The sequence below is a fragment of the Tenrec ecaudatus genome, chromosome 1, assembly GCF_050624435.1.
Source record: "Tenrec ecaudatus isolate mTenEca1 chromosome 1, mTenEca1.hap1, whole genome shotgun sequence".
NCBI lineage: Eukaryota > Metazoa > Chordata > Mammalia > Afrosoricida > Tenrecidae > Tenrec > Tenrec ecaudatus.
Genome location: NC_134530.1, coordinates 215,713,852 through 215,858,030, shown reverse-complemented (window position 1 = coordinate 215,858,030; position 144,179 = coordinate 215,713,852). Strand labels below are relative to the sequence as shown.

General features: G+C 40.1%; 1 protein-coding gene across 1 annotated transcript; it reads right to left on the bottom strand.

The window, feature by feature from the left end:
- Positions 1-53,608: 53,608 nt before the first annotated feature.
- On the bottom strand, positions 53,609-128,590 carry PTPRC (protein tyrosine phosphatase receptor type C). The gene is made up of 31 exons (XM_075541909.1): positions 128,479-128,590; positions 125,644-125,862; positions 124,582-124,728; positions 122,511-122,663; positions 121,707-121,763; positions 120,358-120,381; positions 112,485-112,682; positions 111,137-111,259; positions 110,037-110,174; positions 106,969-107,091; positions 103,496-103,654; positions 97,760-97,968; positions 88,722-88,782; positions 84,347-84,455; positions 84,164-84,198; positions 81,287-81,396; positions 80,634-80,724; positions 80,471-80,547; positions 77,130-77,166; positions 76,939-77,036; positions 75,203-75,328; positions 72,929-73,086; positions 72,647-72,782; positions 69,508-69,657; positions 68,013-68,103; positions 66,394-66,527; positions 65,048-65,182; positions 58,276-58,398; positions 57,886-58,058; positions 55,464-55,599; positions 53,609-54,009 (listed from the first exon to the last, which is right to left on the bottom strand). The coding sequence occupies exons 1-31, from the start codon at positions 128,588-128,590 to the stop codon at positions 53,737-53,739; spliced, it is 3,915 nt and encodes a 1,304-aa protein (XP_075398024.1). The 3' UTR covers positions 53,609-53,736.
- Between the last annotated feature and the right edge of the window lie 15,589 nt (positions 128,591-144,179).

The window sequence follows — 144,179 nt, the reverse complement described above, 5'->3', positions numbered from 1 at the left end:
CCATCACCAATATAGTTCTCAGGATGACTTCTTAAGAAGGTCTGCTCCCCTGCTTGCCACTGTGTTCATTTGGATCCTGTTAGGAAGAGAAGATGCCAAGAGCAAGGGCAGAGTAAGGACACAGCAAAGCATGGATCCCCAATGGGACAAGGTTTCCAAAGGAGGGCCACACGTGGGGACTAGACTATGTTGAACTAGAATAGAACAAGAAGCCCTTTTAGTCCCTAGGCTGAGAGGCGCAGGTCCCCATGCATATGCTTGCAGGGAACGAGCACATGAAAATTTGATGGCATGTAAGCTTCCAGTTATGGACTCACTAATGGGTTATGATTCATCATTTGACCTATTTTCTGCGTAGTTCTCTAGCCCCAATAGAGCCATTACGGCTTCTCCTACCCTCATATACGACACCAGAGTTCCACTCTGCAGAGGGTTTTCTCACACCCTGTTGCCTTTCCATTGGTTTCCGTATCCTGCAGAGTATCATTTACTTATGCTAGCTTTTGGAAAGCCTGCTTAGACTGTTGTTACAGGACAGAATCCGAGATCAAATTTTCTTCCATCATTTTCTTATTTTGTTGATTACAGTATCAATTCTATGTTGTTGCTGTGTTTTAGATATTTGACTAGCTTCGTATCCCTCTCCCATAAATTTGAATGAAGGCTCTGTTTTGGTTCATTGTTTCATTTCCCAATATTTACAATAGCATGTCTTGAGTTAGTTAATTTGACTAACTGAATGAATGAATAAATGAATGAATGAAAAAAATAAACATACAATCTCTTAAATGGTAATATTTTTACCTCTAGAAGTGATAGGTGGAAAGTCACCTGTCAAGAACACTATAATGGTAGAGGGATCTAGATGGAATCAATGGATTTTTCATTCTATGAGTACATCTGCATTGAACTCTATTATGATCTGAGGACTTTCTTAAGCATGGGAGATCTCTCCAGGACTCAGAAAAGTCTTCCCTGGGATTGTCCTGCATTCCCTGATCTGTGGATCTTTGTACACTCTGTATTCTCCCTGAGTAACTTCTTCATTACACTTTTTATCTGACTAGACACTTCTTGAAGAAATGGCATGAGAGCCGGGCCTGACCTCCTGGAGGCTGATTGGCACGCCTCCGCTATCCATCCTTCTCTACCCTCTTCTGATTCCAGCCGTCCCTCCTACAGCACTCCCCTCCAGTGGCTGAACTCGCTAATCCTTTACAGTAACCACACAGAACTCACAGACGATGCTCATGATGGCCAAGTTTATTAGGGATGTTAACAGATTACAACTCAGATAAGCAATGCTCAGGATACAGATATTTAGTCAGGACCGTTTCTTCTCTACTGTGTCAGCAGGCAAACTTCTCTCTGGCTCTCAGTCTCTTGGCCTGGCCTCTGGCCTGCTAAGGCAATGTTAAAAAGCTCTTTGGGGGGCTGCTAATATATACCCAAAGGGCATGTTACTCTACTGTAAGTCTCAACCGAAAGGCACCCAACTGCAGCCCTAGGGATCAGTGGGCCTAGCTCCTCTAATGAAGTGCCCAGAGGCACCCCATTCCACAAGTCAGCCTCCTGCTCCAAAGCTCTCCATTCTGGATGCTCTGTGACCTGTGAAGTGCACCACTCTGTTTCATCCTCTGGCCCTAGTTCCACCAGTACTGCACCTCTGCCTCTCTGGTATTAAAGCTGTCTTCTGGGTCAAGGAGGTCAGATGCACAAGGATCTAGAGGGTCCAAAGGACATGGTTCACTTTAGCTCTTCTCTCTAGCTAAAAGTGGTAACTCCCATCCTAATTCTGAGAATACTCATTTTAAGCCCAGAAAGATGACAGTCATAATCAACTTTGTAAAGAATCGCTCACAGCTGAATCGCATAAGCCAATTGGTTTCTTCCTCACCTCCTTATTCAGCCACATGAGGAAATGAAGGTTATGGTAGGGTAACCAAGACGATGGTCAGAAGATCCACTGCGTTGTATCCTGGGAGTCCCAGCTTAAATGTATTTAATTCAAGTAAAGCTATTTGAGCTTCAAAGTCTGTGTTAAAGGTGCTGATTGGTTCTTTGGTACTGTGGTATTGTTTCTGGCATATAGCAACTCCATGTGACAGAGCGGAACTGTCCCATAAAGGCTTGTTGGCTGGAATATTTATGACTGCAGATCACAGGATTTTCTCCCCCAAAGCAACTAGGTGGGTTTGAACCACCAAACTTTAGGTTAGCAGCCAAGCATGTAAATACTATACTTACATGACTCCTTAGTTAAAGGCATAGATCACTATCTCTTATTCATGATGCTTATCATCAAGACCATAGGATGAATGACAACAGATGTGATAGAATACTAATGGTTCTCTAATATTCATTTCTTTTCCATTGTATAGTGATATCCTTTCAACTAGATGGGTACCCAGTTAAAAATGACATTCTTCAGCGCCCTAGCACCCATGTGACTAAGTTCATATCAAAGGCAAGTAAGTAGATGTTTGTGGGGGACCCTTTCAGTCCTTATGTATAATTGTCCATGAATGTCCTTCATCCAACATCCCCTTTCCCTGGCTTGGATATGGCAAGAATTGAATCAAGGTCTTTGGACTCGCAAAGATTATGATTATTCCTATCACCCTTCAAATCTTTACAAATTCTAAATAAATCTTTTCTTCATTATTTTATATAGTTACATAATCTGATGTCAACTTAAGGCTATCAAGAGTGAAGGGGTCGAGTCCAGCCTGCCAATCAGGTCACAGCTTGATGGAGGTGCTATGGAGATAAATGGAGGCAGGAGGCACACACTCCCTGTAAGACACTCCTGTTGACAAGCCACATGGAGCTAAACTGATAGAGCCAGAGCCCTGGAGCTGAAGAAGCCACATGGAGACCCAGGCCAGCACTGAGATGCTTACACCAACAATGGATCCACAAGACTTTCCACCACTGGCTTGTGATCTTCCTGCATTCATCATCATTGCATGGCTGCATGAATCTAAAGAGGAGTGTATGGCCTAGTACAGACATATGGGGTAATATCAGACATATGGATTTGATCCGGGCTGGTCTGGGATGTTTTCTTAATGTACCATTACTCTTTGATATAACACTCTTTTTTATACACTTGAGTATCTATGCATTTGTTTCTCCAGTCAACCCAACCTAACACATTTCACTCCACATTGGAGTCTCTTTATTACAGAAGCTTACGCTGTACTCTGACTAATATATCAGGGGTCACTTTTATATAGTTCAACTTAGTATCATCACCTGAAGCAGGCACATCATCAGCACTCAGCAGCCATTTATCACATGAAGGAGTGAACATGTAAGTAAATAATGTCAAAAAGAGGACTATGATGAGTCAAGCTGAGGAACAGAGAGGAAACCCATTTCCACCACATTTTGACAATCACGACCCTCGGGGCAGAGTAGAATTGCCCCCAGAGAACTTCCAAGCCTGTATATTTTGTAGCAGAGGATCGCGCATCTTTCACCCAGGGAGTGGCTAGTGGGCTGAACCTCCAGCCTTTAAGATAACAGCTGGGTCCTTAATCACAGAACCTCAAGGGACTCCTGGACTAGACCGTAACTTGTACAGAATCTGAACATGAACTTAATCTTTCCCTGGACAGGCAAGTGTATAATCTGGATGTTGTTATTGTGGTCTCCCACAGCACCAGCAGCCCAGGACTCCTGGCAAACCCATGTGCGACTGAGCAAAACTGCTCCCTGCAGGTTTCCTGGCCAGCATCTGCACAGGAGCCGTTTGTGAGAACTTGTATTCCATGCAGCCATGGGGTGAGCTTGAACTGTTATCTTATGGGGTTTCAGCCAGTCTGCAAACCACGTGTTCTCTCAAACCCTTTCTCATCTGCATCAGTAGGTACAGGGAAGCCAGTGAGAGCTGGAAGTCGATAGTACTGCCTTGTGTCTCCAGATTTTCCAAGTCTTCCACCTTTGACAGCATGCAGGCTTACCACACTTTGCTTATGCCTTTCACAGACCGTTTATTTACTTACAACCCAAAACATTTTATTTATTTATATGATGTTGTTTTCCCCTCCCTTTCACCCAAATAAACATGTGTCTGCGCTTTCAGTACTCAATTGCTTCATCGCCTTCCTATGCATACATTTGTCTTCCCTAAGAAAACTCTGTCAGTGTTTATGTAGGCATTGCTGAAAGAATGGAAGTGATTGGTGCACATAGTTCAAATGCGAGCAAGCAACGGAGTCCCACCAGTTGTTGACCTTTCTTTCACTGGTGGTGCTTTCTCTAGGTAAGTAGCTGCATAGGCTCCATGGGGGGTGCTGAGGAGCACCGCCATGTTTCCTTGTGTAGATGACTTTGCTCCATTTAAGGCTCTTCCTTTACCCTGCAGACTTATTTTTATCTCGCCCCCCCACCCCCCAAATTACCACAGTACTGGTCTTAGTCTCTTAACCCTGGAGCCAGAATTGGGTATTATATTGACAAGTAGAATGAAATCATTTTTTGATTGTCTGTTCCTTCCCCGCCACCCCTGAGATTAGCATGTTTTTAGAGGATACGTGCTTATCCACGCTTCAGACGCAGCTGGACATAGGCAGAAGAGCCTTGGAACTATCAGATTGATTGATTCCTCTGGTTACTTTCCATTGTCTACATTCATACGCTCCAGTCTATGCAGCCCAGCCACTCCCTCCCCCACCCATCCCCGCCTTGGAATCCATCTTTCCAAATAGTCTTCCACTGACAGTCACTTCGACTCTTATGCAATTACTTCGTTTTCACTCAATCCATGCCACAGCTGAGGAGGCTGGATGGCTGAACGCAGGCTGGAGGGGAGGGCTCTCCCGCTCTCTGTTTGCTCGGGGAGAATCCTTGTCTCTGCCTGTTCCTCCGAGATCTCCACGCGGGCTCTGTCTTGCCCCTGTTGGTGCTTCACGCTTCAGTGCTTGGTCTGTCTTTTTAAACCTCAAAGGCTTAGGTCTAAGACACACCCTACACAGATCTTACCTCCTAAATATAACAAAGAAACCCTTATTCCCCAAAGGAATCATAGCCACAGGTCTGGGAGTTAGGGTTCAAAAACACCGGGGCGGGGGCAGGGGGTGGCGCAGAAGGAACTATCCCGTTCCCGGTAACATAGAATTCTCATTTGTTGTTACCATCGTTTTGGCTTTGCTTCATTTCAGATTCCCTTTCCTGATGTTAGCTCTGAAAAGCCCAGGGAAAGATTCTCCTTCCTAGACCCCACTGCTTATAAAATATGTCAATAGGCCAAAATGGAAATCAAAGCCATCTTTTTGTGCGTGTGAAATTATAGAGTACTCGCTTTAAAAACAAGTTCCCCTTGAAGTGCAGAGGCAGATCTAAATCTTGAGGGCTATAAAGAAAAGTCTCACATGGGAAGCTGGACATTTAGGCTAATGAAAGCAACTCTATTTTTGATACTATGCTGTGTGTTTACAGATAAAATAAAGGAGCATTTTAGGCCAATTAGTGGCTTATAAACCCTATACTTTTTCCTGCAAGGACTAAGGTTCACAAACTTGAGAAGTTAATACAGAAAAGCTCTGGCAGAGACTCGTGTGGTTGGCTTGCTTCAAGGCAACAAAGCTTTAGCATAAATTAGTTTTTATTTGTTAAAAGAAAAACAAGTTCTGTTTGTTTTTGAAATGCCATTTGTTGGTTCTCTTAATTTGGGGGAAAATTTGGGGAATTCGAGTTCTCAGAGAAGTGAGAGGCTGGGCCCAGCGTGAGCCAGGACCCAGCTCACAGGCCCTGAATAAACACGTCTTCTTCAATACATCTCGGTCAGAGGCAGCTAGCAGGGCACGCTGGCTGTGCCCAGACCTCAGCTGAACCGAGAGCGCCAGCCGAGGAATGATCGATCGATCGGTGTGGGATCCGCACTGGATTATTTAGATCACCAAAAGGGGGCCGCCGCTCATTCCCCACTCACCCTGCTGACGTTTCTTTCATGACAACGGAAACTGATTTATAAAATGCTAAGGCTTCAGATGGCATTTAGCACCTTCGGGGCCATTCCCTTTGTTCGGCAGAGGAGGGAAGATCAGACACACAATCTGGCTCAGTCAAAGCAGATTCGCACAATACCTGACAAACTCAATTTCCAAGTTAGAGGCTTTTGGATAGAAACTGCACCATCAGCAGCCTCTTTGTTTGGCTGGCCGCGTGAGGAGAGCGGCAGGAAAGGAGAGGCTCTGTTAGTCCCCATCTAGAAATGATTTTCATGAACGTACATGGAAATCAAATGATTTGCCCCACAGTTAATGGTACAATCTAAATTCAGAGTTCTAGGGATTCTTGCCTCTCCCTCCTCCTCCACCCCCCAACCCCACTCCACTTTCCCCAGAAGTAGCATGGGAGGCTTCAGCTGCAGTTCCCAACTGGAAGCAAGCGGGGGATACACTCAGGGAAGATGTGGTGGATGCTTTGTTGTACTTAGTTTGGCATGCATTTCGCAAAATCTCAAGCTCCGGGGTGCAAAGATCACCTCGGGAGTTTGCAACAAGTCAGAGTTCTATCCTTTTGCTTAGGGTTTGCCAAGGGCTCTTAGCATCAGTACAAAGGGTACTCCTGGGAACACTGTGAAGAGCTGAGGCAGAGATTTTAGCTGTTCCCACTCCTGTTCCCCTCCTGTCTGAGGACCCCTGTTGGTGTAGTGGATTATGAGTTAGGCTGCTCACGGCAAGGTCAGCAGTTCAAACTCACATGTGGGCCAAAGGGGAGGGAGAAGCTTGTCTGTTCCTGTAAAGATTTGCCAGAGAGTCACCATGAGTTGGAATCGACTCAACAGCAGTGGGTTTAGATTTCAGTTATTCCTGTCTAGTAATCAAGTTTCTGATTTTTATATTGATCTAGCTTCCTTTACATATAAAACATAAACAAAACAAAACAGAAAACCCTACTGTATTCTTGTTAATTCCAAATCATATAGCTCCTGCAGAGCAGGGTAGCGTTGCCCTACTGAGTCCCCAGAGTTTCAAATGGTTCTTCTGGGAGTGGCAGGTGGGTTCAACCAGCCAGATGCTGGCTAGGAGTTTGGGCATATTAACTATGGTACTGTCAGATCTTCTCTTCTCGCAGTTACCCAATCACATGAAACCTACTGCCATGAACTCCATTGTGGCTCCTACTCCCCTATACATCTTTATGGCTATACATCTTTATAGAGGTCCACAGCCCCATTTTTCTCTTGCAGAGAAGCTAGTGGATTTGAACTGTGGATCTTGCAGGTAGCAGTCCAACGCTTACCTGACAGTGCATGGAGGTGTGACCAAAGAGCTAACGTGTGACAAATGGTCTGAGCACGGAGGTAAAGGGATGGCGATGGAGATAGTATCTGCAACTTCTACATCACAACAGAAGAAAGGTGTACCTTCTTCTTTCTGTACAGCACCCGCTGAAGCAGCGCTGGGGTAGAACAAACCTGTTCTGTACTCATGATTCACATCAGTCAATACTGAACATTATTAGAATGATAAATTTTAGTGCTGTGTGACCGTGTACACGGTATTTCAGCTCCTCAGATTTAAATATGGCGACACTACTGACAATCTTGAGGCCTGTAGTGTTAGAGAGGATGTATAAAAAGTCTATGACAGTGGTGTCCAAATTGTGGGGCCTGGATTGGCACTGCAGAGGGGAAAGAAAGGGAGGAGATTGAGGGGCGGAGCTAAGAATAAAAAGCTGGGATCGGCATGGCAGGCTTTCTAGAATTCTGTGGCCAGAGTTGGAACTCTGTCCTGAGTTCGCAGTCACAGGAAAAGTGACTCTGTCATAGTCAACCTCAAAAGAGGGGGAAGATGAGTCAGGTGTGGAACTTCCTGTCTCCAGCTATGTTAGGCCTGGGAACTAGAATAGCTGAGCTTAGAATTGGTGTGACCCACAGGGTCCTGTGTGCCCAGCTAAGGCTGAATGACTGGGAACCGAGGAAACCGGAATAAGTTGCCTGAAGAGCTTCAGTCACATGATCTCTCCTCACTCCCTTCTGTGTGTGAAGTTTCTCAGCCAAGAGAAAAACCATTAGGTGTCAAATTGCAAGTAGAAAGCATCCAAGCAGCTGCCTCGTCCCAAGCAAGCTTCTGCCAAGGAACCTTAAATAAACTCGGTGAAGAGAAGATGTCTGAAGTTAGTTTGTGTGCCATGCAACTAGTTTGTGAGATGAAGACTCAGAAGTGGATTTCATTAATTAATCAGCGTACTGTCTAATAAGAGACAAAACCCAATGTTCTATATTTTTTTTAGCCTTCTGATGTCCTTTGTGAGTTTCTTTTGGGAAAAAGCTAGTCACTACATTACTTAAGATAAAAGGAAATTCAATGCGTAGAGTTATATAACTATATTTTTTAAGCTGATGATGAGCCGTGAAGTCACGCAACTTCTCTAAGAATCACTGACTGTGTACAGCAGTGACACAAATGGAAAAGATGAGCATGTGCGAAGGAGAAAAATCAAAACCTTAGCAACTATAATTAAACATTGAAAATGCTTTGTTTTAAATTTTTCTAACATCTGTTATGAGGAAATTTCAAGAAAAATCTGGAAAAATGGAATTAACAGATAATAAAACATTTCCACAAACTTTTAGAAGCCCCTTTATAGTTCTATACAATGTCTTCTGAAGAAAATAGTTACTGCTGTCCTTACTTAGCACTGAGTCATCTTCTACTTACCCCACTTTAAAGAAAAAGTAAATCTAATAAGATAGAATGTCTCCTGTTTCACATTACTTCATAAACTTCATTTCACCTGGCTGATTTACCTATCACACAGAACATATATAAAAAAATTATTCTTACCTAGTAACAAAGGCTAGAGGCAAAAGTATGTCTATCTTTCAGGATCCCCATCTGTGTTAGTCTGGGTAGACTAGACAAACAAATTCATAGACACACTCTTATGTATCTAGGAAAGGGGATTTTATACAAGAGTGATTGAATATTGAGAAAACATCTCAGCCCAGTCCAGATCAATTCCATAAGTCTGATATTAGCCCAGATGTCCAATACCAATCTATAAAGTCCTCTTCAGACTTACAAAACACATGCAATGACGCTGAATGCAGGAAGATCACAGGGCAGTGGATGGGAAATCTTATAGATCCAGTGGCATTGTAAGCATCTCAGCATTGGCAGGGGTCTCTATGTGGCTTTTCCAGCTCAGGGCCCTAGCAGTTGTTCCATGTGTCTTGTCAGCCGCCAGGTCTCCCAGGGTGTGAGCAGAAAGAGAGTGTCTCTATCATCCAAGGAGGAAATACAGGAGTTCCCAGAATTCTCAGGAGAAGATCATGTGCACACAGAGGCCTCATTGGCTATACAATGACTGACAGACTAGACTCCACCCTTTCACTCAGAATCCTCTAAAATTGACAACAGATTATATCACTACCCCATTATCCGACAGAATGTGGTGAGCAGGAACCAGGCAATTCTCAACTCTAACACTTGAAATAGAAGAGGGTTGACCTGGAAGTAGAACAACACAGAATTTCACCTTTCACCATTAAGCAAAATTTCTTTTTTCTCTGGAAAATTAACAGACACCCAGGGAGAGTGTTCAGCTATCTGTATTACTCATTAAAATGAACAGGAAAAATGTTTTGGTGCCTGGGTTGAGTTCAAGGCAAATGCTGAGAGAAAGAGAGAGAGAGAGAGAGAGAGAGAGAGAGAGAGAGAGAGAGAGAGAGAGAGAGAGAGAGATTGTATAGTCAGGTAGGATCAGAGTAAGATAAAATGAGGTAGTCACAGAAGATAAGGCCACTGACTTTCCCAGCCTACCAGTCTTTGTCCTACTTTATTAACTGATTGAAAGAAAGTGGACACTGTGTGAAAGAGAAACATAAAATAAGTTTGATATCTGTGTATGATCAAAACACCTTCCAAACCAAGGAAACCAAATGCACTGCCATCTAGTGGATGCTGACTCATAGCAACCTTATGTGACCGTAACTCTTTACCAGAGTAGAAAGCCCACTCTCTTCCTAGGGAGAGGCTGGTGGTTTTGAATTGCTCACCTTTCAGTTAGCAGCCCAACTAGTAACCTCTACACCACCAGGGCTCCAGGACTCTAAAAATTGGGAGTACCTGGGTCTCATCCACTTAGTTTTCAGAATTCTTACTTTTTCCAACTCACCTCTATCCATAAATGGAGGGCTGGTTGATAAGTCATGTTCTCCAAGATGTTCTCTAGATGGACCAGTCACTTGAAAAATAGACTCAGAGAGAAGAGCGGGTCAGAAGATGTGTTTCCCTTCAAGTGATCCTGGGATCTAGAGTTAGTTGGAAGACACTGATCTATGGATTTTGCATGTTCCTGGGTGTGGTGTAAGCTGGAAAGTGCCTAAGGTCATTCTTTGCAAAGGGTCTTGAAATGGAATGCTGGTGACCAGGAGTCACAAGGTATAAGAGTTAGATAACAGAAAAGTGGGTCACAGACCAAACAGGAAGACGCAAAAGAGAGATATTGGCCAGAAATGCTTAGATGTTAGTACAAGCATCAAAAACAAGAAAAGCAAAATGTTGACTATTTAAACAGTAAGACACAAGCGTACTTATAAAGCCTAGAGTAAAGGAACAAAGAATTAGCTGAGTAAGGAGAACAGGCTCAGGGTCAGAAAGGTAAATAAACAAACCCTAAATTAAGGGGCAAAAATGTTATAAATACAAAATCAGTCAACGGTCCAAACTCCAAGCTGTGAAATCAGTAAGTTCAAAGTGCTAGGTTCACAAATAGTGCATCAAGGAAAAGCTAAAGTGCTTACAGTTGATAAAGAGAATGTCCTTCTCCTAAGACAGCAAGCAGGAGTCTGAAGAAGAGAGGGAGAAAAATAACTTTTGTATAAAGAGCAAAGCTATTTCACTTCTTGCTATCAAGCTAGAGGGAAAAGGTAAAAGGCTAGTGAAAGAAGCTGAAAAGGCCCCAGAGAACATGGGGACTTCTCTGGGGCCCCTCCCTCCTGGTGTCAATCCTTTCTGGCTGAGTGAGGGCCTGATAAAGTCTGTGGCACATGGAGAGGAGAGGCCAGAAGGTTCCATAAGATGGAACTGAATCCTTGACTATAAATCAAAGACGCCATGGATATGTGGGCTATAAAGACAGATGATATTGTGGATTTATGCATTGAGCGACAAGATCCGTAGTTTGTGCTCATCGGCCCTCCACTGGAGAAATAGGAGGCATTCTACTTCTAGCTAGTCTTAAAAAGCCCCAAGAGCAAATCGGATTAGACCAGAGCATGTGCACTGCTCCAGATAAGAGCCCGCAACACCAGGAATCCAGGAAAAGTAAGCCTCAACAATGAGAGTAGAGATACCAGGAGGATTAGGGGAGGGGAGGGGAAGGAAAGGGAAACCCATCACAAGGATCAAACTAGAACCCCCTCCCAGGGGCTCAAATAATGGAAAAGTGGGTGAGGGGCGATGGAGGCCGATATAAGATATGAAAATAATCATCTATAACTTATCAAGCATTCGTGAGGGAGGGCGGGCAGGGGAGGGAGGGGGAAGAAATGGGGAGCTGATATCAGGGGCTCAAGTGGGAAGAGAACGCTATGATAATGGCGACATATGAGCAAATGTGCTTGACATATGGATGGATGCATGGATTGTGATGAGAGATGGAAGAGACCCCAGTGAAAGTAAGAGGAAAAAATAAAAAGAAACCCAAGGGACAGAGGACTCTGCCCGGTAGAGCTACTCTGAGTCAGAATGGACTTGATAGCAGTGAGGGAGATTTGTCTGATGGAACATCCTGATGACAGAGGAGCCCCCTTCTCTCTTAAGGTGCTTCTTAGCTGCTCACTTCATGAACACAGAACACTGTAGTTATAAGAAACACTGAGGTAAGGTGTAAGCTGGAGAAGATGTGGTCCTTGCAAGAGGCTGCTTATTCCTGGAGATAACCATCCTCAAGGTCCCTGTGACTTTGAAAGCCTGTAGGAGATCAGGGGTTCAACAAGGCATCCAACTCATCTAGTTGAGATACTTTGCCTAAGGGACAGAGGATGTGCGAGAGCTTCTGTGATTTCTTGCCCTTAGGGGCAGGTAGACAGTCATTGAGATAAAGGTATAAGTCAAAACCATTCAAGTTAAATAAGAATCCAGGAAACTTAACCTATAGAGAAATAGTCCAACATCTATTAAAATAAGGCACCAAGCAAAAATGCAGAGGCAACAGAAGTTTTTACCTTCCTGACTGAAAAAGTAAAATTGCTCCCCTTCCCTAATTCAAAACACGTGGAAATAAGAGTGAGCAAATGCCAAGAAATAGTTGACAAGAAGAGTCACTGTAAGACAAAAGCAGTAGTTTCACACATGAGAAACTGGACGGATAATGGGGACTGCAGAGATGTCCATTTCAAGTGCCAGAAACATGTCTTTAATAAAATTGAATTGGAATATTTTTAGGCATGGTGTGCATTTTCAATACACAATATTTTATCAATCTTCTTTATCCAGGTTGTTTTTTTTTTTCATGACCATTTTCCAGCTCATGAATTCTTCTCAGAAGAAATCAGAAGTAACATTTTGTAGAAGTGTGTCTAATTCAACAGGTGCTCAGCCCATTAGAGATATTGAGACTTGTCTTAGGTTGGATTCTCGAGAGAAGCAAGTTGGTGATATATATTCAGATAAGGAAAATGGATCCCACAATTATAGAAGTGAACCAGTCCGAGTCTAGGCAAGTTCCAAATCCATTAGTCAGAAGTTAAGCCAGAAGATTTCCCTGGTTTATATAGCCATAAGGGCTGATGGACCCAAAATCAGCCAGAAGACCACAGTCTGTTGACTGCAGAAGTGAAAGGATCCAGGTTAGTAGTTCAGGCTTGGGAATGGAGAAAAAAATAAATCATATTTGGCAGCGTGGGTGGCAGGCTGCTGGTGGCTCCTGGAATTGGCCAGCAGTATAGGCAGCCAGTGGCTCAAGTCCAAAGAACCAGAGGTAGATGATCCACATGCAGGATACAGAACCAGGAAAAGGCACTACGCTTTTCCAAGATGTCTCCTTTACAGGAAGTAGGCCACGCCCAGAAGAAACTCCTTTTAATGGCATCTGGACTGAACCTGAATAAGGAATTGCGCTGAACCCTAGCTTCCTGCAACTGCTCCGAGCAGACCCCTTGATGGAGTTGATTGTATTGTGTGTTTGTCAATATAGAATCTTGAGGACTCTGAAAATTGCTTCCTGTTAATTGCAGTAATCCTGCTTTCTTCATGCGGATAGTGGTCTTCTTTGTATATTCTTTTGATTCCTGTGATAAATAGGTTGTATTTCAACTTGGGGGTGCCAGGATTCTCTGTGACTTGGCCATTCTGGCCTCCCCACCCTGCATGATGTGAGCTTGCACAATGTTGTCAACTCCACCATGGGATCTAGGAGCAATGGTAAGAAGCTGCGGCCCAATGTCCAATGCAGTTCTTTGCTCGGGTTGCGTCCTACCTCATCTGAAAGGCTGAAGAAGCTGGTGAATCGGGTCAGATGATAGGCTGAAACTCAAGTTCCAGGAACCAGAGGTCAGGAAGAGGCAAGCCAAATGCAGGATCCAGAACAAGAGAGTGGGGGATCCAAAGGTAACAAAGCTAAAAAGCTTGTGATCTCATGTCAAGATGACTTCCTGAGTCCTGTGCCAACAACATTCTTTCAGGGTCTTTGCTTGGGTCTGATGGATGTTTCTCACCAGTAACCAGGCAGAAGTCTTCTGTCCATAGTCAGGAAGATGGCATCTTGCCCACATCTGTAATTCTGATGGAGGTATGACTTTTCCTTCTGCAGATCATAACCACAAGGAAAATGGTCCCACTCGCTAGTAAATTGAGGACACAAACTATATCCCACCTTAATCCTGCCTTATTAGTTTACCAGAAAACTCCCACCAAAGGGTTTTATAACCACAGGTATAGAAGTTAGAATTTATAATGCAAACAAAATGGTGGACCCTGGCTCAAAGGGCCATGTTGGTAATTCACTTCATCAAGGTCACCCAGGTGTCTAAATGCCAAGAAGCCATACCCTCATTTTACAGACGGAGTTCCATTCTGTCCTGCTACTACACATGGCCTGAAATCCACTTCGTTCATGGCACTGAAGGTCCAGGCCTAACTCCCAACCCAAGTCCCACGGGCTCCTGTGACTGTCAGAGCTCGTCCTGTTTTGTCCAGTCTAATACCATGGGACAAATAAAGAAGTACTGCCCCAGAAACTCCGGCCCTGACTTGAACCCCCTTGACTCTTAGATGAGCTGGACTCCTCTGAAGCTGTCTCAGCAGAAAAGGCAGAGATCCCCAGGCAAGACCCTGCCAAATGCTTACCTGAGGTGTCCACGGCAGATACCACCAAGGTCTTGAAACACACAGCAGCCTCAGGACCCACTAGAACCAGAAGCTTTGAGTCTCACGCATGCAGGTGTTATTACAGTGTCCAAATCAGGGAACGTCGTATTTAACAACAGATAGGGTGACAGTAAATAATACATGCTTGTATTTTTATTTGATGGTGAGAGAGAGAAGGGAGGAGAGGTGAAGGGAGGGGGAGAGAGAGGACAGAGAGAGAGAGAAAGAGAGAGAACGATGTGTGTGTGAAATTAGGACTGGAGATCTATGATGTTTGGGAGCTCTGATCCTGAAGAACACTCACTGCCCAGAGGCAGCAGCTTTACTACCAGAGCTGGGAGGGAGGGAATCTATGAAAAGAAAGTGCATCTTCAGCATGGGTATTTTGGGAAGCTTGGACAGAGTGAAATCATGTTCCATAGAAAGCACATGATTGATGTATCCCTGGCACCGTTTTTTAAAAATGGTTAGCCATCTCAGAGGTGTAGTCGCACATCCTTGAGCACATGAAAACCAAAAATAAATAGATACAGGTCTCTCCCAATTTCCAAAGTCTCCTTTCTGCCATTTTCCTTCTATGAAAAGCCTAGATTAGTGCCTATTTTTTGCTAACTGAAGGAAATAAGAAGAGGATTTTTGCTTTCGAAAATGAAACTAGCATTTAGCACTTGTCAAGTGAGACAGGCAGAGCAAGCTTCCTCCCCAGAACTACATCCAGCATCTTAGCAGCACGCGGCCAGAGCTCCGAGCAGTGTCTGTGAACACTGTATGTTAGTGTTATTTTATGTTGTATGTGTTATTTGGTATGACTTGGTAGGTGATTTTCTGTGTCTGGGAACACTCAAAAAATTTCCCCATATAAACTCATGGTAATTGCTTCTTTGCATTATGCCATTTCAGCTTACAGAGGTTTCCTAGGAGCACTCTCCTTGCAGATACCAGGGGAAACTTGTATAAATACACAGCCTAGTTATTGCAATAACATACACGATGTAGTATTTACAATGCCACCCCCTCCCTCGGAATAAAGCTATCGGAAATGTTTGAGCACAGCCTGGTGGTCATTCTGCATTCTACAATAAGACAATTGAGAGCATCACAAAGTTTCTTTGCAAGAACACTTCAATCTCGCAAAACTATCCCAGAAAAAACAGATTGTTTCTATAAAATTTGTTGTTCTGTTTTATATACTAGTAATGATGACAGGACTTCATCTCGTGTACTTCGGACATGTTGTCAGGAGAGGAGAGAACAATCCCGGGAGAAGGATACCATGCTTGTTAAAGTAGAAACTCAAAAACTCACAGCTGTCAAGTCAGTATTGACTCATATAGTACTCCATAGAACCCTATAGTGCCCTATAGAACAGGGTAGCACTGTCCCTATGGGTTTCTGAAACTATAAACATTTATAAGAGTAGAAAGCCTCATCTTTCTCCCACACTGCTGCTGGTGGTTTCAAACTGCTGGCCTGGGGGGAACACAGCCCAATGCATAACCAGCACACCACCAGGGCTCCTTGGTAAAGTAGAGGAGCTGTGAGGAGGAGGGAGGCCCTCGACAAGATCTGTTGACAGCGGCTGAAACAACAGGCTCCAGCATAAGCGCAGTCGTGAGGACGGCACAGGCTAGGGGAGGGTTTCCTTCTGTTGCACATATGGTAGCTATGAATTTGATGACCCCTAGCAACAACAGTGCATGGGTATAGTTTGGTAAAAGTAAAACCTATTTTCTCCAATTAGATTTTATTTAGCACATAGAAAGAGACTAACTACGTTGGATGAAATCATGACCTAAACTATCTATAGTCAATCACACTGTTTTTATCTTTCCTTTTATTTTTTTAAATTATTATCCTCCCAATAATTATTTTTTTAAATTAATAATCTGGCCTTAGTGAAAGAACCATAAAGCTGAAGTATAAAAAATGAACTCATAGTAATTTGTTTATATGAAGAGGTATTCTCAGAAGATCCATCAAATATTCCATTTAGAGGAATAAAAACATATAAACTAATTTTAAAACTTAAAGATCTGATTTTCCAATTTGAGCCAAGAAAAAGCACTGATTAACTCATATGAAATATGAAGTGTATCTGCTTTAAAGGAGCTTTCTCATGCCTCACAAAGCAAGGATTAGATGAGCCAAATTGAAATTAGAATCAGACTATCTGTGCAGGAAAGATTTACCTTCCAGGGAGTATTTGAAGGACACCTTTTCTCTGATACTTCAAATCATAAATGATTGGGGTCAGAATTGTTTATATATAAGAATATGAACCCTCTTCCAAAATTTTCTTCCTACTCACTAAAGAAAATTTTACTAAACAAATGTATAGACAGAGCCTAGAATTGCCAAACTCCATGTATTATGGACTTGGAACCATCCTGCTTAGGCAGTCATGAAATCAGTCACTGTGGAGTGTGTTCTTCATGGTGACCACGTGGGGGCAGCATAAAGTGCTCCTTAGAGAGCAGACCACCAGGCCTTTCTTCCCAGGCACCCCTGAGTTCCTGAGATTCTTCAGCCTTTGGAATCTTCAGCACGTAATGGTTTGGAGACCACGGAGTCTTTGGGCCTGGTGATTTCCACTATTTCTTAAAGACACTGCTTTACAGCATGAAAGACAGAGTCTATTCTAAGTTAAGAAGTTACTTTTTATCTCTGAGTCAGAAACCCCAACATAGGTCCTTATCATCCTTAACCAGCACCTCAGCTTGATATGCCACAATTTTACTGAATTATGTGGACTGTCTATTCTGTTATTTATAATGGGCTAGCCCAACATATGAAAAAGAGATAAAGGTTTCTCTTTTTAATCTGATGTGTAAAGTACACTTTACCTTGATGACACATGTGGCAATGGCTGGAAAGCTGAGGGATGAGGCTGCCAGCACAGAGCCTTTCTTACAAAGTCTTGGAAACTACATCGGGCAACTAGAGGTTGGAATCATCTCAATGTCAGTGAGTTTGTCAGATCCACCTATTTTGGAACTTATTTTTGTAAAAATGAGATATTCCTATTTATAAATGGTTCATTTATTAAAGTGCATATTATAATTTTTAAAAATCAGTATTTTAAAGGCCTAGTCAGTAATAAAATGACTTCAACCAGACCCTGTAAATTTCACATTATAGGCAGTCCTGAGATTTTGAACATCCAGTTTAGGTAAACCCAGAGTTATGAGTTAGCCCCTGTAAAGTCTATTATATTAAAAATTCAAGGTACATACATATAATGGTCCATAATAAAAAGTGGGTGCCACTTTTTATGTACATCAAAACATTATTATTATTATTATTATTACAAGGTTTTAATGTTAAAATGTTTTTAGTGCATCTGGAAGTGTTTAGTTTTTTATGCATAGAAATGTATACTATAAAAACATTTGACTGACTACAGGTACAAATGCTATCTAACTCTTCTAATTTACAGGCATCCTTGGCTTAAAGACAGACTTAAAAATTGAACTCCTTTGCAGTCCAGGGGCTGCCTATACATTGTTTACTAAATTTGAATCTAAATAAAAGTGAATATTTCGATTATTTTCTTTGCATACCCAATAGATAAAATAATTAAAATGTGATTCTAAAGTATTTTATTAGCTGCTCTTAAGGGCACCCTAGTTTTCATCTTAAAACTTGACAGAAAAGTATGAAAAGGTTTTGAGGTGAGGCAAGAGAGGTCCTACAGGCAGAAGTCTCAAACAGAACTGCTTCGGGATGACAGGGATCATTTAATTAGTTTCTCCTTCAAGTCCCACTCATAATTCCCCTTCCTTAGCCCTCCCACTTCTTGTCTAATTGCAGGAGATTCTCCCAGTTTCTAGGTCACTGTGTTGCATGAGAATAAAACGCTGCTTTGGGGATGGAGGTGGTGGCAGGTCTTGAAGTCCCATGACTACGTTTCCTTTCACTTTCTTAACACATTCGCAAAGTGGCTCCAGAGTCTATTACGTGCCAAGCACTTGAAGTACAAGTGACAAAGTCACTGAAACATGAGATTTTGCAGTGAAATCAAGGTGACAGAAAGACAGAGGGGTCAAATTAGAGAACCGGCAGATGGAAAAACCAGAACTCTCGAGCCAAAGGGAACAGCGTAACTTTGTTCTGAAATATGAAACTTCAACATTGAGAAAACTTGACAATGAAATCATAATAGCAATTACTGTTAATAGCAAACATTTTACCCAAATTTGATTTAAATTTACACTTAAAAGATCTTTTTGTTCTTCTGTTAAAGATGGCTAACTGATCACGCAGAGCGTAATCCCTCTACAGCAATCCAGAGAAAAGCACCAGCAAAGACAACCAGGTTTCTAGCAGTCTCGGGAAATGACTAGCCAGCGAGGTAGCCTGAAGGCTCTACATCTGAGACTGTGGGAGCAGGCAGAGTGCAGGAAAGGGCAAAGGCATCCATGGGACACTTGCGCTTTCTCCCAGACACGCCTGGCTCCTTGGGCTCCTAGCCCGTTCGTTTGTTCGCATGACCACTCCAGCTCCCTGCAGGTTCCTATGCCTACCTTGCCTGGCCCCTGATGTGCCTGATGTTTTCTCCCAGTCACTTAACTCGATTGGCTACTAGGTGTTTCTTTCTTTTTTTTTTCCCCCAATCATTTTATTGGGAGCTCATACAATTCTTATCACAATCCATACACACATCCATTTTGTCAAAGAACATATGTACATTTGTTATCATCATCATTGTCAAATATTTGTCTTCTACTTGAGCCCTTAATATCTACTGCTCATTTTCCCCATCCCTCCCCTCTTCCCCTACCTCATGAACCCTTCATCATTCATAAATTATTATTATTTTGTCATATGTAACTCTGTCCAACGTCTCCCCCTGCCTTCTTCTCTGCTGTCCATCCCCCAGGAGGAGGCTATGCGTAGATTGTTGCAATCAGTCCCCCCTTTGTTGCAATCAGTCTCCCTGTAGGTGACTGTCTCTGACCCCTGGCTGGTTCACACATCTTGCACTTTCTCCCAGCCTCAGACATAATTTGGCTGGAGACCATTTTCAAGATCACCTTGGTTCCTGTGTGTTTCCTGTGTGTGTCTGTCCCAGGGTGGTTCTCAAAACCGCTTGTGCAGGTCCAATCCACCCATGGGTGCATCCTGTCACCTGCTCCACTTATCTTCTCTGACACAAGTCCCCTGCCCACCCAGATTCCCTACCTTTTTCTTGACCACCCACTATGCTCAAATCAACATCAACTACAAAACCCCTGGCCAGAGAGAAGACTTCAACCAAACATTGGTTAAATTAAAATAATAATAATTTTTATGTTTTCCTGTTTTCATAAATTTTAATTAGTACTACACCACTTTCCCCCCCGTTTGCCATTTTCTTTCTCCCTTCTTTTCTCTCTTCTACATCTTCCTCCTTCTCCTTTATTCATCTGTTTATTTTGAGGTTTTTCTTATTCCTGTCTAGCATCACTTGATGGAGTTAAAGGCCTTCACATGATGCGGCTTTGCTACCATCCTTAGCTGTATCAAAGTGTCCTAGAGAGAGCAGAAAATAGGGATACACACACACATACACAACAACAACAACAACAAAAACAGAAAAGCAGGAACAAACATCCAAATGCAAAGGAATGGAATCGAGATGAAAAGGTTCTGGGAATACCAGAAAAAGAAATACGAAGAATGATTCCTGAGTAATTTCAACTAATGAAGAGAGACTCCAACCAAACAAAGAATGGGAAAACAAGAATCTTTATAAGAAAACGCATTGCAAAGCAGAAGATTACTACTAAGATAATTATAAAACACTCTTTAAACAAAACAGTAAAAGAATTGAAGAAATGGGAAGGTGAATTAATGATCTTGAAGACAGATCTTTCAACTCCAATGTATTCTCATAAAGAACAATCAACATAAAGAACAAAGGAGTCTGGAAAAAGTCTAAGAATTATATGGAAACCATCAAGAGAAAAACTTACATCTCATTAAGATTCCAGAATGTGGTGAAGAAAGCTGATGGTGCCTGGCTATCAAAAGAGATAGATAGCATCTGGGGTCTTAAAGGCTTGAAGGTAAACAAGTGGCCATCTCGCTCAGAAGGAACAAAGCCTACATGGAAGAACACACCAGCCTGTGTGACCACAAGGTGTCAAAGGGATTAAGAATCAAGCATCAAAGCACAAAAAATATATATAATTGAGAATGAGGAACAGTATCGGGTGGGGACCCAAAGACCATCTGGAGATAACTGGACATCCCCTTACAGAAGGATTGTGGGGAGGAGACGGCCAGTCAGGGTGCAGGGTAGCAATGATGAAACATACAACTTTGCTCTATTTCTTAAATGCTTCCTCTCCACCACCCCCCAGTCCCCCCCACTATCATGATCCCAATTCTACCTACAAATCTGACTAGACCAGATCATATAAACTGGTACAGATAGTAACTGGAAACATAAGGAATCCAGGACAGATGAACCCTTCAGGACCAGTGGTGAGAATGGTGATACTACGAGGGTGGAGGGAGGGTGGGGTAGAGCGGGGAACCGATTACAAGGATCTACATATAACCTCCTCCCTGGGGGATGGGCAACAGAAAAATGGGTGAAGGGAGATGACAGACAGTGTAGACATGACAAAATAATAATAATTTATAAATTATCAAATGTTCAAGAGGGAGGGGGAGTGGAGATCGAGGGGAAAAAATGAGGAGCAGGTACCAAGGGTTCAAGTAGAAAGCAAATGTTTTGAGAATGATGATGGTAACAGATGTATAAATGTGCTTGACACAATGGTTGGATGTATGGATTATGATAAGAGTTGTATGAGCCCTCAATAAAATGATTTTTTTTAAAAGATTCCAGAATGGGAAGAAACAAAAATAGCCACAAAAAAATAACACAGGAAATCCTTGAAGAAAACTTCCCTAACAGCATAAAAACAAAGACCCAAACTCACTCCCATCAAGTTGATTCTCAGCCATAATGACCCAATAGGACAGGTCGGAGCTGCCCCTGTGAGTTTCCAAGGCTGCAACTGGAAGCCTATTATTAGATGGCTCTTCCCTCTCCAGTGGAGTGGATGGTGCTTTCAAATCACCTTTCTGTGCAAACAGCATCCCTACTACCCACCAGAACTACTACTACCAGTAAGGAGGGGAAATAATTGAACAGGAGACTGAGAGAACCCAAAAAGAAAAAAAGGGTGACACATTTAGTGAAGTTTCCCAACTTCAAGCAGAAGAATAGAATTCTGATAGTGGTCAGAAAAAAAAAATAACAGTTACCTACAAAGCTCAGATTTTCAACAACAATCATGCAGTCAAGAAGATAATACACTGGCATACAGAAAACCTTGAAAGAACAAAACAGTCAGACAAGGATCTTTATCCAGCAAAATTACTACTCAAATAGGAGGGGGAAATAAAAGTGTTTTCAGACAAGAAGAAAGTATGCAATTTGTAAAATCAAAATCGGCATTACAAAAAAAGCATTAAGTGGGTACTCCGGACAGATCATTAAAACAGCAGCATTAGACAAATCTGAGATCAACATTCAAAACAAGTTCATATAAGAGAGAAGGAAGAAAAAGGTAGAAAAAGAAGGAAGATGTAGGAGGAGATGGAGTGAGAAAGGGAGAAAAACAGGGGGGAAAATGATGCAGACAAGTGAATAAAATGATAGGATAAATATTATCAAGAGAAACAAATTTAATTTCCTGTGCTGACTGGACATTAATACTTTCTATATTGAAAATATCTTCCAAGTGACCCAAACATTGGAGGAGGGGGAAATGCCCATATTATGGTGCATTATATTTAAATTTTCAAAGACTGATAACCAATAGTTCATTTGATAGAGTCAGTTCAGACTCACAGACTTGCAGGTAAGACAGGGTTAAACTGCTCCTCAGGACAGACAGCTTCCCTTTTTGCACGGAGCAGCAGGTGAGCAGTCCGGTACTTGACCTAGAACATCACCAGGGCTTCTAGCAAGCCCCACTGTAGATTCAAAATGTCTCAAAAGGAGGGAGTCGTGAGGTCAGAATACAATGTTGACCAGTGAGATGGCAGCTACTGATGTCTCAGGATTAGCAGGCAACATGGCAGGCCATAGGCTCGAGTCCACAGAAACAGAGGTCAAGGGACTAGATGCAGGACCCAGAAAGCAAACATGCTTTTCCACAGTGTCAACTTATATAGGAAGCTGGCCATACATACAACCAAGGAAACTTCCTTTCATTTGCTTCAGGAATGTGGTCTGAGCAAGAGTGTTACACTCCACCCTAATCTTCTTACCAGATGGCTGGAAGATCCCGTGATGCAGCTTTGTTTTAGGTCAGATCATGGAGGATTATTAGATGTTAACAGCCAAACCACTGTGAATCCCAGTCCAGCTAAACTGACACAAAACCTAACTCACACAGACTGAAAACTTCAGGACTGCAGTAGTACCACGCTTCTCCAAAGCAACAGTCAAAGCTGGAACACAAACAAACAAAAAGATGTCTTTAACGTATGAGGAATCTGCAGGAGATGAGAGTTCAAAACAATGTTCCTGGAAAACTCAAAGATATAGAAGAGAAATTTAAAAATATGAGGTAGCTTCAAAACATTTATGGGGGTAAAAGGTAAAATTTAAACAATGAAAAATTCCCATAAACTTTTTTACATCATTTTATTGGGGGCTCATACAACTCTTATCACAATCCATACATACATTAATTGGGTAAAGCACATTTATACATTCGTTGCCTTCATCATTCTCAAAACATTTGCTCTTCACTTAAGCCCTTTGCATCAGTTCCTCATTTTTCCCCTCCCTCCTAGCTCCCCCCTCCCTCGTGAACCCTTGATAATTTATACATTATTATTTTGTCATATCTTGCCCTGTCTGACGTCTCCCTTCACCCACTTTTCTGTTGTCCATCCCCCAGGAAGGAGGTCACATGTAGATCTTTGTAATCGGGTCCCCCTTTCAAACCCACCCTCCCTCCACCCTCCCAGTTTCGCCACTCACACCACTGGTCCTGAAGGAATCATCCACCCTGCATTCCCTGTGTTTCTGCTTCCTATCTGTACCAGTGTCCATCTTCTGCTGCAAGGTAGAATTGGGATCATGAGAGTGGGGGGTGGTGGTGGTGAACATTTAGGAACTAGAGGTAAGTTGCATTTTTCATTGTTGCTATATCGCACCCTGTCTGGCTGGTCTCCTCACCGAGCCCCTCTGCAAGGGGTTCTACAGTGGCCGACAAATGGGCTTTGGGTCTCTACTCCGCACTCCACCCCTCATTCACCATGGCAAGATTTTTTGTTCTGATGATCCCTGATGATCCCTTCAACACCTCGTGATCGCACAGGCTGGTGTGCTTCTTCGATGTGGACTTCATTGCTTCTGAGCTAGATGGTTGCTTGTTTACCTTCAAACCTTTAAGACACCAGATGCTATGTCTTTTGATACCCAGGCACCCTCAGCTTTCTTCACCACATTTACTCCCCGCTTTGTCTTCAGCAGTTGTATAGGGAAGGTGAGCATCATAGAATGCCAATTTAATAGATTTCTTGCATTGAGGGAGTACTTGAGTGGAGGCCCAATTTCTTTCTCTTACCTTAGTACTAAACCTATAAATATATGCACATAGCTCTATTTCCCCATCCTCATGTATAAATATATTTGCATATGTACACGTCTTTATCTAGACCTCTATAAATACCCTGTGCCTCCCAGCTCTTTCCTCTATTTCCCTTGACTTTCCTCCTGTCCCACTATCATGCTCAGTCCCCGCCAGGGTTTCATCAATTCCTCTTTGTTACATTACCCTTGGTCATGCCCTACCAGGTCTCCCACACCCTACTCACCACCAGTTTGGATCACTTGTTGTTCCCTTGTCCCTGGGTTTGTTAACACCACTTCCTTTCCTCCCACCTCCCCCTCTCCCACGTCCCCCTGGAACTGTCCGTCCCATTGTTTTCTCCTCCAGATTGTTCATCCAGCCTATCTTATTTAGACAAACCTGCAGAGATAATAACATCACAAAAACAAGACAGAGCAAAACCAAGCAACAATATATAACAAAACAACAAACCAATGACAAAACAAAACAATAAAGAAAAGCTTGTAGTTAGTTCAAGGATCATTTGTTGGCTTTTAGGAGTGTTTTCCAGTCCCGTCTGTTGGGATACCATGCCCTGGCCCCAAAGTCTACCTTCTGCAATCCTTGGGGACCTCACTGCTCATTCTCTTGCTGTTCTGTTGCACCCCTTTAGTGTTTTGCCTCGGTGTGGCGAGACTAGATCGGGTGCACTTCCCACACTATGTCTCCGATGTTGTCCTCTGTAGGGCAATGGGTCAGTGAGGGTCGTCATGTCTCATAGAGGGGCTGGCCACGTGGTCCTCTCTGTGGACTGGCTGCTCTAATTGGGGTCATCGTCCTCAAGGCCTGGTGGGCAGGATGTGCTCCACTCTCTCCTCCTCCCCCTTCATCAGCACCCGTGTGCTATGATCAGATATGTCCCTCTCCAGGAGCTGCAGATTCAATCCCGTCTTTTGAAAAAAATTCTTCTAGGGGAAGAGACAGGTGTCCACATAGTAGCTGGGATTGGGCCCCCCCCCCCCAGACCTCTCCACTCGTTCCCTACACCACTCTGGCATGTTGCATTCACACCTTGGAGCTCTGGGTTCAAGTCTGGTTCCTCTTTCCCTGTGGAGATATAAACAATGCTTATTTATATACCAAAGAAGGGGGATAGAATCAATAAAATAAGAATACAACCCATCTTAATTTTAATCTTAAAGATTGAAAGTGTGCCCTGTGTCCTAGGAAGAATGTATACAGAAATATCAGCAACAAGTTTGAGCAGGATGGCCTCAGAACTTCAAGCATTGAAAAAGAAAAAAACTTAACTGTGTGTTAGTCTGGGTGGACTAGAGAAAAAAATTAATAAACATGCATATGTATTCAAGGGAAAGGTTTATGTATGAGAGGAATTGAACATTAAGAAAACATCCCAACCCAGTCCAGTCCAAGGTTATAAATCCGTTCTTGGCCCATATTTCTGATATCAAGCTATAAAGTCCTCTTCAGACTCATGAAACACATACAATGATGCCGAATGCAGAAGATCATAGAAGTGGGTAGAACGTCTTTGGATCCTGTGTCATTGGAAACATCTCATCATTGGCAAGGGTCTCTCTGTGGCTCCTCCGTATTACAAGGTCTGGTTGCGTCCATGTGGCTTGTCTTCTGCAATGTCTCCCAGGGAGTGGCAGATAGAGAGGTGTCCTGTGCCTCTAAGGAGGAAGTCCCAGATTTCCCAGAATTCTAAGGAGAAGGCCATGCCACAGAAGTCTCATTGGCTATCGCCAAGTTGACAGCCTAGAGTCTACCCCTACACTCTTAATCCTTAAATTGACACCAGATTAGATAACTACCGCATCATACCCCAACCAAACAAACTTTAAAGGCTAAAAGACTCCATCCAGCAGTTCACAAAAATGATCCTGAGTCCACATGGTTTGTCTGGGGTTTGGATGTCCAGTGTAGGATTCAGTCACAACTCCTTTTGAGAGCTCTATCTGACCACATCTAGCAAGAATTTCAGAGTAGTTCAAATGACTGACCACTTCTCAGAAGAAAGATATGACCATCTGCTCCAGTAAGACTGCCCAGTCTCGGCATTTCCCTCTGATATTCCTGTTCCATCATGTAGGGTCACTGTGAATCAGAGTGGACTCAATGATGAGTTTGGTTTTTTGATCAGCAGTTTAAAATGGGTTTTATTATGACAATCTTATTTCTGTGAAGTTATATGTGGACATCCTTCCACGAGTATGCAAGGAACTGTGTATAAAGATGTTTATTTATGCAAACATTAAAACAGCAAAGCATCGTGGGTACAGGCTAAGTATTCATAGAAAGAAACAAAGAAGCAATGACTCATGGGGAAAAGGTCCTTTAGTACAGTAGGCTGCTGAGAACAAGAAGCTGTCGCTGTGGTCACCCTCGTCTCAGTACAGGCTCTCCAACTTGGGCCTGTACTTGGGAAAACTGCTCTGTCGACAATGCTCCTCCATGCTGGTAGAAGGCCAAGGTAAGACCATATGCCCTGGGTATCACTGGAGGAGTAATGTCGATGAGTCACTTCTAGTAATGGTTGCAGGTTCCTTACCAGCTCTGAGAGATCATTCAGCAAGCTAAAACTTGTGCTTTGTCTTTGAGAATCTCCAGGGGCTACATGGTATGATCCTACTCTGCTGAGTGTAGAAATAGAAGAAACCAAAGAAATGAATACCTGAGCACATCTTGAACCGATTTTCATTGGTGAAAGTAATATTTGTGGACTTATCATTTTCATGTAGTGCCAGAATGTGTGAGGTAAAAGATTAATGAGTTTACAGGGGGCGGGGGAATCATCTAGGCATTTAATGGTAGGAAGAGCAGAAATTTGGGATGGCATCCACATGTTCACAATAGCACTCAATGGCAGAATTCAATGAAATGAAGTCTTTGAAACTCTGTAGGATCAAAACTGTCATTCTGACATGTAATAGCTCCTCCTCGCTGTCATTCAAGTATGAAGACAATAATAGACATCCTCAAGTATGCAATATCAGATAAAAACATTACAAACAGAATCTGTTAATACTTTCCTTATAATGAAATCAAATTAACGAGGAGTCACCTCGTGTCCCAACAACAATTGATGAATCCAAAATAAGTGATTAGGGAATGAGGAAACTCTGGAAGGGACTGCTGGTGCTTGAAGTCCATTTACTTGTACATTGAATGGATTACTATTACACTTGATGTTGTGAGATCATCCACATGACTGAGAGAAACATGAAGAAATGCAGAGGGGCAACACTGAATGAAGTGAGGGTTCTAAAATTGATTACCTTTATTAGAAATAAGGTAATACAATTCACTTAAGGTTGTTGGTAAATGTTATTGTTGTTACGTGCTGTTAAGTCGATTCTGACCTGTAACACTCCTGTTTACAACAGAATGAAACCTTACCCAATCCTGGACGAGCTTCACAATTGTCCTTACGTTTGAGCCCCTCACATCTTACATGTTACAGCCACTGTGTCACTCGTCTTGTCATGTGCCTTCTTTCTCCCTGCCCTCTACAAAGCATGAGGTCCTTCTCCAGGAACTGGTCTCTCCTGACAGCATCTCCAAAGTCTAGTAATCTTTGCCTCTCAAGTGTTTTCCGGATATACTTCATCGAAGATGGATTTGCTTGTTCTTTTGGCAGTCCATGGTGCTTAGCAAGATCATAAATGCTATGGACAGAAAGGCGGCTGGAGTTCAAGCTATAGCTTGACAAAATAGAATGACAGTAAGGTTCCTTGTGGGATCTCCAGAGGAAGAGCTTTGTGTCTACATAGATGAAAGTGTCCGTGTTTGTATTCATACCTGACGTTTTACAGAAAATGGCCTCTACTGGGACTGCTTAGACAAAAACACCATAATACTTGCTTTTCTTGCTTCGGAGACCTTTGGGTCTTGGTTTTTGTGGGCTATTTCAGACAATTGACATAATTTTATTGCTAATACTTTTGTCAAACCTCTGGTTCACATGTAAGTTGGGATAACTCACACAGACAATTACCCCTACATGTCCTTTTAAATCTTGAAGGGTTTTTTTTTTTTGGAGGGGTGGGTGGTGACAATACGAACAAATAACAAGAATAAAACTAGTGCTTCAAAACCCTTATGATTTCAACAATAATTCACAAAATCCAGTGAGAGACAAGTTTGCTCTGAGCATAGTGCTCTTTTTAAGAATTCCATCTATTTAGAGAAACAGACTTCAAAAACGAAAGTTAGATTGGGTGTTTAGGTTCAGGGCTGATCTGTAATCACTTTATTTGGTCTCCAAGATAATGTTATGATATGCCTGTTTAGTAGTGATAATCAAACTGTCACCTCCTTATTACACATCTTTAAACTGGATGGATCATCAGGGAAGCTCTCTCCTCAGCTCTAGTTTTTGCTGGTTTGCTTGTTTGGGGGCGGGGGGGGGGACGGACTCTTCCACTACAGCATTGCCCTGTGGTTATCCTAATTTGATATGACAGAAGCAGAATATAGAATACACTGTGACAATAGTGATCAAAGAATGTCCCCAAAAGTCATGATGAGAGGAAGGGAACATGGGAAGACACTCATCTATTTGCTCTGTCTCTGAGAACTTTGGGGGGGTGGACAGGAGACAGACAATTTGCCCTTGGAAACATATTTAGCATATTGTAAATACACTTCCCATCTGAGGAGCTACCCTGAATTCGCTTACTTATTGTGTTGTTTTTTGTTTTGTTTTGTTTTGCTGCTGTTGGTGATTCGGGTCTCCAGATTTAGACTCTTGATTTCTTTGCAAACTTTCAAAGGATAGAGAGACTCAATTCCCAGGCATGATTTGATTTTCTCCAAAATATTATATTTTTGAGGCAGCATCAAAAAGACTTGATTAGACCCCAGTATAATAAACTGCACTTGGCTGTGTTTAACTTTAACCATACTTATCACAGATTAAAGAACTACAATACTTTGAACTTGAAGATGAAATGCCCTTAATGGACAGAAGCAGAGGATAGTTATCTCAAGGTTTCAGGCTTTGAGGTCACTGGACTTTGTTCAAATCCTGCTTATTTTTTTAAGTTGCTTGACATCTACCACTTAAGTTTATTATCTATTTGCTATCTAATTTTGTATTCTGAGCTTTTGTGTAGAACTACCTCCTTCATTTTCAGAAAAAAAAATATTTACCAGTCCCTAAAAATTAATTTTGTTCACTATAGTCTATGATGCAGGATAAAAATGCAAATATCTGCTTTTGCAGATCCCTGGATTGTTCTATCGCTTCCCAGGGGGCAGCATTGCCCACGTTAGGAAACACTGGTATTAGCTACTCCGAGGCTGCCAAGGAGAAGCAGGGGTAAAGAAAGGAAGCTGGCAGGAAGTCACACTGAACAGAGATGGAGACATTCTCACAAACCCCTCCAGCACAAACGAAGGTGATGGGAAGAATAAAACATATTTCTTTATCGATAAAATATTGGAGGTAATGAAATGGCTGGCAGGAAAAGGATATTCACACAGCCTCCATAATGACAGAACAGACTTGAGTGCTAGGTCTGAGACAGGAGCACCGCATGAATTTCGGAGTGCTGGGGTGCCAGAATGCAAGTACCTGAAATGAGGAGGGGACACTCCAGAGGACCAGCCAATAGCAAAAGACCCTCCAGAAAGGCAGCCAATGGTGGGAGGTAGTCCAGCAGCAGCCTATAAGGTACAGCTTTATGCCTTTGCCAGACCTATCAGATTCACTAAGGGCCCTTTGGACTTCTTTTCCAATGGATCCCTCTTCAATGAGCTTACTCTTTCTGTCCCTACTTTGTCTCTTACACTGGTATCAATATTTTCCCCTCGCCAGAACTTTTTCTTGTGAATGGGACAAGAACTAATGAGTGAATAGGCTTGAAATTCTGAGCTTCCTCCCGGTAGCACTGGTGTAGACTAATAGTTATGCATTAGTGAATACGTGTTACTGAAATCATTGCTTTCTACCTCATCCTCATTGTCTTTGTTCTATCACTTAAAAGTTGATGCGTGTAGGTAAATGTTTACATATGTTTTAACTAAAAAGCTGTCCTTTATCTTTTTCTTATTAGTGTTTTATATATTATTATTGACTAGATTGATGTTTACTATCAAAGTTATCAAATGTTGTTTGGAGGTTGCTTACAATGTAATTTTTCAGGAGGTTAGTCATATGAAGTAAACTATATATATATATGCAAAAGATATTCTATGAGTTAATTTGGGCTCCCATCTTAAGGTGTAAGTCATGATCAAAGAATAAATAGTTCTCACAGTGTGACTCCATTTGCTACTTTTCGGGTCGGTTATCATCAATTACTATGAGATGATACATATACATCAGAAAACTGGTCCCTTGGGTCCAAGTCCTCTGCCTGGATCGTCTCTGCTTTGGGGTTCAACTCAAGGTCATAGGTTTATTTTCGATCTTTTATTCCACTGGAGCTGGTCAAATGATGAAGGTTGCCAGGCAAAGGAGTAGAACTAAAAAGCTTATTATTCTTTCAAGGGAGGATAAAATTTAAATTATCACTGATTATTTATTATGCCACAAGTTAAAAGTAAATTAGGTTCAAGTGTGATAAGGTCATCTGAACGTGATATATGAGTGTGGAAGAATGTAGCATTTGATTCCATCCTGTTTTAAGGCAAGGTGGTGGATGGTATTAGTATTAATGTTAGACAATCAGTGGAAGCAAGGGCCTGGATGGAGGTGGGTGGGGAGGAGAGAGAAAAGAAATAAAAATTTTTAAAAGAATCAAGATGAGATGCACTAGAGTTCTCATGAAGCAATTAGGAATCTAAGAATATAAAAACCAAAAATAAAACTCCAATCCATTGCCACCAAGACCATTCTTTCTATTACAACTAGAGTTTATCGAAGGGTGAGATAGTTAGTTTATTGTGACGGCCTGGCCGATAAACACAAGTGGGATTAATTGAAGGGTGGAGAGATAAATGGCTCGGTGAGCTTCACCTTTCTCGTCTCTTGCTCTTTGATCATCGGACCAGTGTGCGGCTGCCTTGCTTGTTCTGTGCCTCAATTTACAGGCTACACTACCTGTGGGACACCTAGCCTGTAAACAGTGTCGCTGTAAGTTGAGGTCCCTTTAAGACCACACGATTGGAATGAACTTCTCTGGAGCTGGGGACTGACGGTTAGTGACCTGGCTGATGCTTGGGTACTTGCTGTCTGTGCTAATATAGCCTAGCTCTCTCTGCAGAGGACTACCCGGCTGCCCTCAAAACTTAAAGACTGCCAGTGTCTCACAAGCCTCTCTCGGGAGTGAATTGCAATGAGCCACTTGTACTGCTTTATAATTTAACTGATCATTTCTTGTATTATTTATCTATCTGTATATAATTTAACAGTTCATTTCTTGTGTTATATATCAATTTGGTTTTGTCTCTCTAGAGAACCCTGTCTAACACAAAGGGGGTAGAAAAACAAAGGATTCCGAATCTGGCAGCACTTGGTAAGGATTTACCAAAGTATTACAGGAAAAGGAGATTTTCACAGAGCTTAAATACAGAGGGTCCAGGAAATTACCAGAGAATTCTCGCTGGTTGACATTTACGAAATCATACTTTAGAACACACCAATCAAAATTTTCTGGTAAATTCTTAGAACCTCTGTATTTAAGCTTTATGAAAATTTCCTTTTGCTGTGGTGTGTACGTAGGTAGTAGGTATTATGATTCATGGTGAATTATACTCTAGTACATAGAACTATGGTGGAGTCATGGACTGCTAATTGCAAGGTTCACAGTTTGAAACCAGCAGTTGCTCTATGGGGAAAAGAGGAGAATTTCTGCTCCCATAATGAGTTGCAGTCTCAGAAGCCCACAGGGGCAGTTTTGCTCTATCATATACAGTTACTATGAATTGAAATAGATTCAGTGATGTAATGATTATGTGTTGGACTGCTAACCACTAGGTCAGCAGTTTGAAACTGCTAGATGCTACTTGGGAGAAAGATGAGGCTTTCTACTCCTGTAGAGAGTTAAAATCTCAGAAACCTATCGTGGCAGTTCTAACTTGTCCTACAGGGGTGCTATGGATTGGAATTGACTGAATGACAATGAGAAAGGATTCTTATAATATGTTGATTAGATAACTTTTGAAAGTCATCTCAGAATAGTCAGTAATCAAAAAAAAATGAAATAATAAAGTCTGGTCTGCATCTTTGTCAGAAATCCCTCCTTATGCCAACCACCTACATCTTTTGCCTTCTCTCAAAATCCCAACTGATAAGTACTCTGTGGAACGGAATATAACAGCCCCATAGGGTTTCCAAGACTGCAAATTTTCTAGAGATAGATTACTACATCTTTTTTCTTTGGAGCGTTGGCGGGTTCAAGTCACAGACCTTCCATTTAGCAACCAAAAGCTTAACCACCATTTTCCCAGGAACCCCACCCAGATTCCTTTCCAGACTATGGCCAGTCTTATTTCTTTCTTGAATATTAACACACACACACACACACACACAAACACACCAGGGTGAAACATGAAGAGAGCGCAACAAATCAGCAGGTGAGTAGAGCAATGAAGTCCCCAAAGAATCCCCCAAGTAGTCTTCTGACTCGGGGGTAGGGCTTGGCACCTCAATAGACCTGACTGGAAAACATCCATAAGGGTCAGCAGACAGACCTGGAACTATTTATAGGGTTGGGTTTTGTTTTTGTTTTTCATCATGTCTATCTATATAAGATAGGAAAGATTGTTTACAATCCTGAGGAGAAAACAATGGGAACAATGGTTCAGGAGAGACATGGGAGAGGAAGAGATGGGGGGAAAAAGGTGGGGAGCGTACAAATCCAGGGACAAGGGAACAATAATAGATCTAAAATTGATGGTGATGAGGGCATAGAATGCCTAGTGGGGTTTTTTGATCAAGTGCAATGTAGCCTAGAGGACTTACTGATTGCTGTATGAAGGTTGAATATGATAGTGAGACAGGAGGAAAGTAAAAGGAAACAGAGGAAAGGAGTTGGAGACAAAAGACATTTATACAGGCATAAATATAGGCAAGTATATATGTAAATATATTAATATATAATGATAGGAATTACAGCTTTGTACATATATTGATATCTTAAATATTAAGGTAGCAGAAGGACATTGAGCATCTACTCAAGTTCTCCCTCAATGGCATTCTTATTCTGTGAGGCTCACCTTCCTGACATAATAGCTGAAGACAAAATGGGTGCATAAGTAAATGTGGTGAAGAAAGCTGATTTTGCCTGGTTATTACAAGATATATTGTCTGGGGTCGTAAAGGCTTGAAGTTAAACAAGAGGCAATCTAGCAGGGCAGCAACAGAGCCCATATGGAACAAGCACACCAGCCTGTGTGATTATGAGATGACGACGAGATCAGGTATCAAGCATCAGAAGACCCAGAACAAACAATCATATTGATGCAAACAAAGGGGTCGAAGTGGAGACCCAAAGCCCATCTGTAACAATTGGACATCCCCTCACAGAAGGGTCAAAAGGAAGGGATGAGCCAGTCAGGGTGCAGTATTGCACCAATGAAGTACACAATATTCCTCTAGTTCTTTAATGCTTCCTCCTCAACACTATCATGAACTAAGTTCTGCCTTACAAACCAGACTATACCAGAGCATGTACCCTTGTCCAAATAAGAGCTCTCGACACAGAGAACCCAGGACAGATTAAACCCCTCAGGAACAGTAATGGGAGTAGTGAGACCAGGAGGGCAGGGGAAAGGTGTGGGAGAAAGAGAGAATCGATCCCAATGATCAACATGTAACCACCACCACCCCAAGTGGAATGAACAACAGAAACATGGGTGAAGGGAGACAATGGACAGTGTAAGATATGAAAATAATAGTAATTTATAATTTATCAGAGGTTCATGAGTGTGTGGGGTGGGGAAAGAGAGGAGCTGGTACCAAGGTCTCAAGTAGAAATAAAATGTTTTGGAAATAATAATAATATGTTGCATATGTACAAATATGCTTGATACAATTGATGTATGGATTATTATAAGAATTGTAAGAGCCCTCAATAAAATAAATTAAAGGAAAAAAAAGAAAATTAACATCAAAATATGTCTGTAATTAGTAATAATTTCATCTACCATATAAAAACACAAATCCCAGATAAGTATTTCTGGAAAACCATCATACCATAGAACCACGAACCTCGACACTAATTGCTTCAAGAAGGAATGTCGAGGAGATGCTATACAGTCGAGTTCCGAATCAATTTTTCCCATAGCTTTTCCCCTAACCTTGCATTTTTATACAAAACGTGATGCAGAAATTTCAAAATAAATAAGGTCAGAGTTACATAATATAGTTTAAACAAGAAGCACAACATTTAAAAAGTTTTTAACTACTACAGTATGGCCCATACTTGGAAATGGATGAGGATCTGGATCTGTGGACATGTATGTGGAGAGGAGGTATGGAGAGGGAGTCATTGTTTGGAAGGGGAATCCCCTTCCATGAAAATCAACTGGTAGCTGCTTTTCAGGAGTTTTTTCCCCTTTGCCTGTTTTATCTAGGACCTGGCTGTCTTTCTCTTAAAAAAAATAATTAATGTGGTTTGCTATTGGTGTTACTTAAATGTTTTCTAAAAGGGTTTACTAAATTATCATAAACAATATCGATAAACACAGTTAACCAGTTCTTTATCATGATGATTCTTTTCAAAAAACCTCTTTCTTAGGGCCTATGTGTTTTATCTAAAAACAATTCAAAAAGCCATGAAAACAATAGCAAAACATTTGGAACATATCTGCAAAAGATTTAAACTATGCATACTAACAGTGCCAACTAACGGTTGACTGAAACATGAAATGATTTTGTTTACAAAAATCACGAGTGTCAGATGGTCAGGTTTTGTTTGAGCTCTGATACAAAATTTTCTTGACATTTCACCTCAAAATCTAATTATGTCGATTACTGATTTGGTCGAGTACCAGGATGGTACTGTATATGCAAATCTTCGCATAATTCTATTAAATAAATAAGAGCCTATAAAGTGTGTCTGTAATCTTGCAGTACAAAATAAATTATTTTCTTCCTTTAACTTTGTTTGCATATCAGGCAGATTTTAATTCTCAAACTAATTTTAAAAATTCTGAGACTCCTTTTCATTCTGAATCAATGCAGGACATTGAATGAGAAGCCACTATACAAATTTTGGGAGAGAGAAATATAGTTGGTTTTTGTAATTTGACTAAATTTTGTCACTGCTTTGACTGATTTGAACCTTTCCTAACTTCCTACATTGAAATTGTGAACAAATATTTTGTGACCTCTTGAAAGCACAAATAGAGTTTATTTCACACTGACTCTCGTTGAAGAGTTATTTGACTTCCATGATTTGATGCTACTTTAAACAAAGAGAAAAGTGCCAAAGCACGTTTTATTTTCCAAATATAACTTGTTTCATTTAACTTAAAACAACCGTGAGAGTATATGAGAAACATTCGACCATCTAAGGTAAAGCATGTACACACTCAACTGGGCAGTTTGCCCATACTGGAAAATTCCAGGCTGAAGTTGACTTCATTTGGATTACATGTATGTTCTCCAATGAAATCTCATGTTTATCAAAGAAAAGAAAATGTTTTCAGTATGTTGGAGTAAGTGTGGTCCTTGTTGATAGACTTGTCTTTCTTTAGGATGACTGGCTCCAGGTTGGCCAAGGATGAGAATCAAGATGCAGCTACTAGGACAACGATTATTGGATCATTCCGAGTTGAAAAGCTAATCAGAATACATCCAGAAGAGAAAAGAATGGTGTAGATAAAATAGGAAAGACATCTTCTATTAAAAGAACAGTGTGAAATAACCAGTGTCCAAATGTTCCAGAGTGATACCTTACACGAACAAAAATTAACAACTCCTGTTTGCCATTGACTTTAGTGACTGTCGGAAAGCATAGGATATTCAGTGGACATGTCAATCAAAGTACCTCACGATAGTAGATAGCTTTGAGAAGCTGTTTTTGTTTCTCTGTGTTGTGTTGTTTGTTTTCTCCTGCTGATTCTAATAAAAGAAGACCTAATAGCACTGAGAGTTAGTCATTGAGCTGCTAACCCCAAAGTCAGTAATTCAAACCCAACAGCTGTCCTATGGAAGAAAGATAAAGGCTGTCGCAACCAGGAAGACTAAGTCTCAGAAACCATCTAAGAGATCCTAATGAGTCAGAATCAATACAAAGACAATAAGAATTCCAACAAAAATCCCTACATATTAGGTCAAAATCTTCTGCATATTTCTTGTTTTCCACTTCTGACTTTAGATTAGATTGCCAATCCAATGCAAACTAATCAAGCTCCTATATAAGAGATCAGCTTCCTGTGAATCTTCTTGGGAATATAATGATCCTTTTCTCTTGTTTCTGTTTTATAACTTATAAGCTTCAACATGACAAAATTTCTGAAATATAATTAAATGATGGACAACAAACTCTGAATTAATGGCAAATATTATCCCTGACTAGACATAAATATTCTCAGCGTAAGTGTGACAGAGCACCGTGAGGAAATTGCTATATGAGACTGTGTTAACCAGAGACAGGCACTTTCAGGAGCTGATCAGATTCTTGCCCACCCGTTAGCTCATAACCTCCACTACAACCTTGTGTCATTTGTGAGAGGGGATAAACATTCAGTTTTGCTTTTGCATTCATCACAGGATAGATGGATGGTGCAAAATATATTCAAGGTTTTTTTCCACCAATTTTTAAAATTACATGAGCCAAGTTAATACTCAGGAAAACAGAATAGCAGAGTGTATGAGGATAGAATTTATATGAAAAATATGCTCACACAATCCAAGAAATTTAAGATAATGGGTTTACATTTTTTTAAATGTATGGCTATAATCTTCCTACTTTACATGAGAGACATCTGATCCAGCTAGTTCCTCTTCTCTGAAAAATGAATTATAACTTCACTAGAGGCCCTGCTTCTACAGAGGGAAAGGGTTGCTATGAAAGGAATGGAAAACAAGAAAGCATTAATTGTTCTAGAAGGGCACACATGCCCTACATTATATTTTCCCCAGGGCCCCAGGATTTTCAGTTGGTTGCAGCCCATGCAAAGACTAGTGCTCCTTGAGGCTCCCTCTGCCACTCTGCAGAAAGTGACTCATTAGCTCTCTAAATGTGCTTTGCATTTTATGGCGCCCTGTTAACTTGTTTTAAATGCTGATTGATGGGTCCTCCGACAAACCTCCTGAAATGTGATCCCAACAGTAAGAACGTGTTCTGATTACCAAATTGAGAGACAATACAGCAGTGACATTTATGATTTAATGTTATAATTTTATAAGTATAATTTAAAATGTTATAATTCCTGGCACTCGGTGTAACAATGAGGTGATCGTCACTGAGATGCATTATGGGAGCAATCCTTTCCCACGAATGTTTAAGAATGTGCTGATATTTGTATAATGACTTCAGATGTTGAGTGGGGTGCAGCTAAGCCTACTACCTTTTGTAGTTATGGAAGGTATACAATATACAGTTTTGGTTTTGTTTTAATCATGAGGTAAAAAGAACATAAAAACAAATTCAAGTGGTTTTTCCAGTTAATTTTTTAAAACACATGATGAACTAACTTGATGTGCAGTAAAGCAGAACAGTGGAAGTTGTAAGCACAGCCAGGATGCCAATAATCCTGACTTTACCATTTACTAATAATAGGCAAGGTACCAAACTTTTCCTCATCTAGGAAATGGAGTTTCAAAGGAAGGTCTACATAAGTCTAGAAAATGGAATGGATCAGAAAATCTGCTGCGTGAAAGTGAGAAACAAATGCAAGTGAGAAACAAATGCAAGTAAAGTCATTTAAAGGTGATCTGGCAATGCATGTGCCTCAAGCAATGGATAAATTTTTTTTTAATTTAGGGGACTTCTGGCAAGATGGCGACCAAGTAACACATACCAGAGGGAAGCTGCAGAAATCAGCACCTGAGAGGGAAATTCAACTGTGCTAGGTCATGGAGGGAGCATCATAAAGATAAATAGACACAGATCCACTAGGTTTTGAGGCTGTAGGCTTTGGGCTTAATACTATGGAGGCCAGCTAAGCACCTCCACAGTTTCAGGCAGAGCCGGCCTCCTTTGGCCAGCCCAACTTGCTGCCACCATTGGGCAGGGTTTAAACCCCTCCAGCCCCATGGTCAGGCAGGGGATCGGGCTTCAGCTATATTTTACCTTTGCTTCTCTCCCTTCTCTTTTTCCACCCACAGGATTAACAATGTCAGGATTTTTTTCCTCTTCTCTTTCCTCTCACATGCCCCTGTTGGTCTCCAGGCCATGTCCTTTTGCCTAGAGCAATTAGGCCAGCCCTCCATCCAGCTGGGGGAGCTACCACGCTCTGTGGCCTAACACACCCACCCACCTTCTGCTGCCAAGGAACTCACACCTACCATCAAAGGCCCTTTACGCTGCTGGGGGTACTATGCCTGCTGTTTGGGGTGCTCCAATTGGCTGGTGGAACCTCTGGCAGACTTCCACAGCACTCCATGTGGCTGAGGGAACTTCACATTCCACATGGCTGAGAGAACTTCCACTAACCTGCCATAGTACTTCACACAACCTAACGCAGCTCCACAAACCATCTCCAGTGCTCCATGAATCTTCATGAACCTCTGCCTAACCTACATGGTGTCTAGCTGACTACAGCAGTTCCACCCACCATCCATGGAGCTCTACACCAAAATGGGCACATCCACCTGCACTCCACAGCATTCCCATTGCAGCAAGCACCCCTGCATGCCCACTGAGATACCCTAAGGCACTGTGGACCACACTACCATGGCTTTCTGTGATACCATCCAATACAGCTCAATCTTTGTGGGTCTACAACAACCCAGCCAGCATCCCCTGAAAGGACCATCCAAATTGCCCTCCAAATAAGAGAATACTGGTTAACTAAGGAAAGAATGAAACTACAGTAATATAACGTGGTAGCCTAACCACACAGTGTAATTAGCTGCAGGCAGTTAAAAAACCATTCCTATGAGTCTCCCAAGGAAAGAGGCCAGTGCTCTTCAACTCTCTGTAGCATGCATCAGGCTCCTCTAAAACAACACAACACAAACAGCAATCAGCCCCAAGAACTTCAACGAAAAAACAAGAGAAACAAAGACAATGTCAGAAAAAATCCTGAAACTAACAACAGGTATAGAAGAAGCAGAAATTGATCTGACACAGAAAGAAATCTTCGGGATGCTGCTTAGAGTCATTTAGAGTATGAGGGAAGCAATATAGATAGAATGAAATGATAGAGGAGATAAAGGCCATGCATCAAAAGAAAATACAAGACCTGAGGGACGAGATAACAAAAGTCAGTAGCAAATTCATAGACATCGCCAACAGACTTGAGGAACCAGAGAATCACAGCAGTGACCTACATGACAATCAGGCAGACATCACAACTGGGAAAGGGAGTCAAATAAGACAAGCAAAGAAGCTGAAGAAACCCTGAAAGCCATATCTGATGCTACGAAGAGGAACAACATTAGAATAATTTGTCTACCTGAACAAGGCATAACAAATAAGTAAATAGAAAATATAATTAAGGGAATTCTTAGAGGAAAATTTTCCCAGCTATTGAATGAAAACCAGGCAACCATTCAGGAGTCCAAAAGAACACCAACTAGACTGAATCCTAAGAAGTCAACAAGGCATATAATAGTTCAGTTACCCAACTTTGAGGAAAAGGAAAAAATCATGAGCACAGCTAGAGAAAAAAACCAGTCAGCCATGAAAGTATCCAAATAAGAATATGCTCAAGCCTATCCTATCAGTGGATACTATGAAGAAAAGGAGAGAGTAGAGTAACATATTCAAAAATTGAAGGAAAGTAATGCAAACCTAAGAATATTCTATCCAGCCAAATTATCTATCGAGATAGATGGAGAAGTAAGAGTCTTCCCAGAGAAGGAAACGCTCAAAAAATATGTTAAAATAAACCCAGGCCTACAAAAGATCCTTGTCAATCCAATATGGGCAGAAGAACAGCACCCACTGAGCACAAATAAGAGACCAACACATAAAACAAACCCACCTCAAGGTCAACAAAGAGAAAAAGGCTCCCAAGATAGCATTGGCTCAGGTGTAAAGAAGGCAAGAATTAACCACACACACACATACACAACACACTGATAAGAGCATGGAAGAAACACACCAGCCTGTCTGACCACAAGGTGCAAAAGGGACCAGTTATCAGACATCAAAGAACTAAAAATCATACCAATGGGTCCCACCTCTCTGATACGATCAATAAAAACAAACATGTGTATATGCAAATGTGGCAAAGAAAGCTGATGGTGGCCAGCTATCAAAAGATATAGCATCTGGGGTCTTAAAGGCTCAAAGATAAACAAGTGTTCATCTAGTTCAGAAGCAACAAAGCACACATGGAAAAAACAGTCCAGCCTGTGTTACCACAAGCTGTCAAAGGGATTAGGTATCAAGCATCAAGTAACAAAAAATCATATCATTGTAAATGTGGGTGAGTGCAGAGTGGAGACTCAAAGCTCATTGGTAACCAATCAGACACTCCCTTACTGAAGGGTTGTGGGGAGGAGATGAGCCAGTCAGGGTAGCAACAATGAAACCTATAACATTCCTTGAGTTCTTAAATGCTCCCCTCACCCCCATTATGACCCCAATTCGACCTTACAAATCTGGCTAGACAAGAGAATGTACATAGGTACAGATAGCAACTGAAAACATAGGGAATCCAGGACAGATGACTCCTTCAGGACCAGTGGTGCAAGTGGTGATGCCTGGAGGGTGGGGAGAATGTGGGCTAGAAAGGGGGAACTGATTACAAGAATCTATGTATAGCCTCCTCCCTGGGGGATGGATAGCAGAGAAGAAGGTGGGGGGAGACATTGGACAGTGTAACATATGACAAAATAATAATGATTTATGAATGAGGAAGGGTTCACAAGGTAAGGGGGAGTGGGGAGGAAGGGGGGGGAAATGACCAGCAGATATTAAGGGCTCCAGTAGAAGGCAAATGTTTTGAGAGTGATGATGGCAACAAATGTATATATGCTCTTGACACATGGATGTATGTATGGATTGTGATAAGAAGTGTACGAGCCCCCAATAAAATGATTTTTTTTAAAGAATGATGCATAGGAAAACACCCAACACAAAAGGTACAAGATGACATCACAAATTCCCCTGAAGGATGTAATAACCCTGAATGTCAATGGACTTAACTCAGGTATTAAAAGGCAGAAGCTTGTAGACTGACTTAGAAAAAGCACCTTGTCGATCTGCTGTCTACAGGAGAGACACATCTCAAAAATACAGACAAAAATCGGCTGAGAATCAAAGGCAGGAGAAAACTATACCAAGCAAATGGCAATGAAAAAAAACCAGGAGTTATAATCCTAGTCTCAGATAAAACTGATCTCAATATGTAAGCCCTAATAAGAAATAAGGAAGAGCACTATATAATGTTCAAGGGAACCGTAAATCAAGAACCAGTGAGCATAATAAATATATATGCACTCAACAAGAGACCTGAAAATTTCATTAAACCCTCCAAAAGATGAAAAAAAAAAGTAATTACAGGCTCAAAAATTAAGGTAGGTGATTTTAATACACTAGTCTCTGAGAAAGAGAGATCACAGGGTAAGAAGCTTAACAAGGAAGCTACCAATTAAAGCACTGCAATTAGAGGACTTGACCCGACAGATATTTTCAGAGCTCTCCACCCAAATGAAAATAAAAAGTCACATTCCTCATAAGTCTACATAGCACATAATTGAAGATAGAGCACATGCTGGGACACAAGTCAAATCTGTGTAAATTCAAGCAGACCTCTCTCCGATGACTATAACATAAAGCTGGAACTCAACAAAAGACAATTAAAAAAACAAGGGAAAACAATTGGAGGATGAATGACTCTATTGTCAAAGGAAAGTGTACTGGCCCAGATCAGGGATGAAATTAGGAAGTTTCTAGAAACCAATGAGAATGAGAATATGATATCCAAAACTTTTGAGATGCAGCAAAGGCATTTATCAGAGGAAGTTTGATAGCAAAACATGCACTCATGAAACAGCAAGAGAGACTTATGATTAATATGTTGACACAAAAGTTATAGCAATTATAGGAGAGTCAACAGGATAATCCTACTAAAATCAAAAGAAAAGAAATTATGAAAATCAGGCTGACCTTCAGGTTAGTTATACAAGAAAACTACGGGAAAAATTAATGCACCTGAAAGCTGGTTCTTTGAAAAGATTAACAGAATTGACAGACCTTTGGCAAACCTAACCAAAGAAAGGAAGGAACAAACAGCCCCCAGGATAGCATTGGTTCAATAGTGGAAAGAAGGCAAACTAAATTACACACACAGCACAAGCGGATAAGATAGGTAGGTAGGAAAATACCCAACACAAAAGGTATAAGATAACATCACAGAGTCCACAGATGGACATAATAACACTGAATACCAATGGACTGAATTCAGAATTAAAAGGCAGAGGCTAACAGACTGGCTCAGAAAACATAACCCTTTGATCTGCTGCCTACAGGGGACACATCTCAAGCTTGCATACAAAAACAGGTTGAGAATTAAAGGCTGGAGAAAAATATATCAAGTAATGGCAATGCAAAAATGCAGGAGTAGCGATCTTAACATTTAATGCTTAAGGGAACATTAGTCTAAGAACAAGTGAGCATAATAAATACAGACCCACAAAATTTGTAAATCAAACACTCCGAAAGGCTCAAAAATTATAATTGGTGATTTTAAAACATCACTCTTTGAAAAGACAGATCACTGAAAGAAACTCAACAAGGAGGCTACAGTTCTAAACAGCACAATTGGATGACTTGACTTGATAGATATCTTTAGAGCTTTTCACCCACATGGAAAAAATTTCATATTCTTTTCAAGCCCACATGGCACATATTTGAAAATAGACCATATGCTGGGACACAAATCTTACTTGAGTAAATTCAAGCACATAGAGATTATATAGACGTCTCTCTATGATCACTGTGCCATAAGGCTGGAAATTAACAGAAACACAGTGACTAAAACAAGGGCAAACAATTGGAGGATGAGCAAAATGAGTGGGTTCTGACCCAGATCAGAGATAAAATCAGGAAATTTCTAGAAACCAATGAGAACAAAAATACAACATACCAAAACCTTTGGGATACAGCAAAGACATTTATCAGAGTAAGGCTGAAAGCAATAAATGCACACATGAAAAAAGAAGAGAGACTCATGGATGATATGCTGACACATAACTTACACCAATTAGAGCAGAGTCAATAGAACAATCCTACTAAGAGCAAGAAAATAGATACAATAAGAATCAGAGATGAGATACAGGGGAAGGAAAACAAGAAAACTATGGAATAAATTAATGCAGTTAAAAGATGGTTCTTTGAAAGAATTAATAGAATTGATAGACCGCTGGCAAAAAGAAAGGAAGGAACAAATGACAATTGAAAGGATGAAGATGAATTGATGTATGTATATGTATGGATTGTGGTAAGAGTTGTTTGAGTCCCTAATAAAATGTAAAAGAAGAAAAGAGAAAAAAATGATTAGGGCAAAGACTGTACAGATGTGCTTTATACAATTGATGTATGTATATGTATGAACTGTGAAAAGAATTGTATCAGCCCCAATAAATTGTTAAAATAAAAAAAATGTTTTAGTCAAAAAAAAAAAAAAAAGGATGAAGATGAAACGGGATATTACAAGGGCCCTAATGAAATTAAAGGATAATTACATAGTACTACAAAGGCCCGTACTCCAATGGATTCAACAAATTGGAAGACATGGACAAATAATTTGAAAAACAATCTCCCCTTATACTATCCCAGATGGACGTCAAGAATCTCAACAGACCCATAGCCATAGAAGAAATATACAAGGTTATTAAGAGATTACCAGGAAAAAAAATCCCCATGACCAGATGGCTTCAGAGGAGAAGTCTACCAAGCATTCAGGGTTGAACTGACATCAATTGTACACACTCTTCTAGGACATAGAAAATGACATCGAACTCCTGAACTCTTTCTATGTAGCTAGTATAATTGATACCTAAACCAGGCAAGGATCCCACAAGAATTGAGAACTACGGACCAATATCTCTAATGAACACTGATGCAAAAATACTGGCCAATAGAATACAAAAGTATATAAAACAAATAATTCACCATGGCCAAGTGGGATTATTCCTGGGATGCAGGGATGATTCAAATATGAAAGACCATTAGTATAATTCACCACATTAACATAAAAAATATAAGAACCATATGATAATATTGATAGATGTGGACAAAGCATTTGACAACATCCTATACCAATTCCTGTTTAAGACACTCAAGAAGATAGGAAGGGAAGGAAAATTCCTCAATATAATATAAGTTATATGAGAAAAACCAACAGTTTGGTATTCAATAATGAAAATATGGAAATAATCCCAGTGCAAAAAGGACCAGACAAGGATGCTACTTGGCCCCACTCTTATTTAACACCTTACTTGAGGTCCAACTAACAACACAAGGCAAAGAAAAGACATTAAAGTTATTCGCCCGCAGAAGGAGGAAGTGAAACTTTCGTTATTTGAAGATGTAATGATTTTATATTGGGAAAATCTCAAAAGCTCCACAAGGAAGGGGAGTACTGGAAGCAGTAGAGAAATATGGCAGAGTGGCAGGATACAAGTTCAACAAACAAGTCTATTGGATTGCTATACACATTGGACAAGTCCATGGAAGAGTAGATCAAAAAGGTAGAATCCTTCACAATAGCCAAGCACCACATGATATATCTAGGGATATACCTGACTAAAAAAAAAAAAAGATTTCTAAGAGGAAAAATATGGAGCACTATTGCAACAAACCAAAAATGACCTCAACAGTGGAAGAATAGCCCATGCTCATGGATCAGAAGACTCAATATAATAAAAACATCAGTTCTGTTCAAGGCACTATATAAGTTAAATTTTATCCCAATACAAGTACATTATCTTTCTTCAAAGAATTAGAAAAGCGATTTACCAATTTCATATGGAAATGGAAGAAGCCTAAAATTAGCAGAGAACTCCTCAAGAAAGGAGACAGGGTGGGAGGGCTTGCTTTACCTGACTTTAGCATCTATTAGATAGCCACAGTGGTCAAAACAGCAGGGGGAGAGAGGTGTGTCTGTCAGAACACACAGGAGCAAACAAAGAGGGAAGGAGAGAGAAAGAGAGTGGAACACATCCTGGTCCACCAAGATCTGAGGATAATATTCCTGCTCAGGGCAGCCAATTTACAGTGAGTACCATAGGACTAGCCCCACCATGAGACATGATGTCCCTCACTGACTCATAGCACTACAAGGGACAACACTGGAGGCACAGTGTAGGAAATGTACCCGATCTGATCCCACCACACTGGGGAAAAACGCTAAGGGTGTTCCATGGAACAGCAAGGGAATCAAAGAAGTGAATACCCTGGGGAATACAAAAAATAGACTTTGGGGCCAGGGGCACCCCATTAGACTTGACCAGAAAACACTCCCAAGGATCAGGAACTGTCTATTGGCATACCTCTTTTTTTCAATAGTTTAGTTGTTGTTGTTTTGTTTGGCTCTGTCTTGTTTTTGTGCTTATTACTGTCTCTACATGTGTATGTAGATAAGATAGGAGGGATAAACAATCCGTAGGAGAAAACAGCGGGACCGGTGGATCCAGGGGAACATAGGAGAGGGGGAGGAAAGGGAAATGAAGTAGGTGTTAACAAACCCAGGGACAAGGGAATATCAAGTGAGATAAAATTGATGGAGAGGAGGGTGTAGGATTCCTGGTAGGGCTTGATCAAGGGCAATGTAACTGAGAGGAATTACTGAAACCCAAATGAAGGTTGATGGAAAGGTAACTAGAAATAGAGGAAAGAACTAGGAGGAAAAGGACATTTATAGAGGTCTGAATACAGACATGAACACATGTAAATAGATTTATGTATAAAGAGAGGGAAATAGATCTAAGTATGTGTATTTATATGTTAAGTATTAAGGTGGACATTGGGTCTCTACTCAAATACTCCCTCAATGCAAGAACATTTTGTTCTAATATCCTGGCATTCCATGATGCTCAGCTTCCTGACATGAACGCTGAAGACAAAATGGGTGCATAAGAAAATGTGGTGAAGAAAGCTGATGGTGCATGACCATCAAAAGATATAGCACCTGGGGTCTTATAGGCTTGAAGATAAACAAGTGACCATCTATCTGAGAAGCAACAAAGTCCACATGGAAGAAGAACACCAGACTGTGTGATGAGGAGGTATCACTGGGATCAGGTACCAGGCATCAAAGACTCTGGAACAAAAAGATCTTATCAATGTGAATGAGGGGAAGTACAGAGTGGAGACCCAAAGCTCATCTGTAGACAATTGGACATCCTCTTACAGAAGAATCATAAGGAAGAGATGAGCCAGTCAGAGTGCAGTATAGAACCAATGAAACATACAACTTATCTCTAGTTCTTTAATGCTTTCTCCCCACCTCACCCCATTATCATGACCCCAACTCTTCTTTACAAATCTGGCTAGGACAGAGCTTGAACATGGGTACAGATAAGAGCTGGAAACAGGGAATCCAGGGCAGATAAATCCTCTCAGGATCAATAATGAGAGTAGCGATACCAGGAGGGTAATGGGAAGGTGGGGGAAGAAAGAGGGAACCAATCCCAATTATCTACATATAACCCCCTCCCAGGGGAATAGACAACAGAAATGTGGGTTAAGTGAGACATGAAATTTTTTTTATAAATTATCAAGGGTTAAAGAAGGAGGGAGGGAAAGAAATGAGGAGCTATCTGATGCCAAGGGCTCAAGTAAAAAGAAAATGTTTTGAAAATGATGATGGCAATATATGTACAAATGTGCATGGTATAATGGATCTATGTATGGATTGTGATAAGAGCTGTACGAAACCCCAATAAATGATTAAAACAAAATTTTAATTTAAAAGAGGGAGAAAGGAATGAAAACAGTTGTTAGTAAGTAAATTTTAACACATGATGACCTCATGTGTGTCAGAACTATGCATATAGGTGTTGTGTGTGCTCGCTGCATACTTGCAAATTACATCTGTTTCTTTAAAGTTCATAAAACACATATGTATAGGCCACAATTATGTATGCTTCTATTGTGCTTTTTTACACTGCCATCAAGTTTGCTAATGCTTTTAAATACTATGCATATGTCACTTATATAGCCAGAGTTCAGAGATATTGCAAGTTTTGTTCTAGACACCAGAATAAAGCAAATATTGAAGGAAAGTGAGAGCCATACCCATTTGAGGTGGGGTGGAGGGAATGCTGGCGCAAAGAAAAGTTGGCTCATACTATACAGTAGTGTATTCAATGTGCAATGCTGTTGTTAAGTAGGTCCAACTCATGCAACCCTTTGTATAACAAAAGACAACACTGCTCGGCCCTCACATCCTGCACCATCCTCCCAATTGTTTCATTTGAGCCCATTGTTCTAGCCACGGTGTCAGTCCATCTCATTGAGGGTCTTCTTTATTGCTGCCCTTCTGCATTCCCAACGATGCTGTCCTTTCCCCGCACTTGTCTCCATAAGGTTCCTAGTATTATAAAAAATGCTTGAAATGTTGCTAGAATTACCAATATGGGGCACAAAGACATGAAGTCAGCATATGCTGTGGAAAATATGATGCTGATTGACTTGTTTGACACACGTTTGCCCCAAATCTTCAATTTATAAAAAATCAATATCTGTATAGTACAATAAAATAAGGCGTGACTATAATGTAAAGTGTCACAGAAAGTGTTTGTCAATGTAAAATTGGAAACATACATATAATAATGCTTTATAATGATTAAATATGTCATTAGAAAGTTATTCTAACTTTGAAATTCAGGTATTAGAAGCATGTGAAGTAGGTGGTAAATAACTTTTTGAAAATTGGTCTGTGTACCTGCATTCTGCAATCAAGGAACACAAAATGAATCTCTATAACTCAACCAGGCATAAATATGTCACTAAATTCCCATAACTTTCAATTAATTTACTTGGCCTTGAAACATGTAGTAAAAAAGAATATAAATATGTCATACAACAATTCCCTAATTGGCAACAACATAATATAAATTAACAAAGCATAATATGTCATACAATTCATTATCTGGCAATGAAACATACAAATTATGGTTGAACATGACAGCACACAGCTATATAAACCTGTGGATTCTTCTCATTTCTGGAGATAAGAGGAAAAAGAAGTCTGTCTGACCCTCTGAAGACTGAGGAGCCTGCTGGGAAATTGCATGCCTGCGCCTAGCAACATGGGGCCCTCACTTTGGGGATCACCTCTGAATTTGAAAGGCAGTCAAGTATCTTCCCTGAGACCACTTGTAAAGGTAAGTCTCTGAAGTAGAAAGGTTTGAATGTTAAAGTGTAAACTAACATTGCAATTTTCAATTCTGATTCTCCAATGTTAAAGGATTATCTTTAGGTTTTACCTGTGTGTCTTATCATGATTATTACTTTGTGATAAACGAAATGAGTTTATAAACTTGAACTTTTCTTTACTTATTCTTCAGATTAAATCCTCCCAGACAATAGGATTTCCAAAGGATTATTTTTCAGATGTAGGTCATCTGGCCATTCTTCTGAGGTGCCTCTGTGGACTTGACCCTCTTAACTTTGAGTTAGCAGCTGAGCACATTAACCCTTTGCATCACCTAGGGCTACATTTTCAAATAACAATGAAAACACTGAAATTTCGATTGATAGTCACCACCAAAGCCCCTATATCTCAAATGCTCTTCAAAATAAGTGAGACACTGCAAATGCCTCCATTTTAGAGTTGTCAGATTTGGGAAATAAAAATACGGGTCATCTAGCTAAACTGGACCTTTAGATAAACAACAAGCAAAATTTTAGTGTAAGTGTGTTCAAGTATCGCATGGATGTGCTTACCTGGTAATTTCCATGCTGCCATGGAGAAAATATGCAAGCGTAGTGCAAGAAAAGAAGTAAGAGCCTGGTGGCATTGTTTTTTAGCATTGCACTGCTAACTATCAGCTAGTCCTTAAAAGAAAGATGATGTTACATGCTCTCAAAAGGATTTGCAGTCCTGAAAACACTGTGTAGGTTTGCTATAAGTCAGAATTGACTCCATGGCTGTGGATTTGGGATGGGAGGTATGGCGGTGGGTGGGGTGGGGGTGGGGAATTACTTCAGCATAAACAAGAAATCATTTGCTGTAAAGGACAGAAAACTCTTAAATACCATGTATATTAATGAAATTACCCATCACCTTAATTTATAGAGATGAAAGTGCACAGTGAAATGTGGAGGTCAATAATAGGAAATGAACCCTTAGAAACATTGCTATTTTCACCTGAAACAGAAAAGAAAAGCAGTTTTGTAGAAGCAGTCTCTGAAGAATCTTTAGACGCTCCCGTTGTAATATCTATACAGGCGAACGAAAGCTCAGCCCTTTCTACTTATTTGAACAGAGAATTCATTGCCTTTGATGTTGCTGCTTATTTTCAGGCCTTCTCTACAAGAAGTTGGTTACCATTAGCTAGGGGCAAACACCATTCACCTCACATGATGCAATAAGAACATTATGTAACTGATTAGTCATATACAAAAATAATAAGAGTAGACCTAGATAGTTTTAAGGAAGAATAAACTTTAATTTTGTATTTTAGAAAAGGAAGAAAATTATGTATTAAAATATCAAGGTTTGACTATCAGAGCAGAGTGGAGGCTTATGTTTAAAAGATCAATCCAAAGATTTTCAGGTAAGCACAGCATTCTATCACAGCAAGACTATTAATATATATAGATATGCCTATCTTGCAATTATTTATTTTTACCTATATTAAAAAAATGATGGCTTGGGGATGAATTTTTGGAATATTAAATGAATCTTTTATTACCATGAATTCTGGTGTCAGAAATCAAACATTCTTTTCTTTCTTGTTTTTGTTTTAGTAAAGAAATGCATCATCCTAGAAAAGCAGGTACCCCAAAAAACCTGGAATTGTCCTGGTGGGGCAGAGATTTGATAGAATGAATTTTTCCCGCTAGGTTAGCCTCAAGCAACTTGTCCGGGAAAGTTCTCTCCAGTCACAGTGAACTTTTTTGTCAAAGCAGTGTTCCGCTCACACCTAGTTTATCGTAATGGCCAATTTAAGTGAACAGCATCTAGCTGTGAAATTTTGTTTCCGGCTCTAGAAAAATACCACAGAAACTGTTGTGATGTTGAACACAGCTTACAAGGACAGCACTATGGGAAAACCTCAAGGGTACCAGTGGTTTTCTGGCTTCAAAAAAGGTGAAATGTTGATTGACGACAAACCTTATTCTGGACGTTCATCAACTTCTCTAAGGGACGAAAATATTGACTCCCTAGTGCATTTGGGATTCATTCCACCAGGTTCAATTGCTAATTAAGATTTCGATGTAAAGTTTCTGAAAATATTGTGTAACCATGAGTGACAACAAAGGCCTGATTTGTGGCAGGCAGGGGAATGATTTTGCCGCCACAACAATGCACCCGATCACACAGCCATCTCAGCGCGCCATTTTTGGGCAAAAAACCAGCACGCCTCTCTTGCCCCACACACCTTACTCACCTTGTTTTGCTCCATGTGACTTCTCTGAAGAGGGACATGAAAGGACAGCGATTTGACGACATAGAAGAAATGAAGGAAAAAACAAGGGAGGTATGGTCAACCATTCAAACAAATGAGCTTGAAAAATATTTCCAAGAATGGAATGGCAGAATTGACAAATGTCTGCAATTTTTGAAGATGATGTTGTTTTGCAAAATAATTTAAATCCATAGCTTTGAAGAAATAATTCTGGATTTTTGTGGGGGGGGGCAATCTGTCATACAATGGGATCCAAGGAAAGAACCCTAAAATGGACCCGATTTTATTAAGTTGAAAGTTTGTGCTTAGTTTCTCTAACTAGGTCTTTAAATTATTGACAGCACTAAAATCTAGATTACAAGCATTTTATCCCTCATGATACAATGTCTAGGGATACAACCTATAGTCTTAGTTATATACTGTGGTGGAATGAAATTTAATATGGCTCTTCTACCCAAGTGTCTGTAAGTCTTATCAAATCATTGGGTAGGATTATGCAAATAGATTATTTTAAAACGAATAGAAGGGTTAGTCTGTTTTTTGGTTGTTGTTTTTTTTTAACCACTCCTTTCCTCTGCTCTATAGATGACCTGTCTATGACACAGCAGCAGAGAGCAAGCCAGACCCTTTAGCAGAGCCTGTTCTCGATCTCTGTCTGAGACTGTGGCACAGAGCTGAGGGACAGAGCAAGAGGAGTCCTGCTGGGACTGTGGAACTTTGTGGTACAGGTAAAGGCCCAGGGACAGAGGCTGAGGACAGGAGAAAGTCTTGGCTGCTGGCTGAGGAGTGGTGTTGCTGTGGACCATCGACTGTAACTGTATGGGTCACTGATCCTGACTCATGGTAACCTTTTGACTTCCCTAATAATCCCCTTAATTGTGAGTACTGTCTGTGAGCTCTGTGTGGCTGTTGCAATGAATTATGGAACTTAGCATAGAAGTAGAGTCTCAGGGGAGTGAGGGTTGTGTCAGAAAGAAGGATGGAGGGTGAAGACAGGCCTGGTCCCTGGTCCCTGGCTCCTGGAAATAAGGAAGCCAGACGAGGTCAGATATGCTCACCTCTATGCTGATCATTGCATGGACTCGCTATTACTTTCTTTTTGAGATGTGGAATGGAATTCCATGTTCCAGTGCAGTGGACCTCACATTGATATATGGTCTCAGAGTGTAATTCACCTTTAGCTCCACCACTTACTGTCTCGCTCTCCTTTTAGGCTAGCTTTGGAGGAAAAAGAAAGGTGAAAACTTTCCAGCTTTCTCCTTAAACTAATAAAACTATTTATTTAACAACATTGAAAGGGTAGACTTAAGGGAAAAGACACACTCAAACCATAAAACATCTATGTTTATGAGATGTCACTCATGCCTGGAATCTTGGAAGAAAACTTCTGGGCACTTAAAATTGAGACCTTTGTCCTGTTGGCCTTTGGAAGCAGTTTACAGAGAAAATAGATACATCATCTGGGTCTATTGAACATGAGAATGATCAGTTTCAGCGATGATGGCTAATAAATGTTACTTTCAATAGGAGAAACTGAGGCAGGAGAGTTTGAGCAACTTAATGAAAGAATTGAGAGTAAGTTTTATTTCTTTCTGGTACCCATAATTGATGGTCCCCAATTATCTTTAAAAACCCAACTTAATACAAAATAGAAACTGTGACTTCACTATAATATTAATGTGTTTTAATGAGTTCATTAAGGTTAGGGTTCTATACAATGTAAGAGTTAACGGTTAATTGTGTGGACATAATAAAACAATATAGACTATGAAAACTAAATAAATGTAATGAATGAAAAGGAACTAATGACCTATGAGCTTCTAAAGAGCAGGACACTGAAAATATCAGTCAAGTGAGGGAAAATAAAGAAAATAAAACCAAGCTGAAAGGTAGTACGTGACCAATGTAGTGAGTTGATGTAGAATTCACCAAAAGGAGATGTTTTTATTTATTTTATTTTTGGAAATATCATTATTGAGGTTTCTTCCTGTTCCCAAACAATTTTAAAGAGAGTGAGTCTGTTAGATATTGGGACCCATATTAAATTGAATGAAGCCTTCTTTAATGTGTTTGCATTTTCTATATATAAACATATAACACATTAATTTCATTTATATAAAACAGGTAATGATTGAATCAAATTTGACCTATTAATATCAGACCTTGTAAAAAAAGCAGTCTATGCATTTTAAATATGCAAAGCAAATGTAATTTAATAAAATTCTAGAACAAACTTTGACAAAAAATATGAACATTCAAACTATATATCTCATATCAATGTTGAATTCTATAAAACTAGCTATATTGTTGCATATGCAAATGTTTAGCACAGATAATTTGCATAACTCTACATTAATCATATGGATTTAAATATGCACCACATTTGTTTCTTTTAATGATATTTATTTAAATTTATTCAATTTCACAAATATATATATATATGCCCAAAGCATCAAGTAATGAGAAAAATTTGCAAAATGTTGCAAAATTTAAACATAATTGTGAAGATCACAAGATAAAATTCACTTGAGATCTTAAATTAGGTTAAATAAGTATAAGGAGCTGTGGTTCTAAATGACTACACGTGAAGTGGAAAGTTTACATATGTTAATTTAGTTAGCATTCTCATCCCAGCTGTCACCTCAAACACCACTGTTATGTTACCTCTAAAAGTAAAACAAAAAACTAAAACATGTATATGAGTAGAACAAGGAGGACATCTTGAGGTCATTTTAGAAATATACATGAGATTCTTATACAGGTCCCACACACTACTTATGATTCAAAATCAAATTTCTTAACCTAAGTAGACACTTCCATGAAAACATATGTGTTTTGTTCTTCAGGACAAACAAAATTCTCTAGAGCATTTAGAAAATACTAGAAAGCATTCTGTCAGACCCACACATATATGCAAAGATTGTGAAAAAAAGCAATTTTGTACTGAAAGATAAAATTTTAAAATAAGCAATAGACTGTACACAAAAAATTTCAGTAGAACGATTTTAAATATTTTTCTACAGTATTAAAAAGTCAAAGCTCTCTACACAGACAAGTTCAGTGCACAACATTATTCCACCATATATCTGTTCTCCTCTCCTATTCTAGAAAAACGAGAGCAACAGCTGACAGGAGGCTGGCTTGCCTCACTCTGGCTTTCCTATGTACTTTGCGTTAGAGCTGGGCTTGCGGGGCCGTTGGCAGAACATTCTGGTTCCTCCGTGCCACTTGGTAGGGAACCTTCAGCCTCTTTGTTTCCTTCCGGGGTCTTGTCTAGGGCAGCAGGTGGACCAACGGAATTCATTTCCTGCTTTGGCTTGTCCACCTCATTATCAAGATCAATTTTATCTTCTTGGTTGCTGCATTTCTGGGCTTGTCCATTCTGGGCAGGGTAGGTGCTGGCAAGGATGTCATATAAAAATTCGTATTGCTCCTGGTAAAGGGAAGAAATCACGCGAAGAAGGTTTACACCATTATATTCACAGGAGATAAAATTAGAAAGATGGGATCGCTGACTTGTGCAAGTCCTGGGTGACATTGAGCTACACGGATATAGAGAACATTCTGTTGTGACTGACTTAGTCAGTCTCTCCTCACAGTGCAAGGGATGGACTGGAGGGCACTATTCAGCATTTATCTTCTAGCAACACAAAACAAGTGCTCATTCTCATGTGCCATGAGGTTTCTTGTTTGGATACTTTTACTCATGGGGCTGCATTTGCTATGAGGCTTATCCTCTTGCCTAAGGCCCACGCATCATTTACTACTTTCTACAGGAATCTATAGCTTCAGGAAGCCTATCTTGCCCCCAGAGAATGACTGAAGTGTCCTTTTCTGACATTGCATGTTTTACATTGTTTAGTAAGCACTTGGCTCTGTGCCACACTAATTAGGGGGATCCTTAAGGGCAAGGGACATGAGAGGCACCCAAAACATCTTTATAAAGCAATGTATGAGAGCAAAATACGATATATTATTAAAATTGACATGCGTTTTAGTGAGTAATTAAGCTTACGTGATGGATTATTTATTTCCAGACTATCATCTATTGCTGCTAACACCTTTAGATAATACATGGTGAAGGATTACAATGTTCACTTTTCAGCTTCCTCTGTTCACATTCTTTGCAAGGTGACTGTACAGCCCCCTTAACAAGAAGAGGAGTCGAGCCTGGACTGGCCTTGGGATTTGTTGACTACTGGAATGCAGAGGAAATCTTGTGTCAGTTTTAAGCCTGGGATTTAAGTATGGGTTACACTTCTGTTCTCCATCGGAAATGTTGGCCACCGTTATGTAAATAAGGCTAGTCTTTCGGATGGAGGAGAGACATATAGCCTACATATTATTGTTTCTAAAGTTGAATGCCAGTCAACTGCCAGCCAACAGGAGGTTGGAGGTCAGTGGAGGTCAATTTAGACCAGGGAGGTCCAGGAGAGCCATGAGATGATGACATACAGTTGTGGAGTTTGGCACAAGTTGGCTAACTCTAAGGAGACCAGTAGACCCACCCCATTGAACAACATTGAACTATAATATATGATATTTTTAAGCCATTAAAGTTCTGAGGTTATCACTTTTATGCCAGCACTACTGGAGGTGGAATTGCCCAAATAAACCAAACCAAGTGTCCGCTGACTAATAGTGCTCCTATATGAGAGGTCAAGGTGAAAAGGAAGGTCATCAGGGAATTCATGAGCAGTCTAAGAAACCAAGAATTTATCTTTCAACAACTGCAACAAATTTTAGACAAACTCTTGTTAGTTAGGTCTCTTGCTGACATTAGCGAAAATTCAATGGAGATTATCATGTAGAAAGTGAAAGCAAGAAAATAAAACTGTCAACATTAAAATGGAAAATATGCTAAAAGCAATAGTGAAATGTACTTACAAATGAGGAAACCATTCCCGGCCTAGCTTTGCGTAGAGACTTTACAACTTGGAAAACATCTATCACTGCTTCTGTTTCTGCACTGTCCAGGAGATTGAATAAGGCACAAAAAACTCCTGTTTGCTGAGATCCATCTCTGTAAAAGGAAAAACAGGGGGAAAGGGATAACATAATTCTACTTTTATAGAGAAAGTAATATTTATTAAAAACTGAAATAGAATATTCTCCACTTCATATATACAATCATTATCTTATTGTTAAAGCAAAATTATGTATGCCAAATCAATTCCTGAAAAAAGGTTTGAAGTTTGGAAATGTTACAGGGGCAGTGAATCATTGAATGTGGCTCTTTAGCCAAATTCCCACCAAATGACATTTTCCTGCATGGCTCTGAGAAGAAGGTAGGGGGGGGGGGATTCACCTGATAGGATTCACCTGTGAGTAATTGCAAACCGGATTCATTGGTGCTATCCTGCTGTGTATAAAATGAGTCCTCTGAGAGGGAGAAGGGATCATATTACCAGCAAGAGCCAGAGTGGAGCATGTTCTGTGGACCGAGATACCTGTTCAGTGAACCTTCTAGATCCGAAGACTGCTGTAACACCGGAGGAGCAGCAGTAGAACCAGGAGTCAGAGCATGGAACAGAGCTTGGGACTTCCGAACCCACAGAACAAGTAAAGCCGAGTGCTTTTGTGCAGTCGGCTGACTTTCAGTGGGATGCTCTGTCTACTTAATTGGAGAAGCTTGTCTTGCTGACCCACAGAGGTGGAGCCAAGGGTCTTTGAGCTGAGGTTTACTGGAGTGAGGGGCCTCTGGGCACTCAATTCAGGGATCTGACTTTGCTGACCCATGGAACTGGAGCGGAATGCCTTCAGATTGAGGCTTCTCGCAGGGCAGTGTGTCCCTATGGGAATTTACTAGCAGGCCTGAAAGAATTTTATAACATGGCCTGATAAATAACTATGCTGAATGTTTATCACTGGAATTATACTTTGTTACGCTTATATCAGTAAATAAACCCTTTAATGATGAATTTTGCCAGTGAATTGTGTGTATTGCAATGGATATTAGAACACAGAGGTAAAATAGAAATCATTAAATAAAACGGCACAAATATTCTATAGTTTTAAGATATTTGTACTAAAATTTAAAAATATGTTTTCTTCTCCCTAGTGCACTATAGATTTTAATGCAATTTTACTTACATCTGAAGTTGTTAGGGCAAGAAAGTGTATTATAATTTGGTAAATGACAAAATGAAGACTGAAAACAAACAAATGTTAAAAAGGATAAATTTCTAAACGTTTGATTCTAGCACATGTAATTTAAAAATTATTAATGAGCCATCACAAAAACTCTAAAAACATTTCAGTAGATTTCAATTTCTCAATTTATTTTACTGTCTCCCATTCCTTGTTCACTTTAACTTTTAATATAACTTTTATATTAATTTAATAGCTTTATTAATTTAATGTATTATTTTAAATACATTAAAATATAATATATTTGAATATAATTTATATTATATTTATATATTAATTTAATTAACTTTATGTAATTCAATATAACTTTTATATTATTCATATAAAAGTTTGCTACTGTTTACTTTCAATATGATATTGAAGGTGGATTAGTATGCATATCGCAGATAAAGTTGAAGAGTCTAAGTAACAAAAACTAATGAAGTCTACTCTTATGATTTATATTATTCAAACCTTTGCTTTTTGAGTCCATTACAAAATTAATGGTAGGTCAAAAATCAATGTGACTAAACATTTAGATTGAATTTAAAATATGAGTTAAGATATGTTTATTGAAAGCAAAGCATTCAATAACATCTCTGGACTCTATAACATACAATAGAGTAGATCAATGCATATAATCATGTATTAAGTAAAAATATCCATCCACCTATTTGGCAATATAGCCTTTTACTAATTTGTCGATTCATCCAGAATATATTATATTCTAGCTTCAATTTCAAGTACTACAGATTCAAAGATGGTATGATACTGAGCATTACGGTACCTGAACAACTACTTTAAAAATATCTATTATATTTCTATAAAATTCTTGCTAAAATTAAAAACACTCCCATCAGGTCAGTTCTGACTCATAGTGATCCTTTACATAAGATTTTCAAGGCTGTAAGTCTTTACAGGAGCAGAACGTCTCCTTTTTCTTTCATGGGGCACTCGGTGGTTTTGAATCTCCAGCTTGCCATTAGTATGCCAACACTTAGTGATTTCACCACCAGGGCTCCTTCTGACAGTTAGGAGAGTGGTGCATATATGAGCGTGAGTACTCCATAAGAGTTTTTCACTGTGGTCACGTGCTATATATTTATTATGCGAGAACGTTTGAACCAGGCCAGCAAATTGAGGGTGATTCTCAGAGCATGTCCTGGCACACCCCACCCACCTGCAGTGAATGAGGACTGGCACATTCTTGTGACACTTCAATCCTTCGGGATTCTTGGGAAGTTTCTCTTTCAGGCTCCGAATCATGGAGACTAATTCTTTGGGTTCGGCAGGAAGTTCTTCTACATTCCACTTATTATATTGATACTGATACACAGTTCTGCAGTCTTTCCTCTGCAATCAGAAGTGAAGGCAGCATTAAGTTGGGGAAATTCAGGCCATTGTATAAACCCGACAATTTTATCCACAATTTCTTTCCCTTTACATCATTGAAGAACTTTATTCTGAAATACTGTTTAGATGGTTGTTTGCTTTCATAGAATAACTTATATTAGTTTTGCTACCAGATCAATGACATCAAAGATACAAATGCTTGAAATTGTTTATATACCTTGGCGTGTCTCAGTTCAAAAGCACGGAGGGTATAAGCTGAAGATGGATTTGTGTCTTTCATGTAAACTTCTATCTCTCCATACGTTTGTTTTCCTTCTCCCCAGTACTGAGCACAAGTTTCCTTGAGGAGGAGAAAAAACAGAAAAACGTCAAGAAACTCACTAGTACTCTGTTTGGAATTTAAATTATGTGAAGAACTTCTCCCTTTCTCCCCCTCTTTTTCTTCTCTCATCTCTTTCTGTATCTACTATGCTACTCTTTCTTTCCCACCCCAACTCTTCCCTTTTTCTTCCTTCCTATCCAATGTAAAGCATTAATTGTATTGTGCAACTGATACCCAAGATCAATTTTAAGCATGTTAGGGAATCATTCAACAAGTACGTTTTCCTTTTGCAAGTAAAGAGAACCTGGAAATAACTAACGTGACTAGGAAACTCAGGGAGCACTGCCTTACGTAGTCTAGGCTGTACAGACTGCACAGTGCTTTTGCCATCCATACTGTATCGGCACCGTCTTCAAAATGTACAGATTGTGCTGTAGAGGGCAGCAGTCCCCCACTAACTAGAATCTACAGACCGAACTGTAGACTACCAAAAGTCCCCCACTAACTAGAATCTACAGACTGAGCTACCAACAGTCCCCCACTAACTAGAATCTACAGACTGAGCTGTTGCCTACCAGCAGTCCTCTACTAACTAAAATATTTAGACTGAGCTGTTGACTACCAGCAGTCCCCCACTAACTAGAATCTATAGACTGAGCTGTTGACTACCATCAGTCCCCCACTAACTGGAATCTATAGACCAAGCAACTAGAATCTATAGACCAAGCTGTTGACTACCAGCAGTCCACCACTAACTACAATCTACAGACTGAGCTGTTGACTACCAGAAGTCCTCTACTAACTAGAATCTACAGACTGAGCTGTTAACTACCAGCAGTCCTCTACTAACTACAATCTACAGACTGAGCTGTTGACTACCAGCAGTCCCCACTAACTAAATCTATAGACTGAGCTGTTGACTACCAGCAGTCTTCTACTAAGTAGAATCTACAGACTGAGCTGTTGACTACCATCAGTCCTCCACTAACTAGAATCTATAGACCAAGCAACTAGAATCTATAGACCAAGCTGTTGCCTACCAGCAGTCCACCACTAACTACAATCTACAGACTGAGCTGTTGACTACCAGAAGTCCTCTACTAACTAGAATCTACAGACTGAGCTGTTAACTACCAGCAGTCCTCTACTAACTACAATCTACAGACTGAGCTGTTGACTACCAGCAGTCTTCTACTAAGTAGAATCTACAGACTGAGCTGTTGACTACCATCAGTCCTCCACTAACTAGAATCTATAGACCAAACAACTAGAATCTATAGACCAAGCTGTTGCCTACCAGCAGTCCACCACTAACTAGAATCTACAGACTGAGCTGTTGACTACCAGCAGTCCCCACTAACTAGAATCTATAGACTGAACTGTTGACTACTATCAGTCCTCCACTAACTAGAATCTATAGACCAAGCAACTAGAATCTATAGACCAAGCTGTTGACTACCAGCAGTCCACCACTAACTACAATCTACAGACTGAGCTGTTGACTACCAGAAGTCCTCTACTAACTAGAATCTACAGACTGAGCTGTTAACTACCAGCAGTCCTCTACTAACTACAATCTACAGACTGAGCTGTTGACTACCAGCAGTCCCCCACTAACTAGAATCTACAGACTGAGTTGTAGACTACCGTCAGTCCTCCACTCACTCAAATCTCTCTGTAACTCCAGTGGGCCTTCAGGGAAGAGAGTGCATCTTTTGGAGATCTGCAATGGTATCTTGATAGCTCGCATCACAGACCGAGTTATATAAATTGATATAATTTCTGAGCAAAGGTTTAGACTTAAGACTGAGGAAAGCACTGGTCAAATTGACAGCAGAAAAGCAGAAGCAAATGACTAAAATAAGATGGGTGACATTATAAAAAAGGTCATAACAGACTCTAGGGAAAATTTTCACTATGAAAATCTTAAAACCTAGGGGAAATGGACACTTTTCTAGAGCTGGACTAATTATTTGAGCTAATAAAAAACAAGGTACAAAAAATGAATATACTCATAATAAATAAAAAATATATATTTTTAATCCCAACAAAGTAAGTCCTGGCCCACATAGTGTCCTGTACATTATTACTGGGGAATTCTATCAAGCATTCAGAGAAGAACTCAGATCAATACTTTCAAATGATTCCAGAGCATAGAAAGTTAAAGAATACTCCCAAACACATTCTATCAGGCCACATAATTTTGATACCAAAGCCAGGAAAACACACAAACAAAAGTAAAGTCACGTATGAATAACCCTCATGAAAACAGATGCAAAAATGTTAAACACAATTTTAGCCAGTAGAATTTAACAGCATATCAAAAACTAATATGTATGACCAAGTGGGATACATATCAGGTGGGCAAAGAAGGCTCAACATTACAAAATTAATCAATGCAATCTACCAGTGTAATATTATGAAATAAATCAATGTAGTCCCACATGCATAAAAGAAAACAAAAGAATCATATAATAATCTCAATCAATGGTGAAAATGAATTTAGTAAAGTTCAAATCCCTATCCTGATAAAAACTCTCTGCATAATAGGAATAGCAGCGAAATTCCAGAACATAATAAAGAGAATTTATACCAAATCAACAGTCAAAATTATTCTTAATTGAGAGAGACTAAGACCATTTCCCTTGAGAACAGAAACCACATAACGTATGTCTCTTATCACCATTTTTATTCAACATTTTACTGGAAGTACTTGCTAGAGCAAGAAGGCAAGAAAGGACAATCAAGGGCATTCCATGAGGTACAAGAGAAGTAAAACTACTCTTTATTCACAGATGGTATGATCCCATACACACAAAATCCTAGATTCCACAAGAAAGCTACTGGAACCAATAGCAAAGTAGCAGGAAAAAAAGATCAGCATACAAAAATAAATCGAACTCTTCTACACCAACAAAGACAATTTCAAAAAGCAAATTAGAGAAACAATATAATTTTAATAGCTCCTCCAAAGTTAAAACACTTAGGAATAAGTGTAACCAAGAACATCAAAGACCTATACAAAGAAAACCTCAACACACTACTCTAAGAAACTCAAAGAAACCTACGTCAATGGAAAGCATGCAATGTGCATAGCTATGAAGACTGAATATTGTGAAATTGTCAATATTACGCCGAGGACTTATTTACATACTGCAATCTTGATACAAACCCCACTACCATTCTTTAACATTATGAAAAAAATAATCAATATTATATGGAAAGGACAGACACACTGGATAAGTAAAGCATTATTGAAGACTGCTTCAATCATAGGAGGCCTCACAGTACCTGATCTCAGAATTTACTACAGAGCCATGGTAGTCAAAACAGTGTGATACTGATACAATGACAGAAACACAGACTAATGGATCAGAATTGATAATCCCAATGTAAATCCATCCTCTTATGGAAGGTGATCTTCAATAAAGTGTCAAAGTCCACAAATGGGGGATAGTACAATTTCTTTAGCAAATAGTCCTAGCAAAATTGGAGGTTCTGCGGAAAACTGGAACAGTTCCCTTACCTCACACCATGCACGGAACTAACTCCAAGTAGATGAAAGATGTCAAGAAAGCCTAAAACTACAAAGATCATGGAATAAAACCAGGAACATACTAAGGGTCCTGATAGATGCCATATATGGAATACCAAACACAGCTAAAAATATGCAGACATTAGAAGATGAACTAGATAGATGAAACTTCCTGACAAATGAAATACATATGCTCATCAAAAGATTTTTCCAAATATTAAAACAGAACTTACAAGTGGGTCAGAAGGTGAGAGGGATTGGCTATCACACATTCATCATGGATATAACATTTAAACTTTATAGAAAACATCAAAACCTCAATGACAAAAAAACCTCCCAATAAGTTATAGACAAAGAATATGAACAGACATTTCACCAAGGAAGACATCCAGGCAGCTAATAAATACATGAAGAAGTCATTAGCTGAGAAATAATTTGTAATCATTAGCAGTTAGAGGTGCAAATCACAACTATGAGATACCACCTATCTCTGAAAATAACAGCACTAATTCAAAAGAAAAGAAAGAACAAATGTTGGTGAGACTGTGGAGAGATTGGACCATATAAACACTGTGGGTGAAATATATAAAATTCTACAACCACTTAACTACAGTGCTTCTTTAAAAAGCTAGAAATAGAGATACCACTGGACCCAATAATTCCACATCTAGGTATCTACCCTAAGAAATAAAAATTGTGACAGAGTAGCAATAATCATTTCCATGTCATTCACAATAGCAAACAGAAACCATTTAGGAGTCATTCAACACATGAACAGATAAAATGAACTGTGAGACATTCACATGATTCAATACTACAAAACAGTAAAGAATAACATCAAATCAGTAAAATATCTCCTGACAAAAGAAGTTGAAATACATCAATATAGTGAAATAAGTGAATCACAATGTAAAATTACAAATAATGCATTACAACTCTTTTTTATGCCTTTATTTAGACCTCTATAAATGCCCTTTTCCTCCTAGCTCTTTCCTCGATTTCCTTTGACTTTCCTCTTGTCCCACTATGGTGCTCAGTAATTCCTCTTGGCTACATTGCCCTTGATCACCCCCTGATTTGGATCTCTTTTGGTTCCCTTGTCTCTGGGTTTGTTAACACCACTACCTTCCCCCACCCCACCCCCTTCTCCTGTCAGTCCATAGGCTGGATGAACAATCTGGAGGAGAAACACACTTATAAAAACAACAACAAGGGTTCAAGTAGAAAACAAATGTGCTTGACATACAAGGGACGGATGTATGGATTGGATTGTGATAAGAGTTGTATGAGCCCCCCCCACCCAAAAATATTTTTTTTTAAAGAGAGAAAGTTTACACATAAGAAAAAAACATTTGATGGGAGAGGAAAATACTTGCTAGAAAGATAACACACAATATGGGGGAAGTTATCACAACATAAACAAGGCAAAAGAAGACACTGAGAGGAACTCAAGAATAAAGGACAGCTTCAGTAAGGAGCCCTGGTAGTGCAATGAGTTAAGCACAGAGCTGCTACCAAAAGGCCAGGGGTTCATAACCACCAGGAGCTCTACCAGAGAAAACTGAGGCTGTCTGTTCTCATCGAGACTGACAGTCCTGGATGCCCTGTGGAGCAGTTCTACTTTGTCCTAAAGAGTTGCTCTGAGTTGGAACCAATGTGAAAGCAGAGGGTGGATATAATATATAATATAATAGGCAATCCTAAAATATATTTATAATTTACAAATAAGTATATAAGAAGCCAGGAATGCTAAAGAAGTGTCAGAGGGTGTAAGAGAACACACCCACATGCAGAGATATGGTTGGTTGTGACTATTTCTACATATAGCATAGATGTCACATATATATTGCATGGACAATAGATCACACAAGGTTCTTATTCATGGGAACTTCTCAGAAATAAACAAAAACCTTGTAGGCTTCTGTCCTAGGCTCAAAGGCGAAGAATCACAGACTCAGGGAACATCTATACCTATTGGGAAAATATACTAGTTCTTAAAAGTAATGTTCTGCATCACACTTTGGTGGGTAACATGTAGGTCTTCAAAACTGAGAGTTTTGATATAACTATCTCTTCCTGAGATCCTACTGGTCTTTCTTCCGGTGGAGAAAACCAAAGACTCAAAGGAGCAATAAATCCAAATGACAATGGACCACATGAACTACGAGAGCTGAGACAAAAAATAAAAAGGGTAACACTTGGCTAAAACTACCTATCAATCTGACTGGGATCACAGTCACAGAGGGGCCCCGAGTGGGCAAAATGTAGACCAAAAACATCCACAAAAAGACCAATTTTACTATTCTGAAAGAAATTAGAGAAACCATTGGGATTATAGCCTAAAATCACTATTTAGTCAAACAACAGCCAGTGCCTTCAAGTCAGTTCTGATTCCTAGGCCCCTCTAAGCTAGAGTCGAACTGCTTCACAAGGTTCCTGGGGTGAAAAATCTTCACAGAAGTAGACGGCTTTTCTTGCTTGCAAGGAGTAGCTGTGAGTTTGAACTGTGGAAGCTTTTAGGTTAGTAGCCCAATGCTTAACTGCAAATAGCAGGCCCGTAAGAGAAAATAACAACAGAGAGGAATGTGGTCCTTAGAACAGTTCATTATATTAGATGAAAAGGACATTTGTTCCAAAGCAAAGTAGAGAAGACAGGACGGGATAAACATTCCGAGGAAAGAGAACCCCAGGGGGGACTTGAGGTGCGTGCTGACATATTAGGGGGATGCAAGCAATGGCACAGCACCCTATAGTCAAAGGAGCTAACAGGGACAAATGGGCTCTGCTCACTTTCACCTAAAACACAACGGAAAGTATTCTTCAGAGACAACAGAGGATATGAGCCTGTTGTTTTTAACAGATGTCATGGGAGGGGCAATGAGGTGGGTGAGCTGTGAGATGGGCAAAGATGGCCAGGAGAAGGGAAAAACCTGAGCGATTACCTGGATTCAGCGAACAGATGATTGGGGCCAACAGTTTTGTGACAAAACTGAACAAATGGAATCGAGTGGCTGAGAGACCAAAAAGATATGGGTATGGAGGCCAAAAAAGTAATCCAACAATGGAGAATAACTGCACGGTAGGGAGACAGAAAGGCTTTCTTTTGGAAACAAAAGACACAAAAGTACGAACCTGATCTCCGTTGTTCAGCTCTGTCAGCATAACGATCACCTTGACCTTCCTTTGGAATATCATCTGCCAAAAGTCACTGATGGTCTCTTTCAGGGGCCCCTGAGCAGCAATGATAACTTCAGGTTTCCAGTAACTCTTAATAAGAATGATGAAGAGACTCTGTTATTATGGTTAACTGAAGCGAGAATAATAGATTCTTAAAACAACTATTTGGTCATAGAGTCCCTTAGTTTGAAATCAGTGCTGCTACATAAACATATTTTTTTAAAATTAAGATTCTTAGATCCAAGCAACAATGTAGTATCTATATATAAAATCATCAGCTCATGGTAATTCTTAGTTAATAGGGTATATACAATCAGGATTCCCAAATAAAGCCCACTGCTATTGAGTGGATTCTGACTCACAGAGATCCTATAGTAACCCTATAGGATATAGAAAAACCTAACCCACAGCCCTCAAGCCGATTCTGACCTATAACAACCCAATATAGGGTGTCCTAGACTGTACATCTTTGATAAGAAGATTTATCTCCTTGTTCTACCAGAGAGAGGCTACTGGGTTTGAATTTTTCATTTGGATATCTGAGACTATGAATCTTACAGGAGCAGGATTAGAACTTTGGAAAACTAACAGGTTTCCCTTTTCTCTAAATAAAACAAAACTGTTTTCTTTAAAAAGACAGTGTAATTGTAACACGGAGTTGCTTAAATAGTTCAAATGTTCTTCATCATGTCTCTGGTTTAATTAATGTCTTCAAAGTCCTATAATAGAATTTATACTGATTAAGGAAACATTGAAAAATTAAACTAATATTTTATGAATGTGAGTTTCAGAAACACTTGGAAAATATGTAACCCCATCAGTATATATGCATAAATGCTATTTGACTGCCTAAAGGTTAAATGTTTGAATGCTCACTTTAATAAAAAGAAATAAATATGTGACACAGATCCCCATAATATTTCATAAAATCTGAATAAGAAGTTTGAGTAAACGGCAGCATTCCGATTAGTCTGTAAATCAGATCACTAGATGTGTACATTTTCAAAATATTTGTATTATCACAAATCTTGTTTAAATTAAGATGCTTGTAACCACGTATGTCATGAAACATAACCAGATTATTATTTTACCTTTAATATCTCTCGGTATTAAGTGAGTTAAACTATAATACTAAAAAATTGAGCAGAGCTTTCAAGTGTCAATCAACACAGTCAGACAATCCTGTCAGAGAGTCAGGGGAAGCACCTCGTTGTGTCATAGCTTGCTTACTGAAGAGCCAGAAATAACCTAGATCTATTTTTTCACGAGGTAGGTCTGGGCTTGGCAGCCTGAGGCCCTACCAGGATGAAAGATGCGTTGATGTACTTGCTGGTTTCCTCCGAGTCACTGTCATCGTCAGACGAGTCATCCGAGTCGTGCTCACTCGCTTTGCTGGTCTCCAGTTCATGTCTGAGTGGCACTCGGTTAAAGTCATCTACATAAAGACAAACGTGAACGTCAGTTTTGCTGTAAAAAAAAAATCAAAGCTCTGTTTGATTGCCACAAGAATATTGTCTGTTTAGAATTTATGGATCATATTATGTTGATCTGTTGGTTTACATAACAGCATATGAAATTCCTAATTAATTTATGTGAAAATGTGTTCCACATAAAGTTTTATATAAAGTTTAGTTTTCATTGATTAACAAAATACTTTTAAAATCTAATGGCGGGGTGCGGGACACTCCTAAGGAGTACAAACACCCTGATGAGACACAATTGTGCTTTAAAAAGATCTCAGTGATGTTCCATATCATTAGTCAATATTTGATGTACCTCATTTCCCATAGAATATCATTATTTTGCTTGATATACACTTAAAATATACTAACTTAGGTATTGTTTCTCAGCTTTACTCTATTAGCATTAAAATTATAATTTTAAATGTTTCTGATAAATTATGATTTATTCCAGAAAATTATTTAGTCCATAATTTCTATTTCTTAAATTTTCAATTATGACAATCCAACCAAATAATATAAGTAACGACACTACCATCAATTCCTCATTATAAAAATGTATAAGCAATTCTGGATAAAACTGGTAGGTCAAAGAAGCACTGACCACATTTATCTGCTTCTATGGGCCTGAGGTACATAGTTTCTATGCTCACTCTACTGTGCACCATCAAGTGAATTACAGTCGTACCAATGGTGGTCCTAGAAAGACGTTCAAATAGTAAAATTGTCTTCAGAACTGTATATTTTGAGATTTTACAAGCCAATGATAATTTTTTAAACAAGTATCTACATGGGACCAAAGGCTCCACAGATTTATTTAAAGGCTGTGAGGAAAGGAGTGTCAATGGAAGTCAAACAGCTGAAAAGAAATAACAAGACTGCTCACCGATGTAACGAATCTAACCAATATCACTGGCCATTCTATCTAAAGCCTGTATAATGGGAGTGGGTTTTACTGTGTATATTGTCAGTGAAAATAAATTAGAAAAAAATGGAAAGGAAGCTCAATGTCTGACAGTTTGTAGAGTACTCTCATCCTCTTTCAAGCTCACACAGCCTAAGGAGAAGATACAGAGACCTAAAGTATGCCATGTTTTCTATTTGGAAATAATCTTGCATAGATGAAATAAACTAGCAGTGAGTGAGAACCAGTAATGGAGACATGGTTTGTGTCCTAACTGTAGACGCTTCGTTTTCTAACAAACTGTTTCTGTAACAATTGGTAGAAGAAGCAACCAAGCAACCACTGAGTTCAGTCTATTCACAGATCTAAATTCCCCTGTAACTGCTAGGGGGTTCAAAGTAAATTCTATAAGTGAAAATTAAATAGTTTGCTAACTTCTTCTATACTGCTAACCCCAAACTGAAAATATCCTTCAAAGATCATCTCCCCATATTATACAACCCCCTATATACCATAACTGTTCTGATATAAAAATAAATTACAATAAAATACATACATGGAATGATGTTAGAACACCTGTTTTTGCTTTTATTCTCTTCTTGGTTTCCAATGTGCTGTGCCCTCCAACTCCGATATGACGGAAGTCTCTATGAGGGGAGGGACAAGAGTGGAAAAACATTTTAATTTTTAAAATAATGATCAATTATTTAGCATGCTCCCTAAAGAAATGTAAAAATATTTCGTTGAGTTTTGTAAAATTTGCATTCGCTCCTTATAGGTAACCATCTCAAGGTTTGCTTTTAAATAGTTTCTTCATATATTGATCAGTGTTTTAATACTTTTGGCATGGTGATTTTGATACATTTATATAATACTATATGCTTCTTCCTTAGGAGCTGCTGGATAGCAAGTAGAATATTTTTTGCATAATATAGTGATGTTGCTGTACATCTTACAAAAATCAATGGTAAATTATTTTAAAGTGTCAGAAATAAATTTCCAGGCACAGCACTCACAGAAGACTGGCATATGCTTCAAATTATTGATACAGATAGACAGGCAGGTTGGTGGATAGATAGACAGATAGAGTGATATCTAGGTACGGACATAGGCAGAGGCATAGAACGTTGCTAGTTATGTCTTGCAGACTGGTTTCTTTTTCACCCGTAGTAGCGAATCAGTCAGCAAAATGCAGCTCTCAAATCATTTTATTATTCTCTCTTCCTACTGAGTCCAGTTCACTTTCAACTCCTCCTCAAAAAACATCAACACATTCTCAACTGGCTTCTGCATACTCAATCTTGCTTTCTCCAGTCCATCTCAAACACACGCGAGTGTGTACATTCGTGCCAGGCTCCTTAGCAGCTTCCCATCATTGTTCAGAAGCCTAAATGCCCTGGATCACCACTCTGTGTCTGATTAAAAGGAATTTCTGAAACTTCTAAATGGATCCATTTGGTAGTTTGCACAGAGGCTTTTACGTGGAAGAAAAAAGTTTAAAACTTTTAAAATAACAGCAATTTGGGAATAGCTATGTCAACTCTCTTGAAGTCATAGTGAACTACGTCTTACGTTAGCTGTCAGAGTAATTGCCTAAAATATAGGTTGGGACACATTTATTCATTACTTTGTGTCTATCAGTTCCAGCCAGTTCAACTTCCTATGCAGCCGTAAACTCCCTAATTACTTCCTTTACAAACTGAAACCAGATGCAGTTTTTAAAGGTGAGATACTACATGGCCTCTGGCAGGCCAATTTTGTGGCTCTATACTATTATTTTGACATTTTATTTTATACCAGCTTAATGAGGACCTGTTTAAAGTGCTGGCTGTAGAATCAGATTTCTGGATTCAGTCTCTGATATAATAGTTGTGCTGTTTCAGGCATTTCTCTTAAATTCTGTGTCTTTGTTTCCTCCTAAGTGCCTCAGTGGGTTGCGGTTAGATTGAAATGAACAAGCTATGTCAAGTGCATGGACAGCCCCTGAAAGACCGCACTCAATAAAAGTCAGCGACTATAATTGCTACTGTTGTCATCATCGCCATTCTTACCTGGAATTCAGCCTCTAGTGGAGACGGTTCACTGGGGGGATCTTTTTTCTTCAGGTTATGTAGATATGGATGCAGTGTAGACAAGCTCACTTCTGTTTCCCCAAACTGATTGTATTCCACCAAGGCCTGATGGATCAAGATGTACTGTGCCTACAATTCCAAAGGAAAATACAAACAGCCTATGATCCAAAGAATCAGATCTAAATAAAATGTGCATTCTGTTATTTTTCTCATATTGTGATAAGGTATGGATATAAAAAATGGCATCGAGAATATTCAAATATTCTGGAGTTGACCCTCACAGATTTTTTTGAAGTATAAAGCCATTTATTTCAGATTGTTTCAGAGAAAAATTAATACTTTGCTAAATAAAGTAGGCATCTACTATGTAGTATATAGTTAATGTTTCATCCCCAACTATTAAAAATATGTCTGATTACTCTTATACTATTATTGAGTCAGCGAATCATATTACTCATAGATGAAATGATTTATGCATTTAATGCAGAATGCAAGTTGAAACTGTATAAAAGACATTTTGAAATATTTTAGAACTTTTAAAAGAAAATTATTTGAATAACAATATAGTAAACTCAGATTCAAATATTCCTATTTGTTCTACTCACAGTCAGTATTTTGAAAGAAAGAGTAAATTTCTGATCAAATTTAACGTCTTTACCAACACTTCTACTCAAATTAACTTTGCCATATCCTTTCACTCTATTATATTTATTTATTATCAATTCTAGTTGGAATTGAATATATATAACATATTCTATATTTCAATAACATCCAGTAGTGTTGTATATATTTTTCACAATGAAAATGGTAGCATCTTTTTTATAAGACTGCTACATTAACATTTATGTACCTACAATCACTGTAGGAGGGTAAGTGAAAAAGTATTGCTAAATCACTGGTTTACCCACACAAAATGCGTTAAGGCCTCTGATATCAGTGGATGCCCGCAGATAGATTTTCCAGTGATACACTAATCTTAGGTTGCAAGGGTTCCTTCTGAGGGGGTGAAATTCAATAGAAACAGTGGCTTCGTGGGGGATGTCCTGGGCCAGTTAAATTCAAGGCAGGAAAATCAACGTTTGGGGATCCCAAAGGGTAAAGAGAGCCACAAGATGACAGCATGGGGCTTATAATGAAGAATGTTTAAGAAAATGGGAAAGTGGATTGGTGAGCAAGGTCAGGAAAGTCTCATCAAGGAATCGTTTCTGTCAGGGCACTGCACCTGCTCATTCGTCTTGGGTCCCAAGGCCTGCCTTAGGAGAATTTGATTGAAGGAACTTTCCCTGTCTGTAGGATGCCTGAGAGTCCTCATCTTGCCCTTTGGGGCTTCTTGTTCTTCAAAATCAAATAATATTGAAAAGGAACATGATGCGAATGCCTGCACGATGCCCAAAGAACTGTTTTGATATGCCACAGATCAAAGAGCACACAGTTCACCAGGAAAGGGTTACAAAGATGGAAATTCCACTTTCTGAGTGTACAGACCTACGTAGAAGATATGTGGAAAGCAATAGCTTCACATCTTGATATTGTGTTTAATAAAGGTCTGTGTGATTTTGCACCAATACTTTTTAACTTATTCTAGCATATTTTATGTTTTCTATAAAACGACATGCATGGTACCCTGCATGCTTCATTTGGCAACTTTATTCACTCGTTTCCCCCATATCTGCCCATAAATTAGACATACACAGAGGTCATTTCTTTTTCAACTGCTGCGTGGCACTCACTGAATCGAAAGTCCGCCTGTCCACATCATGTTCATCCGTTCCTCTACTGATAGGTAGCTAGGCCGCTATGCTGTTCAAGCACCCATGGAATGCAGTGCACGTTCTTACACATGCTTTCAGTTGCACGCAGCAAAGTCTTTTTCTTGGGTGGCATAAGCAATCACGAGCCTTTCCCATAATAAGGACCACTTACAGTTGCATTAATAAGGACCACCTGCAGTTACTGGATGCGCGCCCTGACGCAGGAACTCTCTGAGCGCTCTGCTGTGCTTGCATTATGATATTTGCGAGTACTTTCATATCTCTGTTTTACAGATGACTTAACTGAAGCACGGAAAGATAGCCGCTTTTATGAGATGCTGCCCAAAGGCTTTCTGATGCGGGCCTTCCAATTCACAGGCGCATTCATCGTGTGAGAGTAGCTCTTTCCCTATACCAGTCTATCAACATTTAATATTTCCAGAGATGTTCCTATGCAGTATGTGCAAACGGTATTTTATTCTTTGTGGTAAAAGATGCCTATGACAAATATCAGCAAATTAACAACACTGGACGTATAATTCAGTGCGGTGGTTACATTCACCATGTTGCACGGTCGTTGTCAGTATTCTTTGCCCAACTATCATGCTGCCATGAACAGAACCTCAAGAAAGGAAAACTGTGGTCAAATTTTCTGACAGGAAATAACTGAGTTTATTCATAAGAACAATCCCAGACTAATCAATAAGCAGTAACTCTCTTTCCATCCCTCATTTCTATCCTTGGTAACCAATAATAAGTCTTGATCTCTTGTACATTTGCCTATCTTATTTAAGTGTGACGGTGGAGCATTGGAACAATGGGGATTGGTTTATTTCACACCATGTTTTCAAAATTCATCCATATCAGTACATGCATCAGGACCCAATTTCTCTTTATGACTCCATTTTAATCCATGGCGTGTATCTACCCCATTTTGTGTATGCATTCATCTGAACCGATATGCAAGCGTTGGGCTCAGGAATGACGCTGCAATGAACACTGGGGTGCAGGTTTCCTGCTTTGAATTCGGGTGGCGGACACACCCAGCATCAGTATTACGGGATCATCTGGGAGTTCTACATTCAGTTTTTTGCGGCCTCCCTCCACCGTGCTATCTCATTATTTAAAACACGCATTTTCTATTCTTTATTCCACAGTACTTATCATCACCCGTGTAGAACTCCCAACCCTGTGACCAGTGGCCTACACGCACTTTAGTTGGCGTGAGATTGAAATAAAACCATTGTCAGTCACGGCTCGTGACGTTGAGAAGCGGTCGGTCAAGTTCAGATCGCTGTTTTGCACCACGAGCAGATAGATGCGTGGAAGCAATCGAAAGAGACCGATCGCTGCAGATGAGGCCGTACCTCCACTTGAACCATCAGGCATCTCTGCCGCCGGAGCTTGACCACGTAGCCGTAGACATCCACTCTGTTCTCGGCCTCCAGGCCCTCCAGCATGGCGTCGATCCCGATGTAGGTGCCCGTGCGGCCGACCCCCGCACTGCCAAGAGAACAGACACAGCTGAGCGGCTCGCGAAGCACGGAGGCGCCCGGAGTGCACACGATTTCAGCTTCTCGCCCGGACGCTGCCAGGCGCAGAGCGATTCCCACGGGGCAGGGCGTCCCGGCCATGGCCGTCTGTCCTACCTGCAGTGCACCACAATGGGGCCGCTGAAGAAGTTGCTGAACGCTTTCACTCGCCTCCGCAGCTTGAGGAGCAGGTGGGGATCCTCGGGGACCCCGTGGTCGGGCCAGCTAGTGAACTGAATGTGAGTCACCTCTCTACCAGTCGATCTTTCTTTATTCTGGTGAGAGACAAGATTTCCTGTGAGATGTCGTGTTTTGCACATATCCCGAAGCAAACGCCCGTGGGGCAAGCGGAACTAGGACCCCCACTCCGTACACCCAAAGACAAAGTGTGGCAGAGGAGGCCTGCCATAGCTCGGACATCCTGATTGTTTTTTAACCATGAAGCCAGTGTACTGTCCAGTGAATAAGAAGTCGTGGGGACAGCAGGCAGGATTGGCGTGCACTAAATAGCAAGCAATAGGTAGGTTTAGCTGAAATTCCTGGGAACTTCCATATAGCCAAGTGAAAAAACAAGACAAACAGGCAAATGAACCACCAACAACGGGGTCAGGGTGCAGAGGGGTGTGTGCGTGAAAAAGAGAGAAAGATAATGTAGTAAAATCTCATCCTATCTGAAATATTTCTGCTTGGAAGACCAGAACACAGGACCACTGGTCACAGGCTTAACACTGCAACACTATAATTCTTAAGCGGTCTCATTCTATTTGAAATGCAGAGAAAGAATTGAAAAAAATCAGCTCAGATCTGTCCCAGTTTCAAGGAAACCACACGAAGATGACAGGAGAAACAAAGCACTTTTAGAGGAAAATGAATATAAAAAGGAAAAGAGAATAATATTGGTTATTATAATTTTCTGATAGGAAATAGTAAGTTGATCTAATGTATTCCCAGACAAATCAATATATTGAAGATAAGCATCGACCTCTAAATATTCACCCATGTCTAGGAATTGGGGACCTTTATGGTTTAGTTAACCATCTCTTTCATAAACAATAAACCAGACTCACAGGCAAGGAGCTGATTCTGACTCACAGAGACCTGACTGGACAAAGCAGAACAGCCCCATGAGTTGCTGAGGCTGTAAGTGCTGCAGGCGCAGAGAGCCTGGTCTCACTCCCAGGGAGGAGCCCTGGGAGATGGATGGCCTTCCTGGACACAGTGTCTAGTAACACCGGAGGAGCGCCTGGGAGATATCTAAGATAGGTCTTTTTTGCCTATAGAAAACCCAACAACTGGAATTCAGAGAAATTTCCAGTTTCCTCTGTAAAGACCATTTTTCAACAGCTCTCCTAAGGTATATTTCAAATACCATAAATTAAAACATGCATACAGGTTTTCATAATATTTGCATAGTAATAGAATTATCACCACTGCCTAATTATTGAACATTTCCATCACCTCAAAAAAAAAAGAAGAAGCATACGTTCCTTAGCACTTCTCCCCATTCTGCTCACCTCCTCAGGTGCGAGTACCCATAACCCCCTTCCTGTCTCTACAGATCTGCCTATTCTGGCCTCTTCCTACTACTGGAATCAGACATGTGTGAAGACGGCCATTGTATCTCTGAATTACTGCACCGACCTCTTTCTTTGCTGGTACATAGTTACAACTCTGAGTAGATTGAAACCCAGTCAGTTTCATCTCCTGGCAGCGCCGGCTGTTACTGTGCAGGACTGGGTTCCGTGGGTCTCCTTCAAGGAAGGAAAAGAGGCCAGGCTTCTTCTCCACAGTGCCACAGAACTGGAACTACCAACCCCTCTGTTATTAGTCAAACACACACCACGGTACCACTCAGGTTCCTAATGCAAATGGTATAAATACTCTTCCCATATGGATGATAAATTCATTTTAAAAAGTAACAATCCCTTTACCAATTTAATCATTTATTCAACACATGTAATGAATTCTCATCTTTTCTTTGTGCTTCGAGGGTGAGAAAAAAAGTAAAGACTTTTAGTCTAACTTAGAAAATCAAGTCTTCTGCTCATGACTAAAGATGCCACTGTTGGTAACGCTTTATTATTCAAACTCAACTGTTTCTCTTGAACCCACCAAACCAAAATCCACTGTCACAGAGTATATTTCAACATATAATGACCATATGGGACAGAGTAGAACTGCCCCCTTCAGGTTTCTGAGGCTACAAATCTTTATGAGAACAGAAAGCCTCATTTTTCTCCTACAGAAGAGTTAGTGGGTTTGAGCTGCCAACCTGTAGATAGCCCATTAAAAACATTTTCTTGATAACATTTTACTTTCTCATTTTAATATTTCATTACTGCATTTTAAAAAACTATGACCAAACAAAATTATGTAACAAAATAAACTCACATTTGTAATGTTCAGTTTCTGAATAATATAATCAGGGCATATTTGCTGGTCACTGGTCTTTACCATCACATCCCCATAAGTCTTGGTTTCCTGTTCCATTGATGGCCAGTATTCAGCACACTTGTTCTGTATACATATATAAAGAAATCATTAATGGTTCCATTTTCCCACTTAAAGAAATTTCATTGAATATATATTTAAAATAAACAAAACTTTATTCATCTGAAACTCTCAAGCCATTGATATGGCCTCTTTTATTTGATTATGCAATTGAACTATGTTTGAAACATATTTCATTTCCCATTAATGTCTCTTAAAATAATTCCTTCATGCTGCTTTGCACAAGGATGGTCTTCCCTGATCATCAAAAAAGGGATACGCTGCAGGTGGATTATTTCAGTAAGGAGGATAGGGAGATATTCACGCTTCCTAAACCCTGGTGACAGAGTTTACGAGCTGGGCTGCTAGCTGCAAGGTCAGCAGTTTGAAACCACCAGCTTCTCTGTAGGAAAGATGTGCAGAGTGACAGTTTCAGAATCCTACAGGGGCAGTTCTCACCTCTCCTATATGGTCACTGTGAATTTGAATCAATGGAAGAACAGTGAGATAGTTAGTTTATTGTGCCAGAATGGCCAATAAACACAAGCGGGGTTAATTGAAGGGCGGAGAGATAAATGACTCAAGGAGCCTTGCCTTTCTTGTCTCTCGCTCTTTGATCATCGGACCAGTGTGCAGCTGCCTGGCTTGTTCTGTGCCTCAATTTACAGGCTACACTACCTGTGGGACGCCTAGCCTGTAGACTCTGTCGCTGTAAGTTGAGGTCCAGGTAAGCCCACACGATTGGAATGTATATCTCTGGAGTTGGGGACTGACAGACAGTTGGTGACCTGGCTGACAGTTGGTGACCTGCCTTGCTGTTTGCTGCCTGTGTTGGGCTAGCCTAGCTCTCTCTACAGAGGACTATCTGGTGGCCCTCAAGATTTGAAGGGCTGCCAGTGTCTCACAACTCTCTCATGGGAGTGAGTTGCACTGAGCCACTTGTACTACTTTATAATTTAACTGTTCATTTCTTGTATTATATATCTTTCAATCTGTATATAATTTAACAGTTCATTTCTTGTGTTATATATCTATCTTTATAAATATTTATATAAAACTACCAACAATCTGGTTTTATCTCTCTAAAGAACCCTGTCTAATACAAGCAGTAAGTTTGTTTGTTTGTTTTTCAGTTAAAATTTCATTATATGTATAAGTTACTATTTATCTACCTAAAGTAAGTAAGGGTTCGACATTCACAAGCATTTATGAAGTTAACATATTTATATGGACTAAATTTATACCAAAGAAACAGAAGTCAAATAGAACTCAAGCAATTAAGTGAAGTCACCTAACTTTCATGCATTTAGATATACACATGGGTTAGTTTTCATCATTTACAAAAATTTGACTCAAGTGTTACAATGACTAAAATAGAGAACTGTTCAAACTCCCAAGTCCCTACTCTAAACCCAAACCAAAGTCCCTGCCATGGAGTCATTGCTGACTCATAGCAACCCCCTGTGGCTTTCCAAGACTAACTGATCACAAGAGTAGAAAATCCAACGTTTCCCCGTGGAGCTGCTGGTAGTTCCGAACTGCAGGCCATGCAGTTCACAGCCCAACACATAACAACACATTCTTTTTAAAATGCCTTGCACCGCTTTCTTTTCCTTCGTCCTCGGTCGGGTCCTTACCCTGTTTCCTTCTTCACATCGAGTGACCATCACAATGACTGTGGCCTTCTGTTCCCAGATCATCCTCCAGAAGTCATCAACAGTTTCATCTCTGGGTCCTAGGAAGCCAACACATGCACACTAATAAGAAATGCTTCTTAAAAATCCCATGAAGCAATTTTTTAAAAAAAGAACAGTCGATGATAAATTACCTTGTGCAGCAATATATTTCCTCGGTTCTTTGAAACCCTGTTCAAAACAAAAAGTGGATCAGTTATTAGGAATACTTAATTATTCTGTAGTGAAAAACTGTGAGCCAATGGAACTGCCTTATGCCCACCATTCCGGGGCAATGTAAAATGATCAAGGGGATTTTAATTAGAATGTGACAAGTATGTGTTAACATGTTAGCATTGACAAGCAATATTCATAAATTTTATGTCTGTAATATATACCCCAAACAAGTTTTAAAATCAAGCTTTCTTTTCCTGGGATGTGACTCTCTTTACAACAGTAACTCAGACATTTGTACATGTGATCCCTGTCACTGCTTGCAGCACCATCTGCCACAGTTTAAGCTTACCAGCCTCACGTAGGGATTTTGGGTATTTTTACTCCATTTCTTTCAACAAATCACTCTGGGGGATACCCCACATTTCTACCTCTTAACTAATTCTCCCAAGCTCTCCCCCATTTTTATAGCCATTCCAGGTAATAAATACAATGATATTTGTTGTCAGGGATAAAATTTCCAGGGACAGCATTAAGCAGTGATACAGAAAATGTGAAATATCAAACAGAGTTGATGAGAGGCAGTACTACACTGTCCTGGCTTGGATCACTGTCTCTAAGGCAAGAATGAGTGGGTGGGGGGGCGGGGAATCCCAGCTCTGCTCACAGTATCAACATGCAGAGCACCTCATGGGGTTCTTGTGAGATAAATTGTGAGGAATACATGGAAAGTACTTAAAATATAACTGACAGGACAAACATAAGAAACCGTATTATTGAAAATCATAAGATGCTTTAGAAGGGAATTTATTAATAATTGAGACACAGATCAGGAACCCCGGTGTATGGTGTTGGCAGTTCACACCCACCTGCTCCCCCTGTGGGAGGAAGCTGGGACTGACAGGAAACCCGGGGAGCAGTCCTGCTCCTTCCTGAGGGGGAGCTGTGAGTCAGGAACAACCCAACTGTGGAAGTTTTTGCTTTTGTTTTCCTTTTCCACTAAGACAGATACTGAAGGTGTGTGGTGCATAACTGATACAGGAGAACATATTTCTGGATGCTGCTATACTTTAAGTAAATGATGAAGCTAATAAAATATCATTGTTTGAAAGGGGACAATTTCTGCTATTACACTTAATGTTTATATACTCATGTAGGAAAAAAACACAGCCCCCAAACAACTCTACTTTAATTGCTCTTTCTTTCAGGAGAATCTGGGGACATGCAGGCACATGGCACACAGTTTGCCATGCCTTTGACTGTCAAAGAGAAGCTGTTGATAAACTTATCATTTGGCAAGTCTATGTGGAAAACAGCACTCCCATGAATTGCTGCTGTTGGTTGGCATCAAATCCTTTCTGACTCATGCACAACCCATGTGTGTGGACTGAAGTCGGTCCACAGGAATCTCACAGTTGTGTCTTTTTGGAGTCGGGCCTCTAGGTTCATCTACCAAGGTGCAACTTGGATGGATTTGAACTGCCAGGTTGTTGGCTAATAGCCTCCTTAACCACTGTGCCACCCAAGGACACTTTCCTGCATTGCTGATGGAATAAATATAAGCGAATCGAATGCCTATGAAGGGAAATTTGGAAATATCTTTCTGGTTGATTTTGTAGTAGACCTGGACACATCCAGGAACCAGTTCTTTATGCCGCTGAACTCTGAGATCACCAAAGGAGATCACTGGACTGCTGTGTGAGAACCCAGGAAGGGGCAGCCAGTCAGTTGTGAACCCACACAAAAATCCCCCTACCCTTATAGCAGCTGGGGCAGCGTTCAGATGGGCACTCAGATCAGCAGAGGGTGTTCACACCCCAGAAATACGAGCCCAAGAGCCAGGAGCAGGTGCAGAGCGAAGCCCAGATGGGATTTCCTGCTGTGTCTTCATCTTTTAAATTACCAGTGCATGCGTCCTATAATCTAGCAAATTTCTCTCTGGGGAATTGATCCTCTAGATATACTGAGCACCCATGTTGTCAAGTGAATTTTAACTCATAGTGATCCTTTTAGGAGCGAGCATATCTGCTTCATGGGGATCGCAAAGCTGCTCCTCTTTGCAGAAACAGACTGACACTTCTTTCTCCATTGGAGCATCTAGTGGGTTCTAACGGTAAGCTTTCAGAGAGCCGCCCACAGCTCAACCCACTGTACAATATGAGCCAAGATTATTGCCAGCACCACTGCAATAAACTACATCCACCTGTCCTGCTATGCAACAATGGATATGACAGTTAATGCCCTGATCACTAATGTAAGAACTGATTAACTCATAATGAAGCTCTACCACAAATTATCTAAAAGCCTAATGGAAAGAGGTTGGAAAGTTCCACGTGCAGTGTCATCAAACTCTGGCCTGTAGACCAAGACTAGCATTGCCTGATGGTGTACAGACAGTTTTTTTGGATGACCACTACATTGTAAATTGTCATTGAAAGGTTAGTCATTCACCTGTCGAGACAGATAGTTGCAAAAAAAGACAGTTTGGCCTTCGCACCCCACGTAGCTACTATCTAATCATTATCAGAAAACACTAGCCAGACCTTGCTCTTTATAATGACAACACGTATCTTCAAGAGAGGTAGTTACAGTGGATACAACGTGACACAGAACAAGGTGAGAGAGAGCTATGTTGTCACTTTTGTACAAAGAGGAAAGGAAATATAGACGATGATATTTCTCTGTGTGTGTAGGAAGAAACTCTTGCTGCTTAAACAAGAGCTTCCTTAGAGGACTCTTCACGTATGAGGCACACTGAGGATTAGGTGGGAGGAAAACGTTCTAAATCAATTTGTCTCTTTTTTATCCTATTTAAATTTTTGAGAAGCACGTGATGCTTATTGGAAAATTAAATGGTAAGTTACATTTTAAAAGACAATAAATCAACCATACACGATGTTTTTACTCTGTGGATAGAACACACACACTATAAATACAAAGAACAGATGACCTGTGTCAGCGAAGAGCAGCCACGTCAGGCAGCTATCTGACCAGTTCTCACCTCTACAATGAACATAGGGCGCATGGCTGGGACGTAATGGGGCTCTAATGATAAACACATGTAAATTATCCAGTACATTTTGGCCACCAGAATATGTTAATTATTAGTGTCTTGTTGTTCATAAAGGAAAGCCCTTGATTACAGAGAGATCAAGGAGTGATTTTGTTGTTTATATCAGTGCATTATGGACTTTGTTCCAAGTATTTCTAACGAGATCTCAAACATTTTCTAAAGATAAAGAAGGATGAATAAAATGCATAGATAAAAGAAAATTGAAAATCTTCATCAACAACCAACAACAAAAAAAGCCTTTTTCCTCACATCAATGAAACTAGCATTTATGTAGTTTGATCCCGCATCTCCATTGATCTCAGCCAGTTCAACACGGTTGTAATCATCTATTCAAAGAAAAGAAAACTTAGGTGAGATATTGAACACCCGAGTAGCCTTAATATACACAATTCTAGTCTCAGTAAATACTTACAAGGAAGGATGTCAACATAACGGTTTTTATTCTGGTTAAAAGACTTCCGAGCTTCCTTGATAGAAAACTTGCTGAACAACCGTGGAATGCTCTGAAATGCAAATGTCTTTGGTCACAGTAGATCCCCAAAATATAATCCTCCTCGTGCTAGTTATCAGGTGAGCAAATACGATATGCAGAAACGTATTTTCTTTACAGTGATGTACAAGTTGCATATGGTACTTAAAATAAACATTGTTAGTTATTATGAAAAATAAAAACTTTGTTTGTTCCTTAAAAATAATATTCAATTATATTTGAGAGTTCATATAGTTTTCATCACTTTGTGACTTTAGTATGTATATGAACACATAGTTGGATGATCAGCAACAGTAATAGCTTACAATTAATCAGTCAAATATATTGTCACACAATTTCATTAGTAATAAATACAGTAAAGCATTACATGAAAATATTTACAAGCTTTACAAACTTTATGACTAGTAACTTGTCATCTTCTATGAGTCTCCTTCCTGGCCTATCTATCCTTGCTTGGACAATGTTGCAGTACTGTGTGAGATCAACTATAAAGAGAGACAGCTATGCAAATGCGTTTAACGTGAAATCACCTTGACAGGTGACTAGAATTCATCATTTGTCAAGAGTGCACATACCTGGAATTCAGCCAAAAAGAGTCTTCCTTCATCAGCAATCTTTCTCTTGTAAGTTTCCAACAAAACATCTGCGTGGATTGGCTCCACATTCATCAGTTGATTCTCATCATCTTTAAAGATTCAGGACTAGGGTTAAGTCTATCCTTCAAACTTTTATACACATTTCATTACCTTTATATCCTACATTCTTGGCTGTTTTCTTTCCATCCCAGACACAGTCCACATGGAAAACCCCGCTCACACAGAAACGTTAACTCTTAAGCAAATAAGATAAACCTGTGTGCCTTAGGCCTCGAGTGGGATTTGTGTTCATCTTCTCCCAGTGACTCCTAGCTGTTCCTCAAACCTAATTCTTATTCTCCTCAAAACCAAAATGTTAAAGATGAAACTCGTTTCCTTTTATCTAGAATGTCGCATCCCAATAAACAGGATCACCATTCACAAAGTAATTGATGCGGGAAACTTCCAAGGCATGTGCCATATTTTCTTATAGCCCACGGGTTCCATCTCTGCCGCCAGTGGCCAGGCTCATCAACCCCTCGTCATCTGTGGCTCTCCCGTGCCTCCTGTCTCCATTCTCCCCGCACACTAACCTCACTACTAACTGCCATGGGTTAATCTACTGGAATTCAAATACGCGTATATAGCTCTTCTTATGAAAGCGAACCTCAACCAAAACTCTTGCTGGTACTCCAATAGAGTAAGGGCTAAAATTTAACTGCTTAATATGTTATGTGAGTCCTTTTAGAACCTTATCTGACTTATTTTACCCAGAATTTTTTTTGCCCTCTCTGTTCATACCTTATGCATGAATAAGTCCCAAAGCACATGGCATGATCTCATGGACATTCCCATTATCGCTGCCTATAGAACAAGCACTTACATCTCAGGTTCCAAACCACCTGTCATCAGTGCCATGACCTCGACACTTCTTCTTTTTTGGGTTATATGTATTTTATAGCAGTTACCGTACTCATTTACCAGTGTCACAATGACTACATTTTATTATGTTCATTTTAGCTTATAAAACATTTCAAACATGTGAATAAAGAAGATATGATTGATACTTTATACCCAAGCTCAACTTAATTTGATATTCTGTTTACACCAGATCACTAAATAGTCATTCATAATGCCTCAAAAGTAGGAAGCACATTATATGTCATACATGTTTCTGAAATAATTTATCAGAAAGAAAAAATATATATCAATAGTCAAGAGCTATAATCATATGTGGGTCTTGAAAAGCAACGAATTTAGATAAATCAGAAAATGGAGCTGTCACACAGGTAGACAGTATGTTTCTCTCACTTTTCCAATTTGTGCCATGAGTGTTTATATTCAGTACTCTTTTTAAATTTCCCTTTTTAACAAACAAAAAGGTGATTGTCCTTGAGACTTAAACATATACTTCTTCACTGTGTATATAAACTTCCTATCCAATCACAATGATCATACTCACTATCAACTCCTTGTTTCTTTGGATTTCTAAGGTGGGCAGGACCACCTCCTGATTTGGAAACGTGGGTAAAGTCTAATGAGTCTAGGTAAATTTCAGTGTATTTAAAGGGGCAGCTAGCATTTTGATGCTCTCAAGTGAAGCTTAACTCCTTCAGAATGGATTCTCTTCTCGTTAGCTATTCGTTGCCTTTTCATTCCCTCTTGCATCTAAATCAGTGGCCGGAACTCTCAGTCACTGACTTAGTCAGCGATGTATGTGTCACACTCCATATATTCTCACAGGTACTGAGGATGAGACATGAATGACAAAATAAAACACCTCTCCCGTGACAAAGTTCACGTTCGATCTAGGGTTGATCCGTCAAGAAAAGAATGAGTAAATAAATAATCCAATATCAGATGACAATACCATACATCTGCCTAGAGATGGAGAAGCCCTTTAGGACAACTGGAAGCAACATTTAAAAGTTTTGAAAGCTGTCTTCTCTTGAACATGAGAAATAAAACAATCATCGTTATTGTTATTAACCATAGTTTATATTTAAACTATGGTTCAAATATTAAACTATGTTTTAAACATCTAAATTAACTGTAGTTTAAATTTAATCCCTCTTCCTAAAATAAGTCTTAAAAAAAGAATGAAACAAATGTCAAAAAAAAGGATTTTAATAGAAAAGGAATTCCCTTCCCTCCCCTAAGTCAAAGAGCTGCCCCATTGCCCTGTGCATACTTGTGCCCTTGGTGGAGTGCCCTCCTCCCCATCCCAAGCTTACAGGACTGCAGATTTACCTCCTCCTCCTCTCTGGGACTGTCCGTGCTCTTCCCGCTCCCTCACATGTGAGGATGACCTTTCCTCACCACCCTGAAACACTTGGCATCTCCCCCTACCCATGCGGGGCTTTCTGCTCTCAGTTCTTCTGTGGAGCACACACATGAGCCTATTGCATTTATCCCTGTGCTGTAATATTTGTCAGCACCTCCATTTTCCTCTCTTAGATTTTAAATCTTTCAAGGGGAGAGTTTGTTGCCTGCCCTTCTGTGACTTTGAACACCTGCAGCAGTATTTGTTATGCCCTGCAAAGGATAAGGCTCCGTCGTGGGGCTGTGGGTTTGACGTTGGACTGCAATGTTGAGCCAGTGGCTCAAATCCACCAGCCCCTCCACAGGATGATGAGTCTGTCTGCTCTTGTAATGATTTATAGTCTTGCTAACCCTATACAGCCACTGAGTCAGAAGTAGCCCCCTCATCTTCCTTTCACGAAGCATCTGGTGGTTAGCAACCCAGCAACCCCCTCTGACACCAGGACTCCTCTCAACAGATTTGAGTTAATTCAGAAACACCGAATGGTTTGTTTAAACAGTATTCATTGAAGTGCACAGAGGTGAGTTTTGATCAGTGAAAATCTGCATACTTACCCCTTTCAACGAGTTCCCGTTCTTCATCTAAATTGCTGTGGAAACAAGACACATACATTGCTAGATTTGTTTTCTGAATTCCCATTTTCACTTCATTGCTTCCATCCCTGCCCCCATGGACATGTGCTTCATTGCTATTGAATACCACTTTTGTTGTTTTTGACTTTGGGAAGCGGTTCTTACCAAGATCTCTTCTTATGCAAGTCATAGATTTTGTAGAGAACAACAAGCAGGGCTACGGATGTCACAATAATCAGAAATGCCAGAAATCCAATCAGTGCACTAGAATTATCTAGAAAAAAAACACATCAGAGAGCTTATTACAGCCAGTATGTTGCTAGATTCTTTGAATAATCGCCTTTAAAGCACTTGTATATTAATCCTTTCATTTGTGGTTTTAGACTAAGACCAAATGCAACAAATTCCTGACTTCGTGTATGTTACTCACACTATGCAGAACCACCAAAAACATTTGATGTTTGAAGAGGACACAGAAAATTCTTTCCTCCCACTAAATAATGTCTCTTGTCTCTCTATGAAATAAGTTCCTTTAGATGCAATTCTCTTTTTTATCACTTCATTTTGAAACAGAGAGGTAATCTTACTCTGGTTTTCAAAGGGCATCTATAAAGTTAAAGTTTATCTATCTATAGAATAGACTCTCATCTGCTCACTGTACTAGCTGCCACCACATTCATTTTGATTCATGGCGACCCTACGGGACAGAGAAGAGCCACCCCTGAAGGTTCAGAGACTGTCATTCTTTCCAGGAGTAGAAAGCCCTGCCTTTCTCCCACAGGGCAGATGGCGGTTTCCAACAGCTCATCTTGTACTTAGCAGCCCAAGAGGCAATCACTATGCCATAGAGCTCTTTGAAGGCAAAATGAATTAACTAAGGAAGAAAAATGCTTCCTTCCACAATGCTCCTTCAACAGTTAGGATAATGTACGTATCATGCTACAGTTAGGATAAGACAAAAGGGTGTGTTGGAGAAACCCTGCCTCATGACTCGTACGCCATGCTTTTCCTAGGCAGTGAAAATGCAGCAAAGTCATGATGCAGTCTCTTAGGGACCCTGATCCCAGGGCCACCCTGTTTAGGTTTCAATCCTAGCTTTATCCCTCCCTAATTGGATCTGCCCAGAAGTCTTATTTTGGTTCCTAAAATGAAACGAAACTAGTAGATTTTCAGTAAACACTTATTACATGCCTAGAACACGTTAAGCACGCACTAACTATACAGCTGAGTCCTACTGTCTACTATGCACTAGTCCAGGGACTTAAGATTCTATCGGGAGCACAGCCGACCAACAGCCCTGTCCTCGTGGACTGTAGCTTGTAGTGTGGATGTCAGAAAATAAACAATGACTGTCATGCACAAGTATATGTGGAAGTAGCTTGGAAGACAGAAACCATCAAGGTAAAAGAGAAGACAAAAGCCATCAAGGTAAAAGAGAAGACAAAAGCCATCAAGGTAAAAGAGAAGGGAGCGCAGGCTGTACCAACCGCCAACACCGAGTAAGCTGTCACCTAAGCCAGAGAGTGAGTGACACAAACATCGGGGAACACATGCCACCCAGTCATTAATAGGAACAGGGGCTTAGGCTGCAGATAAAAAGGTCCCCTCCAACCCCTGACCTAGACTGTATGTGGACAGGGAAGTCTGTGGGTGAATGATGCCAATGTTGGAGTTCCCCCAGGGTGCCGCTCTCTGGTGATTAGGCAGGACCCGTGATTAGAAAACAAAACAGCTACCAGCAGGCATGAACTCTGATCCCTGACGACCGAGGGTTGTCAGAGGAGTTTGCGCTCCAGGAGTTTCAGTGGCTGAGTGTTGAGCAGTATAAGCACCAGCCTCTCACAGCCTGGCTACTATTTGTGATAAGCTGGTGGGGGTGAGGGGTCCCCCCACAACAAACGTGGCCCCCTCTCATGTCGGAGACTCCAGGCTGCTTTGTGCTGCTTGACTCCCTCTGTACCTATTAAAATAGGATGCAACTAAAATGTATTTACATAATCTAACAATGCAACAGAGCCCCCCCTACCGTGAGAAGATACCCAAGTCCAACAGGGAAATGGAATCGCAGATGCCTGGCTATGTGTGGACGCCACTTAACACTAGAACTCTTAGCTTACAAATCTTAACCAAAAGGACTACACGTTGCCACAGAACTTAATAAAGCAGCTTGGAAAATAAGCTGTTTTATGCATCTTCCTCTGGACTTTGGAAAGTAGGAGCGATTGTACATGTGCAATGGGGTTGTGATTTAGAATCTTTTGGGTTGTGATATAAGTTCATATGTGTGTTTGTGTAAGAAAGAAGGACTGAGCAATAGCAAGGACAACAGCAGAGCTAGCCTAAGGTTGATGAACCCACAAATTGAGACTTAAATCACTAGGTTTTCCCCCAGAGTAAGCACAGAGGAAGAGTCTACTGCCATGCACAAGTACTATTTTTCCATATCAATAGGATCAAATCAACAGACAATATTAATAACAATAGAAAGAAAAGCATATGAAAGTTATTACATATATGGGACACTATAAGAACTGAACATAGAAATAGTTAAAAGTGGTTACTTTTTTGAGGAGAACAAAGAGTGAGGTATGACACCACTATGATTTTCATTATTGAAACTTTAATTCTTTTTAACCAGGTGCACCATTATTTTGATAAAAGCTATAAAAATACTTTCATGACAAAAAAATAATGAACAGTAATCTTCTTGATATTAAAAAAGATCTGATATTAGCTTCAATTAGGTAAATCAGGAAAAAATTATATCTGTTAGTAGTTACATAATCTGTTGTCAATTTGAGACATAAGAGTGAATGGGTAGAGCTGAGACTGTCAATCATGCCACAGCTTGATGACCTCATTCAGAGGCACTCAGGAGACAAATAGCTTGCTGGAGGTGAGACACACATTGCAGCTGACAAGAAACAGGGAGCTATGCTAGTCCCCTGAGCTGGAGGAGCCACATGCAGAACCCTGCCAGTGCTGAAATGCTGACAAAGCCACTGGATCCACAAGACTTCCCATCCACTGGCCTGTGACCTTCCTGCATTCGGCGACATTGCATGTCATTTGTGAATCTGAACATGACTTTATAGATTGGTATAGGATATATTAGCTAATATAATACTTATAGACTTGATCTGGACGGGACTGGGATGTTTTCTTAATGTAAAATTACTCTTTATATCAAGCTCTTTCTTATACACATATAAGTGTCTATGAATTTGTTTCTGCCCTGAATAATACATCTACTAATCCACATCTACAAGGCACATGGTTTGAAAGATAACTCATATTCTGTTGCTGTTAGGTGCCATCCAGTTAGTTCCGACTCATAGTAACTCTGTTGTGTATCACAGAATGCTTGGTCCTGTGTCATCCTCACAATTGTCCTTATGTTTGAGCTCAATGTTGCAGCCATGGCGCCACTCCATCTCATAGGTAATATGCTCAGACTATTATGCAAAGTTAACATTAAAGAAATACCATAAACAGTCATGATTTTATAGACTTCGAAGACAAGTCCTCTAAGTAGAGTTTTATGAAGTCAACAATCCTTTACTAATTAATCATTGCTTACTCAGAATTTAAGAGTCTGGTGGCATTGTGGGCTGTCCATTGAGCTGGCAGCCATAAGACCTCAGAAGTGTGAACCCATCAGTTTCTAAGAGGGAAAAAATTCGTCTCTGCTGCCATCAAGTTTTAAAATCTTGGAAATATAAGGGAACACTTCTATTACTCATGGAGCTGATAGTCAGAATCAACTCAGTGGTGTGGCAGGGAGGTTTTTGTTTTTGTTGAAAGCTGATTTCAGACCCCTGGAGGTACTTACTGCGAGTTAGACATGGATGTGCTGAGGAAGGAATCACACTTACCAAACTGTTTCTGTAAACAATGACAGTATGGAAAAGCCTATTCAGGGCCAGGTGAGTCAGAATCAGCTTTACAGCAGGATGTGTGTGTGTGTGTTTAGTTTCTTTATCTGAAGTACTGTCTTTTGGTGGTACAAAAGGTTAAGCACCTGTCTGCTAATCAAAAGGATGGCAGTTAGTATCCGCTCAGTCAGCAGCTTCCTAGGCAAAGACTTGCCAATTTGCTTCTTTAAAACCCAAAGCTGTGCTCACTGCCATGGAGCTGATGCCGACTCACAGTGTCCCTGTGGGTTTCCTAGACTGTTGCCACCTTTACAGCCACTACACTACCTTGAAAGAAGCACCTTTGCTGACTCGTAGAGACCCTATCCGATTCAGATTGTAATTAAGCAAATTCTAGGAGGCAGTTCTGCTCTGACACATAGGATAGCTGTGAATTAAAGACAGCACCTAAGAACAAAAACAACTATCTGATTGTACGATATTTAGTTTTAAGGCATTCCCCTGTAATTTTACATACCAATTCATAATATTACATTTATAGAAAGCATGCCATTTAAATATGTTTAAATAAAATCTGAGTTTGAATATGAACAAATATAGCTGTGTAAGTGTTAAGATACATTTAATATAATGATGATAATATAAATAACTCAGTAATTACTTACAAGATGTCTCTACTTTCTTTTTCATTGGAACTCCATAATATTTCCCATTGAACAAACTGAGCTAAATAATAGCAATTAAAAATAAACATAAATTAGTTTATGTATGATAATATAAAACATGCATTAGTCATCAATTTTGTTTATAAAATGTTGGTCTGTTCTAATTTCAAGTTGATATCTCAAAGTTACATCCATATTTTGTTATCAGTTTTTTAAAGAAAGTTTTTTGCAGTGCCTAAGGTTTAAAAAATTTTAGTCTTTTACCAGATATGATAGTCACCAAGAATAAATAAATCTAATATATTAAAATTCCAAGTTTATGGAAAAACAGCTTCATATTTGATTTAAATAGATAATTCAACCAAAAGCAAATACTTTTAAAGGAAACATTACAAAATAAGAACAAAATATTTATATTGATGTACATTTTAGTTTGTAAAAGATTAAAATTAATAGATAACTAAATAAAGATAGATGCAATAAAGTGAGACGGAAAAATTCACAAATACAGATGTAACCAGCACAAATGTTGAATAGTAGGTGATATTGAATGCAAAGCTGCAAAGTTAAGTTAATTTTTACATATAAGACACTGAACAAGGCTAAAAGAGCAATGGCAATTGTTGGCTGATGACAAACTGAAGAATAAAATGATTTGAACAATGTAATTAAAAGAGATTTTATACAATATATTAATCTGAAAAGTAAGTAGCTAAGCTTTTATCCTATGTAAACATATAATCTAGCAGTACTCAGAGACTTCATAAATATTTGTCATCATTGTACTGTAAAAATACATTATAAATCCCAAAGGTGGTAATAATGAAAATTAGCTATTGTCTAATAAGTGGAAAGAATGGAACATCAAAAATTTAATCATGAGAATATAAAAACACCTTCCTAAATAATACATATAATAAAAACTTCCTAATAGTGTTATCTTATTAAAAGTACCATTTATTAAATTGTATATTCAGACACTGAGAACTTAATGATAAATAGCATCATGAGATACAGGCAAAATGGTATAATTCATAGCCTTAAATATTATGAGTTTTGATTTGTTGTTATTTTTAATTAGTGAAAAATGAAAAAGGAATCTCGGGGGTGGGCACAGACATAAAAGAACAACCAAGAAACCTTTTCTAAGACACAGAGTCTGGGGTTCTCTAGGCTGGAAGGTAAACAGGCGGCCATCTAACTGAGAAACAACAAAGCCCACACGGGGAAGAAGCACACCAGCTGTGAGATCACAAGGCGTCAAAGGGATCAGGTATCGGACATCAAAGACCAAAAAATAAAATCATAGCATTGTGAATGAGGGGGAGAGCAGAGTGGGAATCCAGGGCCCAGCTGTGGGAAATTGGACATCCCCTTGCAGAAGGAGATGAGCCAGTCAGGGTGCAGTGTAGGAATGATGAAACATACAATTTTCCTCTAGTTCGTGAATGCTTCCCTCCAACCACCCACCCCACTATCATGGTCCCAATTCTACCTTGCAAATCTGGCGGGACTGGAGGATGTACACTGGTACAGATAGGAACTGGAAACACAGGGAATCCAGGACAGATGAACCCCTCAGGACCAGTGGTGAGAGTGGCGATACTGAGAGAGTAGTGGCAAGGTGAGGGAGAAAGGGGGAACAGATTAAATATAACCTCCTCCCTGGGGAGTGCACAGTGGAGAAGTGGGTGAAGGGAGACGTCAGAGGGTGTAAGATATGACAAGATAATAATTTATAAATTATCAAGGGTTCATGAGGGAAGGGGGAGCAGGGATGGACGGTGTAAAATGAAGAGCCTATACCAAGGGCTCAAGTAGAAAGCAAATGTTTTGAGAATGATTAGGAAAACAAATGTACAAAAGTGCTTGACACAATGGATGAATGTATGGGTTGTGATAAGAGTTGTATGAACCCCCAATAAAATGATTTAAAAAACACAACAACAACACCTTTTCTATCTAAAGGTACCAGAACGATATATATATATATATATATATATATATATATATATATATATATATATATATATATATATATATATATATATATATATATATATATATATATATATTTTTTTTTTAAGTCAGGGAAAGTAAAAGTAAGGAATTAATTGTGATACAAAGAAATTTACAATTTTTTAACCAGGAATCACCAGCTGAAACATACTGGGGGAAAATGTTTCCTCGTGGAGCTATAAATATAGAAGTTAAAGTAAAACACCAAAGCAAACTAAGTGCCATTAAGTCAATGCCGACTCTCAGCAAGCCTATCGTAGCACAGACAGCACTAAGGATGAGACGTTCTGTTAAGCACAATGAAGGAAGTAAAAGACAGTATTGTGAAAAATCAGGAGGAAAAAATGGATAACTGAATCCTCATGTTCAACTTGAATTTTAAGGCATTGGATTTTAGTATGTTGTTTACCTATATCTTTCCAGAATTATTTGAAACATAGAAGAGAATTTTAGGAAAAAGAAGAGCATGAGGCAAAGTGACTATGGAGAAAAAATTCTGGGTATATTTAAGAATAAAAGGGAATTTGGGTGCCTGGAACTTAGTGGGAGGATGGGAATTCATGAGATATGAAGTCTAATATACAATATGATAATAGCATAATATTTCTATTACATGAACTATTCTTTGGAACAATATAAATACCCAAACTTACTCAAAGTGGGTAAAAATAGCTTTAAAAAAATCAAATTTGGAGGAAATGTAAACTATTCCCAAATAACTCCTCTGTTGAAAATCACCAAAGTGCATTTTGGGGGTACGGATAGTTCCTGTGTAATTTAAAGTTTCAGATAGCGAAAAAAGATTAATATAAACTTTATCCCAAAGTGTAGCAAGGACAGTGCACGCCTGTATCTGTGCAAACACAGCTGTCAGCCACTTGCAGGATGATCACACTTATGGATGCACATTCATTAATTATTAGTAAAATCTAATGCATAAGAATTAGCTAACTACTGAATAGTTTATTAAACGATAAATAAACAGTTTCAGAGCATAGTTTACATTATGAAAGTGACTGGTTTATTATAATTCACTATATATCAATCAAATTATGCCATTATGGCATGATATTATCTAATATAATACCAATTTCTTAATGTAATCTAAATTACTTTCTGGTCGCAAACATTTTTTACATTTAGGAATATAAAACCACTTCTCTAACTAAAACATGATATAAAACCAATTGCCAAAATCATATTTAACAGTGAAACACAGGAGCAGGTCCCAGTAAGAGAGGGAGGAGGGAGTGATAAATCTGACCAATTAAAATGAAATGAAAACTATATGATTCAGAGTCCTGTGAAGAAAATGAAAAATACATGCAAAATATGCAACACATTCGACAATTATGCATTATTGTAATGATCACTTTTCAAATAACTATATAAAGCAATACTAAACCAAGGAGCTAAAGAGTATTACTACAAAAACAGAAAGTACTAAATTTACCAGCAACAATGAGCAAACATACACAATTAAAGCAAAAAGAAAAACCATGTTTTACCTAACAGCACACAAAACCCATTGTCATCAATTCCTACCTGTGTTGCAAGGCTCTCTAAAAATAACCATTAAAAAATACTTTTATTGGGGGCTCTTACATCTCTTATCACAATCCATACATTCCTCCAATGCGTCAACCACGTTTGCACATATGCTGCCATCATCATTTTCAAAGCATTCTCTTCCCACTTGAGCCCCTGATATCAATTCCCCAATCCCGCTCCCTCCTCCACCCACCTTCCCTCACAAACTCTTGATAAATTATAGATTATTTTTTTCCATACCTTATATCATCCTCTGTGGTCCCTCGCCCACTTTTCCATTATTCATCCCCATGGGAGGGGGTTCTAGTTTGATCCTTGTGATCGATTTCCCCTTTTTCCCCCAACCCTCCCCTTGTTGGCCCTGAGGGGCTTATCTATTCTGGATTCCCTGTGTTGTGTGCTCTTATCAGTAGCAGTGTGCATGCTCTGGTCAAATCCAATTTGTAGGTAGAATCGAGGTCATGATAGTGGAGGGAAGGAAGCACCAAAGAGCTAGAGGAAAGTTGTGTGTTTCATCGGTGCTATACTGCACCCTGACTGGGTCATCTCTTCTCTATGTCCCTTCTGTGAGGGGATATGCAATTGTCTACAGATGAGCATTGAGTCTCCACTCCAGGCCCCCTCCATTCACCTTGAGTATGGTTTTATTCTGGTTCTTAGATGCCTGATACCTGATCCCATAGACACCTCATGACCACACAGGCTGGTGTGCTTCTTCCATGTGGGCTTTGTTGCTTCTGAGCTATATAGCTGCTTGTTTATCTTCAAGCCTTTAAGATCCCAGATGCTATATATTTGGATAGCCGGGCACCATCAGCTTTCTTCACCACATTTGCTTATGCACTCATTTTGTCTTCAGAGTTTGTGTCAGGAAGATGAGCATCATAGAATTCCAGATTGTTAGAACAAAGTGTTCTTGTGTTGAGGGACTAAACAAGGTGAATACTTAGTGAATAGTATTACATTTTTGCCGATTAGATCATGGGACACGATGCCCATATATTGAAACACATTTATTTTCTAGGCATTTTAGTATTTAGTTTTGTTTTTTTCTACATGAAATTAAGAGCATACTGCACTTCTAAAACAATCTTCTGTGGCACATAAAAATTGTATGCGTATGTATTCCTGTGTGTGTCTCTCTAGGTGGAGTTTCAAGCTGATTTACTTGTTCCTTGACATTCCTACACTGAATTGACTTATTTAATGAAGTAGATAAAGTAGTCAACATTGAGCAGAAATTTGAACTACCCACTTTGGGAATCATCAATTGACATTGCTTGAAAATAAATAGACCCGTATTCTACATTTTATTGAACCTGTTGCTGACAAATTGATTCTAATTCACTGTGACACTATAGGATAGACTAGAACTACCTCAACAGAGTTTTGGAAAGCTACTGATTTTTACAGAAACAGACTGTTTCTCCTGCATCCAGCTGGTGAGCTCCCTAGCAACCAGTCTCTTAAATAACGTGCCACAAATAAGCCTGTTACAGATCAAATTGCATACACTTCTTGCCCTGCATTCCATGGCTGATCAACCTAGTGAAACTGGACATCTGGAAGGTCACAATTTCCTGCAATTCCTTGCACACTGACCCATGGGATTTCCACCCACCATCCCATGCATTAGTCGCTCTGTCAACATTGACCGACTGAGAGAGTGGAAATGGAAAACCTTTTCTGAGCAGTGATTCTGCTTATTCTGATTAATGGCATTAACCGTATTGTAATTTGGAAATCCTTAAATAATATGAAAGTAATAAAAACATTGAAAGCAAAAATAATAATAATAACAACCATTTATAGACTGTTGTGGGAAAGGAAGGAGCCCTGCCTGTGTAGGGGATGAGCAATTAAAAAATAACGGGGGAGAAAGATGAGGATTTCTATTTCCATAAAAAGTTATAATCTCAGCTACCACAAGGTCAGTTCTACCTTGAACTAGAGGATCGCTGAGTCATAACTGACTCACTGTATGTGAGTTTGAATTTTGAGGTGGTAACAAAGGAGCCCTGGGGCAAAATGGACTTTGTGTTGGACTGGCGATCACAAGGTCAGCTATTGCTCCACCAGCCACTCAGCAGGCGGAAGATGAGACCTAGTCCCTTTAAGATGTACAGCTTGGGACAATGTATGGGGCAGATCTGCTCTTTCCTACAGACTCATTACAAGTAAGGATTGGACAGATGGCAGGAGGTTTGGTTTGGAGGTATGGGAATTATATATATATATATATATGGGAATGGGTATGGATATAGCTATAGACATAGATGTAATAGGAAGGAGATGTAAAAAGCAAAAACACAGTACTACAAAAGTATTTATGTAAGCAAAAATATCAACATGTGAAGCGCTCGTTTCTCAACATGCTCTTCATGTAAGCCCATCTACCCTAAAGGAAATGTCTCCACCTTCTCTAACCCTTCTTCTGAAGAATTGTAAACTCTTTGAATTATACACAAAGATAGCAGTTTAGGGATCTGCAAGGGACTCACATTGTGTTCATTTAAAAGTTTCTTCAAGATTTGGGAACTAAAGGAAAACACCCAAAGGAGCAAGATCACAACTCTAGGGCAGGTAAGGACCTCTCAGTGAAAGTCTTGGAGGGCAGCCCTTGCTGTCCTTGAAAAATGAGCAGGTACATTGTTTTGATTAAAAACAAACAAACAAACAAAAACTCTTCAGTAGAACTTTCCTGTTTTTCTTGCCAACACAGCTGTCCATTTTTTTAAAAAAGTTCTTCATAATATGCCCTGTGGGCCATCCTGTGTTTCTAGAGAAATGTATAGGGGAAAAAAAAATCTCTCACATTATACAACTTGGGAGTCAACCAAAGAGTTGCTATAATTTTCAATACTGAACTCTGTTCTTTAATTTGCCCGGCAGATCCCCTTGGAAGCCTCTCTTTTCATTGGAGCTTGTACTCTGGATTATACTGGGAAATGAAGACTTGTCCCTAAGGAAAATTCACTCCACAAAATTGTTTTCATTAGCTTTGATCTTGCTTGAAAGACAGATGCGAATATCAGTCCTCTGAACTATGGTCCCCCACTAGTTTCTGAACTTTAGCCACCACCGTCTCTTTGTTTTTTCTTTGTTTCTTTGTTGTTTATTTATTTGTTCTCCTTCTCTCTCTCTCGACTCATATTGGATCTTCCTTCAAACATTCACTGTCTAAATACTGTTATCTCCTGTGGGGAAGTATTACTGTCAGTTTGTTGTGAATCTTATTGATGTGGGAAGATGTTCACTTGAGTTTCATTGATATTTACGCCAACTCATTATTTGATATCATTTGATATTTACACCAAATCATTTTGATATCATTTTGATATTTATGCCAAATCATTTTTGCTCATGGCACTGAGACTATCCTTTTTTTAAGACATCCTAATAAGACTATGAGGAATGTATTCCTGAATTTTGAAGATAACTTGTCTACAGTTATCCATTGACTGAAGAGAGATGTTTAAGCACATTTTATTTGGAATAAGCCTGTTCATACATCAAATGGAACCCTATTGGCAGTATTTTTGACTTACCTTCTTATATATTAAAAGATCTTAAGAAACATATGAATTTCTTTTGACTTAACTTTTTTTTTCTAGAAATTCATCCAATAGAAATGAAGCAAAAGACATTTATAGAGGTAGAAACATAGGCATTCACATGTGTAAATATATGAAAATATAATAAAAGGACTATAGGTTTATGTACATATATTTATAGGTTAAGTATTAAGGTAGCAGACAGACATTGGGCCTCTACTCAAATACTCCCTCAATACAAGAAGACTTTGTTCTAATAACCTGGCATTCTGTGATGCTCACCTTCCTGACACGATTGTTGAAGACAAAATGAGTGTATACGCTAAGGTGGTGAAGAAAGCTGATGGTGTCTAGCTATTCCAAGATATAGTGTCTTGGGTTTTAAAGACTTGGAATTAAAAATCAAGCAGCCATTTGGCAGGAAGCAACAAAGTCCACATGGAAGAAAGACACCAATCTGTGTGATCATAAGATGTCCACAGGATTAGGCATCAGAAGACCCAAAACAAACAACTATTCTGATGCAAATGAGGGGGGGGTCAGAATGGAAACCCAAAGCCCATCTGCAGACAATTGGCCATCCCATCACAGAAGAGTCACAAGGAATGGACAAACCAGCCAGTGTGCAGTATAAAACTCAGGAAACACACAACATTCCTCTAGTTCTTTAATGTTTCACTCTCCACCACCAGTACCATGACCCCAGTTCTATCTTACAAATCTGGCTTGACAACAGCATGTACACTGGTACAGATAAGAGCTCTCAACACGCAGAAACCAGAACTGATAAGCCCCTCAGGAATAGTGATGGAAGTAGCAAAACCATGAGGGCAGGGGGAAGTTGAAGGGAGAAGGGGGAGAAAAGGGGAACCAATCGCAAAGATAGATGTACAAGCCCCCCGCCAAGGGGGATGAACAATAGAAATGAGGGCGAAGGGACATAGCGGACGGTGTAAAATTTGAACATAAAAATAATTTATAAATTATCAAGGGTTTACAAGGGAGGGAGGGTGGGAAAAGGAAGGTAAAAAAGAGGAGCTGATACCAAGGTCTCAAGTAGAAAAATGTTTGGAAATGATGATGGCAACATATGCACAAATGTGCTTGACACAATTGATGTATGGATTGTGATAAGAGCCGTACAGGCCATCAATAAATGATTCATTAAAATAAATAAATAAATAGTCTATTAAAAAAAGGAAATAATTCATGGCATGAAAAGTTTTATTTCCCTATAGATGTGTTGCCTACTGAGGGTTGTTTATCACAGAGGCCAACATACGTATAGTGAAACAAATGTGATAAAGTTGCATAACAGAATCTTATGCAGCATATAAAAATTAATTGTACCAGAATAAAGTGAAAAGCTGTTCATAATATCATGCTATATAAAATAAAAATTGAAGATTCAGAAATATTTACAATATGTGTAATATAAATATGTATATAGTTGTGAATTACATAATGGGATTTTATATATAAAATATAATCCATGCACACTGATAATATTGATATTTTTATATTTAGTTCTTTATTTCTAAACTTAGTGAACCTGTAAAGATTTTGTACTAAAATATCATGTTATTTCTTAATAAAGAGCAAAGATTTTTTAAAAATTAATAAAGCAACCATCTATTTGTGCCTAATCTGTGGTGCTCCTTGTCACACTGTCAATAATAAACCTACAAAAAATCACATTAAAATTCCAAATACTGCAATAAAATATTTTTGTTAGACCACTGTTTTTAGTAGGAAAGAAAAGTTTGAGATCAAAACTTGTAAGATTGTAAATATCTGATCACAATAGACACATGATGTCCTCAAGCCCCTCTAAGCACCGTTGTGAACATTATAAAGCTGCAGTAATTAGAGTGTGCGGCAGCACTCTAGTGGTCAGAGAAAACATAATCTTACCTGGAATTCATATTGCGTTGAATATTGAAGATCCTTTTCAATGAAGGAGCAATTACTATTATTTTTGCTTCTAACTATGTTATCGTTAATCAATGCAGTCAAACGGTAAAGTACTTCAGGGCCATTTGGGTTATCAGGAGGGTAGCAAGACACATTCATACTGTTATCTGAAATTGGGTTGACAGTCATGTGTTTGACTTGGTCTGGTTCTATGGAAGGAAGAAAAATGAATTTTATTAATTTAGGACATGCATATTTAAATTACCCATCAATAATTGAGTACACTGTACAGTCCTTTAAGTATTAAGGAGTAAGTTGCATCAATAAAAATGTATACCAAACATTTTAAATGAAATCACCTATTCATTCTGCAAATATTAGCATATAGATCATAGTTGATCTTATGAGAGTTTATACACTCTTCTATGGGAAATATATTTATTAGTAAATATGAAAAGATGGCAGATGATAACAGAATGGAAGAGACAGGATAGGGTAGGAAAGTGGAAAAGGGAGGGTAGGGAAGAGGGCAGGAGAGGGAAATGAAGAGGTGAGCAGAGGGTAGGGAAGAGGAGACACAGGGAGAGTAGTGAAGAGGAGAGGAGGGAAGGAGAGAGGGGAAGAGAGGGGAAGAAAGTGGGGAGAGGAAAGAAGAGTAGTGAAGAGGAGAGAAGAGTAGGGAAGTGGGGAGAGGAGGAGGAAAAGATGATGGTTGGAAACTTCTAAAAGTAGATCAAGAAGACTGAGCAGCCATAGCCAGGTAAATACAAGAAACTGTAAGAGAAATCCCGAGGAGAGTCAGTTATTCTAAGGAGCTATGTACACTGTATGTTGCAGAAAGCGCCTATAAACTGAGCTCTAAGAGGTCTTTTATTGGGTTACAAATTAATAAGCCATTGTTTGTCCTTGGTGAAATCAGTCTCTAGTGGCTGATGGAGGGGGTGCGATATGTATGTTTACGGTGAGTGTGAGGTCAAAGATTGGGCACAATGAGTGTAGACTAAAAAGATTGGGCACAATGACTGTGAAGTGATAACCCAGAAAGCAGTTGCCAATGAGTTAGTTATGAATCATGTTGATTGTATGTGTGTAGGAATAGAATTGTGCTCCATAAGGTATTCAACCTTTAAAATTTCCTCTTTCTAAAACAACTAAAATGTTTAATTGGTATCTAATTCACATATTATACAATTCAATAAATATATTAAGAAGAGTTGTACAGTCATCACCACAATCAATTCTAAAACTTATTCTTCCCTGTGATCATTGTCATCACATCTCCCTCCACACTCCCCTGCCATCCCTCACACTCCCTGCCATCCCCACACACTCCCCTGCCATCCCCCACACTCCCCTGCCATCCCCACACACTCCCCTGCCATCCCCACACACTCCCCTGCTACCCCCTTCAAGAAACCTTCAAGGCAGTACTGTCTCTATAGCTTTACCTATCCTAGATCTCATATACAGTAAACAAACAAAAATGATACCAAAATAAAACATGGAAAACCCTCAATTGAGAAGAAAGCATAAAAGCATTAAAAACTAGAGCATATTTAAAAGAGGGAAAAAGGAAGATCATATGATAAAATGTTAGTTTTTAACCTAAGAGTAAGTACAATAAGCCAATTTCCACTACATTCCACAGGGCTCTTCACAGCCCTGGTTTATGGTCAGATGGGAGTCACCATTGGCTTAATCCATGTGCGGACCCTGCAAATCGATTTTGGGGTTCAACGGTCTTCCATGGCCTTCTGCAAACCAGATATTCACAATTTAAGCTCTAATAGTATTGCCTTCTTCAGGTCTGGGTTTTTATTTACAATCCTTGGGTCATACTGCAGGTGTTCTTCCATGTGGACTTAGCTGTCTTACTTAGATGGCTGCTTGTTCGATGATAAGACTTTAAGACTCCAGATGTTATTCTTTTTTGATAGCTGGGCACCACGTAGTTTATTTGCCATACTTAGCTATAGCACTCATAGCGATAACTCCACGAAGGTGTGTAATAAGCAAGGCCATGCAATTAGCATTAACTGTTCTTAGACTGGGGCTAGAATTACAGGTAAACCCCAAATCCATGAATGCACCTGTGGTTTATATGGGGCCAGAATTAACTGTGATCTCCATATCCATTCATCTATCTACGGTTCATATATATTTCTGGTTCTTTTTAGTGACATCATTACCATTGTATGCTGGAGAACATTATCAATCACTCCCCTGGATATAAAGTCATTTCAATGGCTAACCTTTGACCTGAGACCTTTCTTCCGAGGTACCTCTGAGCATGAAACCTTCAGCCTTTCAACCAGTAGTTCGCCATAGTAACCCATTGACACCATCCTTAAGCAAGACACGTGTTTCTTGCTAATTTTCAGAAGGCACATACCCATGTCTCATCCATTTTCCCTTTAGCGCATAGTCAGTGAGTACCTGTTGTTTGTTTGTCAGGTACTGTGCTGCTTCTGTCCTCACGGAACTGGCTGTTGGTGGGGGAGTCAGTTCTATCCGCCAGTTCCCGTGCACAAAGAAGGAAAATGCCCCGACCTTTCCCACCCTCCTAGTTGTTCGATTTGAACATATTCTTGCAGTCATTCAGGTACTGTGTCAAGTCCTCTCATCAGTCTTCCCTGTTTTCAATGACCTTTGACTTTACTACTTAGCCTTTTCCAGAGACTTCTCTCTCTTGACAGCATATCCCACGTATGTGAGACAAAACGTCACCAATCTGGATTGTAAGGAGGATTCTGGTTTTCCTGTGTCAGACATAGATTAGTCTGTTCTTCTGGAAGCCCACAGTACTTTCCATGTTCTTCGCCAACAACATAATTCAAACACATCAGGTCTTCTGTGCTCTTCCTTATTCATCATCCAACTTATACCAGCATGTGCAGTGACTGAAAACGCCCTCGTTTGGGTCAAGCGTACCTTAGTCAGTTGGCCAGGTACTTGTCTTCCAAATGTCTTGGCAGAAATGAGTAAGTGCTTCCAGTGTTCCATCAACGAGCTGAAACATTTCAGTTGGTACTCTGTCTATTCCTGGAGCCTTGCTGATTTCTAATGGCTTCATTCTTAATAATGGACTTACTCCTTCGATACCATTGCTGGCATAACTCTTTGCTCTTTTACACTTTAAAAAGGTCTGGTGGCGCAGATTTGCCCACTGCCATACATTATTTTGTCCGGATTTCTGATTCCATAGGTGGAGATTACATAACCAAGTAAAATGAAAGTCTTGACAATTTCAATCTTGCATCTTTTACTGTCTATTGGCTTAGTTGTGAGTGGTTGAGATTTCTTTACATTGCAATCCATAATTAAAGTTGCAGCCTTTGGTTTTCAGCAAGTGCCTTGAGTTTTCCTTGTGTTTAAGTAATTAAGTTGTACTAATAGGACATCCTCCAATTCTGATTGCACACGCATTTTCAGATAGAACCGCTTCTCTATTTGCTCAGTGTCCAAATGTAATAAGTATGGTGAAAGGATACAACACATTCCTGACTTTAAACCACTCTGTTTTGTTCAAATCATTGCACCTCGGTTTATGTATAAGTTCTTTATGAGAACAATGAATTTTTCTGGAATTCCTATTCTTTGATGTTTTGTTCATAACTTGTCATGATCCACATAGTCAAATGCCTTTGCATCGTCAATAAAACACAAAAAAAACACCTTTCTGATTTCTTGGAAGCCAAGATCCATCTGGTGTCAGCAATGATATCCATTTTTCTACATCATATGAATCTGACTTGAATATCTGACAGCTCTATGGTTATAACTTTTGATTAATTTTTAGCAAAAATTCATTTTGATGTGATATTAATGATATTGTTTGATTTTAACTTGAGGCAAAAAATATTTTCATGTCTTTAGACTTGAGATAAGCTACATGTTGCTTTTTTCCCCAACTGCTGTGTCATCTTCACAATCATTGTCATGTTGGAGGCCATTGTTAGAAGCCCCGTGTCCACTTATCTGGTTGAGGATTCCCCTCCTTGACTCACTCTCTACTTTACCAAGTAAGATAGCTGCAGGGTTTTGTCCCTTACTATGATCTGTCTCCAACGTATGTGAGATGAAGTCTCATCGCGCTGGCATCTGGAGAGCATTCGGGATGTACTCCTCTAAGAGATTCGGTAGTTCTTTTGGAAGCCTATATTCACCACGGTATTCTTCACCAACACAATAATTCAAAGGCATCAACTCCTCTGTAGTCTTCCTTATTAATTTTGCAGCTATAAAATACGTATACGAAGATTGGCAATACCATGGCTTATGTCAGGTACACCTTAACCTTCAAAGTGTTATTTTTTTTAATTAGCAATTTTAAAGAACTTTTACAGAGGATTTTCCAATGCAATATGTAACTTGATCTCTTGACTGCTGCTTGCTTGGGTATTGATAGGTGGTTGAAGTGCAATGAACCCCTGGATAACTTTAGTCTTTCCTTCATCCTGATTCTGCATATTGATCCACCTGTTCTGTTATTTTGAAGCATAATCCATAGTGAAGGCTGTAGTCTTTGAAATCCATCAGTGAGTGCTTTCAGACTTCTTTCTGCCAGCAGACAAGACTGTACCGTCTGCATAGCTTTGATACCACACTCTTCTTACACAGTCCAGCTTCTCGGATGATTTCTTCCCATACAGAATAAATACAGGGAAAGGATACAACTCAGATGCAGACCTTGCCTGATTTTAAATCCTACAGTATCTCCTTGTTCTGTTTGAACAACTTGCCTATTGGCTTATCCACATGACCCCCATGAAAACAGTGACATATTCAGGAATTACTTTTCCTAACAATGTTATCCACAGGTTGTTACAAGTCACACCATCGGGTGTCTGTGAAATGCAGGTAAATGTCTCTGTGGTCTTCTCCCCTTTCCCTTGGGACCCATTTCATGTCAGCAAGAAGATCCCTCTTTCCATGGCCTCTTCTGAATCGGAAGATGACTAGGTTTGCTGAAAGTCCCTTGTGGATGTCATCTTACAGCTGCTGTTTTTGAATGACCTTCAGTTAAAATTTACTTGAGTGTGATACTAATACTGTTTTTTTTTTTCAAGAACTTAGGCTTTCTGTTGGATCACCTTTCTTTAATTTCTAATTCCGGTGAGGTATACCATACAGTAGTTTGATTCAAACTGGCCAATACCAATCTATTTCAGTTCACTAATGGCTAGGATATCAATCTTCAAGCATTTCATTTGACTTTCGATAACTTCCAATTTTCATAGATTTATACTTTGGATATTCCATGTTCTGGTTATTAATGGCTGCTTGTGACTGTTTCTTCTCATTTTGAATACTGCCGCAAACAAGACCCTGAAAGTTCTATTCCATCCATGCCTTTAAGATGAACTCTACAGTGAGGAGGCAGCTCTGTTTTATGTTGTGTGCCTTCCAACTGGAGGGGCTCATCTTTCTGCATTATGCCAGACAAACTTTTGCTGCTACTCATGAGATTTTCACTTGCGGAAGTAGATCTCCTAGCAGAAGTCGACCGCTAGATTCTACATTCCAGTCTGTCTTAGTCTAGAACCTCGACTGAAACCCACCCACCCATCATGGGTGATACCATTGGTATCTGTAATATCATTGACATAGCTTCCAGTCACACAGCAACATGCAAGCCATGACAACACAATAAACACACAAGTGGTGGAATGTAAACGTCAATGTTTTTCCCATGGCAAGTCTAAGCATATGTATATATGGAAGTATATAACTTACGTTGTACTTCTGTTGAAAAATTACATGATACAGCAATCCCATTACGCTGCGCTGTTATATTAACGTAGGCCAATAATGTCACCGAATAGTTTGTATAAGGTTTCAAATTTTCTAAAGTATAATGGCTTTGATTTTTTTCCAGATGCGTGCAATTCTGTCCTAGAGAAGGAAAAATTCAAGTAAGTCAGCAAAAATCAAGAATTTCACATATTTAATTTAATTAATGTTATCATTCCAATCAGGCACCACATTCATGAGTGATGGAGAAGCCAGTATATTCTTGATGCTCATGATATATCAACAAATCTATTGAACCAATACAATTATATAACTTCAAATGGTCAAAAATCATGTTTTCATTTATTTATCTTGGCACATAAAATATTTATTTTATTTTTGTATAGTCTTTTATTTATGAGCAAATATAGCCAGCCCCTTGTAGATATTATTAAATTAAGTCTTGACATGTGAAAATAATTTTTTCCTAGCACTTTTCTCTGATATGTCACATCTACTTTTGATTATAATTACTTGCTTTAGTTGTGGAGTTTAGATATAGACCCTATCTGGTCACCTAAGTTGGGTTTATTTTGCCATACTAGTATGAGTACAGGGTTTCTTTGGGGCTGAAGAATAAGGGTCAGTTTCACGCTGGCATCGGAATCCATGCTGTTCGTCGCAGGAATAAAGAGTGAAGCTGAATAGGCTTACGGAGTAAGAGACAGCATTAAAAGGAAAGGAGGGGGCATTTTTATATGTGAGACAAGCCTGACTAAGAAAGCAGATTCTTGTTGGGAAGACACACCCGGTATGTTGAATGTTCAAGAAGACAAGGGAAGGGCAGACTATTAATGGATCACTGGTTGTTTGGGAGTAGACAGTGGCGTCAGGAATGAGGTGCTAAGTCAGGTTTCACGTGGCAGCATGTTGGGCATAGCAGATACTCGATCGATAATGCCAATATTGTCAATAATACCAATAATGACAAGAAATGAAGAACTCACTCTGCATACCAAGGATTCGAGTGCCTGCTGAACGTGAACTATCTATGTTAAACATACCCACAACCCTATGGTTAGCACTAAGAAAATCATCTTATTTGACAGATGGAGAAAACGGAGTCACAGAGAGAGTAAATAATCTGCCTAAGATTTTACCATGAAGGCTGAACGAAGGCAGGCAGAAACTCCCTGAGGCTCCTGAATCCATATCTGTTTGCTCTTCACTATCACACTCATCGTTTGAGGAGGGAAGGGAGCAAGGCCTGCACTGGGACCTCCATTGTCTCACTACCTTATTCTTGCAAATCCCATCCATACAGTCCACTAGGATGAGCCTATGGACTTGTAGGTGCAAGGAAAGGAAGCTCTAGCATCAACTAGTGTCTTGACTCAGATATCTATCCATTAAATGGACAATATTCATATCTCTACCTCACCATGGAATTCTGAGCAGTAAGTGTGATAACCAATTCTGTCCTGTAATGAGTACTCCTCATGAGGATGCCTCAGGGCAGGGAAGGCGTGAGTCTGACAAATGGACACGGCATCTGCCAAAGTCTTATATAGGGGTCGACTCCTAGGAAGATGCCCAGCTAGATGCTAGAACCCAGTCAAAGTCGCAGAATGCTATTCTCAAGATCAGAACGGTTCGTTTCAGTGTGACCTGATGCTATCTAACTTATATGTAAGTTCAATGTGGTCTTCAATTAATGTAGTTGAATGAAGTTTTCATGTTAGCCAACTTGATTCAGAGTCAGTTTACTGGTTTTATATGTGTCGATGTTGTTTGGAGAATGTTTTATCTAGTAATTAAGGAACATGTGCAGCATTTAGAAATGTGATTATTCCCAATTAATACGGGCTTTTGGCTCTGGGTTAAATGATAAAATGCTGCAAATGAACACTGCTCTCTTCTCCATGTCTTAGGAGTTACTCTCAGTACATTTGCTTCACAAGTACAGGTTGTCTGTGACAAGCTGAGTTTTTATTTGACCCCTTTTGGAACTATTCTTCCGCCCCCTTTATGCAACAGGGGTGCGGAGTCTTCAAGCCAAGGGGGTTGCTGGTATTGACTGGAAACTCCTAGCCTTCCCACTTGTCTCCCTTTGTGTTTTAGAAAAGAGACCAGGAAATCTCTAACAAATCTCTCACCTGGCCCTCCTCTAAAGCATTTTGACACTATTTAAAATAGCATGTACCCATTGATTGCCAAAGGGTTCTGTGCTGCCTTAAGGCACACAAACAAAAATCTAGCTTTTCTCCAAAAAAAAAAAATAGAAAATGCTCAAAATAATTTCCAGCTTTGTCACAGCAATTTTGGAGGGTGCATATTCACTTTAATAGCTTTTGAAAAATAGTTTCGGATGCAGCAGAGAGTAAAAGTTTTGTCCTTCTGCTATCAAGGCCCTTCAGTGTCACTTGGCTCATTAAGTAGCATAATACTGCAGTGGTCCAGGGACCGTGTGCCACAACATGCACAACGCAGTAGGGAAACTCCACAACTGGAGTTTCTGAGCTTGAATGTATACCTGGATTCCCGTGAGCCTCAGTTTCCGCACCTAAGCTATGGAAATAGTTAAGCCCATCTCAGATTCATTAAATATTTTAATAAAATAGTTAAGTAAAATATACAGAAATATCTGATAGACAGGAAAAACGAAATAATACCACTTACATTTTCCTTCACTTTTAAATGTAATCCCTAGCCTTCATAAACAATGAGTAAATGAGACTATTTGGTAAAAAGGTACATAAATTGCAATAATAGTTGACAGATTGTTTCTGTGAATTTTTATTTGTGATTTTATTTTAAATAATAATTGCTTTAACAGGGATGCAATGCTATGAGTTCTCTTGACTTAGGTAAAATAGAAGAGGATCTCATGACAGCATGTAGTTGGGATGTATGGGGAGGAGGGTGGAGCACAGAGAACTATGTCCGAAGAGTAGGTTTTGTTGCAGTGAGAGAATGCATAGGATTTGGGCTGTGGATTCCAAAGAGCCCTTTAAAGCAGAGTTAGTTCGGGATCCACAGTGGGAGTGGGATACTCTTGTCAATCAATAGTGTTTGGAGAAGAAGTTATGTACAGCCTGACATTGTCCACTACCCCAAGGTCACCACTGCCTTCAAGTGCTGTATTTGTATAGTGGTATAAAACATAGGCATAATGCTGGGAAAATAGTGTGAGCAGTAGCTCATACTATTTTATTTTATTTCTCCAAGAGTTTGATGTGCCAACACGGGGACAAAGAAGAGAAGCAAATATTATGGATGTTCTGAATCTTAACCATTTCAGAGGATGGAGAATCTTTAGTGAGTAGAGCAACTCTAAATTCAAAGCCTACAGAATTTATATCACATCATACATGTATAAGATTCCTTAGCTCAAAGACTGAGTCCACATTTGTATACTCTCAAATTCTCCACTTTTCTTTACAATATCAATTACACTCTCTCTCTATGCATATTACCTGAGGCATTTGAACAGCAAAACAAAAACTTGTGAAAAGAAAGTTCAGGGTTCTCCCAGGTGATTTCTTCTTTCGCTGTCCTTGCTATTTCTGGGCAAGTAAGATTCCGAGGTGCTCCTGGAGCTGTTTTTAAAAATCAGAATATTAAAAATAAGACACGGAGAAAGCATTCTCTATAAGTACGGACTATTAACAGCCACATTTTGATTAAGCATTAGTTTGTCATCAAATTGAAAGGAAGGCATCTGGGTTGATTGGATTTTTGCTAGAGGCCATTTAGTAGAGTAATTGTCACTCCAGACCAGCACTGTGGAACTTGAGTAGTCCGCGGGCTACTTGGATAGTTGAGACTGGCCTATTGCTCGGTATAAAGCATTACCCAGATAGCCTGCAATTTCTCTGGAATGGAAATCTGGCATTTGTAGTTCTGAAGAGTTTAGCAATCAGTGATAAGAGAAGCAATTTCATTGCTTCCAGTAATTAGTCATCAGACCCCGAGAGAAAGCTGAAATTCATTTGTATTCCAAATTTAGAGGAGTAATTATTAGTCCATTAAAATGCACCCACTTATAGAACAGTTTGCTGAGTTTTGAAAAATGTATATTTTACCATGTAGCCATGATCACAATCAACATAGAGAATATCTGTGTCACCCCGTTTCCTCTACCATCCCCCTGCCAACTCATCTTCCAACCCTAGTCCCACAGTGTCAGGTCTGCGTCCTATTTCTGTTGGGCAAATTTGTCTTTTCATTCACTTAATGAACATGTGATGAAGCAGTAAGCACTTTTGATATACAGCATATGACACTCAGTAAAAGTTGTAGAGATTCATGCATGTCGCTGAATGTTCATCCTGACACGTGAGTCGTTAGTATTCCACTGGGAGAAACACACCTGATCCGGAGTCCTCTTCATCATGGTTAGTATGTTTGAGTCTACTGTTAATTGTCTGTCTCCATTCATCTGACTGAGGGTTTCCACCACGTTCACTAACCCTGCATTTCACCAATCGTGATGTCCTGTTCAGGCTACTGCTCTTTCCCGACGTACCTTCTCAGAAATTGGTTGTTGAGTTTTTGTTGCTGCTGCTTTTGTTCTGTTCTTTGTGGTGGGCAGACATCTGAAAATGTTCCCCGAGATCCCACACCCTGGTCCCTGAAAGCTATAACTATGAGGAGATAGGACTCCCTGATTGTGTTAGTTTATATGCACAGTGGGCCTTAAGAGAGGGAGATGGGTTGAGCCTCGTATACATGAGCATAACCGCATTGCAGGAGCTCCTTTGAAAGCATGAGGTCTTCCCTGGCTGAGGCCAGAAGACGGGAAGCATGAGGTGGGCTCTGTGCACCATTGCTAGAGGGGCAAGGGAAGGGCTCAGGAGAAGAAATGCGGCTTCTAGCAAGAAAGAACGTCCCCTGATCAACAGCCAGCAAGAAAAGAGAGACCAAGAGGTACCTGCAGTGCCAGACCTGGGCTCCAGATGAAAACCTCAACTCTTGCCACCGGCGGAACCGGCGCTAATACGCAGGGTGGTTGTCGAGCCGCTTACATGTATGGCAATTCATCACCCAGGAATCAAAGTCTGAGCAGTTTGATTTTGTTGCGATTCTTGCTGGGTATTTTTAGGCAAAGGGCTTCTGCATGCCTTCATTCGTTGGGCATTTTAAACTTACATGTTTTTCTATTTCTGCTCCATCTTATCTGAATGCTTTCTTTGGAGATTACTTATTAGGTTCATATTGGGAATTTGGATGTTCACAACTCCGAACATTTTCTTCATAATCTCGGAATTTCGCTGTGCTGTGTTGTTGGCACAGTGGCTAAGCATTCCACAGCTGGCCTCAGGGTTGGTTGTTTGAAACCACACCACTAGCTGCTCCCTGGGAGAAGGATGTGCCCGTCTGCTTCCATAGAGATGACAGCCTGGGGACTTGCTGGGAGCAGATACGGGCTGCCATCCAGGGTCTCTCTGAACTGGAACCCACAGTAATGATAATTTGGGGTTTGCATTTAGGGAGATTCCCCTTCTGTTTGGTATTCTTGCTCTTCAACTCATTTTGAGATATATTCAACATGCTATTTAATTCCTTTATTGAGTTATCTTTTATGGCTGTATTTTATGTTGATAATTTTAAACATAGTTTCTTTTTCATAATCACTTGAAACTGTTTTATAAGACTAGCCCTTTTTATACATGTATTCTGGTTCCTATGTTTCTAATGACTGTTTTTTACATGAAAAGGATAGTATGTTGAGTATTCATTCCACATTATTGAAATTGGAAGTCTTTTTATGGTGTATGATGATTCATTTGTTTGCAGTTATGGCAGTTGGATTCATCTATTGGGGGAGGAAATTCCGTCTATCCTATTTGATCTGATTTGTCTCGAGAATAATATAATGTCTCAAGCAATCTACCTACTGCTGTGCATGCCTGCAATTGAGATCGAAGATGGTTTTCTCCTTCTGTTTGGGATATCAGACATGTTACATTCTGAGTTGGTCATACTTAACTTCCTACAGACAACTACACCCAAGTTAAGTGAAGAATTTCACAGAAGTAGAATCTGAAGGAGGCGCAGGAGAACATCAAGATGAGAATGGTGCTACAGGGAGAAAGAGGATATGCAATGGGACTTTTTAACACACTTTCATTTCCCACATGTCCTCACAGTAGTGCACGGTTCTCAAACAAATTATCAGAGATTGGAAGCCTATGTAACTCAATTCTACATTAATTTAAAACTTGTATAAATATATGTTCTGAAATTCTTCCTCTAAACCAGCGGTTCTCAACCTGACCCCTTTGGGGGCCAAACAACCCTTTCATAGGTGTCGGCCAATTCATAACAATAGCAAAATTACAGTGATGAAGTAGCAACGAAAATAATTTTATGGTTGGTTGGGGGGTCACCACAACATGAGGAACTGTATTAAAGGGGCACGGCACGAGGAAAGCGGGGAACCACTGTTCTAGGCCTTTGCCATCATTTTCTGTGATTCCCAAGGCATTATAAAAGCATTAAGAAGGAAGCAACTTCATATAAATATAAATAATATACTCACTCTCAACTTCAGTTGTGATAGATTTTGTTTCACTGATAAATTTATGTTGCTGATAAAACACTTCTGACTCACAAGTATAAGTAGTTTCGGGCTTAAGGTTGGACACATTGATGTAGTTCCCATGTGATGACTCATTACCTGAAAGGAACAAGTCATGCATTAGCACAATGCATCCATTCAGATGAAAACCTAAAAATATCGTTAAATCAAATATTCTGAAGTCTGAAACACTTCCTTTTTCAGTATTTAATAGTTAAGGACAGATCTAGCAAATATTTCTGAAATTGAGTTTATGCTACTTTAATTGGCCTAGGATTGGTGCATTAGTTCTATGAACTATGCTAAAAACAGAGACTGCCTGAGTTAACATTTGCATAATAGGTTTTCTAGATGGACTCTTGTTTCGTCTCCCCTCTCCCATATCTCCCCCTTCATCTGAAGACTGCAATCATGGCCACTCCCATCCTGTGTATGTAACTCACCAAATATGCTAAGAGGTGTGAGAGCCCGTCTTCGTAAATTCAAGTACACTTAGACCGTGCTACAAGAGGCGGTCTCAATGATGGCCCGACCCTCGTTGAACTCAAACTCACATTCCTCAACTCAGCTCCTGGGCTAGTTCTCTTTCAACATTGTCCCGCTGTGTTGGCTCTTCCTTAAGAACGTAGAGTGCGAGGGCTGACAAAACAGGTCCCTGAACCACATTATCTTGGGCTTGCTTCCCTCTAATTCTATAGTATGTGTGGCATCATTTTTCATATAACACGCTTTTGTCATAAGTCTCCAAGGATGCCTTGTCTATAACAGCTGTCAGGAAAATTCTTGCAGGTTAAGGGATTCCTACTATTCTAAAACATTGCCAGGAGGAACATTTGTCTCTTTTGAGAATTGGATTTCAGATTGGTGATAAATAAAGATCATTATTGGACCCCAAAAAGGACCAAATGGAAGGGGGTGGGAATAAAATAAGAAAGATGAAAAGAGGGAGAGGAGAGCTAATAAGAAAGGAAGAGTGTAGAGACCCAAAGGAAATTACGCAAGATCTGGAATAGCTTTCTGCCCCTGTCCCTAGCCCCCAGCCCGCCCACTTATTCTCTTACCACATCTAAAGCTGTACGTCACATTTTCCTTACACGTGGGTCCATTATATCCCCATCTTAAACAGAACGAAACATCTGCCAATTGAGGGTGTGTACAATTAGTAAGTTCGAACTTTCCACGTGCTGTCGAGAAATGGAATATGACATGATTATTATTTCATCATCTTTTTCACAATTACAAACACTAAAATTATATCATGAGATGGTATTTACCAAGCATTTAAATTGATTTTGAAAAATTCAAATTTATCCATTAGTCATTTCTTAATTACTTAGTTTTGTCTTTTTGTTTTTAAGATCCATACATTTTGATAAAGTTTTCATGTAGAATTCATATTACCTTAAAAACTAGGACCCAGGCAAACATTTAAACAAAACATCAATTTTTGCATATTTTAAAATATTAATTCTATTTTTTCTCATTATCTATATCTTCATTTTCCTTCACTTATAACTGAATGATTTCTATATACAGAATTGAGGGTTTTTCTCTTGGGAAATGCAGTTTTTATATCATCACTTTATTGGTGTCCTTGATTGATTTCTGGAGCATCGATAGAAAGTGAAACATTTAAACGGGCCCCCCTCCCTACCCCCAAAGGAAAAGAGAAAACACCTGTCAGATTCTAACCTATTTAGATAGGAGTCACTTGGTCAAGGATGTTGAATTACAAAATGATGGCAAATATGGAAGTTAGACAGCCCTTAAATCCCTTTTTTAAAATGCATTTTGCTAAGATAAAGTTTGCTGGTCTATGCATCAGTGAAATCTACCTGATACTTTTTTTGTCCTCAGTAGTAGCTCAGTTGGCAACCCATCTGGATTGCCTTAACATGAGTACCAAACTCCCAACAAACTCACTGCCATCGAGTCGATGCCGATTCCTAGTGACCCTATAGGTCAGGTTAGACCTGCCCTGTGGTTCCCAAGACTGCACAAAGCCTTGCCTTTCTCCCACAGGGCGAGCGGCTGGCGGCCACCAATGGCATATTTTGCAGTGAGTGATCCAATGTATAACTCTCCTTTCTGTGGAAGCGCTTTGTTTCTTTCCACAAACATCGCGTCCTTGACTTAATCTCGCACTGTTACACTCTTCCAAACTTACATCCGAAAGAATGAGCCATGTACATACGCATTCCATAACTTATTAAATGAAAGAGAGCACTGTCTGAACGGCGATAGCTTACATGGGCCTCTCTATAGGACCTGGGGAAAGAACCTGAGGGGTAAAAACAGAAGGCTTATGACAGCTTGACATTGGTGCTGGGTTCCGTACTGACTTCATAACCTTCACCCCTCCTCTTGTGACCACTAGCACACAACATACATGAACTGCCGGATATTTACCTGGTGGTACATCTAATGTGAAGGCTTTACGTGGGGGCACACAGGAATCATCATATATGTAAACAGAGGTAGATGCACAAGCTGTTAGGTTTTCACAGCTAGGTTCGCACTTCCCTGCAGGTGTTAGGATCGCACTGTAGTTTTCGGTCCTGTAGTTATACAAGTACTCCACCACAGAAACGGCTTCATATTTTTTATCTGTATGGAGAAATAAGAGGAAGATTTTCTATTATTTTCAAAATGGATTGATATCTATTAAACTCAGTCAACTTATAGATTCAAATATATGAACTCGTTAATAAAATATGAAAAGTAGAAGAAATACATCGGGTCCCTCGATGCTTTTTTTTTTTTTTTCAGTTTCTCTAAGCAATGTCCCCAGCTGGCAAGTATATACTTGGATGATCTGGGAGCGAACATCTGTAGTCTTAAATGGATTGTAATTCTTAAGGGTCAAGTTCCATCTATTTCGTTCTCCATGAGCCCAGTTACGTATAATGTACCTATCAATAGTAAGAGCTCAGTAATTACTTGTCGAATGATACACAAATGAATCTGACAAGTTGTTCTCCTTACTTTATAATTTCCCATTACCTATAAAATGGAATTAATTATGTTTCTCAAAAAATAAGGTACAGTCATTGTTCCCAAACCACAGACACTGCATCTCCTTGACTCTTTTGAGAGTACTACTGATAATATATTTCTAAGAACCTTCCTTAGTCACATCTCACACTCTCACCTCCAGTTAAACAATTTTCACCGAGTGTTAAAATATGCATTTTCAGCATCTATTATTGTATGCATTTTTGATTCAATAAAAAACTCAAGTCCTCCCTTTGTTTAAGACTCTGCATGGAGCACTAAGAATGCTCATAGTAATCAAACATGGTCATAACTTTTGGAAACATGTAGTCTAACGGGAAAGACAGACAAACATAAACTCCAGAAGACAAGGTAATGTCTCGGGCAGCATTTTGCACAATAGCCCATGAGAATAAACAGATTATTCATAATGAAAACATAAAAGGAGAAATTTAAGAGTGGACGACTCACTTTCCGTTCTCAAATATGCACAAACGGATTGACGTGGAGTCTATGCCAATTCCTAGCAACCTGCTGGGTACAGTTGAACTGCCCCCGCAGACGCTCTTGTCCCACAGACGTGTTAAAGACAGAGAGACAGGAAGGGATAGTATGTGTTTGGTAAACCGTAAGAAATCCCATGGCTGCAAAAGTGAATTGCATATTGAGGCAATAAATGCAGAAGAGAGGTAAAGGAGAGCCCATCATATAAGGCCGTGTTAATAGCAGGAGTATATGAAGACCGTTCATTACACACAATTCACGGAGAGCTACTGAAGGGAGCGACCAATTCCTAACAGACATATGGAGAACATCTTAGATGTGGAAGGAATAGAAGCAGAGGATGATTTAAAGAAATAAAGGGGTAAGTCAAAAAGTATTGATATAAACCCCCTAGAAACCTTTATTCAACAAAACTCTCAAAGTGTGAGGCGATTGTTTCTCAACCGATCCTCCAAAGATGTCTTGGCACTTCTGAAGGTCGTATTCCATCCCCAACGAAAGCTGTGGTTGCCAATTCACAAGCTGTGCCAAACCAGCAACGCCGACCCCTACTGGGTTCCTTTAAAAGGCTAGTTAACTTTGGCAGAGGAAAAGATGTCTGAAGGAGCAGGATGAGGGCTGTAGGGTGGATGAGGAAAGGTTTTGAAATGGCATTCTCCAAGGACAACCCCTTGATTGGAAGAAATAAAATTTGAAAGCCCATCTTTCCTGATCTTTTCCTCCTCAGCTTTAAATTATCTTTAAATTTCATAGCAAGCCCACACGAATATCCTGTGTCCTTCTAGAAATAAAAAAAGTCAAGATTACTCCTTTCTAATCCAAAAGAGCGTTCCCATAACTTCTGACTGACCGGCCTGCCTTGAATTTCACTAACTCGGTAGATAGCTTCTGAAGCCCTGTCTTTTATTTGAAGCTTTATTGACATATAATTCATGTACCATGCTATGCAATGGTCAAAATATATCAAAATATACCACAAACAATTTTAGAACAGTTTATTCATTCTTGCGTCCATTATTATTAGCCACTCATTTTCCCTCAATCTCCCCTGTCATAATCCTAAGACCCCCCTCAGTCTACTTACTGTTTCCCTGGGTTTGCCTATCCTGAATTCAGACAAAGAAAATCATACAAAACAAACCCAACAACAACAAAAGAAAGCACAGAAAAACCTCAATCCCCCAAATGCAGTTAATAATAAGAAATAGAAGAAGTGAAAAATGGGTCAAAAAAGAAAACAACTGATACGATGTTGAATTTTAACCTAACTATATCTGCAATAACCTAACTATATCTGCAATCCATTTTCCAATGCATTCTGTCTGATGACAAGCCTAGTCATACACCCATGGTCAATAAAAAACAAACAAACCAATACTTCACTGCCATCAAGTAAATGGCGACTCACGGTGACCACCCCTATAATTATTTATAGGAGTAGAAACACCCATCATTCTCCTGCAGAACAGCTGGTGGTTTTGAACTGCTGACCTCATGGATAACAATTCAATGTGTAACCACGACATCATCCTTAATCAATAGACAGAGGGAATTCAATACAGTCTTAATCCATGCAGAGGCTCTAGCAATGGACTTTGGGCTATCACTGTCATTCATAGGCTTCTGCAAAACATGTGCTCAGATTTTAAGCTATAATTCAGCTCCCCTTTGATAATGGATTTTATTATTAGCATTTTTTTTATCACACTAGCTTATGTGATTCTTCCATTAGGACTTAGTTGACATCTCACTTAGATGACTGCTTGTTTTAAGACAAGCCTTTAAACACATCTGTGGTTAATTGAAGGGTGGAGGGATAAATGGCTCAGTGAGCTTCGCCTTTCTAGTTCTCGGGTCTCTTGCTTTCTGAAGGTCGGACCAGGGTGCAGCTGCCTTCGCTAGTTCCCTGCTTCAGCTGGAAAGGCTCACTCCCTGCAGCAAGACATCCCTGAGGAGAAGCCACATGGACCTACCCCAATGCAACCCGGGGTGATGGAGCAGCCGTGTGGAGACTGAGAAACTTACACCGTCACTGACTCAGCTTTCCTCCTGCAGTCAGCATTACTGTGTGTGTTTTGTGAGATGGAGGAGGACTTTGTGGATTGGTGTTGGGCATATGGGTGAATGTAGGACTTGTGGGCTTGGGCAGCACTCGGTTGGGATGTTTTCTTGATACACATTTAACCTTTATATAAAACTCTCCCTTATACATGAGTTTCTGTGGATTTTTTTCTTTAAAGTACCCGGACTAACACACAGGCAAACATCTTTCCCTTCACCACACCTTGCTGTAGCATGCGTATCTTCAGTGGTCACTTATGAAGGCAATCATCAAGCAGGGCCACATCATAAGAATGAATTCTTTTTAGATTGAAGCTTGAATAGGTGTGAGCTCAACCTCCATTTATATATCTGGAGTTTCTATATATCCCTGATCAACTTTTGAGGCAGTCATACATTCCTTGGTAAATAATATAAATAACCTCCATGGAATATTTGCCAATTCTAATAATATTATAATTAATCTAGTCAATGGCATAGAATTTAAATGCTATTGAGAAAGGGGGAATATACATGTATAGGAATACAGTTTTAGTCTAAAATACATGTCATGTTCACTTATATAGATTCAAAATTTAAGTGACTGAAAGCTGTTTTAAGAAAACCCTGTGGTTGGACACTAGGGGAGCATTTCAAGAGAGCTCATTGACTAAAGCAAAGTGAGTAAGAAAATAGTAAGAAAAAAATAGTAAGTCTTAAGTTGCCAACTTTTGTGCCACCTAAAAGCAAAGATTTGAACCAAAGACCAGTGGCTCCCCACTCTACAACCTTGGGATGGTAGTCTTCTATTTCTTCTCGCATTAGGTAGGGCATTTCAACCTTAGGCCCCAAAGAGTATTTCCATTCCTTTAATTTCCAACAGGTGGACTAATGTAAAGTCTCTTTTACTTAGTGGAGCTTCCAAGTCAGATCCTTCTGGAAGGACCTATGGAGAATGTTGTACACCTTGAAAAGACATAACTTAGGAAGCCTATAGCAGGTGGCCTAGGTCACCAAGGCATGAATAGAAACTCAGTCAAAAATGCAGGCCCAGCAGCATAAGACATGGCGGAGTCTCTCACTGGGGTCTATCTACGTAATGCAGCCTTTTCATCAAGGAAAGGCTGTCCCTCCTGGTCTAACCACCCACGGAAGTGAGCTCAAGGAAGCCGCGACCTTGATTGGACTCTGTTTTCTAGGTTATATTGAGAAATCCAAAACTCATTCCTGAAAAGGTCCATTTGTCCATTTTGGTAAACATTTTGTAGTAACTCCGAAACAAAAAGTATCCTCTTAAAAAAAAATTTTTTTTGAATAAGGCACCTTAACGAGACAAAGTGCCTTACTTGGAGAAGTCATCATAATCATCCGATAATCTGAGTTATATTTATACATGTTTTATGATGAACTCTGACCCTAGTCGCAGTACATTTAAACTGCCACTTGTATATCAGTAACTCCAGTGAATGACAGTGGTGTTGAGAATTATGCTGGGTGATGACTGACTTGCAGCTATATGTAAGAAGTTACTTTACAGAAGGCAGTCTTTTTAACAGCTTTGATGTAGAATAGTTGGGAAAGAGCTCAGTTATAGTGATGATATTTAGGAGTTGGTGACTGAATATAATGCTTAATAACACATATGGAATGAATTAAAATATAGTCAAAAACGGTGACTGACTAGTGAATGAAAGAAATATAAGGAGGAGGGACATGACGCAGCTAATTGGAGCTTAGCTTTGACAACTTTGTGAAGGGGGATGTCATTCACTGAGAGAATGGAATACAGAATAAAATCATTAAAAATGAAAACAAACAAAATAACAGAGAGTAATGCAGTTTCAAACATGCTGCTTTGATATGCAATTAGGATATGCAGGGAGGATAGCGATGCAATAAATAATTTACCACTGAATATAAAGCTACTATCACCATTAATTTAAAAGTTATAGCTGAAGTAGCTATAGGCTTTTAAAAGTTCATGGGACACTGGAATTAAGAGACAGCTTACACTCTGACAGAGGTGATCTCACTTTGGCTCGGGTCACGTTTTCAAGATGAGGACAGCGGGAGATGGATGACCATTCAGTTGCTGCCATTAAAAAAGTGTGCAAAGGGCCTCCCAAATCATGAGACATTCATGCTAGCATGCTAAGGGAAGTAGAAATTCAGAGGGAAGATGTGAGGAGGGGCACATGGATGTCTTGGAGAAGGTGAGTACATTTCTGTTTGGTAGGAAAACAGGGAGGAGCCACCTCCCATAAGGGAAAAATGGTAAACAATACTGATATAGAACCCAAGGGGACACGATGCCTGGTACTATGTTCCTAAATGGACACTTTGGGCCTAGTTTCTCTCTAGACCTTGGTGACCTGGGCCGGGTACTATTGACTGCAGGAATGGTAGACTCTCTTCTGTCGAAGAGCACTGAATCTTCCCACACCAGATGGACTCAGTGAAGGTGCAGACCCTGCAAGGTGAACTGGGCTTCATTTAAAACTCACCTGAAGACCTTAGACTTCAGGCTGGAAACTTCCAAGTATGAAAAGGGGCCAACGACTGCTAACAAAGGGTACAGAACTACAATCTTTGACTTCAGATCTCTTGCTCTTAGGGACCCCAAGGCACTGTGGTCTGGAACTACCAGACACCTACAATTTTACTACCCTCCTTGTTTGATTATGAAATGCATTAATCTGGTAGGAGTGATTCTGCCACGGTCAATGAATATCTTGGAAAGTTTTACCCTCTTGTCATGCCCCATTGGTTGTGTAAACTGTGTTCAGTCACTTAAGAGTTTAATCTATAAAACAATTCACATATTGCAGTTCATAGCCAGCCTATATTTGGACAATTTCCTTTTCTCAACTGTGTTTTAAATTCTATATACCATTATCTAAATTAATGACACTACTAATTGAATCACCTCATGCCGCAAGGAAATGATTGATAGTGTTTTCTAACATAAAATGACAAGGATATCAATAAGTTGAACCACAGACATATATAAACCACAGATGTATGAATGGATTTGGGGGTTGCACTTATTCTAGCCACAATCTAAGAGCAATAGTTCTTATGACGTGGCCCTGCTTGAAGCTCACCCTCCTGAAGAGATCACTGAAGATATCCATGCTGTAGCCCAGAGTGGCAAAGAAAGCAGATGGTGCCCAGAGTAGCAACGGGGGTTTAGAGCTTGCCCTCAAACAAGCAGCCATCTAACTGAGGGGTCAACTAAGTCCACATGGAAGTAGCACACCGCCAAGGATTGTAAAGAATATAATCCAAATTTAAAGCAGGGAATGCCATCAGAGCTTAAATCATGAACACTTGGATTATAGAAGCCTATGCATGATAGTGTAGGCTCAAAACCCACTCACAGGGTCCACACATGGATTGAGCCACTGGTGAATCCCCCCTGATCATGGGCCTGTTATCAGAGAGAGAACTTTGTAAAGTCGAGTATCTGCAGATATAGTTAAAATGCAATGTCTTATCATTTGAGCTCCCTTTTGGCCTATTTTAAAGCTGTTTCAGGTGTTTTTTTTAAGTGAGAGGAAATATGTATGTGTTAAACCCCTGGTGAATCTGCTCTGACCACAGCCACGGGGTGAGAATACTCTTGCTGTCATGTGGAGTGCACTGGAAAGGGAAGTACTGCAGATGCAGTTAGGTGAACATTTAGCACCTTATCATTTGAATTTCCTTTTGACCAATTTTTAATATTTTTAATATTTAATACTTTTTAATATTTCCTCATTTATTTTAGACTGGGGTTTTCTATTTTACTTTGTTAATATTGTTAGATTATTTTGGTATGTTTTTCTGTATATGAAAACCAAGATAAGTAAACCTAGAGAGACCGTAACTGGATTGTTTCTCGGGAGCATGGCAGGAGAGATTGAGGGGAAATTGAAGAGAACTCATAACAATGGGAATAATAAAGAAAAAATACTCTAAAATTGACTGTAGTAATGATTGTACAGCTCTTCTTAATATGAGTGAACTATTGACTTGTAGGACATGTGGATTATGTGCCAATAAAAGTGTTTAAAAATAAAGAAGAGATGTGATTTTTCACAAATTTTCAGAAGCCTCTATGTATATATGGAAATCAGGTGCTCCAGGATAACGGAGAGATTAAAGATAGTGACAGACGGTTTGCCTCATGCAAACCAGGACTGCAAGTTAGCAGGATGGCTATGATTCATCCACAGAGGGGTAAACCATCTGTAGGAGGAAGGATGCCATTGCTCTGAAGAGAGTAGGACACAGGGAAACGGATGGCTACAAACTCGTTTCAAGTAGCTGGTGGGAGCCAGGCTCTACACTGGGCAAGAGAGAGAGGGTGAAACCAATGGTTCATTTTATTTATTTATTTCTCTGTGATAACCTGTGTATGTATTATCCACATCATATATCATCAGCATAGTAAACCCTTGGCCCCTCCTCCTAAACCAACTCACAATTACCCTGTAAGTATCGAAACTGAAGTTAAGTAGCTTCCCCAAAGTTAATTGATAGTCTAATAGCTAATCTTGGTATCCTAAACTGGGCCAGCATATGAAATCAAAATTGCCACTGAAAAATAGTGGCTCTTAAGATCAGGAATTAATCACTAGTGAGAAACTAGAGCCAGTGAGTTTAGCTAGGTAATCACTCTTGGAAGTTTGGAGTGAGGAAGAGAGTAATTAACGAGCTATTTCAAAGTAATATATAGTTTCCCAAAATGAAGCAAACTTACCACATGTCACATACTGTGAAGTAGCTGTAATAAAAAAGAAGCAAAAATGCCAATTATTAAACATGTGTTTTTAATATCAGTGGTATAATCATTTCAGAGAAAGGTGATCCAAAGGTTCTGACTCTGTAAACTCTAGAGGTTAGATAGTTTTATTTAACCGATATTACAGGATTTCCCGTGCCTAATTCAATAATTTGAACTCAAGACATTACCAGCTATCAATGAATGACCTTGTTAAAAATATATATGGTCACACACTTACTGGAAAACCAGAGTAATGATCGTGAAATCAAGACATCCCTGGGACACATCTGACTGTGGTGTATGGTAAATGGCTAAATATGGGTGACACCTGCAATGTTATACAGATTCTCATCTCCTTAATCAATCCCGAAATAAATTTAAGCAATTACAATATAACTAGCGACACCGTTGTTTAAAAAAACTATATCAGCTAGTTCCAGGGAGCGTTTCATATTCTAGTTGAACTTTTTTAAACTATTCATACATATAGTACATGGAAGTGCTCTCTCAACAAATGGAGGGGTGTCTCCAGTGAATGGCTGTATTCAGCTGAAGAGCCAGCCAGAACGACGCTCACCTGGGAGAGAAGGGCAGCCTTGTAAGTTCTGCTGCTGTTGCTCAAGTTTAGGAGTCCCTCACTTACCAGCAAGTCAGCCCTGGCTCTTGGTGACCCATGTGTGTCACAGTGGAACTGTGCTGCATGGGTTTTCAGCAGCTGATTCATTTTTATCTTTTAACTAGATCACTCGATCTTTTTTCCAAAGTGTCCTTGGTTGGACTTGAACCTCCGTCCTTCCAATTAGCAGCCAAATTGCTTAACCATTTGTACCACCCAAAACTCCATCGTCCTAATACGGTGATCAACTTGGGTATATAGTCATTTGTCTCCAAAACATTCATTCCCTTTTCTCCATGCCCCTTCCCCCAGCCCCTCACACTCGACTGGCTCTCTGCCCCAGGCTGGTCCCCCCCACCTCGTGGCAGGAAAAGCTGCATGTGGACTCCCGTTCTTGTCTGGGCGCGCGCCTTTCTCTTAGACACTCTGGTTCATGGTTTGTTCGGTTCCCAGAGTTTTGCCTTTTGCTTTCCCCAAACCTCACATCAACGCGATGCGTCCGACCAGCAATGTTAACCTGCTGATCCACGTAGCTGTTACACCACTAACCACGTGTGTGCTGACGCCTGACCGCTGCGCCACGCCCCGGGATTAGGACACTTTACTGGACTAGGCAGAGAGGACCCCGAGGGAGAGCGAGAAGGAAAGGCTTCGCGCGCACGGCGCAGGCCCGGTGCGGGGAGGCATGACTGGGGGGTAAGGTTGTCACCTATGGCTGTGGAAGTGCTTGGAGGAGAGGTGCTTGCAGAAGTGGTCGGGGGTGAATCTGCAAGGAAAGGAACAGAGGGGAAGAGTTAACGAGTTGTCTGAAGGAAGGTGAGGGGCAAACTCTTCAGCAAAGGTCGTCTCCTCGGGGGCTCCTTATTGGCATTCGCGCTTGCTTTCCCATAATGGTGTGAATCAGAGAATCATCCGCAAATGGCCCTCATATTTCAACGGCCCTTTTTCAAAAGTTCAATCGTTTTTATGAATATCTTGAAGTAAACATGGCAAAAGTCAAGCAGAAACTCCTGGTCCCTCAGTAATACATCTTACCTGATGGGCAAATGTCCTCCAACTTGCCCTTTCTCTATCCATCACCACTCTGTGTGCTATATACTGATAAGGACAACAGTGCTCTCTGGGGAATACACATCACCTGCCAGGCTTTTCACAAGCTCCCTCCTCCCACCAGTCTGCGGCAATGCACATCAGGGTGCGCATTTCTAGAGCGTGGGAAACCAGCACTCAGAAAGTGCTGGTAAGGTGTCGTAAGACCAGCTAGAAAGTCGCAGAGGCTGGAGTGACCTCTCTTCTTTGCCATGAACTATCATAATATTATTAATATAACAACCTATGGCCAGACAAAAGCTTACTAGCAACATTCTTTGGTCCAATTTAGTCGCAAGCTATAAAAAATTTGCAAAACAGGCTACCTGCAAAAAATATTTGGCTTGAAAGAAAAGTTATGTTCAAGTTCGAGTTTCTATTCCATTACTCATTGCCTAAAATGCCTAAAGCGCCATAGTCAAACCTGAGGCTTCATCTTGGGAGGTGACGTTGGAGGTGATGTTGGAGGTGCGTGGAGGTAAGGCAGCCGCAGGGCTGCTGGGTGCAGGGCTGAGGGAGGCTACAGCTGGGAAAGCCGTGTCTGTGGGAAAGGATGTGTTCCTCTCTCCTGGCACACCTGCAATCAGAAAGGCCACAATGCTGTCGCTTGCTTCTGCCCCACCCAGACAATGGCCGATAAACCGATTCCACAAGGACGATGCCACAACGACCATGCTCATGGGGCAGTTGCGTCACGGGGGATACCATGTGTGAGCTATGCAGTTTTGTTAGCCAAGGACAAGAACATTTGGGGGGAGGGGAAGTTTTGAGACCTCAGGAGAGTGGTTGTTCCTTGCTATCAAGTCTCCTGTGACCCCAGGTCATTTGGCGGTGCAGAGTAGAACTGCTGTGTCTCCATAGGGTGTTCGGACCGTGACTTTTTCAGAAGTCAATTGCTAGATCTTTCTTCAAAGTGTCCTCTGGGAGGGTTCAGCTGCCGATCTTTGGCTGCGTGTGAAACACTTAACCATTAGTGCCACCCAAGAGTGGAAGAGACCCCAGAAAGTTGGTACTGGAGGAAGCACCACCTGACACAGGAGGATCCCCTGGCTGCAAATGCTTACTTTTGATTGTCTTATCCACTGTGCAGCAGCTCAGGGTGTGTGTGTGTGTGTGTGTGTGTGTGTGTGTGTGTGTGTGTGTGTGTTTCACTTTACCGGCTTAAGGTTTCAATTCTACCTTTGATTCCTCCTTGCCAGGCAAAATCAAGTGGCTTTAGAACCAAAGAACTGTCCCATTAGGCTGACACCATCCCTTTATTTTCTAATCTCTTATCTGCAAATTGGTATTGCTGAGCTAAGTGCGGTAGCAGAAGAAGCTGCAGTTTCCATTCATTCTGGACTTATGCGCTCAGGTTCAAGGCACCTACTGCCTGAGACAACTTCTCCAGGATGCCGTGCGCAACATTGAAGCCCAGGCAACCAGTGTATTGTCAAATACTACCAAATGAAAATTATCTCTCTCTCTCTTACTCTCCCTCCCTCCCTCCCAGCTATCCAATAGATTCCAATAGTCCTAGACTCCTCCTAACATCTCTGTAGCAAGGAGAGACCTGTCCCTGTGACTTTCCTGACAGTCAATCTTTACAGGAGCACAGAACCTCATCTCGCCCTCGGAGAGTGGCTTTTGGGTTCCAACTGCTGACCTTGCCAATAGCAACCCAACACTGAGCCCACTATGCTGCTAGGACTCCTAACCGAACAAAACAGGACATAAAGGAGATAAATGACCTGTAGAATTCTGTGGGTGGGTTTGTGGTCCCTTATTCACCTTCTCACTATTTCCTGTTCTCCTGCACATCCCTGAGTTCTCATGGGCCCCCACTCCTGTGCTAGTCTATGGCTGCCTACAGCCTCCAGGAAGCTCCCCACATGTCCTGCTTTAACTTTTCCCTCATTGTATAGATGAGAGTGAGAGAAAATAGGAGAGACATTTACTGTTTTAATTAGATAGAGTAATCTGAAACGGTTTGTAAGTATTAAAATCAGTCACCGTGAAAATATGACTTCCCTGAGAAGGACAAGATAGGCAGCTTGCATGACCATCAGTCCTTAGCCCCCCCCCCCCCCGGGTGGGGGGGAGTGGAGGGCTGTGTCAGTCTACTTTTATTGCTTCACAGATTCTTTCTATCCACAGCTTCTGTATCTGTGAATTTGCTAAAATGTTCAAAACCCATTTACTGCAGTGTCTATAGCACCTGAAGTATGTACAAGGGGGGGGGGTCCAAAAATGAAACAGTACTATGCCCTACACAACTGTTTCCTCCTGAACGTGTGTTCCCACAATCCTTGGTCTTCATCGCCAGTGAAAGGACAATTGTTAAGTCATGCATTATACCCTTAGAGTAATTCTAGGAGTATGAAGTTTCAAATCCATCCAGTAGCAAGTGCTGCGCCAGGAAACAAGTGTTTGCGCTTCTTGGCGCCATTCTTAAACACAGGTCGCTGTCATGCACTCTCACTTCCTATTGGCACAAGTCTAAAAGACCCGCAAACCTGTTGTGTCATTCCTGCCCGGGGCAGGGGTGAGTGCAGGATGGGCAGCGCTGCCGCTGGGTGTGTGGCTGTCAGATTGTCCGGCAGAGGGCGCTTGCGAGTCTGCGTGCGTGGAAAGGTGAGGAGGCGTCGGTGCTGGAGAGAGACCTAAGAGGAGAAAGTGAGAGCATTACGTCACCCTGCCGCCGCTTACGAAGCAGCAGCAAAATGCATTAACCAGGAGTAGGTTCTTAGCGGGAAGATTGTTGTTGCCGTTTATCCCGGAGGAAAGGCCCCGATCTAGGAAAGGGAGCCTGCCGGGCACTCAGGGGCCGCCTGTCCTCACGGTTGCTTGGCCCTGAGGTTGGGCAGTTACCTGGGTCTGCTAAGTGAAGGAGGACTCACATTTCCAGGGGGTGGGGTTTGGGTTGCTTTGGGGTGGTGTTACTTCTGAATCAATATGAGATTTTATTTTTCCTCCACTAACTCACCAAACAAGGTCCCTGCTCCCAACTTAAAAAGAGTGGAAATACTCCCCGAAGAAGTTAAAAAACAACAACAACCAAATCTCTAGGTTGTCAATCCTCAATGTGATTAAACAAAAAATAAACCAAATTGTTGTTATCTCAGAAAGATAAGGCATCAGACTCTGGAGTGGAGTGGAAAGATGCTTTGGGGTGCCTTTCACGGGGCACTGGATGGTAAATAAAGCGTGAAAAGAGGTTCTCTCAGCGACCTGGGGCTGCTAGAGACCCATGCTGGCAGACGGGGAGGAGGTGCTGATGTGGAAGACAGGACGCAGGCACACTCTCCCTTTCTGGTTATCTATTCAGAGGTCTTGCCTCCCTCTCTGTCCCGGAGCTCCTCCCTCACAACATACATCCATTGCACCCATCAACAAGTACTTAATGGGCATTCAATAAGCCCTCCCTTCACACACTGAAATAAGACCATTTACTGAGAAACGGCACAAACATTAAGTCAATGAAGAAAAAAAAACCGCCCTAATGACTTTTGAATTCCCAGGTATTGGCGAAGCCAAGTTTTGGCTAACACCATTTCACATAATTTCCCTGTGCCAACCTGCCAAATCAGGAGCACTAGTACTATTGAAAGTGTCCAGGGATGCGTGGGCTGCACTAGTGCCTGGACTCAGAGGAGGATGCGTGGTCTCTGAGGAGCCAAGATCTGGTTCAAAGATGCTTGCAGGTGAGAGTGCAGTGATGGCAGCAGGTAAGGGGCCAGTTGGAGACAGAGCACTGGGCTCTTCTGTTACGGGCAGTCCTGTCATATTAGTGGGAGCTGGAAGAAGGAGAAAATAAACATGTGAATCATATTCTGAAAGCTATATTCAACTGACAGTTAAGTCCTATGCACATGTAGATAAATTCTCTATATCTAATTGTTATAGTTGGTGTAGGTATATCCAAATACATATGTAAATACATTGGCAGCTGTCATTTGCATTTGCATGCATGACATACAAATACAGACACAGAGATATAAAACAAATGACAGGACAATGGCTACAGGAGTAAATGGGCAAATGAGTTGAGAAAGTTGACCTCTGCCCTCTGTTCTGAACTTTCCAAAGCACTTTGGCTCAGAAGAATAGACCAAGGGATAAAGTCAGTGAAAGGGGAAGGTACAAAGAGCTTGAAGGAAGGTGAGAGGCAGAGAAGGTCAGAAGGACCGGGATTCGAGGAGCAAATCAGAGAGGCACAGACACTGTCTACATAATTATATATTTCAAATTAGGTCAACTTCAAATCACTCAAGAGAACGATGGACAAAGAACTGGAAAATAAAATTTATAAACATACGCAAACAACCTAAGTACATACAAATGTTTTCAAGCTCATAAAAGAATAAAATATTAAAATTAAGACATTAAAAATGTTCTCTGATATTCACATTCATTTTTATCAAAGGAAAAAATAATAAATGGTGAGACAGGTCCATACACAGCTGACATGAAGGTACAAATGGTCAAATATTCTTGCAAGGCAAGTAGAACCATGAACCAAAGCTCTCTTTAAAGTGTATCTGTGCTCTGTTACTAAATAAAATATATTTATTTTATAACAATATAGAACAATCCCATTATTTTTCTAGTATTCCCTGTAATCATTGATGGTTCAATTATAGATCAGTATTTTCCCCAAGTTTCAAAGTTTAACATTTCAAAATGTTTCACAAGGTGCTTCAAAACGCTTGTGAAAAAATTCCATTTTTTTTCCATGACCATTTTGAAGTCACTCTCGGATTTCCAGATAGATAGCAAAACATATGTTTAAATATTCAATGAACATAAAACATTGTCTATTATAGGAATATTTCATTAATTTCATTTATTTAAATTAATGGTTCGCAGAAAATAGCACAAACAAGGGGGAGAGAATAGAGAACGTGAGAAACTAGCAAATGAGTAAAATGTATGGGATATGATGGAATTAACACATGAAATTGAGTGGATACTCAATGGGGAATAAAGAAACTTTAAATCTATTCATTAATCCTTTAGGGATCAAGGTAAAATGAAATCATTTATTACTATTTTCAATAGAGAGAAAATTAATCTGATACCTATTGAATTTCTCCAATGGCAATGCTCATGAAATCTTGGAGAACTATTCTGAGATGACAGAATCCAAGGTAATAATAGTACAATTGCTATTTATTATGAATTGTCCTTTGCCAATGGTCATCTTCAATCTCCATTTAGTATCAAACTTTAACCCCTAATAACATGCAGTCAAGTAATTAACAAGTAGCTCCATCGTGTTTTTGATTTCAAATTAAAAATCCCACTTTAGAATTCTCTCGTCCGCTGTGTATCCGAGGTGGAGGGAGGGGAGGAAAAGGTGAGAGAGTGGGAGAAAAGGAAAAAGAGAAGAAAAGAGAGGAAGGAAGGCCGCAGGGGCGGGGATGAAGCCAGATTAGAAAGGTGGAAGTAGGCACCATCTACTTCAACTTCTGCTCAACATCTTGGCGTTTTAATTCACTCCAACTCAAAATGAAGCAGTCGGATGGAGCAGAAGTAGCCATAGGTTGTCAAGGCTGCAGTTTCCACAGGAGCAGGCTGCCTCATCTTTCTTCTCAAAGGGGGGACTAGGGGATTTGGAAGGCCAACTGTTATTTAGCCACTGACCGCATAGTCCATGCACGCTAGGACGCCCAGTGATGAATTCGTTACTCTGAGGTTAAACTAACGTAGGCCTGTCAGGATGCCAAGGAGCCTGTTGATTTTGGTAGAAGCATTCCACGTGCTCGCTTTGTCAGCCACTCCTATGGTTGGTGAGCGTGCACTGCCCGACCAGGAGGAAACCACTCAGCACGCCTCGTGCGAGAGATAGTGTTTGTGAAAGGGGCGCATTCTGAACAAGGATGTTAGCTAGGAAAAGTCCAAGATGAAAGCTGCCTATCTACCCGGAGCCTTCATAGCCTTGCGCACTTCTTTAACTCAGAGCAAACGCCTTAGTTTCATGAACAAGAATACAATTTCGGGTAGAAAGGCAAGTTTCAATGGACAATCCCACATTGTCCCTGTACCCATTTTGTTTTTCAAATGACCCTGATTTCATGGGGCGGGGGGGGGGGGGAGGGCTGTAGCAACAGTTAGAATTTCATTGGAATTTCTCTGAATAAGTTCATGTTATTTTCATGATCCACTCCTTATTCCAACCCAGACTCATTTCCCTCCTGCAAAAATAACCACATATGGTTACATGGATTTGCCAGAAGTAAATTTTTTAATGGAATGTGAGTTCTGTGTCTGGAGTTTGTCCCGTGAATGTTGACTCCGAGCCACCCCAGACCACAGAATGGACCCGTCCCCTAGGACTAGCTCAACTGTGATCTTCCTGGAAGTGGATCACCAAGAGCTCCTCCCACTGCAGTGCTCAAACTTCGCGGCACCAGGGCTCGCTGATCTGCCTGTGAGCAGGGGCTCTCCTCTACCGTACGGCACACAACAGCAGCAGGCAGCAGAAACCAACAATAATGTGTTATGTGTAAATGGTTTCCCCATGTAAGGATTTATTGAAACTCTAGGCCAAACTATAACCCATTAAAATTGTAACTTCCATACTTTAAGTTAGGCCAATTAAAGAGCATTTTTGTGGCTTTTGTGCAGCTCATTGTCTTCTATTGCTGAAGTGATTTTTTAGTCAATTACAAAAATAATCCCCGCAGAAGCATGCATTCTCAGAGTATGCGAATGTCCTTCCTTTAGAATTGTGCCTTATAATTGTCAAATCAGAATTAACGCAATGGCTTTGCTTATCAACTTATTACATGCTGTCATCACAAGCGGTAGCAAGAAATAAAAAGGTATTTTCAAGGCCAGTAGAAATGGTATTAAAGATATAATTGATAATTCAACTATGTGCAATTGAATTTTTTTTAATTTTACGTATACTATGTGTGAATTGATTTTCAGCATCTTCCTTTTCACGCTAAGCTAATTAGTCCAGTTATTCCAGTAGAATTAGGAAATATTAATGACAAAATATCTTAATAGTCTCGAAGTGTGTGTATACTTTGCAAAAGGAAAAGTATCTTATCTAAGGATAACGAATGCACAAAACGATGTTTAGAAATCATGTCAACTCTATAAAACAGAGTAGAGCATCTCCTTAAGGTTTCTGAGCCTGTCTGTCTTTCCGAGAGCAGAGAGCCTCATCTTTCCCCCGAAAAGCAGCCGGGGGTTTTCAACGGCCAACTTTGCGGCTAGCAGTTCACAGCTTAGCCCATAGCACTGCAGCACTATAAGATATCAAAGTTGAATCAATAACATTGGAGGTGTTTTTATGTTTACAAATCTCTCTGACATCCCAATGAGTTCCTATTTCCATTTTTTTTAACATTTTGAGTAATTTTGTCCTAAGTTACTACAAACCAAATCCACTGTCAGTTGATTCTCATTCGTTGGGATCCTGTCCAGGTTTCAGGAGCAGACAATCTGGTCTTTCTCTCACAGAGCAGCTAGTGGGTTTGAACCACAGACCTTGGAGTTATCAGCACCATTGCCTAACCCACAGAACCACCTGGAATCTAATTTGAATGCATTCATTTGTAGTGCTGATATTTTTTTAATGAAATTTGGATCTTGCTATTCTATACACTGGCAATTTTTCATTATTTTAATACAATTATATAGAACAATATATTCAAATAGATTATCAAATTGTATACCTTATAAGTAAACATTTTTAAAAAACAAGGGATTGGCAAGAATCATTCATGAGTATAATACGTGCTCTTTTAGTTAGTTTTCAATGGATAATAGAAAATCTACTAACACCAAATACATAAACTTCACACAAAGTCAGTTCACTGAATAGTAGAAAATATGCTACTATCAAATACGTAACATTTACAACAAGAAAGTAAAATGCAAAAGTACGTCTTACCGGTACTAGCGGGTGGTGATGTTCCTTGCCCTGTAAAGAGGAAAACAAGTATCACTTAGAAGTGGTTTTAATTTTATACATATATCTAAATGCATGTTAGATGTGCATATAGATTATAAACCAAACTCAATGCCATCGAGTCAATGCTGACTCAGAGCAACCCAATAGACAGCAGGGTAGAGCAGCTCTTGAATGCAGGGGCTTCAAAAGTTATGGAAAATAAAAGATATTGGAATTTTTCCATGAAATGTTTAAAGCCCCTCACATGTTCTAGATATGAGGGTAAATTGAAAGTATTACAGCCAAAGCATACAAACCTCTATTCAACAGACCTATCAAAATGTGAAGCTACTGTGTCTCTCGACATAGCCTCCATCGAGGTCACCACATTCTGAAGGCAGTATGGTCTTTGCTCTAACCCTTCCCCCAAAGAATTCTGAGCTCTTCATATGCACAGTGTCAGAAATGCAGTCTGTGTAACCCTCTGGGACCCAAGTCGCCATCCTTTTAAATGTTCTTTGAATTTGGGGAACAAAAACAAGTCTGAAGTGGCAAGAGTGAATTGTCAACATGGTTGAGGTAAGGTTTTTCAATAAAAGTTTCAAAGGATGCCTCCTACTACCTGCCAAGGAATGAGTCGGTGCATTATCCTGACGGGGGAGAAAACAAACAAACAAACAAAACCTCTTCAACACAACTTGCTTGGCTTTTTTCCTAACCCATGCCATTTTCTATTTTCTTAAAACTTCTTCCTCAAAAACCCCAGTGGTTATCTTTCATTATTTGATCAAGTCTACCAAGATGATTATGCCTTTAGAATTTGAAAAATGAATCCCCATAACCCACGGAATTTAGAGGGGCCAGCAAAGCCCCTCTGAAGTCACTGTTTTGTGGGAACTTTTTTCTACTGAAGACACAAGCAAAATTCATACGGGTGTATTACTGGGGTAATTTTTCTGGTTTCATCCACTTATCTCAAAGACATACTCAAAGACATATTTAAACACGTTTTGTTTTGAATAAACCCATGCATGAACTGGAATCTTAGTAGCAATAGATTTTTACTTAACCTCTCATATTTTACGTGTCAAATAACATTTTCAGAGCAGTAATGTTCAATAGTTTTATCCCAATAGTACTATATCCTTTTTCATAATGCCATGTTTACCAAACCCACATATGTCAAAATTATATTACTTTTTCTACCTAGGCAAATTTTTTAAAATGAAAATAAACAAAGCCCACATGGAAGAAGCACAAAGCCTGTGTGATCATGAGGTGTCGATGGGATCAGGTACCAGGCATCAAAGAACAAAAAGTCATATCATTGTGAATGAGGGGGAGCGCAGAGTGAGAACTCAAAGTCCGTCTGTAGGAAACCGGACATCCCCTTACAGAAGGGTCTCGGGGAGGAGACGCGCTAGTCAAGATGCAGTGTAGCAACGATGAAGCACACAGATTCCCTCTAGTTCTTTAGTGCTTATTCCCCCACCCCCACCACCTATGATGATCCCAATCCAACCTTACAAATCTGGCTAGACCAGAGGATGTACACTGGTACAGATAGGAACTGGAAACCCAGGGAATCCAGGACAGATACCAGGAGGGGAAGTGGAAGGTCGGGGAGAAAGGGAAAACAGATCACACGGATCTACATATAACCCCCTCCCTGGGGGATGGACAACAGAAGAGTGGGTGAAGGGAGACATCGGACAGTGTAAGACATGAAAAATAATAATCATTTATAAATTATCAAGGGTTCGCAAGGGAGGGAGGGTGGGAGAGGAAGGGCTTAAGTAGAAAGACAATGTTTTGAAGATGATGGCAACAAATGTACAAATGTGCTTGACACAATGGTTGGATGTATGGATTGTGATAAGAGCTGCATGAGTCCACAATAAAATTATTTTTTAAAAAAAGGTAAACTGTGAGGATTAAAATTATTTTTTTAAAAAAGGTAAACTGTGAGTCTTTGGAAATGCTTTACAATGTTATTTCTCAGCTGTATTACATTGATTCATCTAATTCCTGTCTCCTGTGTACTTACTGTGTTCTATTCTACATGCTAGTAGCATACTAGTTGAACAATTGGTGACTAATTGTAGTTTGTGGTTCAAAGCTACCTGCTTGCTCTGTACTATAAAGTTGTGGCAACTGTTTGCATAAAGACTTGTAGCCTTAGAAACCCTATTGGAAGCAGTTTTAATTCATCCTGGAGGGTAGTTATGCATTGGCATCGCATAGTGGCAATTAGTTTAGGGGTGAGAAATGTATGGACGGGCTTCAGTACATTTGTGGGGAAATTGTGTTATATTGTATTCCTATTTTCCCATGAAATTTTGAAACCCCTTCATATATATATATATATATATATATATATATATATATATATATATATATATATATGAAATATATATATATATGAAAAACACTAGTGAGACTGTCCTTGTTCCAGTCAAGTGACTGATAGTCTAAAAATAAGAAGTAAAGGTGCAAAAGCACGATTGTAGACGATTCGCCCAGCCATATCCATGCCAAATGTTTCAAAGAAATTACCTTAATCTGAGGTACTGCTTGTAATATTTTAAAATAAGTAGCATGTGGTATTTCCATCTAATTTTTGTACAGAAAAACAAGGAGTATATTGCTAAAATCGAGAAGCCAAATTCTACATTTAAATAATACTTCATAAGAGATATCAATTTGTTATCAAGAGTTGATAATATTTATTGAGTGGTTATACTGTTGCCAGGAACCGTGTTAAATTCTACTTGTATGTTTTTGTTTAAATATCACTACCATCCTGTGACGCTCAGAGAAATCAAGTATCTTGTCCAAGTTGCACGGCTGGACTAGCCCACGCTTGAACTTGAGTCTGTCTAGTTAACAGGACATGTCCCAGATCTCAGACTTCCTGCTTCCCTCACTGACTGTCCCTAACAACTTGTCTCTCCGTCTGACCTTTCCAAGAGGGAAAGTCTTTTAGCGAGTAAGTTAAGGTCTGGAGAGATTGACATTTACCACAAGCCCATATGCTAAGGAACAAAAGCATCTTAGACAGGATTAAACTGAAAAGTAAATCATTTATAATGCTGCAAATATGAAAATAAATGACCCTAAATGCATAAACTGAAATGGATATTCATATCATAGCAGTGTTTGTTGAGTGAAAAAGGGCAGACAACTGTTAAAGAATATTCAGGGGTTGTCAGTGTCATTCACTCCAGGATACTATTTTGACAGGCAAGTCAAGTAGACTGCCATAATATCAAACCAAAATATTATAATGTTCACACCTCCTGCCTCCTGTTTAGCTGTGAAGACAGCATATAGAGCTTCAGAACAGAACAAAAATGCTAACTTTTTTTCTGGTCCAATCATTGCCCCACATTTAACATTTCTCCAAAGAATTTATTTGTTTTCTCTCCAGCAACGATGTTTGGTGTCCCTGGAAAATAGCATACCCTTTTCTATGGACTCAGTTTCTGCACATCACAACCCTCTAAGGCAGAGTAGAACTGCCTAACTAGGTCTGCTAGACTGTAATCGCCATGGAAGCAGACGGGCACATCTTTCTCCCAAGCGCCAACCACCTGATTGTCCTCCATTTGCAGCCAAGCACTCAGCCTGGGTCACCAGGCCTTCCAGAAAATAACCTAACACCTACAATCCTAGTACATGTTTCTTCCTCCTGCCCGCATGCTTACTTACTATAAAGGTTTCTTGAATTGAAAGTGGGTTTTTTCCACACCCAGTTTTACTCTCTAAATCTGAAACTTCATTTTTCCACTATCTAATTAAAGCTATGCCACTATAGCTTATCTTATTAGTTTATGCATAGCATATTGTACAGACGCACATGCACACCAACAAACAATGTCTTACTTTTTCAAAGAAACTCCTAAGCCTATGGGATCATGGTTTAGACTCAGAATATGCCTATCACTTAATACCACACCAAAGTAAAAATGAATGTTCTTACTGTCACAGAATCTCTATAAGCAGATTTTCAGTCTGTGTCACTTTTAATAATCATGCCAGGTGACAAGGAAATCTTCTGAGTACTCAAATGTTCTCAAAGGAGCACTCAAACGTGAGAGACAAATTCCAAGGTCTCCCCAAATTTAAGCCAATGGTTTTAGGGATATATGCAGCCACTGCACAGATCAATTCATCGTGTGACAACATTTTAATTTTAGCAAGTATGTCCATCCAAATTACAAGAAAACTCACTGCTATTGAGTTGGTTCTGACTCATAGTGGCCCCGTGGTCACCCTGTGGGGTTTCGTGGCTGCAAATCTGTATAGGAGCAGAGAGCTTTACAGGTCTCCTGCGGAGCGGTCGGCGGGTCTGAACTACAAATCTTGGGAGGAGCAGCCCAACCCATACCTCACAATGCCACAAGCCCTCCTGGTTTATCCACTAGGCGACAGACAGCATGCTTAAATTGATGAGTGTTACATCCTAACTATAAATCCTGAAATAAAGGCCACTGACACGAAGTGGCCTCGTTGAAAACCAAACCAATGTCTAAAGACCACGTCACAAAATCATTGAGTGATTTTCGTCAATACGTGGCAAATACTAGCAATCAACTCAATGAAGGTCACCTTGACATAGGAAATAAGGCAGATGGTAAGGACAGTTGCTTAAACATCTCGAGGAGGCTAAAGCTAGGAGGTTGTTTTAATATATGTAGTATACGTTTATATGGTCAGATGAAAAACAGTACATCTAGATATGTGAACGTGTGTGTGTATACATACAGATAGTAGTTCTAGGAACGTGTGGGAAATGGGTACAAGAAAAACCACGAAATGGCAGTCATAGTTAACAGGGTCCATCGATAGGAATGCACCCAAAACCACCTTTAAAAGTATGCACAGAACCAAGCCATCTTTTAAATTCTGTAAGTACATATAAAAGTTTGGTAGGATTTCCAGTAAGTGCAATGAAACAGAACAAAGTAACATCCTTAGTGTTGCCATATAGTGTCTTTGACTGTTCTGAGGGCACCGTTTCACACCGTTACGTTTTGTAATGGTTGATCAGCTTTTTGATTATTTAAGCAAAGGAATGGCTAGCAGCGTGTCAGTAGGTGGCGCCAAAGCACCAAAAATACTCTAATCAGCTACCCCGCTCCTTTTCCTAATGGAATCCTGCTATGAATCACCAATGGAATTGACTGGGTGCATTAAACAGATGAGAATGTAGATAGATAACAGAGCACTTGATCTTCAAAGCAGTGTTATTCTAACACGTGTATTGTTACTGAATTTACCTTCCCCAATATGTTTCTTTGAACACTCAAAATGGGTAAGTGATCGCAAATCAAAGTTACCTTGAAGTCACACCCCTAAATCCCCATCAGAGATTTCAGCAAAAACTAGGAATCAATTTGACATTTCAAACGATATTCTTAGCTTTAAATACCACCTGCTGTCCCCTGTACCTCCCTATTAAAAGGGGGGAAGGTAAGAATAGAACGCCATTCCAAAGCGATTTCAACAAAGCGATTAGTTCTGCAAATCTAAGTACAAGGACAGAGGGTGAAACAGAATAGATGAAACAAATACATCTTGCCAGCCTCTACCTTAAAGTGAACTGTGGCAGACTTTGAAGACTGAGAATGCCTTCCTGACCTCCAGAGGCATAAAGTCCATATGGAAATGACAAACATAAATTAAGGTTAACCCCCCAAAAAAAGATAAGATATGCATCACTTAATAAGAAAAGTACCAATAAAGGGTCCCTGCTTTTACTTACTGTGTCAACTGGATATAGGAACCACAGCAAATCCAAGAAATGATATAAAATGAATCAGTACTTATTAGATATGCACGCTCTGCGAGAGTGGGAAACAAGGTGCTATCAGGATGTCAGCGGATAACAGTAACTAGCCCTCCTGGCTCTCCACGGGCTTTTCAATGACTAGACGAATGAAAACAGTTACGGGAAGTGAGATGGAGCAGACTCTGGACTAATCTCTTTACATATGTTTTTTGTAGTCCATTATCCCAGAAAACCAACAAGTTACCAAGCTTTTGTTTTTCTTTTCTTATTTCATAATGTTCAAGGTCATGCACCTAAGAACTGCTCATTGGACTTTGTGTCAAACAACAGCTTCCTTGTTTTCCGCCCTGACTCCCTGACCTGCTTGTTGTTAGTACACCTGATCTCCCCAGGACAGAAGTGCTGCTTGCCATCAGAGAAGTGATCTGCAGGCAACGGCTCCTCTAGGTGCATGGGAGTTTGATTATCTTTTTTGACATGTACTTTGTTCCATAGATAAGGAAATTAAGGCTCAGTAAGTTTAAATGTTCTTGTTTGTTTGTTTGTTAATTTTGAAACTTCATTCAGTATGGCTTACAGCAGCTCCTCTATTTTAATTCTCAATGTAATGGTCTTTGGTCTTTTCCATTCTGTCAGGCACTCTTTTTAATTGGGTCTTTTAAAATGTCCTTTAAGTTAACTTAAGGCAGCAATTCTATCGCCTTGTTTCCAGGACCTTAACGATGGAAATAAGTCAGCAGTTCCTAGAGCTCAGCATTGTCCTAATTGTGCTAATGCTCTTACTGGCATTGTATTTCAATCAACGCCAATAATCGATAGCACAGGTAAACACTGAGAAGTTCTTTATGACCCCAAATCGGTTCCTTTGTGTGCCTTAGTTGGCTTGCCGGGAGAAATGAGTACAGCTAGAATATGGACATGCGCACTGTGTCAAAGTCTATGTAGATATCTGTGCATATGCCCATGTGTGTCAGAGAGAGGAGAGGAAGAACGATTTCCAGATGGAAACGAATGAACTGACGGCAGAGTAGGTAGAGAGAAAGAGAAGTGCCAGGCATGAATTAGGGTTAGAGAAAGAGCTATGAAGTGACATTGGATTAGATGTGGCAAGTAGAAAATATAAGTTCATCTCCAAAACCAAACCAAACCAAAAAACAAAATCAAAGTCACTGCCTACTCAGAGAGCCTTTGGGCGGGGTATAATTGACCCTGTGGGTTTCCAAAACTATACTTTTGTACAGGAGCAAGAAGCCTCGTCTTTCTCACACTCCTTCATAAAAATCACAAGAGGAAAATGAAGGACCCAAGACCATGAGAGAGAACATAACTTCAACCAAAAAAAAATTTTTTTAAAGAAATCAGCCAAGCAATTATCAGACAGAAGAATGACAATGCTGTCGCCTAAGACTACAGGTACAGGGACATCAAAAGATGCAAACTAGATTCCATCTTCCAAATCCTGCAAAGCCATAGAAGCTAAAGATACCAGCAAGGGGAGAAAGGAACAGACCCCTGGTCCTGCAAAGAGTTAGCATGCACAGCTGCTCACAAAGATCAGAGGATGGAATCCTCCCAAAGCTGCCTGAAAAGAAAGGTTTGCAAATCCGCTTGCAGTGTCCGCCGTGAACTCCTGTGGAGCACAGTTCTGCTCTAACGTGCATGAGGTCACTATGCGCCAGAACCGACTAGCAAACATTTACACAATGAACAAACTGAACAGTGACGGAGCTCCCTCAGAGTGAGTGCCCCACCCTCCCGCCAACACACAGCCCCCTTGCCCTGCTCAACTTCTACAACACAGGCATGGAGAGTCCCAGGGCCAATGATGGAAGCACTGCTTTCTGGGGACACTTGTCATCCTAAGGGAAAGCATTAGCGTCATGGAGGTGGGACTTCACGTGTCGATTTTTCTGCCAATTATTTTAACACCGTTCATAAAGTTACAAACTTCCCCATGCCCACAAAACTTCAACATACCTATTTTGAGTTTTACTTCGATTCAAATGACCATCTGGGACACACAAGACAAAAGCCTTTAACAAGAAAGACGACAGAGATCATTAGAAGAGGAAGCGAGGAGAAGGCCGAAAACCAACCTTGGCCATCAAACCCTTACACCAAGAGCGAGGGGTGATTGAAGACAACATGCCAAGACCAAGAAAGGACACTCATAGAGAGTCACTAAAAGAAAAAAGAAAAAACGCCAGGGCATGAGAGAATAATCTAACACCAAATAAAAGGACAAAATGCTTTTACAAATCAACAACTAAGAGTAGGGCGTAGACTGGGGGCAATTTCCTATAAGCCTCTATAGTATTGTGTAAATTTATAAATTATACACACATACAAGCATGTAAATAAAATATTGATATGCAAAAGAGGTTGAAATTAAAAAGGGCAAATATGTAGGAGTTTGGAGTTGAATAAAAACAAGGAATTCATTATGTTCTTCAGATATAGCGATCCTATTTATTTCTCTCCCAAAGAACCATCGTGTGCAGGGTCACAATATTCTTATTCCGAAGTGAGTACTCATGTGCCTATGCACCCATGCCAACACAACTCGAAAGTCAGGTGGATTTGTGCATATCTTTAATATTTGTCTTAAAATAATTCAACAACCTCGGACATCTGGATTAACTACATGAGATGGAACAAGACAAAAAACTACCACTTAAAATTTACATGCTAAAGATTAGATGAGGACCTTGTATAAAAGATTGGCTACCTTGCCTTAAAATTTCTACCTATGTAGTGAGTAAGACGAGTTTGTCACCCCCACCTTATGAAGACCACCAACCTGAGGTCTTTCATTGAGATGATAGGTTCAGAAACTTACTTGGTCTACCTCTCCCTCTTCAGAAAAAAATATTAGTAACACCCAGTCCTCTCCTGGAAATTCAGAACTTTTATTCTATGGCCCACAATCCAGGATTCCTTTGAGGTTTCTGCTTTTGCAGCGTCCTCACCTGGATAACTCCAGCACTCCCCTCGGAGTTGTGGGGAACACTGATTTGGAGTATCATGGTTTAAAATGTCCAATGTCCAATTGGTCTCAGAAGCACTTCATACTGCCAGCCACTTGGAGAGGTTTACGGTGGATATTAACATGTCTAAGGCATTGAAGGGGGTCTTGGATGGTGCCTGACCACTAGCTGAAAAGTTCCTGCAGCGTCTCAAAAGACAGATCTGTGATCTGCTTCCAAAGGGCCCAGTCTTAAAAAGCCAGTGGAGCACAGTTCTGCAGTACAAATGGGGTCACTATGATTCAGAAAATCCTTGACACATCCCAACCATACGGCACAGTTTATCAGAGAACAGTAACAGGCATATGAAAGGCACTGAGAAATGTCTGTACCTTTGTTTCGCCCATATTGCCCCAAACTCATCTATTTCTCTATACACATACATACTGTAGAAACTTCCAGGCAACATGAATGCCATGGAATGCTCGTGCTCCTAAGAAAACCTCCAACAAACGCCTAGAGTCTGCATCATAACATTTTACCTGGCCTGTACACCAAATTCAAAGTTCTGAGAAGCCTGTAACCAGGTGCCTGGAAATTCTGATGAACTAGATTTGAGGTACGATATCCACTGGTATTTTCTTAATGTTGGCAGTGATAATGAGGTAGAATGGGGTTATGGATATTTGACAACGATATTTCGAAGAATTGACTGATTTCCCTATTAAGTGTCTCTTTTGTTCTATAAAAATGTCTGCTTTCATTCATCTACAGCCAGGGATAAATACCTAATTTATAAAATAGACTTCAAATAACACACTTTAAAATTTATAGTTATTATTTAATAAATCTATCTCTTCTTCCTCAGTGAAATATGTGTGCTCAAGTGGTAACATTGTTTTTTCAATGTTTTCAGTGCTATTAATACAATTGATGCATTTGAATGATGGTGTGGAAAGCATATTAACCATACCATGGAAATCCACTTGGAAAAATTACAGCCAGCATGCTCCTTAGAATGAAGCATGGTGAGATCGTTACGGTTTATTGTGTCAACCTCGTCGATTAAGATATATGGGGTTAATTGAAGGGCAGAGAAATAAATGGCTCAGTGAGCCTCGCCTTTCTAGTTCTTGGGTCTCTTGCTTTCTGATGGTCGGACCAGGGTGCAGCTGCCTTAGCCAGCTCACTTCCTGCAAGACATCCCTGAGGAGAAGCCACCTGGACTTACCCCGATGCAGCCCTGGGTGCTGGAGCAGCTGTGTGGAGACCCCTGCCAGCGCTGAGATGCTTACACGTTCACTGACTTGGCTTTCCTCCTGTAATCAGCGCCATTGCGTGTGTTTTGTGAGATGGAGGAAGACTTTGTGGATTGGTGTCGATCATATGGGTTAATGTTGGACTTATGGGCTTGGACAGCATTGGGTTGGGGTGCTTTCTTAATGTACACTTACAGTTTATATAAAACTCTCTCTGATACATATGAGTTTTGTGGATTTGTTTCCCGAGTTTACCCAGACTAACACAGAGGGTGAGACTGTCTCACATCTATTGGACATGTCCTCGGGAGGAAGCAGTCCCTCGAAAAGGCCATCGTCCGTGGTAAAGCTGAGGCTCAGTGCAATGGTGGAGGCACGCAGTAAGATGGATCGACAGTGGCTGCAAAAACGGGCTCACACACTGGAAGAGGTGGTCGGGTGGCGCAGAACCAGGTCAGGCATCGTTCCTGATGGCACCGAACAACAGCAGCAAAGTTAATGCCACTTGTCCTAAATGATGTCGCAGCTTATGTTATCTGATCATGAGAGAAATCCTGTAAGGCCGGTGTGCTCGTCTCTTGCTTCAGACAAAGGCTCAGAAAACGACATTTCTACAAGGCTGAAAACAATGTAGAAAAGGGGAGTTGGGGTGCAATGTCGCTCTGACTCTAAAGAGTCCCAAGCTTTCTCAACCACACTCTTCTGTAGAGAAACCAGACAGAGCCGAGTACAGCGGTGTGCCAAGCGCAGTCATCAGGGCCCTACCAACGAGTCAAACATCAGGCAGAGTGCAGCCACACGGGATGCAGACTAAACCGGACACGAAAACCAATCTTAAATGAAACCTATTGGACAGTATCTATAAAACAGTAGATTGACATTCTCTAAGAAAACGGGGTAGGAGGCAGATGTATTTTTCAAGATCATTTTGTTGGGGACTCTTATAACTCTTATAATAAGCTGTACATCAATTGTATCAAGCATATTTGTACACATGTTGCCATCATTCTTTTCTAAACATTTGCTTTCGATTTGAGCCTTTAGTATGTATTAAGTATGTTTTTAGTATGGAATTATCCTTCGGTCCCGTGACCCAAATCCTCAAGGAATAAAAACAGTAGAATATACTTGAAAACTCTCTGCTCAGTATCTGTACTTTGTCTAAAAGAAGAGAAGAGAACGGTTGGACTAATTGAAACTTTAACTTTGGAAAGAAGCGCAGAGAAGGAGGGACTGGGGGAGGGAGCTCCCTGAAGAGGAGACTGGGTCTGGGCATTATACTGAGTTTGAAAATCTATTCCTCACAGACGTGTCCAGAAACGTCTAAATTACCCATGGGTGAAATATCAACTACATGATTTTTCAGTCAACTAAGTAAAAGCTCATTAAAAATAGAAAATAATGCTAAGTGATAAGGACCTGGCTTAGCAGGAACTAATTACAAATGGGTTCAAATGTCTCCTTCGGCTGCCCAAAGCCGCTCCTTCGAAAGCTGAAGATCATACATACAGTGGCTGATAAATGCCCTGCTAATCTCCTCTCGTTTCCCTTTAATGAAAATGCTGAACAGAAAACACTTGGGTTGCTATCAAATCATGAAAGTGGGCCAGGCATAATGGGAAAAGCTACACTTTCACACAGAAGAGGCTTTCCATGTGTTGTTCTCACACGGCTGCTGTTTGCACAGCTAAAAGCTAACAGCAGCGCCTTTACAGCTCTTGCGGTTTCTCCTCTTCGGTGTACTTCTGTTTTTCTTATTCTAAGACTTTATAGGAAAGGAAGAGGCGCAGCTCATGCGGTTAAGCATAGAAGTGCTTCCAAATGGTGCAACGGGTTGCCATAGCACCAGCATAATCAGCCCGAGCTAAGGGTGCAAACCACAACTTCTCTAGTTCATGTTGAAGCTGACTGAAATACATGTATATGCTGCAAAATACTGAATTTTGCTTTAACTGGTTTCCTTTTAATTAAAAAATGTATCTCCAAGATAAGGTTGATTATTACTTCTGCTTTTTTTTTTTTTTTTACTTTGGAAACATCTCACTTAACAAAGCCTTTGTAGTGACATTTTAGTGTGAGGTGCAGGAAAGTTAGACCTTAATATCTTCACTGCCATAAAGTCACCCTCTTGTTGGCCAACAACTAAATTGTCTGCATCTATTAGCTCATGAAACTTAAAGAAAACAGTAAAACAAATGGGTCAATTGATGCATGGATTCATGTTCCTTTGACCACAGGGGCATGATTAGGAAGGGCGCGAACACCCCGAAGGCCTGGATCATCCACGTTTGTACAGAGCACTTCACCACACCTGAAAATGATGGTTCGCAGTCTGTCTCCTTACGAAGTGCCATAGTACACCTTCACAAGCAGCCTGTACTGAGGCGAGTATGTTGAGAGACTGCCTTAAAAATCACTCTTGATAATCTCAGGAAAGTCAAAACAAAACAAGAAACATGAAGGAGCATTTTACTTCTCTGCCGCCTAAGAGTTCATCTTTGGTTGGTATCAAGTTTCCATGCTGTGTATTATTCATCTTATTCTCCAACTAAAATTCCTATCATGATGTAAGAAAATGTTAAAAATAATATATCACCACTCATAAATTAGAAGTGTTAAAAAATCCCTTAAAAAAAGTGTTAAAAAAATCCCTATTTAATCTCAATGGAAAACTCATTCCTGGACCTTATGTTATTTTACCTTAGAAAAGATTTCCTTTTTCTGGAGCAAGAACATGAACATTTCCTGATGCATTCTATTATGTCATCTTCATAACATCCCCATGTCATAATGTTCAGCCTCTTGTTTTATAAACGAGGACAAGATGATGCATGCAGTTTAATAAACACATTGCTCAGAAGCTAGGTAGTAAGAACCACTGCAGACTCCCCATCGCTATGCCAGCGTGGTAAAGAAAGCCATTGCCATTTCCTTCCCAGCCCCCCACCCCCCCCCCAAGGCTGCCTTCTGGGAATAGGGGTTCAGAACCTTCATTTCCCATCATTCTCTTGAATTTAGGTGCGTGTTCCTTGCACACTTAGTATCTGGTTTCTGTTGCTGTTTTCCCCTCTCCTCTGCCTTTCCCCTAGTGCAGGCACTTAGTTCCGATTTCACAAACATATGACTGTTTCTAAACAGAGCTTCCTCTACCACCACTCCCGTGCACACTAGATCCTGCCAAGACAACAGTTTCCTGTCAGAATAGGTGAGAGCCCTTCACAACGCCTCTGAAGCCCTGGGCAATGTTCTTCCCACTGGAAAGCGCTGAGAGACGAATACATTCGTCTTCCAGCTTACATTCCGTTCAAGTGCAACTCCATGGAAGCCACATCGATTTCGGCACAGTTTCCTTTCTCCCTGTGGGTGTACCACTGCCCCAGTTCAAAATGCCTTCCTTCCTCTTACTGGTTCGGAATCGTGTCCATCTTCAAGACCTGGCCGGTTTTCTGAGGCGAAGTGGAGTCTTCTAGCTACTGGAGTGACACTCACATATACTGCTAACCGGGTTTCACTTCAGAAATTAGCTGATGTGAGCAGTTTTCTTGTTTGTGTGTTTTTAACAAGGTTAGTTGTCCTTAAGTTCACAGGCATGGGAAACAGCAGACAAAGGATCGAATCTCTGCCCCGCTGCTATCTAGGTGTGGGTCTGGGCAAGCGACATTCCCTCAGGGCACTCACTGGTTTCCACACAGTTAAATGCAGGACTGCTGGAGAAAGTAGGTCAGGTGATCTGCATGAGGCACTCAGTGACTAACTCAGGAACTCAATAAATGGTGGCAATCCCTGTTAGCAGCAGCGGTAGCAGCAGCATCTCATGTGGGCATTTTAATTGTTAACTCTGTGTGCTCCGTAAAAGCACTAATAAAACCAGCATCCCTTGCATCCACACAATGATTAGTTTATAAAAGAGATTTAATATGTGCTTATGATTTTTATTGTAATTTCTGCCTGTAGTCAGCTGTCTACAAACCTTTGAGCAACGTACTTTTGAAACTTACTGTAAGATGTGGTGTGTGTAATTTCTCATTTCTTAAGGTTGACTTGCATTTCCCCTTGGCGCTTTCAGGCATTTCAGAGAGTTCAAATGTACTCATGTTGCTGGAGAATGAAGAACAAAATGCAAAACTCTACCCAGAATTAGAAATAACGATATAAAAGAAAAGGCTAGCCTTTGCATTGCCCTCAG

Coding starts and splice junctions, on each gene's coding strand:
- PTPRC (XM_075541909.1), bottom strand. CDS start 128,590: ATGGGGAAACCATTTACACATAACACATTATTGTTGGTTTCTGCTGCC. Junction 125,863..128,478: donor AGGCAGATCAGCGAGCCCTG/GTGCCGCGAAGT, acceptor TCCTTCTTCCAG/CTCCCACTAATATGACAGGA. Junction 122,664..124,581: donor GGGCAGGAATGACACAACAG/GTTTGCGGGTCT, acceptor TTCTGATTGCAG/GTGTGCCAGGAGAGAGGAAC.